At 36.2% G+C, this 136236-nt stretch overlaps 25 protein-coding genes, 1 long non-coding RNA gene and 1 other non-coding gene across 43 annotated transcripts; 10 read left to right on the top strand and 17 right to left on the bottom strand.

Annotated features, from left to right (window-relative positions):
• Positions 1 to 649: 649 nt before the first annotated feature.
• LEA5 (late embryogenesis abundant protein Lea5-like) lies at positions 650 to 2044 on the bottom strand. Its single transcript, NM_001289140.1, is given in 2 exon segments — positions 650 to 1033; positions 1838 to 2044. Coding segments are annotated over 2 exon segments (294 nt in total). The 5' UTR covers positions 1912 to 2044; the 3' UTR covers positions 650 to 813.
• A 1308-nt stretch (positions 2045 to 3352) lies between these two features.
• LOC127902582 (phylloplanin-like) lies at positions 3353 to 4394 on the bottom strand. The gene is made up of 2 exons (XM_052442061.1): positions 4195 to 4394; positions 3353 to 3919 (listed from the first exon to the last, which is right to left on the bottom strand). Exons 1-2 carry the CDS (start codon positions 4328 to 4330, stop codon positions 3600 to 3602), a joined length of 456 nt encoding a protein of 151 aa, XP_052298021.1. The 5' UTR covers positions 4331 to 4394; the 3' UTR covers positions 3353 to 3599.
• A 3134-nt stretch (positions 4395 to 7528) lies between these two features.
• Positions 7529 to 8673, bottom strand: LOC102610337 (60S ribosomal protein L22-2-like). The gene is made up of 3 exons (XM_006488992.4): positions 8519 to 8673; positions 8169 to 8438; positions 7529 to 7870 (listed from the first exon to the last, which is right to left on the bottom strand). The coding sequence occupies exons 2-3, from the start codon at positions 8408 to 8410 to the stop codon at positions 7726 to 7728; spliced, it is 387 nt and encodes a 128-aa protein (XP_006489055.1). The 5' UTR covers positions 8411 to 8438; positions 8519 to 8673; the 3' UTR covers positions 7529 to 7725.
• A 1902-nt stretch (positions 8674 to 10575) lies between these two features.
• LOC102610642 (eukaryotic translation initiation factor 2 subunit gamma-like) lies at positions 10576 to 14718 on the bottom strand. The gene is made up of 9 exons (XM_006488993.4): positions 14551 to 14718; positions 13975 to 14153; positions 13762 to 13823; positions 13283 to 13395; positions 13095 to 13197; positions 12409 to 12636; positions 12062 to 12280; positions 11460 to 11720; positions 10576 to 11186 (listed from the first exon to the last, which is right to left on the bottom strand). The coding sequence occupies exons 2-9, from the start codon at positions 14078 to 14080 to the stop codon at positions 10878 to 10880; spliced, it is 1401 nt and encodes a 466-aa protein (XP_006489056.1). The 5' UTR covers positions 14081 to 14153; positions 14551 to 14718; the 3' UTR covers positions 10576 to 10877.
• A 1012-nt stretch (positions 14719 to 15730) lies between these two features.
• LOC102611132 (UDP-glucuronic acid decarboxylase 2-like) lies at positions 15731 to 18873 on the bottom strand. The gene is made up of 7 exons (XM_052443440.1): positions 17981 to 18873; positions 17705 to 17847; positions 17553 to 17632; positions 17349 to 17432; positions 17161 to 17235; positions 16398 to 16490; positions 15731 to 16293 (listed from the first exon to the last, which is right to left on the bottom strand). Exons 1-7 carry the CDS (start codon positions 18592 to 18594, stop codon positions 16039 to 16041), a joined length of 1344 nt encoding a protein of 447 aa, XP_052299400.1. The 5' UTR covers positions 18595 to 18873; the 3' UTR covers positions 15731 to 16038.
• A 1345-nt stretch (positions 18874 to 20218) lies between these two features.
• LOC102611423 (protein pleiotropic regulatory locus 1) lies at positions 20219 to 26029 on the bottom strand. Its single transcript, XM_006488996.4, has 17 exons — positions 25729 to 26029; positions 25582 to 25606; positions 25306 to 25423; positions 25084 to 25165; positions 24893 to 24955; positions 24633 to 24717; positions 23514 to 23606; positions 23029 to 23092; positions 22842 to 22927; positions 22652 to 22753; positions 22433 to 22516; positions 21921 to 21981; positions 21769 to 21835; positions 21571 to 21648; positions 21019 to 21083; positions 20807 to 20884; positions 20219 to 20690 (listed from the first exon to the last, which is right to left on the bottom strand). Exons 1-17 carry the CDS (start codon positions 25860 to 25862, stop codon positions 20518 to 20520), a joined length of 1458 nt encoding a protein of 485 aa, XP_006489059.1. The 5' UTR covers positions 25863 to 26029; the 3' UTR covers positions 20219 to 20517.
• A 722-nt stretch (positions 26030 to 26751) lies between these two features.
• On the bottom strand, positions 26752 to 33097 carry LOC102611723 (putative E3 ubiquitin-protein ligase LIN-1). Its single transcript, XM_025102516.2, has 17 exons — positions 32151 to 33097; positions 31947 to 32019; positions 31557 to 31841; positions 31393 to 31472; positions 30118 to 31284; positions 29859 to 30000; positions 29463 to 29708; positions 29088 to 29382; positions 28863 to 28984; positions 28593 to 28712; positions 28347 to 28478; positions 28113 to 28235; positions 27913 to 28023; positions 27676 to 27822; positions 27464 to 27589; positions 27079 to 27195; positions 26752 to 26998 (listed from the first exon to the last, which is right to left on the bottom strand). The coding sequence occupies exons 1-17, from the start codon at positions 32894 to 32896 to the stop codon at positions 26981 to 26983; spliced, it is 4050 nt and encodes a 1349-aa protein (XP_024958284.1). The 5' UTR covers positions 32897 to 33097; the 3' UTR covers positions 26752 to 26980.
• Positions 33098 to 33322: 225 nt separating this feature from the next.
• LOC127901533 (uncharacterized) lies at positions 33323 to 33981 on the top strand. Its single transcript, XR_008053768.1, has 2 exons — positions 33323 to 33511; positions 33607 to 33981. It is a non-coding gene; the product is annotated as an uncharacterized LOC127901533 (long non-coding RNA).
• Positions 33982 to 36639: 2658 nt separating this feature from the next.
• On the top strand, positions 36640 to 36987 carry LOC107178389 (protein GRIM REAPER-like). Its single transcript, XM_015533517.1, has one exon. It carries the CDS (start codon positions 36640 to 36642, stop codon positions 36985 to 36987), a length of 348 nt encoding a protein of 115 aa, XP_015389003.1.
• A 4645-nt stretch (positions 36988 to 41632) lies between these two features.
• LOC102612411 (uncharacterized) lies at positions 41633 to 42307 on the top strand. Its single transcript, XM_006489000.4, has one exon. It carries the CDS (start codon positions 41734 to 41736, stop codon positions 42094 to 42096), a length of 363 nt encoding a protein of 120 aa, XP_006489063.1. The 5' UTR covers positions 41633 to 41733; the 3' UTR covers positions 42097 to 42307.
• A 1725-nt stretch (positions 42308 to 44032) lies between these two features.
• LOC102612711 (chaperone protein dnaJ 49) lies at positions 44033 to 46919 on the bottom strand. Of its 2 annotated transcripts, none has more exons than XM_006489002.4 (3): positions 46753 to 46919; positions 45465 to 46547; positions 44033 to 44629 (listed from the first exon to the last, which is right to left on the bottom strand). In XM_006489002.4, exon 2 carries the CDS (start codon positions 46528 to 46530, stop codon positions 45472 to 45474), a length of 1059 nt encoding a protein of 352 aa, XP_006489065.1. In that variant the 5' UTR covers positions 46531 to 46547; positions 46753 to 46919; the 3' UTR covers positions 44033 to 44629; positions 45465 to 45471. The 2 variants fall into 2 exon arrangements, with proteins under 2 accessions (XP_006489065.1, XP_006489064.1); XM_006489001.4 differs by having other exon boundaries at positions 45465 to 46577; positions 46753 to 46916.
• Positions 46920 to 47265: 346 nt separating this feature from the next.
• LOC102613703 (uncharacterized) lies at positions 47266 to 52989 on the bottom strand. The gene is made up of 9 exons (XM_006489005.4): positions 51163 to 52989; positions 49951 to 50661; positions 49233 to 49724; positions 49002 to 49093; positions 48785 to 48872; positions 48566 to 48680; positions 48347 to 48473; positions 48090 to 48264; positions 47266 to 47998 (listed from the first exon to the last, which is right to left on the bottom strand). Exons 1-9 carry the CDS (start codon positions 52603 to 52605, stop codon positions 47420 to 47422), a joined length of 3822 nt encoding a protein of 1273 aa, XP_006489068.1. The 5' UTR covers positions 52606 to 52989; the 3' UTR covers positions 47266 to 47419.
• Positions 52990 to 53117: 128 nt separating this feature from the next.
• LOC102613221 (uncharacterized) lies at positions 53118 to 60805 on the bottom strand. Of its 4 annotated transcripts, none has more exons than XM_006489004.4 (7): positions 60642 to 60805; positions 60392 to 60487; positions 59278 to 59429; positions 54792 to 54841; positions 54647 to 54672; positions 54289 to 54541; positions 53118 to 53768 (listed from the first exon to the last, which is right to left on the bottom strand). In XM_006489004.4, the coding sequence occupies exons 3-7, from the start codon at positions 59392 to 59394 to the stop codon at positions 53498 to 53500; spliced, it is 717 nt and encodes a 238-aa protein (XP_006489067.1). In that variant the 5' UTR covers positions 59395 to 59429; positions 60392 to 60487; positions 60642 to 60805; the 3' UTR covers positions 53118 to 53497. The 4 variants fall into 4 exon arrangements, with proteins under 4 accessions (XP_006489067.1, XP_006489066.1, XP_015389065.1 ...); XM_006489003.4 differs by having other exon boundaries at positions 60392 to 60556; positions 60642 to 60788; XM_015533579.3 differs by having other exon boundaries at positions 60633 to 60763.
• A 2274-nt stretch (positions 60806 to 63079) lies between these two features.
• On the top strand, positions 63080 to 64734 carry LOC102614003 (translationally-controlled tumor protein homolog). Its single transcript, XM_006489006.4, has 5 exons — positions 63080 to 63250; positions 63707 to 63780; positions 63930 to 64058; positions 64160 to 64317; positions 64406 to 64734. The coding sequence occupies exons 1-5, from the start codon at positions 63223 to 63225 to the stop codon at positions 64521 to 64523; spliced, it is 507 nt and encodes a 168-aa protein (XP_006489069.1). The 5' UTR covers positions 63080 to 63222; the 3' UTR covers positions 64524 to 64734.
• A 3054-nt stretch (positions 64735 to 67788) lies between these two features.
• LOC102617529 (F-box/kelch-repeat protein At3g23880-like) lies at positions 67789 to 69384 on the bottom strand. Its single transcript, XM_006489197.4, has one exon. The coding sequence runs from the start codon at positions 69182 to 69184 to the stop codon at positions 67871 to 67873; it is 1314 nt and encodes a 437-aa protein (XP_006489260.3). The 5' UTR covers positions 69185 to 69384; the 3' UTR covers positions 67789 to 67870.
• Positions 69385 to 72727: 3343 nt separating this feature from the next.
• On the bottom strand, positions 72728 to 73909 carry LOC102617810 (F-box/kelch-repeat protein At3g06240-like). Its single transcript, XM_006489198.1, has one exon. The coding sequence runs from the start codon at positions 73907 to 73909 to the stop codon at positions 72728 to 72730; it is 1182 nt and encodes a 393-aa protein (XP_006489261.1).
• Positions 73910 to 79264: 5355 nt separating this feature from the next.
• LOC102614301 (kinesin-like protein KIN-13A) lies at positions 79265 to 85155 on the top strand. Of its 6 annotated transcripts, none has more exons than XM_052434307.1 (15): positions 79267 to 79478; positions 79658 to 79702; positions 79834 to 80089; positions 80408 to 80626; positions 80833 to 81024; positions 81106 to 81207; positions 81375 to 81452; positions 81737 to 81818; positions 82087 to 82249; positions 82587 to 82916; positions 83245 to 83463; positions 83563 to 84163; positions 84272 to 84337; positions 84451 to 84677; positions 84793 to 85155. In XM_052434307.1, the coding sequence occupies exons 3-14, from the start codon at positions 79874 to 79876 to the stop codon at positions 84631 to 84633; spliced, it is 2451 nt and encodes an 816-aa protein (XP_052290267.1). In that variant the 5' UTR covers positions 79267 to 79478; positions 79658 to 79702; positions 79834 to 79873; the 3' UTR covers positions 84634 to 84677; positions 84793 to 85155. The 6 variants fall into 6 exon arrangements, with proteins under 6 accessions (XP_024958267.1, XP_052290267.1, XP_052290232.1 ...); XM_052434272.1 differs by having other exon boundaries at positions 79267 to 79533; XM_052434258.1 differs by having other exon boundaries at positions 79268 to 79478; positions 79816 to 80089.
• A 226-nt stretch (positions 85156 to 85381) lies between these two features.
• Positions 85382 to 90109, bottom strand: LOC102615181 (ubiquitin-like-specific protease ESD4). 5 transcript variants are annotated; one of them, XM_006489012.4, is made up of 10 exons: positions 89874 to 90109; positions 88801 to 89680; positions 88547 to 88623; positions 88376 to 88469; positions 88198 to 88296; positions 87543 to 87635; positions 87324 to 87443; positions 86687 to 86790; positions 86238 to 86310; positions 85382 to 85915 (listed from the first exon to the last, which is right to left on the bottom strand). In XM_006489012.4, exons 2-10 carry the CDS (start codon positions 89644 to 89646, stop codon positions 85853 to 85855), a joined length of 1569 nt encoding a protein of 522 aa, XP_006489075.1. In that variant the 5' UTR covers positions 89647 to 89680; positions 89874 to 90109; the 3' UTR covers positions 85382 to 85852. The 5 variants fall into 5 exon arrangements, 4 of the variants coding, with proteins under 4 accessions (XP_006489075.1, XP_006489074.1, XP_006489076.1 ...); XM_006489011.4 differs by having other exon boundaries at positions 88801 to 90109; XM_006489013.4 differs by having other exon boundaries at positions 88807 to 90109.
• Positions 90110 to 93283: 3174 nt separating this feature from the next.
• Positions 93284 to 97864, bottom strand: LOC102616534 (uncharacterized). Of its 3 annotated transcripts, XM_006489019.4 has the most exons (14): positions 97390 to 97860; positions 97125 to 97308; positions 96971 to 97039; positions 96793 to 96891; positions 96460 to 96539; positions 96285 to 96379; positions 95551 to 96185; positions 94635 to 95311; positions 94470 to 94554; positions 94308 to 94359; positions 94177 to 94226; positions 93984 to 94031; positions 93716 to 93904; positions 93284 to 93627 (listed from the first exon to the last, which is right to left on the bottom strand). In XM_006489019.4, the coding sequence occupies exons 1-13, from the start codon at positions 97650 to 97652 to the stop codon at positions 93728 to 93730; spliced, it is 2514 nt and encodes an 837-aa protein (XP_006489082.1). In that variant the 5' UTR covers positions 97653 to 97860; the 3' UTR covers positions 93284 to 93627; positions 93716 to 93727. The 3 variants fall into 3 exon arrangements, with proteins under 3 accessions (XP_006489082.1, XP_006489081.1, XP_006489080.1); XM_006489018.4 differs by having other exon boundaries at positions 93284 to 93619; positions 95551 to 96379; positions 97390 to 97864; XM_006489017.4 differs by having other exon boundaries at positions 95551 to 96379; positions 97390 to 97863.
• A 127-nt stretch (positions 97865 to 97991) lies between these two features.
• LOC102616245 (pentatricopeptide repeat-containing protein At3g06920) lies at positions 97992 to 102258 on the top strand. 2 transcript variants are annotated; one of them, XR_008052309.1, is made up of 4 exons: positions 97992 to 98140; positions 98287 to 98407; positions 98497 to 101264; positions 101830 to 102258. XR_008052309.1 is itself a non-coding variant. In XM_006489016.3 (3 exons), exons 2-3 carry the CDS (start codon positions 98383 to 98385, stop codon positions 101157 to 101159), a joined length of 2688 nt encoding a protein of 895 aa, XP_006489079.1. In that variant the 5' UTR covers positions 97992 to 98140; positions 98287 to 98382; the 3' UTR covers positions 101160 to 101678. The 2 variants fall into 2 exon arrangements, 1 of the variants encoding a protein (XP_006489079.1); XM_006489016.3 differs by lacking the exon at positions 101830 to 102258 and having other exon boundaries at positions 98497 to 101678.
• A 450-nt stretch (positions 102259 to 102708) lies between these two features.
• On the top strand, positions 102709 to 104275 carry LOC102617528 (uncharacterized). Its single transcript, XM_006489021.4, has 4 exons — positions 102709 to 103114; positions 103238 to 103344; positions 103447 to 103786; positions 103887 to 104275. The coding sequence occupies exons 1-4, from the start codon at positions 102902 to 102904 to the stop codon at positions 104118 to 104120; spliced, it is 894 nt and encodes a 297-aa protein (XP_006489084.1). The 5' UTR covers positions 102709 to 102901; the 3' UTR covers positions 104121 to 104275.
• Positions 104276 to 104324: 49 nt separating this feature from the next.
• On the bottom strand, positions 104325 to 107877 carry LOC102617239 (uncharacterized). Its single transcript, XM_006489020.4, has 4 exons — positions 106207 to 107877; positions 105593 to 105849; positions 104961 to 105170; positions 104325 to 104818 (listed from the first exon to the last, which is right to left on the bottom strand). Exons 1-4 carry the CDS (start codon positions 107297 to 107299, stop codon positions 104660 to 104662), a joined length of 1719 nt encoding a protein of 572 aa, XP_006489083.1. The 5' UTR covers positions 107300 to 107877; the 3' UTR covers positions 104325 to 104659.
• A 454-nt stretch (positions 107878 to 108331) lies between these two features.
• Positions 108332 to 108527, top strand: LOC112495704 (U2 spliceosomal RNA). Its single transcript, XR_003062033.1, has one exon. It is a non-coding gene; the product is annotated as a U2 spliceosomal RNA (small nuclear RNA).
• Positions 108528 to 110508: 1981 nt separating this feature from the next.
• LOC102617809 (translocase of chloroplast 159, chloroplastic) lies at positions 110509 to 114752 on the top strand. The gene has a single exon (XM_025092217.2). The coding sequence runs from the start codon at positions 110770 to 110772 to the stop codon at positions 114592 to 114594; it is 3825 nt and encodes a 1274-aa protein (XP_024947985.1). The 5' UTR covers positions 110509 to 110769; the 3' UTR covers positions 114595 to 114752.
• A 466-nt stretch (positions 114753 to 115218) lies between these two features.
• LOC102618088 (isoleucine--tRNA ligase, chloroplastic/mitochondrial) lies at positions 115219 to 125556 on the top strand. The gene is made up of 22 exons (XM_006489023.4): positions 115219 to 115486; positions 115991 to 116189; positions 116322 to 116476; positions 116552 to 116653; positions 116889 to 116958; positions 117467 to 117579; positions 117769 to 117837; positions 118113 to 118220; positions 118441 to 118591; positions 119146 to 119377; positions 119517 to 119803; positions 119948 to 120084; positions 120731 to 120878; positions 121067 to 121198; positions 122011 to 122139; positions 122611 to 122738; positions 122824 to 122988; positions 123303 to 123428; positions 123600 to 123673; positions 124151 to 124400; positions 124738 to 124917; positions 124987 to 125556. The coding sequence occupies exons 1-22, from the start codon at positions 115394 to 115396 to the stop codon at positions 125227 to 125229; spliced, it is 3291 nt and encodes a 1096-aa protein (XP_006489086.1). The 5' UTR covers positions 115219 to 115393; the 3' UTR covers positions 125230 to 125556.
• Positions 125557 to 125670: 114 nt separating this feature from the next.
• Positions 125671 to 131369, bottom strand: LOC102619550 (probable histone-arginine methyltransferase 1.4). The gene is made up of 15 exons (XM_006489028.4): positions 130945 to 131369; positions 130397 to 130459; positions 129984 to 130086; positions 129039 to 129185; positions 128734 to 128837; positions 128482 to 128580; positions 128319 to 128388; positions 127979 to 128075; positions 127815 to 127869; positions 127629 to 127712; positions 127002 to 127079; positions 126696 to 126799; positions 126399 to 126571; positions 126164 to 126315; positions 125671 to 125995 (listed from the first exon to the last, which is right to left on the bottom strand). Exons 1-15 carry the CDS (start codon positions 131134 to 131136, stop codon positions 125912 to 125914), a joined length of 1605 nt encoding a protein of 534 aa, XP_006489091.1. The 5' UTR covers positions 131137 to 131369; the 3' UTR covers positions 125671 to 125911.
• A 2292-nt stretch (positions 131370 to 133661) lies between these two features.
• LOC102619256 (xyloglucan 6-xylosyltransferase 2-like) lies at positions 133662 to 135606 on the bottom strand. Its single transcript, XM_006489027.4, has one exon. The coding sequence runs from the start codon at positions 135237 to 135239 to the stop codon at positions 133875 to 133877; it is 1365 nt and encodes a 454-aa protein (XP_006489090.1). The 5' UTR covers positions 135240 to 135606; the 3' UTR covers positions 133662 to 133874.
• Between the last annotated feature and the right edge of the window lie 630 nt (positions 135607 to 136236).

Raw genomic sequence — 136236 nt, 5'->3', positions numbered from 1 at the left:
GAAAAAATTGAAATGAGTAGAGCAGCAAGTAGTCTTTGTGTATATACTGTAAAGGTTGTAAATTGAAATGAATCAAGCGAACTTACATGAACAAAACATTTGCGAAAAACTCAACTATCTGAAACAGAAAACCAGATACAATTCAAGCTGATATTCATCAAAGAGTGAGATTTTCACAGAACATGAAGAGTGTAAAAAGCTTGCCTCAGCGGGTACTTTTTTCAAACACTAGCCTATATGAGTATCACTAAGATGTGCAATGCCTATGGCCATTTGGTGCCAAAATTAAAACGCTAAAGCAAATTTGTTTTTGATAACATCTTGAAACTCTTTACATTGATAACTAATCAAAGATACTACGTGTTATGCACTATTAAGACATATACTTTGTTTGATTCTTAATCATGTTTGATTGATTCTACCACCTTTGCAGTGTTATATGTATGTGTGTGTATATATGGGATAATTATCCAAACTAGTATCCGGACTGAGGCCGTTGGATTTATTTATTTATTTATTAATCTGCTACACATGGTCCCAATCCTGGACTTTAATTACAGTCTGGGATCCCAGACCGCATAACCCCTCTATATATATATAAAAGTAATTTTGCAATACAGGAATTCTTTACTTTTATTGACAAGTTAATAGACAAAATCATGGAAATGCACTATTAAAAGTTGTCAATAACAGTTGATATCAATACAACAGCAAAGACTTAAGAGTGAGTCAAAATTGCTACTGTAACAACATCACTTAAAAAGTTAAAGCACCGCTAACAGCAAAGGATCTGCTGCTATGCGCCACCACTCCCTAGTGTGCCCTGACTTTGTGGTTCAACAGCATCTCTCGAAGCTCTGCTGGATCAATCTCGACCGCCCGATTCTCCGGCCTGTAGTACCCAGTGATGGGATCTGGGGCCCAGGCAGAAGAGGCCCCAGAATCCTCTCTCACCGCAGGCCTCAAATCATTTTTCTCCATGATACCAGTCCGAGATATGGTCCCCAAGGGTGCTGCTGCAGCATATCCTCTCCTGTCCATTTAAGAAATTATTAATTATTCTTATTAAAAGAAAAAAAGAAAAGAAAGAAAGAAAGAAAGAAAGAAAGAAATCATTAATCATAAGTGAAAGAAATGAGAATTATATAACAAAGAAAAAGATTACTTTAAAGAGTTTTTATAATTCACATGGTGAAACAGAATCATATGATCTAGCTAGCTTGTGCAAACCGAGGTGTTACTAAAAGCGCTAATAATCAATCTGCAAATGCTTTAGGTTATTGAATTAATGCGTCTCAAGAATGCGTTTAAAACAAAATTAAGCGATTTCGCCTTTCCAAAGTATTTGCGGAGGAACAAATATACAAGGTCCTGTATAATATTAAGGAAAGATAAGGGTGCAAAATAATATTTAGCCCAATTAAGACCGTCCCAATGTTAGTTTACTTTTTGGCCCCTCGTATTCATGATTTTTATGTTCTAACCCTCGATGAATCCGATCATTTTAAAAAATTTTATTTTTCACATACGAAAGTCGATCAAAATCACATGGCGAGTTTACAGAAAGGCTACGTTTGTTTTTTTTTTTTCGAATTCGTTTGTTTGTTAAGTTATGAAGGAAAAAAAAAAAAGAAAAACATTTGGGAGATGACTTGATCTCTTCTGAAATGTCACTAGAAATGTTTAGATTGATCAAGAAACAAATATAAACAGCTAAGGATTCAATGATGATGAGATCAAGCGACACAACGTAGAACAAGAAACAAGATAAAATTATCATTTCAAAGAAGACCCAAAGAGAGAGAGAGAGAGAAAAAAAAGAGTTCTGTAAACAGACCTGCTAATGGAGAGCGAGATGCCATCAGCAACAGGAGCAAGAAGAAGCTTAGCTTTGAAGAGAGAGCGGGCCATTGTTTTATTTACTTATAGAACTTAATAGATATGAAGATAGCTAGCTGGGATGTTTCTGTACAGTGCTACTACAGAAGAAGAAAGATTCTGCTCCTGCAGTAGCTATAGGCAAAAGCTAGCGGCTCGCTCTCTTTGTGCTGTGCTTGTGAGGAAGAAGGCTTTAGGGTTTTCTGTTATTTATAAAGAGAAAGGAGAAACTGTGAGGAGGCGACTTGTTGGATTTGGGTTGGGCCGTTCTTTCAGAAGACAAAAGATCTTGTCTGAGTAATCTGACACGTCTTCTTAGGAGTTGATGATTCATCGAATCCTGACACAATGTTATTATTATTATAGTACTGATATCTGATCCAAGATAATTTTCAGGGCCACTAATGTCGTTATTTAATAATCATCTTGAAACTTATCTCTTTGGTCTGATTATCGGGTTCGGGTCATAGACAAAGAAAAATCAAACTTAACCCGAAAATATCTTTTCCTAATTTCAAAATTCTTTCTCTTGTTATCTTTTATGCAAAATAAATATATAACGTAACTGTTTTGAGAAGTATTCATGCGATTAATTTGATACGTTCGTTTTATTCTAAAATATTTCCTCAAACAGTTTATTTCTTTATTTTTTTAAAATTATTGGAAGGGTTGAGTTGGTGTTGAATATTCCTTTGAAAGGAAGAAAATTTCGATAAATATTAATGATTGTTTCAAAAAAAAAAAGATTAAATGTTGAATAAATTCTGATTTCCCTCTATTTTAAGAATTATTTTAATAGTGAAAAGTGAAGACGCACACACCACATTGAATATAGTATAAGCTATCATATAAAAGGATGCGGTTAATTTAGAGTTATTCTCAATAATTTATGAGTATTTGATAATTAAATTACAATTGAATTATTGAGCACAATTTTTATATAGACATTAATTATATTGTTATGCAAATTAATAAATTCTTTAACCAATGACCACAAAAAATTACTGTAGTTTAAATAGTAACTCTAATTTTATTTTAATAGTATCTTCTTAATATTTAAATATAAGTGCTCTATTTTATCAAATATATGGAGAGACACAGAGAGTCGTAAGAGAATTGTCGCCGCCGGAACTAAAGTTTGTGGCTCGTCGGTAGACCGAAGCGTATGAAATAACAACCGTCCACGTTTGCATGAAGCTTTTGACGAACATATATATATTTTGTATGGGGCGGTCTTGAATCGCGATGACGGGTGTTAATCTCGACGCAATGATGATTCATAATGGCCCGCAAGGGCCATGATCAGTGGGCGGCCTCCCTTGGAACTTCAAAAAAGTTTCTACTTTCTTGCACTAAACGTCTCTCTTAATTATGAGGCTTAACAATTGGCAACCATCGTAAGTCGTAACCTCTACGTGTCTCTTGGTTCATGGATGCCCACATATGAAGTCGGCCATTATCATCATCATCGTCATCATCAACCAAGCAGTACTTCTTTTCCAATTACCATTGCGTTAATGCGATCCGAGTGTGTAAACACTAATTCGGAAGCTTCAATTCAGTCTTATATTCCCGTTGAATTGATGAATATGCCTAGTTGTTCAATACAAATGGGAAACACCAGCTTAAACTAAATATTTGTTATTATTCATCAAATAACAAAAGAGCTCGCAGTGGCATTTTTTTTTTTGTGGGGGGGGGGGGGGGGGGGGGGGTGTTGTTTAATACTTCTTATAATGCTTTATCAGTTTATCTGATACATGATTAGTTAAGGACTGGGGCATGGATTGGAATCCTACAGGTTTCAGCAGGATGCCAAGAAGAGTGTTTCCAACGATGGTTAAAGGGGAGAACAAATCACCGGCCGATGGCGGGTTGCTGTTGCGGGTGGCCAGCGGGGTTTTCAGGACTAAGCAGCAGTCGTTGAGTAGTGAAGAGACCACAATTTGCACAGGATCCAGCACTATTGAAAATGACCCTGACTCACTTGTTACTGCAGTTGAATTAACATTTCCACCGCACTGCAATTGCACCTTTGCATCTGAAAAAGAATGAAATATTTGTAGCATTTTCATAATAAATTGATTTCTTTTGTTGCAATTGCAAACATCATTTTGGTAGTACCAATACTAAGGAGGATAAGTGGCAGAGCAGAACCTATAACTATTTTGCTTAGGCGGGGGAAATAATATCGAAACAACAAAACTAAGAGGGTCGTAATAGAAAAATATAAAATCAAGGGAGCCAAAGTAAAATTTACATGAATGAAAGGGGTAAGTAAATGATGCTTAGGAATTGCTGCTTGCTCTAACGTACTTGGAAAAACAGGGGTTGCTTGTCCCAGGTCACCAATGTTTCCATTGACAGTGCAATACAGAGTGCCTTCAATATGGATTAAGCCAAGAAGGGTGCCTATAACCCCACCTTGTGCATCAGCCGTAAGTGTTGCCATTGCAGCTACCAAGATGACAGCATAGACAAGTGATTTCAAACCCACGGCTTCAACATACGATTGATCGATAGTGATGGGCAAATTTAATATAAAATTGTGAGGAAGATATTAAGAGGTGACAAATGCTTGCGTTGGTGTGCCGTGTGTGCGCCATCTGCGTGACCTATGATCAGTGGCCTACTAAACGCCATTTTAAAATATATTAAGAGGCTTAGCCAGCAAAGGCAAACTCGTGTCATCCGGTTAATGTGGTCCGAGTCATCTGCTTTCATGAAACTGCTTTTGGTGGATGTTTGGGACTTCCCAAACACACTCTTGAGTTGAGCACCGTATAAGGCTGTGATTGGTGTGTATTGAATTGAAAAATGTAATATATAATTAAATTTCAGTTACACACAATTATAAGCTCAAACTCATTGAAACAAGAGACTTCATCAAGACAAAAAGTCAAAACCTTCGACAGCTAGAGAAAGTAATGCAAGTCGCTGCACACTGTTGCCCTATTATGAACGAATGGGTTCGAATTTTCTAAGTGGGTAGATCTCGTAGTTCTTGCTTTCATTTGAGTTACGGTCGTTAGAATCTTGAACTATACATATGCTATAATTCTACTGATTTAGAATTTTGACAAACCCCTTATTTATATGCTATAATTATATGCTATAAGAAAGTTATTACAGCACAATGGCAACAACTAGTTGGGAAATCAAAGTACTATGTACGTAATAATTATAGGTCATATGGTGGACCTTATTTATAATATAAAAGAGCAGTGGCTTTATTCTTCTAAAGCTTCATCGAAGTTCATGGGATGAATTGGAATCCTGCGGGAATGGTGTTAGCATTGAACTGTAAAGATGAAACCAAACCACCCGCAGCCGGCGGCTTAGCATTGCAGCTGGCGAGCGGCGTGTTGACCACTAAGCTGCAGTTGGTCAGCAGTGAAGAGAGCACATAATTGTAGAGGATCAAGCACTATTGAAAATATTTCTGATGCATTAGTTGTTGCACTCGAAACAACATTTCCATTCCACTGCAATTTCACCAAAGCATCTGAAAGTGAAAACGTCATTGTGTTATTAGCAATATAAATACTAAAGGAACCAGGATATGTTTGAATTTTGTTTATCTTTTAGTGAATTTAGCTTTCTTTCTGTATTTTAAAAATTAAACAGCGACCGAAACAAAACATTTATGAATTTTGGGCATCAACTTTCTGGGAAAAGCCGGGGTTGCTGTGCCATTGACGCCCATGTTGCCATTGGCAGTGCAAAAAACAGTCCCTTGAATACGGATTAGACCAAGAATGCCACCTATTAGCCCAAATTGGGCTTCAGCTATGGGAGCCGTCACTGTAGCAAGCATGATGGAAACAAAGAGAAATGATTTCAAGGCCACGGTGAGCTCAAAGACCAGTGTATGTCTAATTTGTGAACAGACTTGCTGCAGAGGTAACCTATTTATAGCAGATGGGGAAGGCAAGTTGCAGCAGATTAATAAGGCTTGTTTGGACAGACTCTACTCATTAGATGGCTTACTAAATTTAGAAAAACAATAATCTTCTCGTCTTGAGAGTTGAGTTATTGATATGAAGGTCTGATTTTGTCATGAAGCTAGATCTGACCAGTGACCTTGCATGCGTGCCAGCTTTGTGGGGGTTAACCTACAAGGCTGAACTAACTGAGAGCCTTATAATTCATCCTTATAATTCAATCTTATAAGAATTATGATTCTCCCGTGATCTGAGCTTTCTTGGATTTTTAAATATCGAGTGATAATATTATCTATTAGTGATAATATATGGTTAAAAGTAAACTACTCTCTTGTATTTTTATCTATAAACCATTAAACAATCAGCCATGTGAATTTTACTCGGGCAAAACTCAGATTATGATGGAACCTTTGATCTATATGAAAAGTTATTTTGCCCTATACTGGCTGTGTGAACTCCCCCATGCGGTGCCATTTTTGTACCTATATGAAATTTGGTTTTATTTCAAAAAGACTTTGATCTTCCGTGTTTGACATAGTCTTATCATTAGTATGGTCCATAGCTAGAGACCATTTGCAAGCCTTTTTATCAACGACTCCTTCCACTTGCTACAGAAACTGGCTTCAGCTTCCGGGCATTTAAGGATGTGATATGCACAAAGCGCCATTATGTATAGCTGCCTAAGAGGTTGATATACAATTGACCACTTTCAGCAGTAGAACGAAAGTATACATTAAAATTAATTAGTCCATATGCTAAAAAACTTCGGATCTTTATGACCCAAAAATGTAGATGCTACATGCTAGTTGATTCGAATCTTTGGATATTGTACAAGAGACTTGGGGTGAATTCGCACACAAAATAGGGAGATCGCATTTCCCGACTCTTCTGTCAAGAGTTTACCCAGCTCGTCTTTTTAGGTTTCAGCAAGTAGTCGTGATAAATCAGGGAAGATGTGGTAATTCACTGACAACAAAAACTAATTCCCCACGCCAAATTTATTCTGGTTTTGTCATGAGCTACATTCTTCTGGACAAGCGAAATTGGCAAGTGCGCGAATCAAATGAACCAAGTCCAACATGAGTAATACTGTCCTTAGTCGTGATAAAGCAATAAATTTGGCATGAAACGGGCAATACATGGCTTCAAACCTATCTGCACGAGCGGTTCTATATTTATCCGCAAAATAATTCAGGATGTTAGGCACTGAAAAGCGATGGTGTATATACAAAAAGAGGTTGGTACACAGTGCGAATTGGTGAGTTGAGATGCTTCCAGTTTGGCTTCACCACAATCAACAGTATGGCAATTGAGAGTAAATCAGCCATGGTATGCTAAAATCATGATCAACTTAGACTGAAAGTTAGAAAGTCGTTATGAAAGGAGGGATAGAATCATGGCTAAGAGAAAATAAGGCTACAGTTGTGATGAGCAAGGATGGTTGAAGTCCCTAAAAAGATGACTACAAAGAAAGTGCAGAACCAAACTAACAATGTTGATCTGCAAGTAGCAACTGCAACAACCAAGTCATATCCTAACAACATACAGTAAACCGCACAACAGAATAAACAGCCTGCTACTAATCCTAAGGTTTTTGGCTTATTCAACTCGAGCTGTTACAGCATTATATAATCAACCCAAACCACAAATGAACAACATATTAAATGACAACATCCTCCTTCCATGGATAAAGACTAACTAATAAATGAAGTTCAATATCCAACTTAACATTGTAATAAGGCAAAAGTAAAACAAAGGCATTCAAGACGCAAAAATTTCATATAGTCAACTTGCAGAAGGTACAAAAAAGGGAGAACCTAATAAAAATAAAGATGATGAAAATCCCACCACATGGTTTCTATTATAACAAATGAGACAAAAACAAGTGCTCAAAACCCAAGTTCTAATCTTCCTCCTCACCCTCATTCTCGGCAATATTGAAGTATCTCAATTCATAAACATTCCGGTCCTTGTTAGATGCAATCACACGAAGCCAATCACGCACATTGTGCTTCTTCAAATACTTCTTTGTCAAGTACTTTAAGTACCTACATAAGTGCTCAACTCAATCAATAACAGAATACAACTAAATACACGAGCAAAGTTCATTTTACCCTAATTCCAAAATTTCAATTTCTAAACAGACTAAGTGTACCTAGTTTCAAGTAAATTCAAATTATTTCAAAATTTGTAAGATATTCTGAAATTTGTCAAATTTATAGGCATAATCATTGTTTATAGGTATTCTTCAAAGAACAGAAAGAAAGTCACATTCTTTCATTTATTATGAAAACCTATTAAGCCAAAGCGCAGGGCAGTTTTAAAAGTCGCTTCAAAAGTAAGTACCTTTTGGAGAAGTTGGAGTCGGAGAGAACGGTGATCTTAGTCTTGTCACGAGTGACGGTAACAGTGTCACCGAGGGCGCCGGCTTTGCCGCCAACTTTGATGCGCTCTTGGAGGAACTTTTCGAGGGAAGCAATGTCCATAATCTTGTCCTCGACAGGCTTCGCACAGTCGATGGTGAAAGTTGCACCCTTCTTCTTTCCCTTGGCTCCACCACCGGCCGCTCCTCCGCTTCCTCTGCTCATTGTTCTTTCTTCACTTGATTGATGGTTCCTACAGAAATCAAAACGACGAAGAATAAAGTAAGAAAATTAAGAACGACATTTTGACGAGGGTAGAGATGAGTTTGTTACCTGCGTGCGTGGATGATTGGGGTTTTGGTGCGCCGCTGTAATGGGAGAGAGATTTCCCAGTTAGGGTTAGGATTTTATATGGAGTGAGCCACTGTATTTTGGAAGCAAACACATGTTAATGGGCTGAGGCCCGTAATATAGGAGGGCTCATCTATACAGTTTGTTAGTGGGCCGAGGCTCGTAATCTTGGTGAGCTGATCAATCTGCTTAAAAATTATTATTCTTATTTTATGATATAAAAAAAAAAAGTACTTCTAAAATTTCGAAAATTATTTGAAAATATTTTCCGGAAACATAACTAATGCTTTTAACTTCCCGTAATTCTTCTGTTTAATAATAATAATAAAATCTCGTAATTACTGAATAGCTTCCTCGTCAACCCCCCCACCCCCCCAAGTAGGAGTGTTCACAGATCGAATTTTACGGATTAGACATCAATCCATATCCAATCCATAATTTTGCGGATTATAATTTTTCAATCCAATCCAATCCACAAATTGATTAAACTCAATCCATATCAAATCCATACGTCTGCGGATCGGATGCGGATTTAACTTAATCCATATCCAATCCACCATTTTGCTCATTAGTTTCCGAATTAAAAATTTTAAGTTCTCCCCAATACATGAACAAATGAAATTAAAAAAAAAAATCTAATATAAAAATAATTTTACTACCAATTAAATTTAAAATTGAATAAAATTTAAACAAATTAATTATTTTAATAAAACTAAAATAATACATTCAAAGTTTCAAAATATAGTTCATCGAGATTAATTGTTCAAATAAAGCTACAATAATACGTTTAAAGTTTCAAAATATAACATATTAAGATTAATTATTCAAATAAAGTTACAATAATACATTAACATAACATCGAAATTAATTGTTCAAATAAAGCCACAATTAATTGAAATGACGAAGTTTCTGAAACCAAACACAGTCTGATCCTTCACCAGTGCTATTGCACTTGTCGAAAAGTGGTAATTACGGAGCCGCCAACGATGGGAACCAAGAGAAGTATGGGTGGCGATCTTGAAGGTTGGATAATACAATTGTTTGGTTGGAACCAGTGATTGTGAAGTGGCTCGATGAACTCAAGGAAGAAGATGGCTTACTCTCGCTGGAATCACGTGGCCAACGTCCTTCAAAACGGTGTCGAGAGTGTATCGAACCAGTATTGGGTGTTGCTAATGCGTGTGACGGTGGGGAAGCTTAGGGTTTTTTGTTTGCAAATTGTTGGTGACTTGGCGTTATGTTACTTTACTTTTGGGTGACTTTACAAATTGTTGTTAACTTGACGTTATGTTACTTTGCTTTTGCCAGTGCGTGTGACTTTGCTTTTATTTTGTTTTACAATTTTTACAAGTTATATTTGTATATTTGATTATTTAATTATTTTTTATTTAATATTATTATTGGGCAATGGCTAAGATTTGTTATAGTGCTTATGTAATTATGTAATGTCACATTTATAATATTCTTTAATTAAATTTATAATAAAATTTTAACTATATATATATATATATATATATATATATATATTTTTTTTACGGATTTACAGAAGTAAATCCATATCCAATCCATCGACTACGGATTTTTAAATTTTCAATCCATATCCAATCCACGAATCCACGGATCGGATTTATACAGATCAAATTTTCACAGATCAGACGGATTGAGCGGATCAAATTGAATTCTGCACACCCCTACTCCTCCCCTCCGGGCGCCGCGGCCCAAAAAAAAAGTCTTACAGCTTACAACTACTCATCATATGAGACGAAGTTTTCTTCCGATTTCAAAATTTATTTACTTCTGTCTATATCTCAATCCGTTAATACATTTAATTATTTTCAAGAAAAACACACCCACCAAATGAGGGTCTTAGGCGAAGTATTACTGCCATCAGCAGCAACAACATTCAGCACACTACATCCAATTATTTAGTGTCAACACCACCCAAAAAATCTCTAAACCAGACATACCATGAGAGTGTATGCAAAGAAAGTAATTAACACTTATGATCCTCGAAACTATTTGTTGTGCGAATTGAAAAGTGATCTTCAAGTTTCCCCTCATATTTTCGGAAAATATTAAACGTCACTCAACCACCAGCATTCAACAGAAGATTATTCGTTGTAATAGTTCATGAATAGATGAGACTGCCAAACAAAAATTTCCAATCAATTCAAGGCATTTCCAAGAAAAAGGAAAAAGAGGCAAAATAGAATCATCCAAACAATGTTTTCTTCTCCATCTAACAAAAATTGTTCCCAACAATTCCCTACCTTCCCACATCTCCCTGCTACTACTCTCCCTGTTTTACTTGTTTCTCCTTGCTGCTTCTGATTTATCCGATTTACTGTAATGGGTGGCTGGCAGGGACGTCGAGGGTAGTTCCGGCTTGAATCTGGCCCCAGCCAATAAGACGCCAGTGCTTCTCAACTCTTCGACTGAGCGCAATCTTCTCCCCCCTACTGGTGCACACTGGAGATGTAAGTTGGAGTTTTGCCAAATCATTCTTTACAGCAAGAACTCTAGCTCCGGTCGACATAGATCCTATGTTCAGCATAAGAATCTCTTGTTTGGCAAGTTTGGAGACCTTTCCCTGCCTTTCTGAGCCCTTTGTCCTCACACCCAAAAGCCGGCGCAATAGAAAGAAGTTCACCTGAAACATCAGGCATCACAATTTTAAGCATCAGTGGCTCTCCTCACATGAGAATCTTGTTTACCAAACCACAATTTCTATTGAGATCTATTTTCTACACAGATAAACAAACAGATAAGTTGAAACATAATATCTCTATATAAGTAAAATAACATATATCCCAGAACAAGAGGTAATTGTACGACATGATTATTCCACTTGTAAAAATCCAGCTGAGCACATAAACATAATACCATATATAATCAATCTAAAATATCATAAAAAGCTTTTTACCTCAAGCTCGACAAAAACTTCAGGGAGTGACCCAACCTCCCCAAGAACCTGACCCACCAGTCTATCCGCCCGTGTCAAAGTAGGATCCATGGTTGTACCAACCCCAATGAGACCTCCTGGAACTGCAAATTGTAACTCATTTTGCTCAGCAAACAATGAAACTATTCTCGAGTATATAGGTGTGCACTTGATGTTCCCGGACTCATCTTTGACAACAATACCGGGACGAACCTCAATAAATTGGTTCACCTTCAGAACACCCTGGCAAAAAAGGGGGGAAAAATCAGCTTGAGGGAAAAAAATGTATCATCCAAGTTTTAAGCCAACTGGAATCATCAATCATTGAAACCAGAGTCGTGGACTGTTTGTGGGAACATAACCTATCCACCATTAGATCTTGCTAAAAAAATTTTATCACCAATACATCTTGTAGATGTATTCATAAGCTATATTAATTAGTTTAATGCCCTAATTTCTTTTTAAGATTAGGATTTTATCATCCATACTACAGTTCACAGTCAAGTATACAACAACCTATAACAACAAGAATACTCGGTAAGAAGAATGGCTGTCATAACTGGTTCGCTGAAAAAGAGACATACCCTCAGGATGCTGCCACCAGCAACACCACCTCTTATATCATCAACCTCAAAACCAGGTTTATTGACATCAAAAGATCGAATTACAATCATATTTGGTGGATCAATAAAGTTCCTCTCTGGAATGGGAATCTTTTTCACAATATATTCGCATACAACATCAATATTGTACTTTAGCTGTGCAGAAATGGGAACCACTGGTGCGCCATCAGCAACAGTTCCCTGGTACAAAAAATTGCAGGTTGAAATTCAGTTGAATAGCATAGGAAAATTGCACCAAATGTATACGCATTATATACAAGCTGAAATTAGGGAGAAATTTTTCCAATGAGAATGGTCTGAGAAGAAACCTGGATAAACTTCATGATAGCTTCATGTTGGTTGATGGCCACATTTTCCTGAATGAGATCAACTTTATTTTGAAGAATTATTATATGTTGGAGACGCATGATTTCAACAGCTGCCAAGTGCTCCGATGTTTGTGGTTGCGGGCAACTTTCATTGGCTGCTATGAGAAGCAATGCTCCATCCATAATTGCTGCTCCATTAAGCATTGTAGCCATAAGAATATCATGACCCTGTCAACAGAAAGATGTAGAAAACTTATCAGCATAAATTGACCCCGGACAATTTGCATGAAAAAGGGGTATGCAATTTCTAAATATACAAACATAAGATATAAGACAATCAACTTGTTCTACTTATATTCCAAGACTATGTTTCCACCTAAAAAGTACCAGTAAGGTCCAAGTCAGATCAAGAACATCACAAAGGGGAAGGCAACCAGATGGCCATTCAAGAAAGATATCATTGTTAATATCCCCTCATTAGTTTCCACTTATTAAAAAGATCCAAAGACAGGTTGATCAAAACACAAAAACAGTAAACATAACTCATCCTTTTTTGAGTATCTGGAAAAATATACAAACATAAACAGACCCTGCCAATCCATGAATACATCATCAAATCAATTTATATACTTTAAAATCCAAGTCTCAATAATATATATCATAATAAAAAATCATCATTCACTTACCGGGCAATCAACAAAAGAGACATGCCTAAGCAATTTCATCCTGCAGTTCTCAAAACCAGGCACATCGCACAGAGGATTATCTTCTTTCCCACTTCCATATGCCCTAAAAAAGAAGGCAAATTACATATTAACATGAAATTCTGGAAAATGACATGACAAAAGAATTGCATCTGTTATAAGCCACCTACTTATAGCACATTGGTCGTGGGCAACGATCATCTTCACATTTGTATATCTTGGCATTTGCATATCCAAGCTTGATAGTAATGTTACGCTCTAATTCATTCTTAAAACGAACAGTCTACAAATAAAAGGCAAGGATTATGCAAAACCCATTAGATTATGCACGCAAACATCTTGTCATAAAAATTAAAGGAATATTTCATAATCTTGACATAGACAAAGGCATATTAACTCAACCAATCATATCTCGTATTGCTTCCATTATGCTACTTGAGCCAACACAAGATTGTCATCTATTGACTCTGAGTGAAACTAAATCAGCCTGAATCAAACAAACAATTCAAGTATTTTCCACCAAGTTTATCAGAGGACCTTTATAGATTACTCAACCGAGACACAAATCCCCATATGAGAGACTAAAATGTATACCGAGCATGCCATTGAAAGGAAAATTACAAGCAGTAGAAACAAAGAAGCCACAAACCTGAACACCAGATATTGCCTTCACAACAGTTGATTTGCCATGGGCCACATGACCGATAGTTCCTGAAAAAAAAAAAAAAAGAAATCCACCAACAATCAATTTCAAATCCAAAACAGAACCCAATCAAGAACAATAACTAAAACTTATTAAATCCAGCTTTTGAAATGAAAGTGTCATATTGCAAAGATTTACTCATGGGAAAGGGAACATTACCAATATTAATAGTAGCCTGGCGAGAAATGACTTCAGGAGAAAGAGGATGCAACTTAGTTACATCCAACTTACTCAAGTCCTGTTCCATCAAACCCTTCCGTGACATCTTGCCTGTTTCTTTGAAAATACCCCTCTCCTTATTGTCTGTATTGCCACTAGTAATGTTCAAGCCCGTAAAACTGAATGGCCAACAATATAGTACATAAAGTTATATTAATCAATTAGGATGAAGCAATAATATAAATTTGTAGCCAAACACCATAATTAAATACACAAAAAACGAATACAAAAGAAAAAAAGAACACCCACAAAAACCCTAATGAACCAAGATGCATAGAAACCCTAAATTCAACAATGAAATGATAACCGGAACAAATTGCTCGCCAAAAATAAAAAAATTGAATATTACAAAAATAATGAAAAATAAACCGTAATGAACAAGATTCATAAAGAAACGCAGAATTCAACGATAACAAATAAAAAAAAGAACCAATAATTCGTGGGGGAATAATCAGGTGTCAGAGCTGAATCTGCGAGTGAGAAAAGAAGAGCAGACGGTAAAAGAAGCGGACGCACCTGATTGAATGCAGAGCAAGTTGCGACCGGAGAACGACTGCGAGACCGAGATTTGACTGAGGTTTACCGCTATATTGATTGTGAGAGGGTGTGTGTGTGAGAGAGAATTTTAGGTTTTGGGGGACTTCTTGCGATCCCCGTGGGGTTACATTTGTAAATTTTTATTGGATTACAGCTGGCCTTATTGGGTTAGGTTGTGCCCGACTGCCCATGGGCCTTGTTACGCATGGTATTGCGCAAAGCATAATCCGAAGAGTGGAGCTATTGGCACCCATACATTATTCTTAAAAAACCTCACTTTAAATAAAATTATAATTAAGGATACATATAGATTTTTTTTTCCAGTAAATTACTTAATTCATAATCAATCCTTTTTAAAAAAATATTTTATATGTTTCTTCCTATCTAACTAAAATAAATTGTACAAATTTAGAATAATATATTGTTCTCTTTTGATTTTTTATTGATTAAATATTTTTATATTTAAAATTGCTTTGAAATTATAATTTGAAATATGTGTTATTTCAGCCAATAATTAACACTAAAAACTTATCACCCATATAACTTTTTAATTTGTGTGTAGAGTAATAATAAAATTGAAAATAATTAAAAAATAACACAATAATACTTTGAGTTTTAACAATAAAACAAATCAAATGAAAATTGAGAACTTAGAAAAATATATCTAAAAAAAAGGATATTTTCAAAAATAAAATGAATATAACTAAAAAAGGAGTTTTATGAGGAGATCAGAGGGGTGTCAATAGTCTAACTCTAATCCGAATTGTATTTGATTATATTTGTACTTTCTTCAACCCCAAGAATTAAATTTGTTATTTGCACTTACTTCGGCCCTAGTAGACCAAATTAACGTTCTGTACTTGAATAAAATTTTGCTTTCTTCCATCCCAAAAAGAAAATTAATTCGCAATTTTATTTCTCACGTGCAGTGGTATTAGACAGGCTCGTTCATTGGCTTTATTTAAAAATTATGATTCTTGCTCGCCAAGCAATCCTAAATCTCCCAAGATCAATTGAAGGAATAATCTACCTAGTTTTTATATTCTTAGCAAACATATTAATTGCTCGAGAAACTTAGTCAAATTGAACACTTTAAGCCCTTTGTTAATTTTGATATCTGTTACTTAGAACTAAAGATGGTAGTGTAAATAATACAGTGTTTATACTTGAAATGGGAAGTCATTACCTTAATGTCATTTGCATGGAATGGCCAATATCCACCAACAATATAGCACAATGCTTGATATAAAACCAAAAACCAATACTAATTAACGAAGAATCTACAACATAAAAATGGATTAAACAAATTCTCTCAGTGGATATAATTTCCGTTTTTTCCCTACAGAAGGGCTTCAGAATCTGCTGCTAATTTATTCCAAAAGCATTCCACTTATCTTTTATGTTTTGGCAGTTCGTTCATTTATACCTATTTATATATCTCCAGTTTTCCCAACAACTCATGGGAATTTAATTAGCAGAGTACATCGAAGAAGAAGTGGCATCACCTCCTCCACCACCAGCAGCAGCTTCCTTCTGGTCACCAAAAATTCGATGCCGGAAGTCGGCAACCATGAGAGGAAGCCCCTTCCGGAGGGTCACTCTTGGCTCCCACCCAAGAAGCTGTTTAGCCTTTGTAATGTCTGGCTTCCTTTTATGTGGATCATCCTCTGTGTTTGGCCTGAACTCTATCCTTGCATTTCGGTCTATTATCTCTTGCACGACCTGTGACATTATTAGTATATATATAAACTCGCAGATTAATGATATCAGTCGTGTGTAGTTGCGAAACGATGGTCCATAAATGCATTAATGAACAGGATATATACCTCAGCTAGTTCAAGCATGGTGAATTCACCAGGATTGCCGAGATTAAAAGGACCGACATGATCGCCCTCCATTAGCCTTATTAGGCCCTCAACCTGTAGAAGGTAGATTGTGAAAATATAACACAAAGAGTTCTATTCTTGTGGTCACCATAAATAACGTGCATGTGTGTACTGACTAGCTACTCAGAGCATGCATATAATCTAGAGGACATGACAGCCAAAAAGCCTCCCCCACATAACGCATTTACTGTGGTTTCAAGTACAAACACACAATTTACTCCAGTAGATACCATTCTGTAGAGGTTTTCACATAGTTTTTACTTGTTGGCATCTCTTTCAACATTTCAAACAAAATGGTCTTTGTACATGGTACATATATACCAGTGGTCGCTGGTGAGAGGGAGATGACACACCACAGTTCACAAAGCGGACACCAGCCAAATAATTGCACGGATTGACAATTACTTTTCACTAACAAATGAAAAGCAACCTTATCACGGATAACCAACAACGTCCACAATCACTTATGATCTTTCCCAACGAATTGTTTATATCAATGAGTGCTGTGTATCTAGGGTCTGTGACAGTGTGACGTATCATTTTCTGCGGATCATATATATAGAGGCAGAAATATCAAGTGAGGAAGCCAACAACACATGTGGCGCATACGATCCCGTACTCTGTGATAGTGTCGTCCGCCACATGAGCTTATTCTAAATGAAGCTAGATATGAGTCCATTACTAACGCTTTTTTGTCACTTACCAGGTCTGAAACGAATTGGAAACTTCTAGTCTGTTTTCCATCGCCATAAACAGTCAATGGCTCCTTCCTCAACGCCTGCACAAATTTTCAAGTTTATATTTAAACATGCATGGATAGTGCCTAGTGGGCAACTGCATGCATAAATATATTATTTATATCACATAAATTATAGGGGGAAAATTGCTCACTTGGGCGACAAAGTTGCTCACAACACGACCATCATCAATGCACATTCGTGGTCCATAAGTGTTAAAAATCCTAGCAATCCTCGCCTGCAAAGCAAAACAAATCAAATACAAATACAAATACAGAAACAAAAGAAAATCAATTATCTTATTGAACATTACAAGATGCGTTACATATATCTTTAATAATAAGGAACAGTACGTAACCTCAATTCCAAGTCCTCGATGATAGTCCATGGTCAAGGTCTCTGCTGTGCGCTTGCCCTCATCATAACAGCTTCTTACACCTGCCAAAAAGTCAAATCAAATGGAGGAAATCCAATGGGGATGATGAAATCAAACGGTGGAGAGTTACTCACCGATGGGGTTGACATTGCCCCAGTAGGTCTCGGCCTGCGGATGCTGTAAAGGGTCACCGTACACTTCACTAGTGCTTGTTAACAAGAACCGTGCCCCAACTCTTTTAGCTAGCCCTAACATGTTGAGTGTCCCCACCACGTTCGTCTTGTTCACCCCCACCACACGCAAAATAACAGTCAAAGGAATTCAAACTTCAAACAAATTAACAACAGGTTTCAACAAAAATAATAAACACATTAATTTTAATTTAATTTTTCTACATGTTAATGAAAAAGGATATGATGGTCTTGACAGGATTGAACTTGTAATGAACAGGCGAGGCGGGGCAAGCAAGATGGTAGATCTGATCAACTTCTAGAAGAATTGGCTCCACGACGTCGTGTCGAATGAGCTCGAACCGCGGGTTACCAAAATGGTGAATCAAGTTATCCTTTTTACCGGTAAAATAATTATCAACGACGATGACGCTATCACCTCTATCCATCAGACGGTCCACGAGGTGGCTCCCCACAAACCCGGCCCCACCCGTTACCAAAATCCTCAAGCTCTTTCTTTGTAATCCCAACGGCACTTTGCCACCCGCGTTTACGTGTTGTACCTCCGCAGCCTCGTAGAGGACACGGCGCCGACTCAGTTGGGTTGTCTCGGACGTCGTCAGAAGAGCCGGGTTGGCGATTTGGTGTTGACGTAAGGGAAGTTTGCTGAAGATGAGAGAGGAAATGGCGATGCCAATGAAGAGAAAGATGAGTCGTTGAGAACGAAGCATGTACTGAACTGGGTTTCGGAAACTTTTAACTGATTTCGAAGGCCTTGGTGATGAATCAAGGCCAATAATTTGGTCTTGTGTTTGGCTTGTTTGGCTTCTATGGATCAACTCATGAGAACCCATCTTTTGTTTTCCGAGCAGAATGCTTATAGTTCTAGATTTTCTCGAGAAAAACTTGAAAGCCAAAGAGTTGTTAACGTCTGTAATAACTCTGATGGATGTAGAGAGAGAGAGAGAATTTTGCTTGATTGGCACAGCAGCAGTAGTTGTGTTTCTGCATGAAATTAGGCCGCTTAATTCCTCTTATAGGGCCGTGCTTGTTGCTGTTCTTACGGTTTTGCATTTATGGTGCCAACTTTTATGCATTTTTGGAATTCACTTTGCTTACTATAAGGAGTTCATGTGTGAGCATGCATTTACTTGGAATTTTTTTTTTTAAATGTCCAAAATTTGGTTACATATATATATACACGCACCTGTTTTTATTGTTTTTGTAGCCAATAATCATTTTTGCATAATAATGCCCATACTTTCGGCAGTGGCAATAAACATTGTTAACTTTGCTTGTCGACTGCGGTAGTTAACTTGTCGTAACACTTTAAAACGAAAAATTAATTGGACATTCTTCTAATAGGACGTTCTTGTAAATTAACCTTGATTTCAGGTTATTTTAGTAAACTTTTCAAATATTTTAGTTATTTGAACCCACCAAATTTGCATCTACACTCATTTTAAAAAATAAATTCATTATTAAAAATTTAAAATCTTAAAATTATCCTTCACTAATCTTTCTCTCTGTACCTCACTATTGCATAATCACTCTCTACTTTTACATTCTGCAAACTAAACTTTCAATTTCATTTTCTTTTGGATTTTTTTTTTCATTTCTTAGTAAACATAATCTCTATTTCATATTTTTTATATATAAGATATTTTTTTAATATTCATTAACTTTCATAACTGAAAATTTTGATAATTTTTATTTCTGAATGATGGATTTTGATCCTCATAGTTTATGACAACTTATAACGAAACTAATTATTTGTTGTTTTGTAGTTTGCAATTAAAAGAAAATATATAAGGCATTAATGAGAGTTGAAGAATTGAGAATGAAAAGAGAAAGAAATGATTAATTAAGTAATTTCATCAAAAAGTATTTTAATAATAAAATTGTTAACTTGAAAAAAAAAGGTGTAGAGAGGAAATTAGTGGGTTCAAATAGTCTCACGCCTTACCCTAATATAATATATGAGCATTTTTTTGACAAAAGTTTGTTAAAGTATGATTAATGGTACGAGATAGAGATATTGAATCCGTATGGAAGTGTTCATGTATTAGCATTACTTCATATTTATCTATATAAATTGATTCTCACCTTCATCTCAAGATCTTAAAGCTCCCAATTGACTGACTGTAAGAAGGTAGCAAAGGTAATACCTTCAACGTACATAGACTTTAATTGTTGCGAAGACCGCACTGTCTACACTAAAGACCGAAATCGGCGAAAATGGAGGGAAGAGAAAGTAGGTAAAAGATCACAATATTTCAACCGTCAAGGGTGGCAATGATACTGCGACTAGAGCCAATGAGTGCACTAATACTAGGGCGTCGGTTGCAAACCCACCTGCTGTATTGTCTCGGAAGCAAAGGTTTGATTGCCAGTGGATTTATGGACAATGAGAATTTTTGCTTGCTTTCGAAACATTAGTAGTTTAAGCACTATGAACCTGCAGAGACTAAAAGATGCTTAAGATAAAAGTTTCTGCTTTCAAGCGATTACGGGGGCAGCAGCAAATATTTTAATAATTTTCACATGATCTCTAATAAGCCAAAACAACTCAAAGAGCAGCCCATTTTCACGAGGCAGGCAAGATTTTTCATCTTTTTATCTTTGAACTCTCATCCTAACCGGGGCAAGAACGTAATCATTTGTTATTGAAGTGGCCCAACCGCATCATATAGCTAAATTAATTTTACATGTTATTGAACACTATGAGACAATATGATACATGACAAAATCAAAGCAAGACTATGGGTAGGATGAGACTAGAATCGCCGGATATCTTTTGGAGGCTTAAAGTTGAGGGGATGAGTTTCCGGGGTGGCAGTTTCATCTTCTCTCCACATTTTGATTGTCTTGTCAGCTTCACATGTAACAAGTCTTGAACCAGTTACATCATAGGAGAGAGCATATATACCCGCTTCACTGTCCAATGAACCTGAAACAGATAATCATTCGACATTAGAAATTTTCCCCATTTTCAACAGCAGCCTTACAGCAATAAAAAGAATAATTGTAAATGAATGAATAAATAAAATTGGGTTCTGTATATACCAGGCTGTACAATTGTTTGGGCTTGCTGGAAATTGTGACCACTTTTCCAATCCCAGAACCACAGACTCCCATTGTCACCTTCAATTACATACAAGCAACCAATTAGAACATACACATACATGCCACAACGTCAGGCCTGATATCATCACAATTGAATTCTGACTTTTATAGAATCAAATGAGAAGCATATCAAAAGTGTAGCAAGTACAAACCTCCTGTAGCTAAGACACCCTCCTCATTGACAGCCATGGAGTTAATGATAGTTTTCTGCTGTGAGCTGCTCAAACGAACGTAGAGTTAGGAACTGATAAAGAAACTAAGACAATTCTATGATATACAATAAACATACATTAGGAGGTCTCTGGATAATGCATCATCATGATATTCCAAGTGCATTAATTAAAAACAATAAACTCAAAGCACAGTCTCAAAGCAATACTAAGACAGATGAGTAATCTGAGTGTAAGTTTTAAGGATTACATTTCCCAAGGAATATAAAAACAAACACTGTTCTAGACATTTATCAGAGTATATAGCCAAGAAGATTACTAACTAGAAATTATTAACTCAAACGTTTACTTCTCTGAATTTTTAGACTACAGTTATCAGTCAGAATCTCACTATAGAAGTACCAAACAGAAGAGAAAGTAAAGGAGGGAAAGTTAAAAAAAGAACAAACCAAGAGTATATATGCAGCGAAGGAAAGCAAATCTCATCTACAGTACATATTGAAAATATAGGTTGTTTGAGAACTTAGAACTTACAGCATGTTGTGTAGAAACTCTCCCTTTGGAAGGTTGAATTTCTTAATATTTTCAGCTGATGCAGAAGCAAAGCAATCCCTGGAATAACAGAACATATTAAAGAAAATTTAAAGACATCATACGTAGTTTAAGTACGATACAATCAATCACGGCTCTCTAGCTTCATAAAGGTAACTGATAACATGTCCGAGAACATACTCTGTAGGATGCAAAGCCATTGCTCGCACAGATTTCTTATGGTGTGTGAGAGTTAACATCGTTTTCCCTACAAGAAAAAAGGATTTGAAATGTTAATTTTCTTATGCAAAAAAGAGGAAAACTAATAACAAAATGAATAAATAAGTAGCTACCATATCTAAGATCCCAAAACTTAATGGTTGAGTCGTGGGAGCCAGTAACAACTTGTGGATCCTGGAAATGAAAGAAACACACTATAGTTTAACTAAAAAAATATTATTAATGGTCATAAATAGATTAGATTACGTAATAAGAGCACCCTATGTTCTCCCTTTGAATATGAAAGGCACAATACAATCATGTCATCCACAAAGAGTCATTTCACTTTAAAGACCAATTAACATTCCTATGTTTTGCTACAACCATGGCATAATTGAGAATCTTTCCATCACATTTGTTATATAAAGCAGAATGTTTCAGTTATACTTAATCTGCAACTTCACAATCTCTAGCATGTGCATGCATACTCCTGAAAACGTCAAGTCTCAGGGTCTAAGCAAACAAACAAATAGGAAACCCCAACTAGGAAACGAAACAAAACAAGCAGCAATGAGAATACATAAATAAACACCAGAATCATCTAAGACAATTTTTTCCAACACCTGAACACAAAAAATGTTCATACCGTAGGTCGAGTGAAAACTGAGCAAACTGTATTATCATGCCCAGCCAATGCAAAGATTTGCATTTTTGTACGAATATCCCAGACCTGAAAAAGTGTTATAACATCAAAAGATTACAACCATTTTTCTATACCACATTCAGCAAAACTACATACTCCATTCAGCGAGCAACGAACTGCACTCACAATAAAAATGTCATAAAACAATGATAAAATTTATACCCGGCAAACAGAATCACGACCCCCTGTAAGCAATATGTCAATGGTGGGATGAAGACCCAAGCAGTAAACACCACTTAGGTGGCCATGATAAGACCGGATAACCTGTAAAGCAGATTAAAAATTTCAACACTAAAATCACTTGTAAAATGGCTCAAAAAATTAATTTAACAGGAGTATTTGAAGTTCTGACCTTATTTTGTTCAAGATCCCAGCATTTAACTTGTTTATCATCACCGGCAGAGAACATATAAGTATGTTTGCTGCTAACAGCAAGACCTGCAAATGAAAGAAAAAAAATGACCTCAGAATTTTGTTCATAATTCAGAAAGTATTAGCTAAAAGCAATTTATGACTGGTAAAAATTTCCAGAAACTAACCTCGTACTTGTTCAATATGACCTGTTAGTGTCAACTTTAGTGTTCCTTTTGCTACATCCCATATCTGATCAAGAAAACAAATATATAAATGGAAACAGTCAAGCTGGATGTCCTAAGATGAAGCAATTATTACAATGTCAAGTTCAAACCATTCACAGTTTTTCTGATTTTCAAAAAGAATGGCTGCAATAATTTATCCATTCTCATATGCAACGAAAATCAAGCCTGCTTAACAGGTGAATTTCATCCGCATTTTTATCCACTAACAGAGGATTAGAAAAAGATTTATGATAATTATCAGAGTTTATGGTGTGAAAAGAACAGAAAAGTGAAAAGAAATCAAATAGCAATCGCAACATTGAGATAAGTTAAATATAGCACAAACAAGCCAAATATCTAAACAACACATAACCAAAGAAACACATAGAAGCTAACAGGAAAATAGTTCAGAAATCAGACATGAAAATGAAGATTAAAGCTCAAACCTTAATTGTACGATCTGCAGAGCCAGTGCAAAACCATGTATTGCTATGATCAAATGCAACAGATCTTACCCATCCCAAATGGCCACTAATGACCTACAAAGCAAAATCAATTTAAGCAAATATCAAATAAAGTCTGTTGGCAAATGATTGATAAATTAGAAACACACAGGAACATGTATGCATGCACACCCAGACACAAATAAACCAGACAAAGGCTAGTGTCAAATTTAAAACCATTAGGGAAAGATGAAAAATCCGCCTATGCAGACCTGTCAGGTGATAAGCCAAATTCATTAGCAGGGATAAGAAAATGAACATACTAAACAAAAACAAATGAAATCCCATGTTTTCTCCCTTAAATCTTAGCCACAAATGAATAGACATGATATTCATTTTTTCTCTTCATCAAATTTATTCAATGACCGTTAACACCATTACAATAGTGCCCTTCTAGATTTCCAATAATGGAATGGGATTAAAGAAACAGAAAATTGAATGTGTCAAAAAAAAATATATCATGCAACTATAAGGCTCAAATTTCCCAGTTTCAGATTGGTAATAGAATAAGTAGAGCAGACAAAAAAATAACTGAATGAACTTTTAAGCGTGTAGGGAAACCATCTAACTAAAATTTATATGAATGGAAAGCTCAGAGTCAAAACTTAAAGGTAGCCAAAGTCCGATCAAAACTTTTTTCTTCCCCTCCCCACATTAAACACACACGCACACTACATGAGACTCCAACCCGAGACCTAAGTCTTGGTAAGGCTGCCCACTACCCACTGGAGCTAGGCCTTGGTCTGAAGTTCGATAAGAACTATGATTTGGCTCCGTTAAACATCATACACTACCTTTCAATTTAAAGCAGATGAAGGTTCCATGAGCACGCCTAGATAAATGCATATTTTACTAAAAATTTTACAACAAAGATTATCATCAGAAAAGAAACAGTTAAATATGATTTGGCTCCATTAACCATCATACACTACCTTTCAATTTTAGTGCAGATGAAGGTGTCATTCTAAAGTTTTACAACAACGATTATCATCAGAAAAGAAACCAATTAAACCAAAAAACTTGCATGTGCACAAAGTAACAAAAGAATAAACCGTGTCTTACTCTGTAGCACTTCCATGGAGCATGCCATTCAGGACGTGGCCACTTGCTCGGGATTCGTTCCATTATTGCAGAAGTTGAAAGATTCCTATGGAAAAGAAGAAAGAAAAGAAAGTATGTTTAAAGTTGAGAATGGCCCGATTATCCAAGGTAGCACCAATACTCAAAATAGTAAGAGATATGTCAAGCAGTGCATGGTTTCAGTTACTCATATATCATTATAGCAGAATGAAAGAAAGCACAACAAAGGAGAAAATGAAAACCTTTCAGATGATGCAGAAGTAGATACAATGGCACTGCTTTTGCCTGAAGGACCAACATTATTTCTGCCAGAAACATGATATTGATTAAACCAAAGGCACAAATATACTCAGCAGTGACAGGATAAGATAAACACACATAAGAGACTGCTTTGTTAAGAAGTAAAAGCATTGAAACAGAAGAGAATACTCACAGTCCCTTAGGCTGCGCAGATGGACCAACAACCAAAGCATTTTGAGCACCTGCTTTCTGTGCATCCCTAGAGCCTTCTGGCCCTAAAACATAGTAAGTGCAATATTCTAAGCAAGGATTCAAGGCACATTGAAATCATAATAGATAACATTTCTTTATCACACTAAAAAACGCAGAATTAACAACTCTAAATTCTGAAGCATCAATTTCATATTAACAAAACCTGGAAGAGCAAGGACATCTGAAGATCCAGATGGTTGATTCCGATGAGCTATTGTAGTCGAATTAACTTGACGCCTAGGTTCATTGGTACTTTTAATACCTCCATACTCAAGATTTAGCTATAAATTCAGTCAAAATCCAATACATAAGCCACAATACAATCACATTGCCAAAAAAATTACCGGAACAAGCAAAAAAGGAAAACGAACTAAATATTTGAAAACTATACTCAAATTTCTCATTATATAAGCACAACCAATATATAAATTAGACTAACCTTATGGCTTATGCGAATTTTTTTACTGCATGAACAAAAAAGAAAAACGGTAAGTTTGAACTGCGTTTTAGGAAAACGAAAACGGGAAATGTAAAAGAATGACAGCAAAGAAGAAAAATTTAGGGTATAGAACAGAACGGTGGTGACCTTTCAGGATCGGGAGGAGGTAAGCGGCCGTGAGTAGGGCTAAAGAGATCGAGAGCTCGCTTTTGGGATTTGAGACTTAGCTTCTTTAGTGATTGTGGCTCTACCGGCTCTAAATCCATTGCTGGTCCGGGCATATTCGCTTCTTCTTCTTCTTCTTCGACTTCTAGCAACCGCTAGCTAGGGCTTTAGACGAAAACTGGAACAGATACAGCGAGAAAGACGGACAGACAGAGAGAGCGCGAACCGCCTCCGGGTCAAATTGTTTCGCTAATTTGTTTTGCGAGAATTTGTGGTTTTAATAATACGACTTCGTTTCTTTGCATAGGCTTTAGCTAGTAAAGTGAGTGTGGGATGGTCTGGATCCGGTACCGCTTTACAAACAGTGAGACAAAATTACCGAATTGTTTAAAAAAAAAAAATACTTTGTAATTTTAAAAAAAAAATAGAGGTGGGTAAAATCTAAATTATCTTTTTATCTCTTGTCATCACAAAATTTATAACTTGAGTAATTAAATAAAATTATTTAAAAATCACTCTATCAAAATATTGAAGACTAACACTTTATATTCATATTAGCTGTTTATAAGTTATTTATATTGATACTTCAAATATTAAAAGTTTACAACTTGCACCAATATCTTGGTGCCAAAGGGTGAAGCTAAGTCACCATTAATTTACAAATACAAATTAAATTATTATTATTATTGAAGGCTTAAAATTTGTTTTACCACCGGACCAATGACCCAAGTGGCAATGAATCTCAAATTCTAAAACACGCCGTAAATAATTATAGATTAATAAATATAAGCAAGGTTTATAATAAATTGGAAGTATAGTATATGTTAAAAGGCTCAATTTGCTTGCGATGTTAGTTCATATTGCGTTACGAATAACATAACTGAATATCCCAATTTTGAAGTAATAATTCTATTCTTCAATTTCCATCACGACTCCCACAATCATATAATGGATTCATTGCTCTTTTATGCCTCATGAAGCAGAGATAAGGAATATAATACCGAGTTGAAATGCTAATAAGACCAAATATGATTCAAAACTATGATGGTATTATACACTATCATACACAGTAACAGTCTTTCATCAGTTGCATTGCTATTTGAATTCCACAATATATATAATACATATAAGACACTTGGTGCCTTGATGTTTTGCATAACCGTCCCAATGCTTCTTTTATCCTGGCAATAGCTGCCTAAACAGAACTCCATTGACAATATATGCCACTTTCTTGCTAAAGTGGGATCCAGCCCTGTTGTTGATCAGGATCATGGAATTAGAGCAAAATTAAATAAATTAAATTATAGTGGGAGAAGAATTAAATGAACAAACCTTGATTAGTCCTGTCTCTGTACCGCACAAGACAATGTCATTGGCAGTGAGGAGACTTGTTATCTTGCTTCCTGCCGATATTCTTCCTACTTTCTGTTGTGTTCCTCTCAACCAAATCTAATTAAACAGTATACATCCGGAGTTAAAAAAAGTGCCATCACTTGTCAATTCAAATTCTACACCTTAAACTCTTAAAATGATAGTTTTGGGGTGAAAAATTTTGATTAAGTGGATGTCTGGAAGACTGGAACTGATATGTTAATAGTATAAGTGTATGGGTAATTGTTAATATTAGCTGCCAAGTATAAGTGTTTACTGGGCACTTTAGTTGTCGTGCTTCCAAAATTAAGCAGAAGCATTGCTGTTACAAATTTGTCCTAAATACCTGAAGGGAGCTTGCAGAAGAGTTGTAATTCAAGTATATGAAGTCTTCCACTACCGCCATTGCTTGTATAGTCGTTCCTTTTTCAGGAGCTATTGATATTTGAGGCTTTCTGTGTCTTCTCCATTCCTGTGATGTTTCTTTTTATCAGTGGGAGGTTCTTATGCAGTATATACATTTAGAGTTCGTATATAGTTCATAAAAAGTTCACATACCTTAATATTTGATCCTTCTACACTCGAACTTGCACTATACAGCCAATCTTTGTACACAACAAGTGAATTGATAGGTTTAGATTGCAGCCTCCAACTTTTAAATGGTGCTTTAATCTCTCGCTCCACATTATTTGACACTGCTAACTCCTGCAATGGTTTATGCTTCAGTATATGTAATGTACATAGTCTTAATTGTTGATGTTAGATTTTCTGCAAAGCAAGTGTTTAAGACCAAACCTGTATACTTGAGTCCATGCAACCAATATAAATCTTTCCTTGAACAACACTCATGGACTTAATGCCTTTGCTTCTGTAGATATCTTTCAAGGTTCTGGATGAATCAATAACCTGGAGATGGAAACAACTCAAGTTATATTACTTCACCAAAATTCTCAAAGAACCAGGCCAGTGTTATCATCATTGCTTCTTAACATTACTTTCATTCTGTGGCCTTGTGTGCTTGCAAATATCGTTTTGCCATATGTGTCCAACTTTCGGATGGGCTCTTTAGTTGCTATAACTTCAATGAGCTCTAATTTCCTTTGGACCATTTGCCAAACCTGCAAAAGGAAGATCAATTTCAAAGCAGATGGTTAAGATTCTTCTGCTGCCAACATATGTGAACCAAAGAAATTAGTTTCTACAAACAAAAAATCTAACATTCTACATACCCCGATGGTTTTATCAGCAGACCCACTTAAGAGACTCTCTCCTGGTTCAAACAAAGAGAAACTTGTCACTGCCTTTCTGTGCTCCTTAACGCCCCATACAAGCACGGCTGATTGCTTCTTGATGTCCCACATCTGTGTAGTGACAAACACATCATAATTTTGTTTTTCCAATAATACAACAATGTTGGATGAAATTTTGTTTAATAATGCTTAAGTTGTGGCGTGACTAAATGAATATTTGTATACCTTTATTGAACCATCAGAGAACCCACTGCAAAGCAGTCCTTTATAGTAGATCAGAGCAGTCACAGCTCCACTGCATTTGTGACTTGCCTCCAGAATTTGAGTGTGGACGCAAGAAATACGCTGCTCTTACCATTGTAAGGATATGGTTTAGAAAGTGAACGAACTTTGTCACAGTAATAATTTCACATCAAGACGTTTAAGGCTCTTAAATACACACAGTATGCTCTCACATGAACTTAAACACCATTATCAATTTTCTATTGTACTAACCGATATGTTGGGCAGGTAATAGTCAGCTGCTTTATGTAATTCCTCCGCCATCCAGGTTACATTCGAAAGGCGTCGCAGTGATTCTCGCACTCCTTCTGATGAACGAATAAGCTTTTGCATTCCTACACCAAGAAAATGCATCAGAATATGGCTTAATCAGATAGCACGCTTAGCTATTATGTTACTTGTGATTGTGTAACAATTCTTTCACAGTAATGGCATTACCTTTGCCAGAAGCATAGTTGTAGATGCACAGACAAGCTAAGAGTCTTTCTTCAAGCTCCAATCCAGGATGCAAAAATTGTTCAACTCCATCGAGTAAGATTTGGCATGCAGAATGTCTTACACTATTTGGACTTTTTGAAACTTCAAAACTAAGCCATGCAATTGTGGTGAGAGAGTCCCGACACACACTCTTTGTCTTACTCTTCAGTCCCTTCTCGAGAGCATAATAGATGGGCTTCCCAATTTCAATAATGCTCTTTGCAATCTTGCTGCTCCATGAGTCTACTCCTCTATCCTACAAAATGAATGTCTTCATTCTACAATCACATGTAAACGATAAATCAATGCTAACATTAGTTTCTTTTAGCATCTTACCTGCAGGCTTTGATCCAACCAGTCAAAGTTTCTTATCATGTTCTGTAGCCACGATGAGTTTAAACCGGCCTTCTTCACAAGCCAAGCTACTGTGTATGGCTCTCCTGTCCAAGAAAATGTTCCACCAATGTTTGATAGAATGAATGAAGATAATAGCTGCATCGTCGAGCTTTCTTCAGATGCTACTGCTTTGAGGATTACCTGCATTGCCTCTTCTGTGAACACACTTTTACCAGTTGTATTTTCCTGCATATAGTCATTGCCTATTTTATGTCAGTTGAAGCATTCTCTAGTATTTGGTATGTAGTTTTATTCAGTTTATATACACATTTCAAATTAAGCTTTTAATGAAGTAACCTGTGGGATATTATAGGCTACCATAATCAAGAAACTTACCAGTGTGTCTAACTGAAGCAACAAATTTGCTGCCAAAAGTTGGTAATCGGATTGCAGTTGTTGAAGAGAAAGCTTTAATATGTGCAAAATATTAATGTTTCCTTCTTTGTGTATCCGTTGCAATAGGTCTATGGCTGATGATCTGGAGAAAATGATGATTAAACCTAAGAAGGCCCTCATAATGTTCAAGTCCAGTGTCCTTACAACTAGATTGAATGCATGTTAGATCTACCTTAAATTGTAGTTACTATTCTCATACCTTGGTATGCGAAGGATCTCATGAAAGAATTCAAGTGCTATCATAATGGCGCGCTTCTCACCACTCTGTAGAAGGCAGGCCAGTGGAGCAACAGCAGTGAATTCAGACAAATATTTTCTGCATTGTCCATCGAACTGTATGCATTTTACAAGAATTGTGGCCAAAGAGATTAGTTCTTCCAGATTTTGATGTCTTGCAACATCTAGGAGGCCACAGAGGACTCGCGGAGAATTTATTGCAGCCAAATGCATGTTATTTGTAGCATAATCAAATGCAGTTACGAGTACTTCGATAATCATCAGTGATGCAGCAGGTGGTGTCAGCCGAACTGATTCAAGCTTCCCTTTGTACAATTTTGAAGTGCATATAACCTCCACCAATGTCGGTAAGAGCTCTAAGGTCTTAATTTCTGTAGGAGATGGCTTTATCAAGTAAATAAGAATAGCTGCCTCGGGCACATTTCTTTTTAAAGCAGTTGCCAAATCACTTAGCCTTAAACCCTTCTTCTTAATGTCTTCTATGACTGATTCATTTGCCAAAATGATAGTTGTTAATATAGAAACCGACGCTCTTATCACTGTTTCCTCTTTGGAAGCTGAAATGGCTGTTAGCAGTTGTTCCAAAATCACATCCTGCAACATATCATATTTCACTCCTGTTTTACTATTCAGCATCTTATAAAGGGTTGTGACTTCTACAACATAATCTTTGTTGCATTTCCTTAAATCTCCTGAGAAACACAAGCTTGAAATTGCTTTCTCAATTATTTCTAACAATTCACTCTTCGCATCCTTTTCCCCGTTTAAACATTCTTCATTGAATTTCTTCCTGCCAGATGAGTTGTTCTTTTTTCCTTCAGAGCTTCCTCGGAAGTCCATTTCGGTAAACCTACAACTCTGCAGAGATGAAGATAGCACGCAATCAGAGGGCTGGACTTTATGCTGTTTTGATATCTTGCCCTCTACATGGCAAGAACCATTTGATATCTTGTCCCTGAGTTCCAGAATGGATAAGTTGAAATGCCCGCTAGAACTTAAAAATCTTCTAGAAAAATTCCTATTGCTGTTTGTTCCATTTGATTCTTTATACATTGGACGTTTGGGAGCTCGCAGGAAAGAAATTTTTGCGGATTCCGACCCTGATGACGAGCAATAAGCCTGCAGCTTTCTGCGTAGGTCGTTACCATTGAAGGAATCAGTAAAATTTAAATATTAGTATGGACATTGTAGAGTTAGATATTCATACAAATGGTATACGACTGATTATGAACTTAACTGATCAAAATTTTCTGGCCGTCGATCAACTGCACTTGTTCCTTCGTTTGCTATTAAACTTTTAACAATCCCCATGTTTGCCTGAAAGTACAAGAAAAAGGCATGAACATTGTAATCATATTCTAAATTACCAAATCCTTAGCAAATGGTCTTTTGGACAATTACCTCAGAGTCACTTTCTTCCTCAATTTCAGTAGAGCATGAACCAACTGTAGTTGACCTGTCCGACTCAGACTCTTGCAGCATATCGTAGAGGCATTTGGTGCTTGATTTTTTTCTCAGCCCTGCAGTACGACGTTGCAACCTCGGTACTTCATCCAAATTTTTTATATCTTTACCATATTCTTGAATTTCTGGAATTTTTCGGCATGCCTTTGTTCCGACTGTTGTGTCATTAGTTACATCTTCTTGAGGATCAAGTGGATGCACCTTTGCATACAGCATTAATTTCTATGGCATCATACGAGAAAATCAATTTCTAGAGGCAAGGATTGTTTAATCTAATGTGTTAATATAAGATTCTTTGCCACAAAATCAAGTCAAAGGCATACATACATTACTAGAAGTTTGCAATTTTGGTACATGTTCAATTGAACTGGAAGATTCAGACCTGCCGCGTATCTCATGCCTGTTCATACACATACACACTAATTCTTATTACAGCTTGCAGGATCACTCACAGCCTCAAAAAAAAAAAATAATTAAGCAGGTATCCGTAAACAATCAATGGATTAGTATGAGCACCAAGAGGAAACTTACGTATGAAATTGAGCTTCCACACCAGAAGACGAAACCTCTCTGTATCCACAGTGCCTCTGAGGAGTCTCTTCGTGCAGAAGGACTTGGTAATACATTAGCCAATGTTTGTATCTCCTTGCGATCAGCCTCATCGCGTCACTACCATTCGTCTCATCGGATTCCAATATCTTCCTTCCACTCATTGCTTGAAGTTTAGGCAACCCCAGTGAAGGAAAAAGACACTTACAAAGTTCTGGTGCAAATTCTGTTCCAATAAGCCTCGGATAAACCGATAATGCTTGAAGAAAATGCAGCGCCACTTGCAACTCATCCTCTTGTAGCTTCTTAATCACAGACAGATAAAAGTAAGCGCAGGAAACCAAATAACAATTCGGGATTCCAGATGTGACTTCTTGCTCATCAAGCAACGCCGGTGCCTGAAGCAGTCTCTCAGAGTTACATAACCTACGAGCTTTCTCTTCAGGCCATTCCGCTTGAATTGCAGCTTCGATGCTATCTATACCCCAGTAAAGATTTGATAAAATCGAGTGCTCAGAGAATTCAAAGAACTCCTTCCTTTTCATGTTCAGCTTGGAGGCACATCTCAATTTTAAAGCGTGCCACCTTTCAACGTGTGTAATGAATTCAAGAATGAACTCATTGATTGAAACTACAAGTGCCCGAATGATCTCGAGGCCCGGTGGTTTCTCATGGTCATGATGGAAGCTTGATGAAGAAGAAATGGAAGCCATTGAATTGATAGACATATTGGTGGTACATAAGCAAGAAGAAAAGTATTAAATGCTATATAGCAGATAAGAGAGAGAGAGAGAGAGAATGATAATATGTAAGTACTTGTACCAAAACCAAGTTCCCGTGACTGTTCCAGCCAAATTCCAAAGATGATTGTCCCTCTATTTCTTCCATTGAAGCTACAGACAAAATGTTGACCGTTGCTTCTGTTTGGGGAAGGAAAGAGAGGTAAATAATAAAACAAGCAATGCTGCATTCATCTTCACGTGGTCTCTCTATCATATCCCTTCTAAGCCTTTGTTTGTTTGTGAATTGTGAGTCATTTACTCTTTGCTATTTTTTGCTCTCTATTATTTGCGAAACAAGTAGCTATATAGCTCTTGACAAAATTTTCAAAATCATGGAACCTCTTAAATCAACTCCACTAATACACATGAAGAACTTAAAAGTGTGTATTTTAAAAAAAATAAAAAGGTTAATCATAAGAACCTTTTTATTTAACATTGAATATAGTTATAAAATTGGGCAGCCAGAGTTATAATTCCCTCTTCAGATGGAGAAGAAAATGTGGTGACGGCATGTTATAGAAGTTACTGCCATTTCCAGAATAATGCTTTGGAAGTTTGTAAGTAAGTAGTTTTAACATCTTGCATACATTTGAGTTCTATTCATATCTTTCGTTGCCTCGAGCTCTGTACTTACAAGGTGCAAATTGACTTGTCAGAAATGGCTTCATGAGAAGAGCAGAACCCATGAGTCCATGACCATCCCATAAACAATCAGTCAGATTTGGCTTCAGCTTCACCCTACGTTAGTTTCCGAGGTGGAGTCTTTATATTTTTAGAAGCGGCATGTGGGTCTGGCTCCGGCTGAGCCCCTTAGATGGAGAGGTGGTACTAGTGATGCTTTAAATTAATTACCCGTGTCTTTTGTTTGATACGATGGAGGCCAATTTATTATAGCATTTGTCGCCTGTCATGATAATTACTTCACTTTCGTGAAGACGAATAAGAATTAAGAATGCTCTCTTTTATTTACGCAATAATACATGCATCGCTTTCATAAATAGTGTTAAAAATTATAGGTAAGTTGGAGCTAACGTTTCGAATTTTTTTTTTTTTTTTTGGGTTGATGTCCTTCAAATTTTATTTTTATAATATTATATAATTTGAGGTGTCAACAACAAAAATTTAGAAATTTCCCTAAAAAAAAAGACCAAAGGTCAATGAGCAATGTATTTTTATTTTTATAATACATTTTACAAGCAACAATGTATTGTAGATAATCCAAATATATAAAGTCTTTTTAATTCTTCTAAGATATGGTCTGTATAACTCAAAGGTCAATGAGCCTAAGATTGAAACCTATTTTATAAATGACAAATGTATTATGCTGTAGATCATATACATGTATTATAAAGATCTTTTTAACAAATAATGGATTCTGATTTGCATAATTGAATGATCAAACGTTTGATGATGCATTGGGTGGGTGGGCCCTTGATCCAGATGGAATGGACTCCTGTCTGTCACGGGTTCCGATTGTCATTGCATAATTGGATTCTGATTGCATAATTGAACGATCAAACGCTTGTCATCGCTGGATCAACATCACACGCACGCAACTAACAAAACAAATATTCAGAAAAAAAGAAATAAAGATCTTAATACGTGTAAATGATCAAATTACATCTATTAATCTTGTGATTGGAAAATGACAATCACGAATGATCACCTGTATAACATGGGCCCAGGTCTACGCCCTTCTTTAGAAGAAATGTTCAAATAATCAGGACCCACACCTATGTCCTCTTTTAGAAGGAACGTTCATCATATGGCGTATTAAGCATGGCATCAATTGTTTGATTGCAGCCTTATTTGGCATGTTCACTTTTGGACGCTGACAAGAATTTTTGCGAAAATTATGCAATTGTAGTTGTACTGATTAAGCACACCCGCTAGTTAGGACCAATGGTATTGGGCCAAGCCCATAGATGGGTGAGCTTTAACGTACATTGGTCCTTCTGCGAGTTCAGACTTCAATAGGCCTTTTGACACCCCTCAAAATTTCTCATAAAAACCCTTTTATTGAAATTGCCTAAATAACTAAAATTTAAATTAATTTATTTTTATTTTGAATGGAAATTCAATTAAAGATATAATAAATCATTCTTTTAATTTTTTTTTTACGCCGACCCATTTCATAATTTAGATTATTAGTATAGATTTTAATTAAACATATGTTTCTTGGAGAAAAATATTAGACTTTAGAATTATGGATATAAACTATATAATAAAGAGAAAATCATTTCAGATTTTAGAATTTTTATGTATATTTTGTAAATAAAAAAAAATTAAAAGAAATACTCATTTGAAGGTGAAATTTTATGTGACGATTTTCTATACGGGTTTCTATTTTTTTTTTTAAATTAAAGCAAAAATATGTAAAGAAATAATATTCGATAGGGGTGCTATAAGCATTTTCGACGGGTGTAGAAAGCTCCACTCTTAACACTGCGTCTGGGTTTAAGAGGTTTTATTTACTTTTGAGCCCAATTCCGACTTGATTCTATTTGCTTCCTCGACTCAATTTTTAGAGTATGCGAGGAATTCGATCTGCTGAAACCCGACCTAGCATAAGGGATAGCTCCTTTTCATTCACGCGAAAAGACGTTCGATTTTGAGTGTACATTAGTGAGATAAGGTCTTTTTTTTTTTTTTTTTTAATGTAGATTCATTCTATAGTAAGTCCAAAAAATCGAAGTTGCACTATAAAAGAATTATTTTGTCCCTACCAAATATGAGGCGACCCCAAAAAGAAAAAATAACAATAATTAATTTGTTCTCATAAATTTTTTTTATTGTAAATATTAGTTTATTAACGTAATATTACACTTACCAAATATCATAATTTGTTTCTTATTCCAAGTGGAATGACATTAATTCAATGAAAGAGATATATTAACTGAAAATTTAAAGTTAGGAAGGAATATATTTCAACGAATGAATTACAGTTCATTTCTTGAGATTGATAAATTGAAATGCTGCTTAAAAGGTGTAATCATTTTGAAAAACTCCTGTTGCCACCGAAAGCACTTTAATTTATTTTTTCACCTGTGCTTTAGTGTTATTTGGGAAAAATAGGTGGAAAACATTAAAGCATTTGAGAGAAGCACTTGTGACAAAAATAGTATTTCCAAAATTATAATTTAAAAAAAAAAAAAACCTTAAAAGCACTTTAATTTGTTTTCTTCCATTGTTTGCTTGCATAAAACCATTATTATGCTTTCTCATCACAATCCTTTGCTGCCTCATGTTTCTTTAATAATAATATATATCTTAATGGTTAGTAATCATTCATAATAGATAAAAATGATTAGTTACAAGATTCTCATTGACTAATGAAAAATAAAATTGAAAATATATGTATATGTTTAAATCCAACTCAAATTCATTCATGTCTACTTCACTCCTCTACTCACTAATACTTTGTACCATATTAGGTTTTATCTCTACGTAATGTAAAGTGTCTTCATGTCACAAGTTTGACAAAAATGCTTACCGCCCCAAATTTTTATTCTCATTAACATCAAATGCTGCCGCTAAAGTTTCATCAATTCTTTTCCTCCTACACTCAACCACACAATTCAAGCACCATCCATGTCGATTTTGCCATGCATTCTAAATACTTTTGGCCTTTCTTTCTCTTTCTATTAATCGAAACTTCCTATGGAGTCAGCATTGCGTCTGCTAGGCAAATGGGTTTGCAGAATTCTGAGGATGCCCCGACGCACTTAAACTTTTTTCGAGCTGCATTAAGAGGAAGGCAAAGGGTTTTATCATGTGCTCATGATCCTAATGTCTGTTCGGATCGTGAAAAGAACCCTTGGGGTGGCGACACGTGTTGCTTTCGACGGTTCTGTAAAGATACGTTGAAAGATTCAGATAACTGCGGGGGTTGTGGCAAGGCTTGTGGTTACGGGCTTGTTTGTTGTGACGGAAAGTGTGTTGATGTTCAGAATGATCCTCGGCATTGTGGCTCTTGTTTTGAAGAGTGTCCTGGGAAGAACACATGTGCTTATGCAATGTGTGATTATGGTGGCTGATTGATGATGATGACGATTGATTCATCAATAATAAACTCCTGTAAAATTTAAGTTCACTCGTGATGGCTCCGCCAAGAATTTGGTGTCAGGTTTGTGTCAGTATGTATCATGCAAATAAGAAGTGTTGTGCTTCGAAATTGTGTCGATATCTATCATCTACTTTGCCCTTATTTTCTTTGGATGCATGCATTTCATTCAAATAATTCGTGTCAATGGATCTTTGTAAAAGACAAATATTTGTCTGATTATTGATTAGAAAAGTTTGAAATTAATGTGGGTGATTCATCTGAAAGGTTAAAAATCCATCACTGTATCGATATGACTGTGCTACTGATTATTGAAAAGTTGGACTGCAGTGGAACAACTCTGTGAACCAAAGAGCTGTTTCCAATTTTTTATTGCATGTACTTTTTTTTTCGTTACAAATATCAAATTTTCAGTATATTATATTAGAATATTTCTAAAAAACTCTTTAAATAAGATTTTATTACTCATTTAAAAAGTCGTATAAGCATTTAATATTCCAAAAAACACCCCAATTAACATTATTCAAATAAGAAATGATCATCTCTCTTCAATTTTGTAAAGTTACTTTCTCACTCTTCAATTTATTTTCATTACTTTGTATTGGAGAGAAAGAGAGAAGTGTTTTAATTACCATTTATTTTTCTTTGAAAAAATATTTATTTGATTCAAATAATATTAACCTATTTATATTTGAAGTGCCTTTTAGAAAATAATATATTTTTTCACACTCTTTTTTACCACATAGGTAAACAAATAAATATTTAAAGAATAAAATTAATAGAGCATTTTGAAGATGCTAGTGCCCCACTGCCCCTCTTTGTTTTACCTTTTTTATTTGTTGTCGGTATATATTAATAATTTTTTAAATTTTTAATATACACACACGCACCAATCAGGAATTTTAAAATGTGAAAAAATTAAAAAAAAACATATAAACCATTATTATATTTATACACCTTAAATTTTAAAACCTGTTAAACACGATGGTTTAATAGTTTTTTTCAACTTTAAAATCTAGAAAACTACTAATACAAACACACACGCACGCACGTAACATCCTTGTGTTGAGGACTTTTTCTTGGCTACTTCGACGTGGGCTTTTCAAATATGAGACTTTTACTTGATAGCGACGATGCAACAACGTTAACGTCATATAATTAATTGTATATTTAATAAAAATTTTTAGGTCAATTAAAACATAATGATAGTCAATAATGCATACACTATGGGCATTGAACATTGCTATTCCCAGTTTATTTTATGATAAATTTCAAATTTGTCAGTTTTTTTTTCTTTTTATATATATATCTTCACTTCATTAAGATCTCATCCTATCGTTTAAAAATTATTTAATTTAAAATTTGAATGATACAATTATCAGTAGCATTGTGATACTAAATTGAATCAAGCCATACAACTGTTGGTATAACCATGTCATTATGTCACTAAGCAAATATAAAAATGTGAATTCCAAGTTTTAGATCCAAACTTGTCAGCGATGGTGCATGTATTGTGATTATTAAATGCATTGAAGTAATCATGAATCGACAGATTACTGAAATTATAAAACTCCCCCTTTCTAAAGTAAAAGATTACATCACAATAATTCATAAAATGGAATAATGACCATTTTTTTTTTGACCAATATGGCTATATCTTTTTATGTGCGATCAAATCATTCCATCACCATCGGTTCAGTCTGGCCCCAAGCCCTAGCACTGCAATTTGCATCTCCAGCGCTTTTCTTTAGGATAGCAAAATGTAAAATCTGTTCTTTACTTACGTTTCTCATCGGGTTAATTATATTTTTAAGTGGGATAAAATTGTGGTGAAACTGTGGTAACGTGCTACAGTTGCACCCAATCGTTGAATTTTCACTTATTAAAATAGACCCCATTCATTTGAGTGGATCCAACGGTTGGTGCAACTGTGACACGGTACCACAGTTGCACTGTAGCTGACCCTTTTAAGTGACATATGTTTTGATAAATTTTAAAAAAGTGACATAAATTTTAAAAGTATTCGATTAAGTGATATTTTGTTAACTTTTGCCATTAACTTTAACAGAATAGTCAATTAGTTACAAAAATAATGTCTCTATCCCTAAAAATTAGTTATAAAATAATATTTGTAAAACCCTACAATTAGTTACAAAATGACATTTATGCCCTTACTCACTTATTTTTAATTTTTAGATAAAAAATAAAAAATAAAATCTAAATCTTTTTTTTTGGTTAAATCAAACATTTATAAAAAATCTTATTGAATCAAGTTAATTTGTAAACATAAAGAAGCAGATCTCTTATAAATTATAAAGCATTATATAAATCTAATATTTTTTTTTTATCTATGTAGCTTTATGAAAAAAATAAGTTTAGTTTTTTTTTTCAATTTTACCCTTACTCTGTTAAAATTAACGGTAAAAGTAAATGTTGCATGATTGAGTATTTTTAAAACATATGTTTTTTTTTTAAATTTATGAAAATATGAGTGACTAAAAATAATTGACCCTTTCTCAACAATGTGGAGGCAGTACGCTCCCACATGCCTCCATGATATCTACAAGTCAAAAGTATCCTTGATGACTTTTGTTGACAAAAGCTGCCCGTCTTTTGTCACGCAACAGGGTCTATAATAGTATATCCAACGATAAATGTATGCCATGGCTAACTAGTCTTATAAAGTATTTGACTGTAAATATTAGTAATTATCTCGTATAATGTAAATTATTTTAGTTGATATTAGTATATCCAATGATAAATGCATGTCATGACTAATTAGTCTTATAAATTGTTTGATTGTAAGTATTAATAATTATCTCGTATAATATGAATTGTTTTAATTTAATTGTAATATCAATCTGAAAAAAAAAAAAAGAAGAAGGAAGCCCTCTATTGCCATCATAAAAAATGTGGAATTTCATAATAGCACGATTTGATTATATTAAATTGATGGATCGTGTCACAAACTGTCATCTGTATATAAATTATTAGAAATTTTGAAATAATACGGCATCATTTCTGAAATCATACGTGAATCAAAACTGAATTACAAGTATAAGTTTTGGGGGGGGGGCCTCGGGGGGTGTTTCGAGTAGAGATGGCAAAACCCCGGGCCGGGTCCGGGTATTGCCATGATCGGACCCTGCCCGGATGCAACCGGTCCGGGTCCGGGTCCGGGTCCGGGCCGGATTTTAATCCGGGTACCTGGATTTTATATTTTTTAATATTTTATGTATATATATTTTTTATTTTTTGGTAATTTTATAAGTTTTAAATTTATTTCAATAAAATTTGACATGAAAATATAAACTTTAAGTGTTTAAAACTTTATATATGTATAATAAATAAGTTAAATAAATATAAAATATTTAAAATAATATATATTTTATAATTTTTTTAAATAAAATCTGGGTTCCGAATTTATCAAGTGATGCCCAAGACCGACCCAGCTTCATACCCGAGCCGAATATTACCCGGCCCGCAACACCCGAGTACGATCCGGGTCCGGACCGGACAAATATTTTTGCCACCTCTAGTTTCGAGAGCAAATACAATCTACCAAGGAATAACTGGGAAGCACCGTACTAGAAATGACCTGGAAGATTTCTATACGCGCCTGATGCCTCCACCATCGAAAGAAATAAATAACTATCCTTTAATTACTTTTTTTTTTCTAATTTTCATATTCCTTTAGTTACTTTTTAGTTCTAATTTTCGTATTCAATTTCGTATTATATACGATGAACCAAAGTACTTTGATTTTTTTTTCTTTTTTTAATGAACTGCAATCTATAGACATTTACAATTTAAAATTTACTGAGAAGTTAAATTTATACACTATATAGTTCAAACCAGAAATCTACCACGGTTAAAATTTACTGAAAAGTTGATTTAAAATTCAAAATTCGACAGGACACCTACTACACCAAGAGCCCCGTACATATAATATTAGGAAAGATCGACAGATTTTTTATATTAAAATTAATATATGTCACTTATTCCACATTGTTTTAGTAATATCTAAAAATCTATTGACATAAAAAAAAGGGAAAAGTGGGGCAAATTAATCATTTTCTAAATAATTTCTCTTAAAAATATAAAATATATTTATTAAAATAAAAATATGACAAAAATATCTTATTATTATTATTTTTTATTCACAACAAAATATATATTTTTATTTTTTATAATAAATATGAATAAAAATATATATTTACAAATAAAAGTAATATTATAAAATTACGTTATCGGAGTTATTTGACTATAATGAGAACAAAAAATTTGATAATCTCTCTAACATTATTAGTAGTCCAACGTCTCAAACCTTGCAGCAATAACAAAAATAAATAATGTTCAAATTTAAAAAATGTAATCCGTAATAAATTATGAAGAAAATGTGCACACTGTATGAACCAAAACCACACGAAACTTCATTTGAAAGACTCCCAAGTCCCAAAGCCAAGCCTTTCTAGTTTCTTCTTCTATGCATAAAATACGGACACCGAGTCACTTTTTATCCCAACAGCGGGTTAAAAGAAAAAGAGTAGCTAAAAAAAAGAAAAAAGAAAAGAAAATATAGTTTTATTTTCTTCTACAGCCGCGTCCCCCCTTCCCCTTCTTTTATTAACAAGCCAAGCTCACATTTTCACTCTCACTTTCTCCCAACAAAAACACACACACACGGCAAAAACACAAAACCTTTCACAAAGCAAAAGCAATGATAGAAGACAGACCACACGGCGGCCCGCCCCACGGGGTGTTACTGGCAGTGGTCGTCGGCATCGTGGTGCTGGTTCCGTTCATCATCGGCGACTCCGGCGAGGCCATAACTGAGTTCATAGCCGAGCTTTTGAGTCCGGTAGGGCTTCTCTTGCTCCCCATCATCTTGCTCCTCACGATCCAATTCCTCTCCTCCGATCGCGGCTCCTTCGTCAACAGCATTTTCTTCACCGGCGAGCCCGACACCATTCACAGGGTCAGCGGGTCCCCCGTCGGCGTCGCGCTGTTTCTCGTTTTGATCTTGTTCTTGCTCTACAACCGCGTTTCGATCTTCGGCGGCGATGACGACTCCGGTGATTAGTTTTGTTTTGTTCACTTGGATCTGTGGGTTTAAAATGTGGTTTTTATGTTTCTGTGTTCATTTTATGATGTATTTAGTTTTTGATACTACGTAGAAAGTTCATGGGGGGTTTTAAGGGAAGGGTTCCCTGTAATTTCACGTAAATACCCAGGTGTTGAATGTTATTTGTAGTATTGGGATATATTCACGTAATGGAGACTGAGTTTTCTGATATTGAATGACATAACTGCCCCTGATGAATCCCGACTTCTCAGTTGCTAAATGTTTGTCGTGCTAGTGCTAGGGGTATAATCGTCTTTTAGATGTGCAGCGGAGCCACCGTCGCTGACCGGCGTTTAAGTTTAACAATGGTGCGGCTCTCTTTTCCGGCTTCTTTTCTTTTTGTCGTTTATAGAGATTCTTTTTGTGCCATTTGTATTATAATTATTGTCTATTGTACCTCGATTTCTTTGCACTGGCACGTGGGCACGTGGAGCTCTGTTTCTTTTCATGTTTTAAACCATTATTTTGATGACGTGGTGGCAAATTTGCATGGTCAAAAGAAGACTAGAAGAGGGTTAGGGCAGCATCCAAGTCAAGTATTGAAAGTTCAAAATCAAAGTACTGGCATAGAGTCTAAAGTAACTGGCGTGTGTGGGTGAAAAAGCAGTAGCGCGGTTGAACCTGAACCGTAAAGTGGTATTATAGTCCTTCCGTGAAAAACTAGGGGCCCGTGACAAATTGGCCACAATCTGAAATGAATTTTTAAATTGTTGTCCCCATAGTATTTATGTAATCTCATAAATAATTTTTCAATCAAGATATCACCATATTAAAATTATAAATAAGTTAAAATTTTAAAAATAAAATTTTTTATATATATACCGCAATACAACATTTCATTGTAATGTATATTTTATTTTATAATATATTCAACTTTTTTATTTTTAAACTTATCCTAACTTAAATATAGTTAGGAATCATTGATTGAAAACTCATTTCTCATCATGTAATCGGCCATTGCATAGACAAACATCATAGGTTTTATAAAAATTAGAACTGACAAAATGAGTCATTAGGTTGTGTTCGTATTACATCAAATTTTATCTAACGCAAACACGATCCATTTAATAATTGTGTCCAAATACTGAATGCCAAACCCGACACAAAAAAATAATCCGATGATCCAACACACCTATTTAATAATAAGATAAACGTGTCATCTAACATGATACAACAAGTAGCTCGCTTAATACCTATTTAACACGATTTAGGTCAAACATTGCACACCCATTTTACACAAATTGCACTCATTTATATCTAAATAGTATTATGTATTGACATTATAAAATATACGTGTCTACCAAAATATAATACATTTATACTATGAAAGTTTAAATATATTTTGAATTTTACAAAATGAAACACTATATAAATATTCATCCTTTACCTATAAAAAAAAATCATGTCAAATATTTGAATTTTGATGACAAGATTCTACAAATTAATTTAGAATTAAAAACATAAGTATATTTAAATACAAATATCAATTAGCTTTAGTTAACTATTTAAAAATAATTTCATCAACCAAGCAAATAGGTCAAGAAATTAAATCTAACCGAAAGGAAAAAAAATCGTGTTGACCCAAGCCAAACTTATTTAATAAACGTGTTGACTTTGACCACCCAAATCTATTTATTCATGTCAAGTAAATAGATTGTGTCAAATTTTGCCAAGTTGAATGAAAATGAAAGACATCCTGAACTAAGAGAAAGGATTTTGTTTAGTTATAAGCAGTTTATACATAACCATCAGATAATTGTATCAAAAGTTAGTTTAAGTAAACTGCAAGCAAATTTAAGCTTACTTTAAGTAAACTGCATGCCTCATTACCTAATCAAGGTGCTACCGGCCACCCTGATTACGGTGAAAGATCTTAAAGAACAAGAATGTGCTATTGAGCGATCACAAAATTTCAATATTCATTGGAGGATAGTATCCTTCACCGGTTAACATCTTTGGATTATATAGTTTGCCAAGATACATAAAAGGAGCTTAATGAATCTAATGTACTAATAAGATCACAATACTGAGATATGACACAGAATCTCAATGAGAAGGAAACAAAGGCCCACAATAAAATCTAAAAGACTTCCATCAATCTAAATAAAATGTTGCAGTCTCATTATTTTTGCTAAACATTCTCAGCCTCGTCCTAGGCATAAAACAGAGAAGCTGTGAACAAAACTGCAGCACACTACCCTAATCATCATATTATCCAAATAGACATGTAATGGCATGAAATGGGTGTTTGAAAACCCTCATTACCACTTTGGCATATGTTGAAAACCAGTCAGCCATCAAGGGACCCCTTTGGCAGAGGAGTGTGTGGCTTTTGAGCCTTTTCGGGAATGAAAAGCAACTGATAGGCCTGGGTCACCTCTTTGGAACTCAACCCCACAACTTGTCTTATCTACCAACCATTTACCCTTGGATCCAGGCTCATCGTTCATATTTGGTCAATTAACATTTCCCAGATTCTAGTCTTATTACTCTGTTCAATCAAGAAACAGTAAGTGTTAATCCAAACAATAAGAGTAAATTTAAAAAATAAGTTTGTATTATCATGCCAACAAGAAAAGGACATACATAGACCCACGCAGTCCAAAGCCTGCTGAAAATAAGGCAGTACACCAAGGATTGACACAACACACAGCAGTAACCAAAATTTCACCATGTACCCAATAGTAACTATCTCTTTGAGAGCTATGACCTACCTACATTCTTCATCATATATCTGAGTTCAACTTTTCAAGAGATTGTTCATATAAGGCAAGGAGAAAATCAGCCATTCTACGCTAATTGATTTGTTAGTTCTCATTTGGGATCAAAAGCAACCTCATTGTAAGTTATAGATTTGCTATGACCGACATACATTCTTCATCATATAATTGAGTTCAAGTGACCATTCATAGCAAAGCCAAGAGAAAATCCCCATTCTACATTAACTGCTAGTTTATTTCTCATTTGGAATCTAAAGAACAACCTTATTACAAAAATAGCCTGGTTTTTCTGCCAAGAGAACAAATGCCAAAGTAAGGCAATTCAAAAGCTTGTTTTCCCTCTTGCCAATTGCCTTACAATATGGTGAGGGTGGCATCAGTCTCCAAATTTAGAGAACAGATAAACTAGTATCAACTAATAAAATTGGTTAGTTGCACCAAAAAAACTTTAAAACACGTATTTTGTATGAAACTAGAAGGAAAATCAGGTACTGCTTCGCATCTCCTTCCTACACCAACCGAACACCTACTATTTGGATTTATGGAGATATTCAGCATCATTGCACTGAGTTCACACAATAGAATTATATATGCAAAGGATCTTACCTTCATGCTAGTCCAGATTTTCTAGTTTATTACAATGAGGTGTTGGCAGATTCTTATTCCAACGACGCTTCTGGAGCTCTACATGGCAATACCGCCAAAGCAAATTTCTGTAATCCTTGATCACATTGTCCTCAATAACAGCACGAGCAGAACTACCATGAGGAAAGTTCTCATCAAATGATGATGGTGATTTGACATAAAATTCTATTCCATGCTTTTCAGTTGTCCTAGGAATCTGATAATTAAAATTCCGATGCAAAGAGTAGTCTGGCTCAGAATAGGGAAGGTAAGCAAGCAAGAATATCAACAAAAATGGCAATATCTGAAGAAGGAACACAAAATTAAGTCCAGCTCCATGAAACTCCTCCCTCTCTTGGCTTCTCATCCCTCTAGTTCTATAAACACGAGTTGTTCGAAACATATCTTGTTGACCAAAGAATGACCTGAATATCTCATCAGGATCTAATTCATCATCAAAAAAGTCATGCTGAGCTCTTCTCCTCCTTGGCCTAACGTTATGCCGCTGGTTATGCTCAAATTCATCAACCAAACCTACATGATCATAATGCCTTCTTGAATCACCATCACTCAAGCACTTAAATGCCTTGCACACTTTCTTAAACGCTTCCTCCGAACCTGGAGCCTTATTCTTATCTGGGTGAACTTTCAAAGAGAGTTTCCTATATGCCTTCCTAATCTCCTCAACCGAACAACTTCTCTCCACACCAAGAATCGCATAATAGTCCTTGTTCCTCTTAATCTGCCTAATCAACTCAACATGTTCTTCCGTATAACTCCTCTCCCCACTCAAACCCTCACCAAGTTTCTCCAAACCAGGCTTACTCCTTTGATCATCTAACCGCTTCTCGTCAGCAGAAGACACATTTGGCTCGGAGTCACCCACACCAAGCTTCTCACAAGCAGCCAAAACCTCATGAACAGACAAATTATCGTTCAGCCGTTGCGCAATTTTGATAAATTTCAACGCCCGTTGTCTTTTACCGGACGCAATCGCTTCTTCAGCGATACGAATGCATCTCAAAGCCTCATCTTTGTTACCATCCATAATTCACCCAGTGCTTGCTTCAAGACATTCCAATCAATTACTCAGTTCTATCAGAATTAAAGGTAAAGCAAAATTAATACTTCATATTTTTAAAATATTATGCGAATATATTAATAGAACGATAATACAATAAATCCAAGCATGTAATTTCGAGAATTTAGGTTAATGATAAATAGAATTAGCATGAGATTAAGACAATTCAATAACAGAAATGAGATTTACCTGATACAGATATCGAATCGAAGTGTCGTAACAGAGAGAGGATTCAGGAGAAGCGGAGCGCAAGGAGATGCGACGCGAATTATGTATTTGGTTGGTATGCCACGTCATCAGTGATTTTGGTCACGCTTCAAATAGGAGCATGCCACGTCAGAGTGCGAACCGGTTAAATCGTCTCTTCAGTATTGTTCTTGGATTTGACTAAATTATGCAAACATCATTTTCCAATAACTGGACTAATCCGAAAAAGGAAAAGTATACTAAAAAATATTTATTTTTCTACAATTGTTAGTTTCAGTAATTTACAGAAATCGTCAGCATAAGAGTTCATTGAAAGAAATAATTTTTTTTTCTTACTTTAATAGCTTAGGAGGATCATTTTGAATAATAATTCGAGGAAAAATGGTAGGCCAAGTTGATGCAAATCAATCACAGTTCAACGTATATATGATCCAAAATTGTTTATTAAAATTATTAATGAATCAGAGATGTGTCCTACTGTCTAATTAACAACAATTAGAGTTTTAAAACATTACATTTTTTGGTTTTTAAAATCCAGTAACTTAATACATTATACATGTGTCAGTGTTAGTATGTACACAACACGAGAGCATCTAGTTAGGCTTATGCCCAGATATGAAAATAAAAATAAAAAAAATTTACAAAGACATCAGTTGTCATCATCTGAATCAAAAGCCTTTCTACTTCTCAAAGATTCCAAGATATCTAAAGGCCGATCATTTCGAGCATGGCTTTCTCGAGCATGGCTTCCTCCTTGGGTAGTCTTGAGTTTAGGCACACTCATGGAACTGAGTGGTGGTGTGTTTGTGTGAGCTTCCTTGAGCACAGAGCGAGCAGTGGCTGCTGCAGCAGCTTGAGCTGCATGATCTGTCTTGGCTGATTCGTACTTCTGCATATCATAAATGAGTTCTTTTTGAAGCAGTTTATCAGCAACCAATATGTCATCAATCTCATTTTTGTAGTCTTTGAGGATAATTCTCAGGCATTCCATTAGTGAGCCTGTGAGGGGACTGTTCTTGCTCTCTAGTAGTCTTTTAAGTTCTATGAAGATGGGGATGGTGTTTTGGATTAGCCCTTTTCTTACTGCTTGTGTAATAGCTCTTCCTTTAGCAGCAGCTGCTGATGCTCCAGCTTCTCCAGCTTCTTCCTCTATTTCTGCAGTCGCAGATGCTGACCCTCGGGCGGGAGTAATCCGAATCTCTTTGCAGGCAAGAATTTGGAAAGCATCCTGCTTGGAAACAGGACATAAAACACTTACTTTCATTTTGTTACATAACATTTGCTTACTTGCAGTTTATGACTGTACAAGGGATTAGTACCTGTAGAACGGATTGCCCAGTAACATCTTCAATATTGAGCATGCCATCCGAGACTGAAGCAAGAATCTCTGCACATAACTTTGCAAATGTGGCTAAAAGGTGCTCTGGAGCCATTTGCTTCAGCAAAGAGACATAGATGTGCATTCTTTTAGACCTGGACCGTTCATCATTTCCCCTGAAAACAATGATACATGTATGGTAACGACTGAGCATCTCAGCAGCAGAGCTACCTAGTTGCTAAATATAATGACATCTACCTGATGGAAAACAATTGACGTTCAGTTCGTGAACCCTTGGAATCATTGTGACCGGCATGGGCATGGCAATCATTCAGGACAAAAATGGCTTCCACAAAACTGTTGTAAGCTAGAAGTGGAGCCTTGGCTGCAATCACGTTGTACACAATGATCAGAGCCCAGATAACATACATCAACAATCTCTATGACAGAGCGAATCTGATATGTCGAGAATATAACCTTTTAGGATGTTCCCAAATAGAAAATCAGCAAGTTGTCTTATCTTTTCTGATTCATCAACCAACGACAAAAGAAAACGAAGGAATAGCACCCCCCTCCATTTCACATAGTCCCTCTGAACATGAAAATTTTACAATAATTAGAAAAGTTTTCTGTATTCTTATTGATCTTCAAATGGAAATGTGAGAATAATAACCAAACGAAATAACAGAAATTTACCTGTAACAATCTTGAAAGCAGAATAAATGTCTGCCTTCTTACTAGTTCGCATGGATCACGGAGACACAGAGAGATCTTCGCCATGTAGCTGTCAACTTCAAGAATTACTAATCAGAATAGCACAGAGATTATTATACTCTTTCTAAAAAATTTAACCAATCCTCAATAGTTTAAATATCAGCACAGTTCTTTTCTATTAACTTTCGACAGGCCTCACCAATCAACCAGAGCAGTATAGCGAACACAAAAATCTGCCATCATTACTACAAGATTATTGCGAAGGGCTGCACAATCACTCTTTTCAAGCTCCTACAAGAACACGTGAATAGTAAGCATTTTAAATATAGTGTCGAATTTGTGGTTTAAGAAATTGAGTATCGTTTTTATGAGTTGTTTATGAGAGTCATCTAAGACTTGGATAAATGCAATGATAAGATGATGAAAAAACCTTCACAAACAGCGGAATATATCTCTTTGCGAGTTTGTCATCTGCCAGGCATAACTTCCCCATTGTCAACCATGCTTGAATATAAAATGAAGGAGCAATCTGTTTCAGAGAGACTGTAGGCCCTGGTAATTTATTCAATTTTGGATCAGAACTTCCCGAAGCTATGATTGTGTGTAATAGTGGAGTAATGGAGCTCAAATCAACAGTGGGACAAACAATAATCAAAGAGCCAATAGTATAAACTGCAGTGACTGCTTCTGACAATGATCTCGATAACGCCACTGCTTTCTTGCCCCTTCTGTTGCTTCTAGGTGGTGTAAAGAAACTATTACCATTATTGGCTTCTGAAATGTTTGAAATGTACTTTTCTAAAATTAGTGAAGCTTTCGAGAGAATCTGTTTTACCCATTTCAAAACAAGCATATCAGCTTCCTCAGGATTTGAAGCCTTTCGTTTGCATAATGTTCTAAGAGCTTTTACATGAGCGTTAACCTGCCATAAAAGATTCTTATGTGTAAATTGGTCAAATACACAAACTAAGCACAGGAGAAAACAATATATCCCATTACTTGGCTGGCCCTATGAAAGTAGCACTATGACCATCAAGCCATGCTAGTGGCAATATAGTATATAACTCAATACTAGAGCTAATAGATAATAAAACTAGAGAAGCAAAGCTGCTTCTATCACCCGGTCAAAGTACCAAAATGGTTTATACCTCTGTTGGATGCATGTTGAATCCTTCAATCTGCTTAAGCAAGTTATGAGCTAAATCAGCAGCAGGTTCAGGGGGCAGCTCCACAGAAACATTGGAGATTGTTTGAAGGAGATAAACACGATCGCCAGCCCATGAAACAGAATTGGATACTATCCCCTCTGTATCTTCATGGTCATATCTTGGGGCAAGTGGGCTTTTAAAGTCACCTTGTGATCCATACTTGTCAAGTAGCTGCCAATGGTGATGAAGGAATTCCCAGTCCACTGCTTTTGGAAGATATGCTGACACCTCTGATAGAAGGAGCCAAGCACCAGGTGGTGCTGTCCACCTATTGATTGACACGTGATGGCTCAACCAGATAGCTTCAGATGATCTTATAATATTCTGAAGTGCAAGTGCAATATTGGGCTTCAGTCTTTTCTTCTTCCCCAGGCTGGTGCAGATTTTCTTCACCCAAGGCGACACCTCTCCATTACAGATCTCTTTTAAAAGAGGCAAAACCCCTTCAGGGACTTCTAAACTTTTCCCTTTCACATTCAAGTTGTATTGAATGGATCCAGCAGCTGCAGATCTTGATATCCGGTCCAATACCAGCTCAAGGAACAGGTTCTCACATTCTTCTTGAATGCTAGACTCATTGTCAGTTATTAAACGGGGAATGGAATGAAGCCACTCAACCGTAAGACTTTCATCAGAAAATGTTCTGAATGCCTACAAAGTCAATAAGGATCTAGAATGAGATTTAGAGATATATATTAGAAGACATGAGAAAGAAAAGAGAAACCTTTTAGCTGGATAAGAAAACCATGGAAACTCATCGAGAAGAGCTGTTTCAGCGGATCTTAAATAATACTAATCATGCCGTTTTCAAAAATAAAATATTACTATTAACCAACAAACAAAACCACTTGTTTCAGAAAAAAAAAATATTAGTAATCTACCTGTTTAAAGAAAGGGTTAAATGATTGAAAAACAAGACGTGGAAAAGATGAGGGAAACTCCCAAAATAATAATAATAATAACAATAATAACAACTTGAAAAAGCCAGAGCTAAGAATTGCAAGTAGTTGTAGATAATCATGATCTACTCAGCTTTTACAAGGCATCAGAAGCCAATACCATCTCATATATACACCTTTCTATTGGACAACTAAGCAAAATTACTTAAATGAGGAAACTTTAAATTTACATAAAGCTAAACAAAAGACTAACCTCTGAAAGAGCAGAAATTGCTGCTTTCCTAATGCTAACAAGTGGATCAGAACAAGACATGCCAATTGTCTTGAGCAAAATCCCATCAACAGAGCCATCAAAAAGACCTATCAACTTGCTAACTAGAAGAAGTGCTGCCTTTTTAACAATTGCCTTCTCATCCATACATCTTTTCTTTAAAAGGTCATTCATTTGACCGTCTCCAAACTTCAGTAGTTTCTTCAAAATCACCCTATTCCTATCATCACTTGACAAAAACCCCACCAACTGCGCCAAATTTGACAAAGCTCGAGCTCGAATTACAGCACTAGAATCTGAGCAACGCTCAATTAAAGCCTCCAAACAACTCAAACCCCAGGAGTGACTATCTTCACAGTCCAGCTCCACTCCCAATGGATCTCTCATCGACGTCATTAGCATTAATATCAGATCAACTGCAACTAGCCTAAGATTAGCCTTACCTTTAGCCAGCTTAACAGTATATTCAACAAACCCCATTTGATCCTCAAGCTCCATTGCTTTAACAATCTCCATAATTGCCTCCACAGCTAATCCCCTCAGCTCAGCCTTCTCCGGGGCCTTGTTCACCAAGTACTTCGGCAAATTCACAACTGCCTTCCTGACCCCGTCGCTCTCTTTAGACACACCCATCACTCCATTCATAAAAAATCCTAATGCAAAACTCCTCGCTTGACATTTGCCCATCAAAATCAATGGCACTAACGACTTCAAAACCTCTGCAGCTGTACTCATCACATCACCATGCTCCCCCCTCAACAACTTAATCAAAATCCCTGAACACAAAACATTTAATTTCTCATAACCTCCCAATTCAAGCAATGAAACCGGAATCTCAACAACAGTCTGTATCAAAGACTTCAAACAATCCGGAAACCTATTCAAATAAACCAACTCCACAACAAATTCCAACTTCTCAACAACCAAACACAAACTCCTAGCATCAAATCCACCCTCGCTCTCATCCTCGTTAAATTCATTCGCCCGCTGAACCCGCCTGCCACCACCTTTTCTTTTGTGGTTAACACTAGGGTGGGACCCGCTATCAGACACGTGCTTAAAACTCTTGAGGGAGCTGCGAATGGAGCGGAGAAGGGAGAGGAACGCCATGGGAGTGAACAGAGTGAAGACAGGGGAGTTCGGGGAGAGAAGCAATGAAAGGTAAATTTTGGAGGCCAAGAGGGAGAGATTGTTGGGGCCCACATCCATGGCGCAGGAAATTGAAGGAATGAGAGAGGATAAAGAGAGTTTTTTGGAGGAGAGTTGATCGGTGAATCGGTAAAGGGTGTCTGGGTCATTTGATTGTAAGAGGGATTCGAGTTCGAGGAGAGTGGAATGAGAAATGGGTGTCGTCTGATTTTGACTTAGGGTTTCTTCGAAATCAGTGATGATTCTTGCTATGATTGCTTCTTCTTCTTCTGCCATTGTTGTGGGTGTTGTTTGGATTTGGCAAACTGGTTGGGAGACTGGGGATTCTGCTATTAACAAAATGTTTCGAATTTTGGGTTTTCCCGCCTAAACGGTGGATTTTGACTATCTGAAGACCAAAAACGCCGCCGTACTTAAAAAGTGACTTGGGGTCAAGGGACAGGCGTATTCCCCGACCCCAAGTATCGAAAATTTGACAAATTGAACCCAATATTTCAGGACTATCCAACTAGACCCCTCCACTACTATCCTTTTACATTCGGTCCACCCTGAAAGTTGACACCATCGGAACTTTTAGATCTCCTCGAGGAGATTGGTAGTCTAGCAAGTAGCTACCGAGCAAGCAACAGGGGATTACTAACAGAAATTACTGATGGAGGTTCTCTTGGGTATTTTAGAAAACCACACTGGCAGCTGCTGCCACAGTGTCTATTCACGACCTGTAAAATAAAGAAAATGATCAAAGAACTGAATCTCCCCAAGTAGTATGAGATCCACACACAAATCTATGTGTCAAATTCAACTATTTCATCCGAGAATCCAGCTATTGCTAGCCAGGCAGCAGATTTTCCAGAAAAATAAAAATTAAACACACCCTCAAGCAAAGATCAAATTTATCTAATAAGTTTAGAGAGCTTGTGCATAAACCAAATTAATCACAAAGTCATAAATGCAACTGATAAATGGTCCCAGTTTGCCAGAGCCAAAAACAAACTCCAGGCCCTCATTATATCAAGCAAAATAGCAATGTTTTTGCAGCTGCTGTTCAATTATTCAAGCACCTCAGCCTGCGGGTTCAATTATTGAAGGATATAGTTTGGTTTCATGGAATATTAAAAACATGCTTATACTGCATGATTTTCAGCCAGCTGCATGATATGCCAGGCACCTAATTATGAGGAGCCCAAAGAGGACCCACGTCATCTGGGAAAATTTGGAAAGGTGCAATTTCTTCCTCATAATGGCAATGGACCAGATTTGCTGCCTCTGGCTCCTGGTTGTTCTGAATGGAAAAACTCAAGAAAGAATCACCATGAACTGCTGCTGCATGGTAATTATGAATGGTTGAAGTCGAGGCAGGCACATGGTGAACAACCTGAAGTGGTGGTGATGGTACGTGCTCTGCTGGAAGCCAGCCCAACAAGCCATTAGATCTCCTCCTGCCAGATGAAAAGTTACCACGACTCTAGGTGATTGAATTACTTGGGCAATAAATTGCATGCATCAATAAATCATTATAATTGATTATTTATGCTATTACTGGAAAACCAAGTGAAGAATCAGCAGAACTACAACACCAAGATTAAATAGATAAGGTGTATGCAAGGATGCAATAAGACATGAAAAGAAACATTGAAGGAAAGGCATACTGCAGATTTTTACAAATGGAGGAATTTTTCATTTTTATATGGACCTCCATAGAGATTATCAGAAGATTGAATACCTTATAGTCTAATACTAGTTAAGGATAAGGGCATTAAAAACCAATGTCAAGCATGATCAAAGCAGTTAAACTTCCATTATTTTACATTTTCGGTTAACATAAAAATCAGGGAATAACAGTCTGAATGTCTGATATAAAAATGGAATTAAATATCACCATCAGGAACTTGGTGGATCAGTTTAATGGCAATTTCCAAATTTTACTTGCAAGGTTGTACAGAATCTAGTGAAACTTACCTGGGTTGAAGAATAGCCCTATGACCAACGGACACAAAATTTCGCAGACCACCAGCACCATACTGGGCAGCTCTCTGAGCAGCTGATGCAACAAAAGGCTGGTTGGCACCAATAAAATTGCCACACATTGGAGTGAAAACAGCTCGATGGATTGGTTCGTGACCATGAAAGATAACTCGAGAAGTAGAAATCTCACTGATCATGGGTGGACCATACAGGTGATGATTGGCAGTAAAAATGGGACAATCACGATCTGCATCGACAGAAAGTAAATGTTTATTACAGTGTCATAACAAGTGAACCATCCAATTTCATGATCACCAGCATAGCGGAAAAGAAAAAGATCCCAACAACTTACGGCCCAGTAATGGAAACTCTGTTACCCTGCAAGATTCCCAAAAAAGAAAAAAAAAACACAATTGAGACAGAGGAGCCATAACAAACATGGTATGAGGGTCCAGGATCGGGGCATCAGTGATTCATAGATGACATAATATGCTTACCGTTGAAAATCAGGACCCCAGTTATTATTTCCAACACATTGCTGAGGTATCTGTAAACAAAATCACACCATGAGAAACAAAAAGCAAACACCAATTATCAGTCAAAGGCACAAACAATGACACATATACCTCTTCATTCACGCACACAAAGAATTAGATATATATCAAGAAAGAGAAAGGGGGAAAGAGATATCTTATATGTTATTAAAAACAGCAGTATATCTTGGGAGAAAGTCTTGCAAATAAATATAGTAGATCTGTGAAAGTGACATACAGTAGTATAGTAGCACTTTGATACCTATAGCAGAATGAGGAAATATATAAAGCCACAATAATCACATAATAAATGTTTTATTTTTATTTTTTTGGGTAAATTTTGACATCAAGAGAATAACCTCATGATCAAGAGGGATAAAGTCTGATCACCAGAGACAACCCTAAATAATTACGTAGCAAGATGGAGATAGGAGGCCCTAAATGATCACTCAGTAATAAAATGAGGTAAGGGTATGGATATGATCAAGAGGTTTGGCTAGAATCAGTTATCTCTTAATGAAGGTATAGTGTTCAGATCAGGTGCAACTGAGCTGAAGGGGGGACGGTCTGAAAGTGATCTACTAAAGACAAGTCACTTTCTAATCAATGCTCAGAGTTTCTTGCTCAAATAAAACCTCACAAAATCTCGATGAGTAATGTTTCATGGTGATCTCCTACAGTAGCTTTTATGAAGAAAATAATAATGATAACGCTCAATTATAGTTAGAGAATCAGGAAGAGTATTTATTAGTACAAAGAAATTGGACTAATATGCATCAAAAAGATAATCTATCAAGCCTTACAAAACATGATCAAATGATACTTCTTCTTTTTCTAGCTAAACCAAAAAGGTAAATATACAAAGTTAATCATAATGATACAAATAATCCTAACATACTTAATCAATATCATTGATCGATAACAATGATTAATCCAACAATGTATCTAAGATAAATCTTTCACCAATGTTAAGAAAAATGCACGACCAAGAAAAAGTGAAAAAGTAAAAAAGAATGTTTTTGTTAAATTCAAGTATGATTGTGTTTAGTTGCGAATAAGAATTCACTAAGATGAGTTGAACCTAGAGACATTTAAGGAATGTCGAAGGAACCCCATACATGCATTTTATGACTAGATTAAAGTAATTTTTTCCCATATGCATGGACATTCATTTTGACGTCGAAGGCTCTAGTAGTCAAGCTTTCTCTAAGAAGCTTTTCCAAGAAATCATATTGCTTAAAACTTGGTTTTATGTCATAATTATAATCGTAACAACCAAGATTGCTCTTGTGAGCATCATCGGCCACTATATGGCACATACTTGAGTATCTGACAAGACCATCTAGCACCTCGTGAATGAAGTTTAAGCATTGGATTGACAATGCAGTGCCATGGTATGGTTTCGTTCACCATAATGCAGGAAATATCACTCACTATATTTGTGTTATTTTATCAATACAAATAAATACAAGCTAAAGACAAAAAGTAGAGTATGTGAAGCCCAGGATTTAACGTTATAAGAAATCTTTCCACATTACTAATGGAAGCTCTTATCATTTATGAGATTTCTTTCATAAACACATATGAAATGAAAGAGAAGTCAAAGTGAGCAGAAGTTACGAGGCATAGGTGTAAAAAGATACAGTAAGCCTGCTCCATTTCGACAAAAGACCTTTAACTAAGTTCCAAAACTTTGGGCCTACTATCAAACTAAGGCTCTTTGGAGTCGAGGCACAATGATTGAAGAAATCTCTTCAACATTATGATGAAAGCTCATATTAAGTAAAAGATTTATTCTTGTTCAACAATAATGATCTTTGGGCTTCACATTAACTGAAGCTAGTTACTTGGTGATCTACGTTTCTGCCAAAATGAGTAGAAGCGGCCGTATTTATGGTATTCATTGAAGAGCATGCCAAATGAATCAACAACTATGTTCCATAGCTTTGAGTATGCTAATAAACTAGGGTATCCGAAAGTCCAAGCTTAATGGTGGAAGAAATCTCTTCAACACTACCCATAGAAGAGTACAAGATTCAATACAAAAAAATAAAATAAAATAAAATTTGTTGACACTTCACAATTCAATAGACCAAAAGTGCTATCTATGTTTCCTCAAAATAGGTAAGAACGGTCGTGCTTGAAGTAATTTCTTAAATTATGATGCCTATTTAAAAGCTTGCCAAATGAATCAGATCTCACGTTCCGTGGTTCTCTGTCTGCTTTGTCTACTGATAATCTAGGGTAAGTGAAATCAATGCTTAATCATGGCAAAATCTCTTGAATAATCTTAATAATGGAAGCTCATGTTAAGAACGAGATTCTCGTTCATCATATTAAGTATGTGGTTCTCCCTTCGATAATACTAACTAAATTTCCATCCTTCACAATTCAATAAAACAAAGGTGATTGCATCACTTGTTGATTTGTGTTTCCTCAATATGGGTAAGAACATTTGAAGTAATTTCTTAAATTATTGTATCTATTTAACAGATTGCGAAATGAATCCGAGTCCAAGTTCCATAGCTTTGAATTTGCTAATAAAAGTAGGGCCACATGAAAGTTAAGACTTAATGATAGAAGAATTCTCTTGAATATTAATGTGGAATAAATAAAATAGAAATATTAAATATAGGAAAAGTCGAGTGATTTCATGAATAAGTGCTTGGCCTTTCCTTTACTTCAAGTTGAGATATGGTATAAGGGTTGGGTTGACTCAATGATAGTCACTTGAAAGAAAAAGAAAGATGAAACGCAGAGCGAGGACAACCTTTGATTCTCTAATTCAACCAGCTCTATGCCTTTTGGCCTACGGATGAAAAGGTATTTCTGACACACTATCACACTTCTGCTTGGTTAGGAAAGGTTTTTTGCAGTGGGCTACCCTACTATTGATAAGAAGTGGCTGACTCAAAACCTCATTTCCTTTCTCTCTTTCAACTTGATTAATCTCTTTCAAACCTATCTTGAGAAAGCCAATCCAAGGCTTAAAGGGGGGGAATTGACAACAACAAGCAACTACCTATTCTCTGTCTATTCAATCCACTTGAACGTGTGGCCCACACCATGGGAATCATTTCGTTAATTGGACTTGCCAAATAAATCAACACCTTAACATCGCTTCAGGATATAATCAGCTTGACTTGTCATCAATTTTGCATAGTTTAAAATAATCATCAAATCCAATTAATACTATCCAAACTCTAGCATTGACAACTAAGCTCTTCAACTATAGAAGAGTAATGTCCTTATAATGAACTTTAGTCAATAAGGCAAGGAGCAAGTAAAAAACACCTACCATATTATCATTGTGCAAACACATGTTATTTGATTCTCCCAATATCATGATATAACCTTGCGAACAACTTACAGTCTATGAAATTGATTTACAACTTAAAAGATCCAATTGTTAATTCATCATGCTTCCACTGATAATCTTACCTCTATAACTTGATTTTACTAATAATCCTACATAATATCTAAAGCTATTCTTTATAGTTGCCATGTTCCCAAACATGCATCCTCCATAATATCAAAAGCTATTCTTTATAGCTGCCATGTTCCCAAACAGGCATCACATAATGCATGAGATGGATTGAGTAACAGAATCACCAAGCCAAGCAAAGGGCATACCAGCACATGTTAGTTAGGCGAAGAGTAAGCTTGGGTTTATGAACCTTGAAGAACTCAACTAGATTTATGGTCACATCGCATAATCTTTTCCAACACAATGTAGTACCCAACATGTAAAACATACATGTATAAGATATATTATGCCATGAAGTGTAACACCGGGTATACTGACAGTTTGTGTATCAAGTAAAAAATAGTATCTTTAGACTGGAATGACATTGACAAGGAAAACTTCAAACATTTTCCCTTCACATGTTTTATCTGTTGAATAAAGCGCACCGCTCCTAGGTTTGGTCATTTTTTAGTTCAGCCATCAATTTGTTTCTACATAAAAACATCAATATACTTGTAAATCAATGAGATTTGCTCATCCCAACCCCTGATCTAACCATTCAAGCAGAAAATAGGGACTATATAAATTCTAAAATCATCGAAAACTATTATTAAATAGATAATCCATAGTGTCTCACCCTATCAGTGACCACAATAAAACATAACTTTCTTTCGTTAAAGAAAGATGAAAAATTCAAGATGTACCAACTGGCATATCCTCAATCAGTTAAAGAAATTAAATTGATATTGTAAATTATTACATCCACGAAGGAAATGTCAAGCAGAAATCCAAAATAATATTTATGGATCAAAACAAGTTTTGCATGCAAATACTGCTCAACATGTTCTAACTGAATTATTGCTTCCATTAGATGAAGGCCAACACAGGAAAATACTATATTGCAGATGCAATTTAAAATTTACAGGAAACAAAAATATACTGATAAAAAATTATATATGGAAATCCATAAAACTCTTGGTTTACCATATCTGGCAAGTTATCATCAGGCCACTCATCCTCATCAGTGATCTCATCATTGTCATTGATCTCAAAACGCATCCACACACCATTTTCAACTTCTCGACAATTAGGGCATTGCATGATTCCCGTTACATTAAATGCAGAACCAATGCAATCTGAAAATCAAAAAACATAACCTTAGAAGGAACAAAAAATTCTACATGCTAGCTAGAGTAATTGATACAGGTGGAAGCAGCACAATTACCTTCAAACTGTATCATGCTTTTAAAAAAATTTAAAGCATACAACTGGGTTAGAGCCAAAACATAAAGGTAAGCAAAGCACACTCAAGAACCAATTGGCAGCAAAGAGATATAGTTTCATCATAATTTAGTTCCAGTTTTAAAAGCAGTCAATTCATATATGCCTTAAATACACAAAACAGCAAACTTAAACAGCCCAAAATAGTCAAAATTTCAACGTGTTCATAGATCAAGAACCCCTTTGAAGTTTGAACAAACAAGTTTTGCACTCAAATATCACCACAATCACAATTCACAAATAGATTTAGAAAGACAAAAATAAAAATAAAAGAACGACACCAACAATGGCACAGCTTCTGTATCCAAACAAATTAAAACAAAAACTTTTTAATAAAAACAAATAATCATAATCTAATTCATAGATTATTGCTAAATGATGGACTGCTATGAATTGACCAAGGTTTAATTCATAGCTATTCAAAAGTCAAAATAACAGACAATCACCAAATACCAATATTGTTAAAAATTAAAATTTCTTACACTGTTTCACACCTAAAAACATGTAAACAAACATCAAACACCCAAACAACATCTACATGTAAGAAACTTTCTCATCACATTTTGACATATCACAACGCTGCAGGTGTACATCATAGTTCAAAAATTCACATTTTTAGTTTACAGCTATATGAAAAGTACGCATGAAATTGTCTATTCTACATGCCTGCAAACACCGTCATGGACTCGAAACATCCAACTAAAAATTTGAAACACGTAGAGAAAAACTTTAACACGAAATTTAAAATTTGGAAATTAATATCACAATATGCAGCATAATAATAATAAATTAATTCTCTCGTCAACTTTTTGCTTACCCAGATGAAACAAGTGAGAGCACTGGAGCCTGACGATGGAGCGGCCACAGGTCTCAGATGCCTCCTCCCAGCAAATGGAGCAAAGGGTAGCTGCAGCTGCTTCGTCAACCATAACAATAAATCAAAAACAAACACTCTTGCTTTTCTTTCACTCTTGAACTGAAACTGGACGGTTATGAAGTGAAAAAAGACGGTTATGAAGTGAAAAAAGAACAAAAAATGGAAAAAAGAATAAGATTACATGGTGGACCTGAATCTTAATTTTCGCAGAAAAGAACAAAATATTGCGCATGTCACTCTGCGTTGGCACCTGTTCTTCCATAACTGGAGTTTTCCTAAATTTGATAGTCGGAAACTCCGCTCATGCTTATTTCAATTTTTTTCGACTTTCTATGCTCGAGTTCATGTTATTGAGAATTATGGCCCAATATAAAATAAACACGTGGACCTCTTTTTTGTATTGATTGGGACATTCTTGAACGAGTTCTGTGTGAAGGGTTGTGTGAGAATGCAATTTCACTTCGATTAACCGGATAATAGCTTGAAAGTCCCTGTTTTGACAAAAATTGTCGAGAGTGCACATACCGTTTTATTATATGTCAAATAGGTCTAAAAACCCGATAAATCCTTTTGAGTGACCGAATTACCCTTTATATTATTAATAATACTAAACTTCATGAGTGGAATCACCACATTAAAATATACCTTTTGCTTGAATTGAATCAAGTCAGGAGAAATTGAAGAGTGATGTTAGTTTGACTCAATTTTCTAAACTTATTGATTTTGATTTAAATCTTCAAAATTTATGTGTGTGTAAACTAAAAAATTAAACCAAACCAAAGGTTATTTGCTTACCCAATCCCATGCAATCATTCGTCTCAAATGAGATAATATTCATTATTATATATATTTATGAACTAATTTGTAACTTTATTAATTATGAAGTTGAATATTTAGTATGAAGGTCATTTTAGAACTTGAGTTGAAAATAATAAAATATTATTTAGATAGTGCAATATTATTCATATATATATATATATATATAAACTACACCCACAAGGTTTAACTACACCCGAAGGTTTAGGGAAATAGTCAAAAAGACTTCCAAATTTTTATTAAGGGACACCAAAACTCTTTTTTTTCCATAATATCCTTAAGCTCACTCTATAAATCTCGAAAAAAATAACACTAAAATTTTATAATAAATGAAAATATGGCATTAAAATAAATGTAATAATATATCCATTTAAAAAATTTAATATTTAAAAATATTTTTATATTTTTCAATCTATTAGAATTATTTTATTATATTAAAGTAATTTTTTATAATAGATAGAAACGATAATATTAAAATAAATAAATTAAAATTATTTTGAATATAATGTAAAAGATAATTTTAATATTATTAATAGGGATTTTTTAATTATAAAATCTATTTAACCCAAAGATTTATTTAAAATCTTTATAATATCATAAATATATTATTAAAATAAATATAATAATTTTAAATTTTAATATAATTTTAAATGTGAAAAATAATTTAACATTATTAGTCTACTAGATAGATTTTATTATTTATATTAAATTTGTGTTAATTAGAATTCTATAGCCAAAGGGTATTGTGGACAAAAATGAATCTTGATATCTTTAAAAAAAAAACTTAGGATATTTGTAATTATTTTCCCAAACTTTGAGGTGCAAATATCCTTCTACCTTCATATAATTCATTTTTGTAGGGTTAGGGACCTATTCAATACATATGTGAAAACTATTATGTTACTTGAGAGATAGTAAAAGTTGGGAGCCCAAGTTATTGTTACCCAATCGGGATTGGTAAGCTTGTTGGGTAATGTGAGGTCAATGTATTGCAACACAACTCACCTCAACAATTTTTTTTTAATAATACAATTTCACTGGCAGCCTATATAATGCAATGTATCAGCTCCATTACCAAATCTTCTCTGTATTTAAATCACCTTCCTTTTATGGTTCACAAGGTCATAAATCATTGTAATCCAAATAATAGAAGAGAAACAAGCGTTTGTAGATTTAAATACACTTAGATAATCATTTATTATTTGTAAGTTAATATTATACTTATAAATTTAAGTTCAAAATTTACCTGCCATTAATCAATAATTGTCATTTATGAGATATATTTTATTTAATTTATTTCTAAATATTAGAGATGGATGAAGTCTAAGTCAATCTTTTAGTCCCTGCCTCTCTTATGATTTGAGCATTGGTGGCAGCCAAAAAAGAGCTACTAAAACTATAATCTCAACCAATTGATAACTAATTACTTCAATGAATAAAATTTGTGGATTGAAAATCATATAACCGTATAATAGTTGAACTTTTATTTATCTATGTAGTACAGTATACGGAGGGAATGCTCAATATCTTAGTGGTAAACTAAGTATTAAAAAAAGCATACGTGCGCGACATTTATTAGAAAATTGATGGGGTGAACTTAGCATAGCCCATTAAAGAACCCAAACATACCAAGTAAATAAAAAACTTAGTCCATTGTGATACCGGACACCGCCATTGATGATTCAGCCCCTTTTTACAGCCGAACAGAAATAGGACTTATTAGTAATTAAAGTCAAACTGAAGCTCTAATTCCGTAACTTAAGTATTTACGTCACGTGAGGTGAGATTTCCTGAAACTTGCAGCAAAACCCTCGCCGATATAAGTTCACAGTGCGCTCTTACATAATTCCCTCTCGCTCTCGCTCTCTCACCGCTGCGTCTCTCTCTCTCTCTCTCTCTCCAGTTTTCTCCGTTGATTATTTTTCTTTTTTGTGTTCGCGAGAGAGACTGCAATCATGTTGGTCTATCAAGATCTCCTCACCGGTAACTCTTCTTCTCATAACCTTCTCTGTTACTTTTTAATTCGCCTGCTCTTACTGTTTTGACTCGATTTTGACTTGAATTAGCATCGTTCTTCTGCTGTATAGGCTCGTAATTTGATCAGATCTGTGATGGTATTGATTATTTTTGTTATTATGTTGTAAATTAGCGCTTGCTTTGAGATCCGAATTAGATCTATAATTGATTAAACTACTCGTGTTTGTTATTTAATTTGTTTATAATATTTATGCTTTTGTAATTAGACGAGAGATCTAGATAGTTAAGTAACCGATTCGTTGAATTGTTGGTTGATTAATTTTGCATATCAGCTACCGATCTCATAGCCTTGTCATTACTTTAACTTGATATGATTGATATATGAGATATATCTATTGAATGGAATTCTGTACATGTTTGAATAAAGAGCACGTTGTTAACTTATGTCGATGGGTTGTTTAGGTGATGAGCTTCTCTCCGATTCTTTTCCCTACAAGGAAATTGAGAATGGGATTCTGTGGGAAGTTGAGGGAAAGGTTAGTTTCTTGAGTTCATAATAATTCCAATTTCCTATCCTACATGCGTCTCTCTGTCTGTTGTTTTTGCTATTTATGAATAGGGTTTTTTTTGATGATTTTTATAAATATTGAGAGGATTCATTTTTTTTTTTAAATTGCCCCTTCAGTGGGTTGTACAAGGAGCCGTTGATGTTGACATTGGTGCAAATCCTTCTGCCGAAGGAGCTGATGAGGATGAGGGTGTTGATGACCAAGCCGTGAAGGTGGTTGACATTGTCGACACATTCAGGCTACAGGTTTGTCGCGGCATCTACAGTTATTTATGGTTTGTGTTTTTGAGCTGTTATAGTTTTTCTAAGATGAAAGACAATGACAAATATATTATTTATTTGTACAGGAGCAACCCGCTTTTGACAAGAAGCCGTTTGTAACATACATGAAGAGATTCATCAAGTTGCTGACGCCCAAGCTGAGTGAGGAGAGGCAGGAGATATTTAAGAAGAATATTGAGGGAGCGACCAAGTTCTTGCTCTCGAAGCTCAGTGACCTTCAATTGTAAGTGCCTCTTTATATTCTGTTGTGTCTTGATGAATTCATAAAATATGAAGTATTTTATTGATGTTTGCTTGTGTGTTCATGACAGCTTTGTTGGGGAGAGCATGCATGATGATGGCTGTCTTGTCTTTGCTTACTACAAGGAAGGTGCGACCGACCCAACATTTTTGTATATGGCTGATGCATTGAAGGAGGTGAAGTGCTAAGCTGGGCTTCGAAGAGGAAGTGCCTGCTGTAGTTCTAATTTTAATTATTGCCCGCGGTTATTTTTATGTATCTTTTGTGCTGGTTTACTCGGGACTTGTGCTTGCTGTTTTTTAGTTTTTATTTTGACATAAACAATATGTTTTTCTGCTCTTAATTATTGGGTTTTATGGTTTGAGATTGAATTACCAAATAACTTAATAGTTTTTGTTATCTTCTTCCCTCTTCTGAGGCATCAATTCTCTTGTCCTTTTTTTTTTTCGGGGACCAAGTGCTATCAACAAATGGAAATGGTGAGAGAATAACAGAGCTTCTTTTCAAAGGAGCATAACAGAATATGCCTTTAATGATTCTCTCTTAGTGCAAGAGTCTTTACCACAAAGAAAAAGTTATTTTTGCACAAGGGAATATCTCTTGTTTTAGTATACTGGGGGGATTGTTTTGTATTTTATTCTCGCCGAAGTCGTTGCATCATAGGAACAAAAACGAGCACAACTAAAACTAAGAGGATTATTACAAAAGTGCCAATGGACTTTATTTATGCTTTGCTGCTACTAAGTTTGGCTTAGTGCTTTGACTTGGGCATCTTGACGATCATTACGGTGCACGAACAATGGTGAGCGCTGTAATCACTTACGCTGCCCAATACCGCTCTGTAATTGCAGAATTAGGATTTTCTTATGTTCCGAACTCAATTAACAGCTTAGATTAGGTGACAAATTTGAAAGTAGCGTAAATTTTGTACCTTTTGACAGATCCATAACCACGACTTCCCAGGACCAAAATCGTTGGATGGAATCTTTCAACAGCTTCGGTCATGACATTCCTAGGATCACCTTGCATCACATGCACTGGCACATTATTTACCTGCATTAAAATAACATTTTCGGCAGCCAATTCATATAATTGTGTTAATATGTATCACAAGCAGATCAAGTTTTTCAAGTGGTGAAAAATGTCCCTATGCGAGACAGATCTTTTCTTTCCTTTCCCCCCCCCCCCCCCAGTTACCTCTCTCTTGGCACATATTGAAGTGGCCCTATCAGCGACCTTTTGTGCTCTCTTCTTCGTATCAAGCTCCACAAGATTAATAACATGAGCGGATCCTGCGATCAATATATAACAAAAATAGAACAATGTTACAAAACGAATAACTTATGATAAGATCGTACATAGACTATGATTTTGGAGCCCCGCATACATCCTTGTTTTTATTTTATTTTACTTTATTTTTTTGTAACGCACAATCTTAGATCATTGGGTTAGTTATACGCTGACCGGCGCTGCCTTGTCCGGCGCCGGATAGTCCGAGGAGAGAAGGAGGATTTGGTCGTGCATGAATGAGCACGAGCTGAAAGGTATGATTCGGAGCAGCAAAAGGAGGAAAGAAATAATCAAGTGCCCATTCTAATGCGTAGTAGCTATGGTTACTATCGTCAATTGCTACCATCATTATCGGTTTTGTTTGATCACCCATTATTTGATTGATCAATCATACAATCAAATAATTTCCTGTTCCTTCAGTTTCTCTCAGTTTAATTTGTAGTGAGTAAAATGAAAACAAAAACAAAGTGATATGCGGGTGGGTGCATTGCTTTTCAATTTTCGTGTGTTGTGAAGAACGTGTGAATTTGGGTTCACTTGTCGAATTTTGCGCAATTGCCGTTAACTGTTTTTCGGGCCCTTAGACTCGATTTATGAATTCAAGCCAAAACAATTTATTTACTTATTAATTTAGCATTTGAAGATAATTCCAGTTTAAATACAGTAATAAATTCTTTATGATAAAAAAAAAAAAATACAGCAACCATATCTGCAAGGGCCATTCATTGACTTATATAACAAATCCAATAATTTAAAATTTTAAATGTTGCATCCACTGTTAACAGAAAAAAAAAAAAGGAGAAAATCTCTTCATGGCATGGACCAATTTTTGCATGATTCTCTTATGTTTTCCAATAACCACTACTTTTCAAAATGCATTTGAATTTGATGAAGAGTGAGAACGCCACAATAATTTATTTGTGACATGTAATAATTAGGAGTTACCATTTACAGTTTTGTGAATGTAATACTACCAACAGATTCTTAACTATAAATTATTTATACGACTTGGTTTTTGTTAAATACTACGTTCTCTAATTGGGAATAGAACATTTGAAAATTGGAGAAAACGGAAAAGACCATCCCATCCCATCACTCCGAACTCTGTTCCGGGTTTCAGAAAGCAATTTTGGCAGCACATCATCGAGTTCATTAACTCCAGCCGTACATTACCAAAAGATCCAAGAATTTTCGATGAAAGAATTTGGATTATTGAATGTGAAGATGATTCAATTCGAGATGATGGGTAAGTGAAATGTAAAGAACTTCGAGAACTCTGAATAAGAAACAATTTAAAAATAGGGAAAGATTTTAGTAGACCAAGGATAAGAGGGTTTGCTTTTTGTGTTGGAAGCTGAGATCATTTCCAAGCTTGTAGTTGTATGAAACATTAAGATGTGATTAATTCAATATCCTCTTTTAAAATTTTCAAATTAGTGAAACTATTGAACTGATTATTTTACTTTGCTATAGAGACGATGGGTACACTATGAGAGAAAGTGGCTTGTAATTTTGAATCTTAGGTGGGTTTGATGACACTGCATTATTTCTGTACCATAAATCTGCAAATGTTCATTTCAGCATAAAAAAATAATTATTATTATTATAGCTAAATGAGCGGAACCTTAAAACTACTAGATATCAATTTATATTTGATATAACAAAAACTCATTAGAAAAAAAAAAAAAAGTGGCAAATCAAACTCATGAACGTTCCTGGTCACATGGTCATGGGAGCTAATTTTCAGAAACATGGCCAGGAGAGGTCAGACATTCTACGTATGCAATGGCATCCATTTGTACAAACGGCCAATCAAATTCTTCACAAAAAGAAGAGATCTCGGATTGTTCTAGTTTGGTTTCTTTATTAGGATAATAACTTGTCGAATTCTTCCCCGTACTTGTCAGTACTAAAACTTCATCTTCACCGAATTTCTTTCGACATTATGGCACTATAAATCTACTAAGAAGAAAATATGATTCTACATTTTTTTTTTCAAAAACTTTTTTTTTAAAGATTAATTTATAGTCAGTTTATGACCATTAGTAAAGCTAATCACTTCACCCATAATTTATTTCCATTTGTTAATTGATTTTCAACAATGCCGTGTCCGATGTGTTTGCTTGTGATCTAGCGCTTATGACGCTTAATGAGCGGTCGAGAGAAGTGAACTTGTACTCTGTAAATTTGAAACATGATCAGAACATCAATTTCATTGGACATATAATAAATAAGCTCACACATATTATACTACTTTATTGCTATATGAACGAAAAAGCATCATGAAAATAGTAAAAACTCGCAAAACAAACTCATATATGGTCTTCTTATATACTGATAGAATAGAAGAAGCTTGCTGGGACGAGATCAGAGTTTTAGAGCCAGGGGGCGAGATCAGGCTCTCTAAGTAATCAATTTCTTCTATTTCCGCAAAATGGGTATAAATTTCTTCACTAGTGGCAATCATCAACTGTTCAAGTTTCATTTCTTGATTGGGATTATACCTTATCATGAATTTATTCTCCCCAACTTTGAGTGTCATTGTTATGCTATCATCCTCACCGCAGCCTACACAACACTGCGACAGTATCAATGCAGCCCAATTACCATAATCATCCGCACTTATAGAAATTCCAAGACAATAATGTTTTTGCCAAGAACACTTCACTCCGTATTCTTTCATCACCCATAACTCAACGTTCGCGCCCAGTGCGAGTAAGCAGAGGCGACCGCCAACGACTCCCAATCCCATCGCTTGATGAGCATAATCAAAATCAGGTTTCGGCACCCGAGAGAACTTGTCCGTGGCTAAATCAAAAGCAGTAATCCCAAACATCCCAAATTCACATTGATTGTTTGTCAACCAGTGGAGACTTTCATTCACTAGGGTCCCCATCGGTCGTCCCTGCAAGTTTCTAGCTTCACAACAGCAATGAATACTGCCGAAACTGTGTTCGACCTTTTTCCAAGAATTGGTTTTTGCCGTAAAAACGATACCTTGTATGTCAATACACCTGCTATTATCATCTTGCAAGTTATCCTCCCTTTTATGATCTATTTCCTGAAAATAGAACATAACCTTATAACCATTAGTGGATGAATCGTATCCGAAACCGTACTTGACTATATCGTAATCATACGTCGCGTCAGGATCAGCTGGTAACTTTGTATAAGCACCGGTGGAGGGATTCCAAATAAAAATCTCTCGATAGTTGTCGAGAGCTAAGCAAATCAAGCCGTGGCACGAGCCGATAAATCGAACCATACTATCCGGTCTGATGAAGGGAAAATGCAGTCTTGTCAACGCACGTTGATCATGTAAAGACGTCGTTGAACAGTCGAAAGACCGAAGAGGAGAATCCTTAGAATAAAGAGAACGCTTTGATAGGAGGATTTTGGGAGGACTGTTTCTGGCGGTACGTTTGTACTGCAGTAAGGCGAATCCGGGATCGGAAATCAGAGAGAGCCATTGCTTGCACGCACACTTGAAACGCAGCAGAGACTTGACGGGCAATCTTGAAAGCACCTCAATCAAGACGTCGTCAGGGAGATTTGACATTGTTTTGCTAGAGTGCTTTGTATGGCAGATTGGACCTTGGCGGCTCTCTATAACTCTTGTCTAAATATGGGGCGGTGACTCTGTTAGGGCAAGTCATCATTACTGATGAAAGATAAATGTGACTTTAACCAATAAATTAATTAGTTTTAATTTGTAGGCATCCTAAATAATTAATTTGTACGTGAAAAAGACAATCAGAAGAACCAAGCAAATAACTAACAAATTAATTAATTTCAATTAACTACATTGAGGTGAGGGAAACCTAAACGATCGGTAAACAACTTGCCTTGAATACTATGGGGAGGGAACAAGTGAAGTGAGAAGAAGACAATCCCACAATTTTTAATCCCAAATTTGTTAAGAAGTCAGCGACTCAGTACATATACACAAGAGATTATATATGGACAATGGAGCCAAAGATTGTCAATTGGCCATGGCGGTTGGAGATGATAGCAAAGCAAGCAAATGATAGCTGCCAATGAGACACTCCCCAACCGAATAAACCTCCGGTCACGATTGAAAGCCTGATAAACAACAAGGGTAATGGCCGTAATCTCAACAAAAGGAAGAAGTTCGAAGAAGACTAGCGACCAAGATGAACTGCAAACGCCAATCACCACGGCAGTCTCTAAAAACACCTCCTCAAGCTGCCAAAGCCGGATTTTAAACCTTAAACATATTGTTTTTAGAACTGTTAGTATTATTGCACGAAATTGTCTCTCAAAAAAATCATTAAACAACTTGTGCACAAACTTGACTCAAAATTTTCTTCACTTTCATGCTTTTTTGTGGAGTTATCAACATTTCCTATACTCTTTAATTCATACTTTCACTATTTCATATACACCAAACAAACCAGGCAAATCGTGGATTAAAAAACATGACAACTTAAGAAGGGGGTGGGGGAGAGAAAAAAAAAAAGGGTCTTCTTGAGCATAAAGATTCCAGAACACCCAAAACTAGTACACCACGGGAGCCTGATAGAAAATATCTAAATTTATATCATTGAAAACTCATATATGGTCGTGGGGCGAGATAAGACTTCCCATGTTTGCAACTGCTTCAGCATCAGAACCAATCATCAAATGTTCAAGTTCCGTTTCTTTATTAGGATCCTCGTTAATTTATCCCACCAAATATTGCATGTCAGTACTATAACTTCATCTTTGAGACCGCATTCTATACAACATTGTGGCACCTTGAATCCAGCTTACCGAATCTCTTTAGTGTATCCAAGTTGATCAGAGTTTTTGCCAAAAAGACTTCACTCCATATTCTTTCATCATCAATAATAGCTCAACAGCACCACTTTGTGGAGCCCGTCAAACAACTCCTAATCCCATAACATAATCTTCATAAAAAAAAAAAAGGCATCAGCACTTCAATTTCTCCTCAGCTAAGTCAAAAGTAGTAGTCACACTGAACCTATTATGGTCATTAGATCCCAGTTATCCGGTGGAGACTTTCATTCACTAGGTTTTATTTCTTCATTAGCATCCGATCCTGACACTGTTGCAGCGGTGCAATATTGTTGATGGGATGACCATAGTAACAAGAAGCTAGCTAGACTCTAAGCTGTACTTTGATGCACAATAAACAAAAATAAACGTCATGAAAATTGTAAAAAGTCACAAAACAAAAACGTTTATGGTCTTATATATACTAGATAGGGATATAAACATGGGGCGAGGTCAGACTTTCTATACAACGTTTATCGTATATCAGTACTATAACTTCATCTTCGAGACCGCATTCTATACAACGTTGTGGCACTGTGAATCCAGCATACTGAAACTATTTAGCGTGTCCAAGGTGATAGAGGTTTGGCCAAGAAGACTTCACTTCGTGTTCTTTCATCATCAACAACTCAACAGCCCCACTTTGTAATCCTATTGTGACCAAACAGAGGCGCCCGTCAAACAACAACTCCTAATCCTATAACATAATCATCATCAACAAGATCAGGCTTTGGCACCTCACTGAATTTCTCCTCAGCTAAATCAAAAGCACTAGTCACGCTGAACCTCTTATGGTCGTTAAGATCCCAGTTTGTTACGCAGCGGAGACTTTCAATCACTAGGCTTTATTTAGTTATTACTCGTGTATATGGTTGCAATTTATTTCTAAGGTTTGGAGGATCCAATGACTTGTGGTGTTCGAAGCTATTTCTTAATTACTTTTCTGTGTTAGTTGCTAATCAATCTAAACTCATGTTTTGACTACTAAATCTTAGCTTTATCTATCATTAATCGATACTTTACTTTTTTAACAAGAATATATTTGTCAAAATTTTTCCTGTAATTCACTTGTCATACTTCATAATTTCTTTGTTCAAGCAATGATCTTTTTATTTTTCACCATATATATTTTAGCATTCGTCAATATTGATAGTTTAGAGAGTAAGTGGCTTATTCCCAAGAAGAGAAAAAGATTTGGTAACACTAGTTTTGATCAGTACATGCCTCGATCGAGTTATCACTTGGAACGTGAAAATGTCGCCTTTTCCCTTCAAGAGTATGCTTTTTCTACAACTATTTAACACCAAAACTGAAATGAGGTATCAAAAATGTATTAATGACCCTAGTTGTTTTAAAAAAAGAAAAAGAAAAAAAAAGAAAATCATTCAACATTTTTTAAACTTGAAAAAAGGGACTCAATTCCATATTTAGGTATTTAGGTATCCATAAGACTAATCTACGATATCCATATTTAGGTATGTAAAATTAATTATTCACATATTTCATCTTATGAATTTTTAAAGCCGATAATATATTCCTTAAGATCAGAGACGCACTGTATGGCAGAGTTAAAGGGGAAATTTTGAAGAAATTGCGGATGTCAATAGATGCCTACTTATTCTAAAACAAGCAGTATTGACACCCACAACGTAATTCCTGATAAATACTTTTGGGAGGCTCCAATTAATAGTTCCTAATCCAATTACATTTGTTGTGATTGATTGAGGTGCGTTTGGAATTGAGGTTGGGCAACTGTAGGTATAGCACTAAAGTGTTTGGTAAACACTAACTGCTGTAGCTTGGAAGCTATATTAATATGATTTTTCATTTATATAATAGAAAATTTATTATATCTTTAATAATTTTGTCAAAATTATTATTTAAATTTTATATTTACTACATATTATTAATTTTTATTTCATAGTCACAATTTTTTTTTACAGCAACTGTAGCTACAGTACTTCAATCCCAAACGCACCATGAGGCAACGTTCCTTTTGGCTATATATATATATATATATAGATATGTTGATGCTTATTCTCTTATGTAACCAGAGGCGCATCTTGAGAAGACAGTGATATATATTGGGCAGGGCTGCCGTTTAATTTTGGATAGCGAAGCCACCTGCAAGTAGCATCCTGACACTGTTGCAGTGGTGCAATATTGTCGATGGGATGACCAAAGTAACGAGATGCTAGCTAGACTCTAAGCTGTACTTTAGTGCACAATAAACAAAAATAAACGTCATAAAAATTGTAAAAAGTCGCAAAACAAAAACGTTTATGGTCTTATATATATATAGATATTACATAGGGATACAAACATGGGGCGAGATCAGACTTTCTACATATGCAACTGCCTCAACTGTACCAACAAAATCCCCCAAATTTTCAATTACTTTCGTTTCTTTTTTAGGATAATACCTTACGAAATTATCCCCATAAACTTGTGTCAGTATTATAACTTCATCTTCATCGCATCCAGCACGACACTGTGGCACTATGTCTCCACATAACTCATTAGAATTACCAATATGATACAGTTTTTCCCAAGAAGACTTCACTCCACATTCCTTCATCATCCATAACCCAACACTAAGATCACCACCCTGCCCTTGTGTCCCATTGAGATCGCTGATCCATCTGACTAAACAGAGGTGCCCATCGACAACTCCCAATCCTGAAACAACACACATCTCCCCTCTAACATCATCAACCAAATCAGGCGTTGGCACCTCTCTGAATTTCTCCTCAGCCAAATCGAAAGCAGTAATCACACTACCGAAATCTTCAGCACTGCCCCATTTTGTTAACCAGTGGAGAGTTTCATTCAGCAGGGACCCTATTGATCGATACTTGCAAATGTGATCTTCACTGTACTGCCTGAACTTGTGTTTAACTCTTCTCCAGGAATTGTTTTTTGATGAGAAAACATAGGCTTGCTCGTCAATGGAGCTGCTGCTATAACTATCTGTATCGGGAACGTAGAAAATAACCTTGTAATCATTAGTGGACGAATCATAACCAAAACCACGATAGGAATTGTCGCGATCATATTCCAATTTAAAATATAATGGAAAGTTATGATCTGGTAGCTTTCTGTAAGCCCCAGTGGATGGATTCCAAATAAAAATATCGGCACAGCGCTTGCCGAGAGCTAAGCAAATCAAGCCGTTGCATGATCCTATGATCTTTGACGTATCTTGTGTCGCGAACGGAAAATTTAGCGCTCTCAACGCGCGTGGATCATCTAGAGATTTTGTTGAACAGTCAAGCGACCAAAGAGTGGAATACGGAGAAATATAATAATTTGATGTAAGGATTTTGAGAGGGCTGTTTTTGGCGCTATGTTTATATTGCAGTACAGCAAATTTGGGATCGGAAATCAGAGAGAACCATTGCTTGCATACGGACTTGAAACGCAGCAGAGACTTGACAGGCAACCTTGAGAGTACCTCAACTGCAATGTCGTAAGGAATATCTGACATTGTTTTGCTGATGGGCATGCTGTGTCTAATCTTGCATATAGCAGCTTGGTGGCGGCTCTATAACTCTTATTTCTTATACAGCTGCTAACCTGGCAAAGCAAATTCTAGTACCATCAGGATTCTAATTCCTGAAACGTTTTCCTAACCCCTTAAGGTTAAATTGTATTTTTGTTTACAGAATATTATTATAATTCTTATTAATTTTTAGATACTGAAAAAAATTCATTCATTTATTAAATACATATATTTCTCGACTCCTATCCTATTTTATTATAGATTCAAACTTCAATAATTTAACCACCACTCATTTAGCTTTATTTACCCCGTCTGTCTCTTTTTACACAAAATAGATGGAGAACGGCAATTCACGAGTGAGGCAGGTCTATGCTTAGATTTTCCCAAATTGACAAACATTTAGTTAGTGATTGTTTCCTGAAAGTCTTTTGTCATTACTCATTTCTTGTTCTTTGTTGAGTAGAAGAGGTGTTTGCGAAAATGAACTACGTGCTCGATGAAATGCCCCAACGAACTCTGCACTGCGGCCTTGGTACTTTGGGAGCATGAAAGATAACGGACGCCTTGCAGTTGTTGTGTAAGTAAATAACACATCAACCGTATTTACAAGGGCCTTTCATTGACTTATGGTACAAATTATGACTTTACGTATTACTAGCTGCCTCAACATCAGTACCAAATGCCAATCATCAAATGTTGAAGTTTTGTTTCTTACCTTGTCAATTTATCCCCCTCAATTTTGAGTTGATTGCAAGTTGCCTCCTTTTAACGGGCATTGATCGTGTAAAGATGTTGAGCAATCAAAGGACCGAAGAAGAGAGGACTTAGAAGGAGAACTCTTTGATACAAGGAATTCGTAAGGGCCGCTTTTTGGCGATAATTGAGAAGAAACAACTACTAGTTGAAAAAGGTAGGGAGGAAAACAGAATGGGAGGAAGCTAGCTGACTAGCCGCTGGAGGAAAAAACCATGATTTTAACAGCAGGTTGCCTTTTTAAATGAAAGCAATTTGTCAAACTCTCAAATTTCTCTTCCCTTATTAGACGGCTGAATTAGTAAAAATGGAATCAGCCGTGTGACGGTCGTATGAGTGCAGTTTAATTTGCATTTATGCATCCTTAGGCGTTTGTCATGTATGGTCCACCTATCTTTTTTTTGGTTGAGCAATGAGAGAAATAATACGTTTTACGACAAATCGAACTCATATATGGCCTCAGCTTGTAGCTATCAATAAGGTAAGGTAGAAAACCGGGTGAGATCATAAGTTGGTATCTTTATCAGTATTAATGATCAATTGTTAAAGTTTCGTTTCTTTACTAAGACCAAACCTTGTCGTCAAATCCCCCGCCCCGTTGTTTGTCAATACTTTTACTTCATCTTCACCGCATAATGTATTGGCAAGGTCACAATCCTAGAATGTTAACCACTGGAGGCTTTCATACACTAGGGTAACTATTACTTCATACCGCCGTCGATTTCACGGCATTTTCTATTGCTGTTTGTTTCAACTCTAAACTCTTTTTCAAGAATTGGGTTTTGCTGCGAAAATGGAAATGTTAGTTTCTTTGTAAACCCGAGGAGATATAAGGACCTTGTAATCATCAGTAGATGAATCGATCATAACCAAAATTTTATTCTCATCAAGTGACATTTTAAAGTCTGATGGGATGATTTCTGTAAGCTCCGGTTGATGGATTCCATTTAAGAATCTCTTAAAAGTCGCCTACGATATGGACCACACAAACCGGTCTCTTTAATGAAAAATTTAGTCTTCTCATCACCCATTGATCATCTAAAGAAGATGCCGTTAAACAGTCGAAAGATTGAAGAGTGAGAGATGTCGATGAATATTTGAAAGTATAAGAGAATACAACGGTCGGATGGAGGACAGCCTACATTGATTTCGTGACAATTTGATGTAAGTATTTTTTGAGGCCATTTTGGGCGGTGTAATTTTATTCCATTGCAGCAAATTTGGGATCAGAAATCCGAGAGAGCCATGTCCTGCGTACACCCTGAAACACAGAAGAGACTTGATGGGCATCGAGATTGTTGTTTGCTATATGAACTAGAAACAACATTTAAAAAAAAATCTACATGAAAATTGTTTCAATGAACAACAAACTAGACTATATATATAGAGAGAGAGAGAGAGAGAGAGAGAGTAAAATTGCGACAAAACAAACTCAAATGTATATATAGATGATGCTAAATATGAATAGAAACATGGAGTGACATCAGACTTTCTACATATGCAATTGCTTCCATTCTCTCAAAACTTTGCATGGCTTCTGCGTTAGAGGTAATCATCAAATGTTCAAGTTTGGTTTCTTTATCAGAATTATACCTTAGCAATTTGTTCCCATTTTTTGTCATTATAATTCCGCCGATCCTTGTACAACATAGCGGCTTCATCCCCACGGTATCACAGCAAAGGTCATTACAATTTCCGATATCATATAATTTTCCCCAAGAAGACTTCACTCTATATTCCTTCATCATCCATAACTCAACGGTACCGCCACGTCCCTCTATGACTAAACAGAGGTGCCCATCAATTACTTCCAACGTCAAAAAAATAAAAACGTTACCGTTAAGTTCATCAAAACCGTGAGGCATTGGCACCTCGCTGAATTTTTCTTCTACTAAATCAAATGCAGTAATCACAGTAAATTCACCACGGCCACAAATGCCATTTTGTTACCCAGTGGAGACGTCCGTTCACCAGAGATCCTGTTAAACTCTGCTGCCAGTACAAAGTTTCACAAAATACCATTACTACTTTGCATTGAGTTGAATCCTTTTCCAGGATTCGGCTTTTGTTGCAAAAACTTTAAATTGGGTCTCATTGAAGCTATGATCAATCCTTCGTTTAGCGAACAAAACTTTGTAATCATTAGTCGATGAATCGTAACCAAAACCATATTGGTATCTAGTATCACCAGATGAAATGTCAAGATTTGGTAACTTTCTGTAATCTCCTGTCGATGGATTATGTATAACATTATCCTCACAGTTATCAAAGGCTATGCAAACCAAGCCGTGACACGAGCCTATAACATGTGCATTAGTACTATATGGTTTCCTGAAGGGAAAATCCAATGGTGTCGATGCATTTTGATCATCAAAGGTTGCTGCCGACGAGTCTGAGGATTGAAGATGAGAAGGATTTATTATAAGGAATATTTTTTCGGGCGGTTTTCGCATGCATTATATTGCAATGTGGCAAAGTCGGGACTGGAAATCAAAGACAGCCATGGCTTGGATGCTAACTGGAAACGCAAAAGAGACTTGACGGGCAATCTTGAAATTATGTCAATTACGACGTCGTCGGGAAGAATATCGGACATTGTTTTGCAAATAAGCTCGTACGTTGTATCTACCCTTTTTAACATGGCTGCTTGGGTTTGTAAATTACAAGTCCTTTTTTTAAAAAAATAAGGTGGCAAAGGGAAATTATAGTAATATTTAGGGATCTTAATTAGAGTTAATAATTTTCTTTTAAGGTGGCTTTAATGATTTTATTTGATTAATGACATGCTGCCTTAACTAATAATATCATTAGAAAAGTCCCAATAGTGGTCCTATTTGTAAATGATTAAGCTAATTCATTTTTGAAACGTAAGTATGAAAAATGTGGTGGTTTAATTTACAACTAGAATAATGATGCAAGAGCTAATTTTGATCAATCTACTTTAATTAAAAAAAAAAGAAATTCGGAATAGGTTGTTATTAGCCGTTGGATCTCACCCTCTCATGCTTCAGGTTAAAGCAAGGCCAAAAGCTCTATCTCGAAAAGAAGTGTACTCCAAGACATGATACGTTAGCTTAGGCCAGTAGCCGCATTGAGAATTTAGAGGACCCACTTTGAGATCTACCAATAGGATTCTTGTTCACATGGCCCACTATGATCACTACAACACACCCTTTAAAATAATATTTTCTTGTAATAATATTTATTGAATTTTTTTTCCTTGCAATTGTCTACTTCTTTTAAAATATTAGACCATGGTATCTTTTTATAATTTATTAATGTATCATAACTAAAAAGATTTATACTACATATTCTAAATTTTTTATTTAAAAAATTATTTCAAATGATACGACATTTATTAATTACTTGATGAGTTTATAAAAAAATTATTAAAATTTATTAAATAACACATTATTTGAGATAAAATTTAAAATATCTGTCATAATTTTAACTAAATAATAATATCGATCCTCACGTTTAATATTTTAAAAATAAGTGAAATTTCACTTAATGTTTTATTAAACAAATATATTTAATTTAATGGTATAAATTTAAAAATAAAAAATAATATTTAAATCATTATCCATCAATCATTAGATTGCACGATCTTAAGTTAGAAAATCAAAGTCAGGAAACCATCCTTTAAAAATAAAGTTGAACGTTTTCCTTTATGTAATATTTATCTTTCTTTTGCCGCTGCCGAATGCCCGAGGCTCTAAGGAAAAGTTTGGAGCCAAGGAAAATGATAAATGCACGAGTTAAAAGGGGAGTCATGTCAAGGAATTTTTTATTCGAAAATACAATAAAAAAAGGTTTATTATAAAATTCACATCCTCAATATTATTTTTTTATGAGAGTCAATTTACCATTACGCCATGAGTAATAAATATATGCCAAATATTGTTTAAAAAATGCAGGCCAAGTACTAAATATTGTCAGTTTCTCCAAGCATTTAACAAGACTATGACCATTATTAAAAAAAAAAAAAGCATTTTCTTTTTTATTTCTTGCTTCATACGCATTTCATTGTTGAAATTCGGTAACCAATTGAGTGTTGGTTTAAACAACATATAATTGAAGAAACATTCGCTGCCTAAAAAACCTTTTTGTATGTATTATTGGAGAGCCATTTTTTTTCTTTTTTAATTGAAATACTTAAATGTAGATCAAAGCATATTTTGAATTTAGTCATTCAAGCTTCATTTGAGCTGCCGCAGTGAAGTTATTTTAAGAGGTTTCAACAAAGAATAAAAATTCATTTAATATTTGAATTATGCTTGAATTAAATCAACTTCAACAAAATAATAATAATAATAATAAATAAATAAATAAATGCCAACAAGGTGAACATTTGTTGTGAAATGATTTTCACAAAGTCGTACGTAAAAATGCCCGTGTCGTTGAACGTTGACGTGTCCTTCCTTATTTACTACAAAGAAAAAGAAATCTCCAATGAAGAAGTTTCTTAGCAGCCAAACACAACCTCAAGCGAGGGCACCCACGTAACTACGACGTCCAAAAATTAAACAATCAACGCAAAGTCGAGGGTGCAGCGGTCATTTCACAATTAAAAAATAGCCGTTCAATAATTTTGAAATATTAGCTAAATTGAAAAAAATGAGCTATATGATCCTTATATCTCAGTTACATTATAATTACAGAGCTTCTCTTTCGCGTGGAGCCAACCTCTGCCATCATCATCATCATCCATTTGTTCACTCAATTCCTGAACCCAAAAAGAAAAAAAAAATTGAAAATTAGGGTTTTGCTTTCGCTTTTAATCTGCATTTCAGATCTGATTGTAACTCTCATTTCCTCTCATTTCAATCTCAGATCCGAATTAACAATTCAATTCGGCACCTCTTATTTCCATTGCAATATAAAATATTTTATTTTTATTTTTGCTTGAAATGTGGAAATAAGATTCTTGACAAATTTGGTTTTTTTTTTTATTCCCCTTTGGTGTATGTAAAATTTTAGGCAATCCTTTCATGTTCTTCTTTGAATTTGGATTTTCTCCACCTTGTAAGTGATCGTAATTTAGTTATTAATTGTTTTAGTATTGAATTGCTTGTTCTTGATTTTATTTATTTATTTTTGTTTTATAATTTTGATTTTTTTGGTGTGTGTGGATGAAGCTGTATCATTTTAAACAGATCTTAAAAGTTGGCTCCGCAAAGACGGTCGCAGCGCCACATGGGTGGCCAGATGCAGCAGAGCAATGCTGCTGCGGCGGCGGCTGCGCTGTATGATCACCCCGGTGGGTCCATGCATAACAATGCGGGTCCCACAACTGACGCCGGTGATGCTGTCATGGCGCGGTGGCTCCAGTCTGCTGGACTGCAGCATCTGGCCTCTCCCTTGGCTTCTAACGGCATTGATCATCGCCTCCTCCCCAATCTTCTCATGCAGGTACCGTATTTCTTTATATATCATATACAATTCGATATAAATGGAAGGTTACATTTTGATGGGAATTGAATTTTGTTTTTATTCTATGAATTTTAGATGAAGCTCAAATTATTTGTTTTTTAAGTTTTGGATAGCTATGAGTTTCCCAAAAAAAAAACAAAAAAAAATCCACCTAGGGATTATAATTTTTTTGAACCCAAAATGAATTTGGGGTAGTAAAATGCTATGAATGTTCATAGTTTTTGGCATTTGGTTTCTGTATGTGCATTTGGGTTTCTATCTTATGAAATAACAAGGTCCTCTCTGGTATTGTTAAAGGGTTATGGGGCACAATCTGCAGAAGAGAAGCAGAGGCTTTTCAAATTAATGAGAAACCTCAACTTCAATGGTGAATCTGGGGCTGAGCCACACACACCAACTGCCCAAACATCAGGGGTGGTTGCATCAGATGGGCTTTATTCTCCAGAGTTTAGAGGGGATTTTGGAGCTGGCCTTTTGGATCTTCATGCTATGGATGATACTGAGCTTTTATCTGAGGTATGGTTCCTTATGGGTAACTGCATCTATGCTGTAGGAGACAATCTTTGGTGCAAAAAGTGCTGAAGTATTGAGTTTTCTGTTGTCTTACTTCCAAGGGTTTAAGGATTAACCGGGATTACACTTGTTTGGCTCAGTCATATTTGCTTATCTTTTTTCCTTCTTTTTCATTTGATGTGATCAATTGATTCTTTTCCCTATCGCAGCACATGATTTCAGAACCATTTGAGCCATCGCCTTACATTCCTAGTATTTCCAAAGGGTTTGAAAATGATTTCAACTTGACAGCAGGCTGGCAGCAAAAAGAGCAAACTGATGCAGATGCCTCAGCTCCAGTTCCCACAAATGAAAAAGAGAGCAATGCCAGAGAAAATAATGTGGCTAAAATTAGAGTTGTGGTATGTGGCTCTGGTGGTAGTATGCACATGCTTATACATGTGTATATACATATGTTGTATGCTCATTCTTTCATGTCTTAGGTACGTAAAAGACCCTTAAACAAGAAGGAGCTCTCTAGGAAGGAGGAGGATATTGTAACTGTGAGTGACAATGCTTTGACTGTCCATGAACCCAAGCTAAAGGTGTGTTCTGTGGCTATGGAAATTTTTTTGATTTACTTAAAAATGCTTCCAGATGAATCGATGGGAAATTTATCGATGCTTGTCTGGTGTTGGCTTTTCTATTTTTTTTTCATTTTTTCCCCTTTCTCTGTGCAGTGGAAGGACTAACTTTTCTTTTAATATGATAGGTGGACTTGACTGCATATGTGGAGAAGCATGAGTTCTGCTTTGATGCTGTTTTGGATGAACGTGTCACCAATGATGAGGTAAAAAGTTTTGTTCTTCTTTCTTCTTCCTTGCCTCCCCACTACCCCTTTTTAAAAATTAGAGTTGAAATTTGTGGGACTGCTGCTTTGGCATAATTAGAACTCTGAGAACCTGTAAATTATGTTCTAATCTTCCTTTGCCGCTGACGTATTGTTTGTAAATTCTGTTCTCAGCTGCTTACTGTCTTGTGAAATGTGCAAGTATAGACATATTGAAGCTCTTGTCTTTTACTTCTAACTTGTTCGATTCAAGTCATGATTACTTCACATTCTTTCTTAACTAGGTATATCGTGTCACTGTGGAGCCAATTATTCCCACCATTTTTCAGCGAACAAAAGCAACGTGTTTTGCATATGGGCAAACAGGTAAGAGAGTCTGATATTCTCTTACCAAATGGCATAGTAATGTTAGCACTTATCTTGGGAGGTGTCTTTTGCCAAAGTCAATCAGTTTCAAATTGATTCACCATGTGGAAGACATGGTGCTGTCATCATATTTTTTTATTTCCTATGCTGTTTCTCCTTTTTTTCTCTTGCTTATATGCGATGCTGCTGGCTGTTCCTGATGCTTGGCACGTATTTAACTGCAATTGAATAGCTGAAATAATGAAATACTAATAAATTATAATTTCAGGGAGTGGTAAGACATTCACAATGCAACCATTACCTCTTAGAGCAGCAGAAGATCTTGTTAGATTGTTGCACCAGCCTGTATATCGTAATCAGCGATTCAAATTGTGGCTTAGCTATTTTGAGATATACGGTGGAAAACTTTTTGATCTTCTCGGTGAAAGAAAGTAAGGATCTCTTTACTTTCTTCCTCTCCCTCCATCTCCTTAATTCTTTATATGCGCCTGGAGAATTTGGATGCTTTGCATGTTATAGACACTGATGATAATAATAACTCTTTATATGTATTTCAGTTGAATATGAAATGTCTGTTGGATCTGACTAGCTGCATAACTCATAATTATGATATTGAGGATCTTGCTACTGTTCATGAAACTTGGGTATCTTAGTGTTGTTTATTTGTATGTATAGCTTAGAATACATATCAATATGCTATGTTTGGATGTTGATGGGTGCACAATTGGGCACATTTAAAAAGTGGCTTGCTTTATTCTTCTCAAATAGGAAACTTTGCATGAGAGAAGATGGGCGACAACAAGTTTGCATTGTTGGGCTGCAAGAATTTGAAGTTTCAGATGTGCAAATTGTAAAGGAATATATTGAAAAGGGAAATGCTGCAAGAAGTACAGGATCTACCGGTGCCAATGAGGAATCTTCTAGGTCACATGCTATTTTGCAACTTGCTATTAAGAAGCACATTGAAGTAAAAGAATCCTTCAGGCGGAACAATGATGGCAATGAGTCTAGAGGGAAGGTTATTGGAAAGATTTCTTTCATTGATCTGGCTGGGAGTGAAAGAGGTGCCGACACCACTGATAACGACCGTCAAACCAGGTGCGTTTTCATTCATCAACTGTTTTTTGTTCCTCGGCTATGGAATTCTAGCTCAAAAGTGGAAAGATGGTTTATTTCTTATGCTTGATGCCATCCGCACTAATGCTGACAACGTCAACTTCATGTGTTCATAGTTGGCACTCCCTTTGTTTACCCTGCACCATATTATTTTTAATTTAAAGTTGCTACTGACTGGTTTTACTTAATAATTTTTTTTTTCTTTCTCTTCTCTCTCTCTCTCTCTCCCGCTCTCCCCCCAATTGGGAGGAGGCATGTTTGGGGACTATTTGATGCATATCATGATACTAGCTGTTTGGTTCATTGCTAGGATTGAAGGTGCAGAAATCAACAAGAGCCTCTTGGCTCTTAAGGAGTGTATCCGTGCTCTGGACAATGACCAGATCCATATCCCATTTCGTGGGAGCAAACTCACAGAAGTGCTCCGCGACTCTTTTGTTGGGAATTCAAAGACTGTTATGATTTCCTGCATATCACCTAATGTAGGATCATGTGAGCATACACTCAATACTTTGAGATATGCTGACAGGTAATGCTCATACTTTGAGCTTCTGCAAATACAGTATCTAGTAGCAATGGTGATTTTTCTTTGGAGATATGATTAACAAATTATCATATCACTGTGCAGGGTTAAAAGTCTCTCAAAAAGTGGGAACACAAAAAAGGATCAAGGTCAAAATTCATTGATACCAATTAATAAAGACACTTCATCTGCTTCTTCTATCCCTGTTTCTGCTGATGTGGAGGATGTTTATGAACCACAACAAGATGTGAAAGTGGTGGATACGGGTAGAAGAGCCACTGAAAAGGAAACTTTATCTTACATTCCTACTGTTGATTATGACAAACAGCAATCAAGCTTTTCATCTGGCTTCAGTGGAAGAGAGGAAAGTGGGGTGGCCTCTGGTTCAATGGATAGGGAGAGGTTTGAAATTAATAATGCTTATGGTGGTTCTACCAGTCAAAAGATGCGCCCTTCATATTCTCAAAATTCTCTTGATACAGAAGAGAAAGTGCAAAAGGTATCACCACCTCGTAGAAAAGGGTCTAGGGATACTGAAAAATCAGAAAAGTTGGGAAGCTGGCTGAAAAAAGACAGCAATGGATCAGAGCCACCCACCACAAACTCCAGGCAACAGAGTACAAGCAATTACAACATAAATAATGTTGGATCTAAACAACCTCAACCTCAACCTCCATCAGATGGGAATATCAATGCTCTTCTTGAGGTTGGTGGCCATCTACATAACTATGCTCATGGCTTGTAATTGTTCTGCTCTATTGAGTGTTCTTTTTCTAGTGGATTGACAACTTTCTATGCTTTTTGACTGTTGTAGGAAGAAGAGGCCTTAATTGCTGCTCATAGGAAAGAAATTGAGGATACAATGGAAATTGTTCGTGAAGTAAGTGGAATTTCCATCTTTCCACAGATTAGTAGTTGTGGTTGGCATTTGATGAAATCAGCATTAATGTTGTACTTGTCTTGTTCTTGTATTCTTCGATATATGGATTCCAGGAAATGAAACTATTGGCAGAAGTGGAGCAACCAGGCAGCCTCATTGACAACTATGTGACCCAATTAAGTTTTGTGCTTTCACGCAAAGCAGCAAGTTTGGTCAGTCTTCAAGCTCGCCTTGCCAGGTTCCAGCACCGCCTGAAAGAACAAGAGATACTTAGTCGCAAGAGAGTTCCTCGTTAGACAGCACTGTTTTTTTCGCAGCTTCACTGACTGCATCCTGTCTTGTAATTCTTCTTTCTTTTATATGCGGTTTTTGCTTTATTTTCTGTTGCAAACTATAGTTTACTTAATCCTAAACATTAGTTACTTATATATATCAGTTTGTGTTGGCCCTGGCAGTCAAATCACGGATCGCACTGTCTTGTGAGAGGAATGGCCGAATGAAATTTAGTTTCAGGGCACTAATGTTGCCTCTCATGACCAGGCCGACTGATACGACAGAAACTCTTGTTCATTGCCTGGTGTTGGGCGGTTGAGCTGTCAAGTCTATTTTCAAATGTGTTATTGGTGAGGTTTTATGGTTTCGTGGGAAATGGTTTTGGAAGGTGAAGGACGTAAGGAAAGGTGAAAATGAAATAGCTGTATGATTACATTAAGTTGCAGTACTGTAAAATCACCTTTTTGGTTTCTCAACTACAATGCACAGTGAGCGTGCGTGTACTAAAAATCCTCACAATGTGAATGAAATTATGTTTTTAGCTATTGATAAATTCAAAAAACTCTGCCATCAGCAAAAGTTTTAAATGATTTAAGCTATTGTTAATCATTTAAGTAAAATGATTAAGATGATTAACTGAGACGTTGAGTGATTGGTATTTAAACTAGGTCTTGCCTTGAATCACTAACTTTCCAGCAGCTTATCAAAAAGCTTGCTTCCTGATCATCAAAAGGGCAGACACGTACAAGATTTTGAGTTCGAAACCATACAAAACACGCAACCACGAATACTCATTTCATTCTCCCAAAAGTGAAACGTACATATTGAATTCCAAAGAAAAGGGGACCATTAAACTAAGATGATAGCTATAAACACAAAAATCAAAATTTTTTAAAACAATAACTTCCAAAATCCATCTAACAACCCATGCTTGGATATAGAATTATAGACAATATATATCATCGGTCACTGCTACTGGCATGTGTACCATATTCATCTTACCAGGATAATCTTGACCAATGGAAAACTAAAACTTGCTCTTGACCACCACTGCAAACCCTGACAAAAGCGCATCTACCCTCCCAAAATCAGCTATTTGCTACATATGAATACTAATACGGTGCCACAAAATGTTACTAATCAGCAGATTATTTCCTCTTAAGAAATCTGCTATCTTCTAAATGGTAAGTGCTAATATGGTGTTAGAAACATGCTATTGAATTGGCAGATTCACATTTTCAATCAATCAGCTCTCATTCTCAGGATCTCCTTTGCAGTCCTCACTCGAAAATAGGGCATATGGCTCTACAAGAAAAAATGAAGCAAAAGTTCAATAGATGAAACATTGAATATAGACAATGCACGCATGAGTAGGACAAATATTCAACCCCATGACATTTTACGCGGTGCAATAAGAAATGAAAAATCATCTCCAAAGTGTTCATTGAAGGAAGTGTTTCTATTTCAGAAAAGCTCCAACATTTAATGCTTTCAGTAACATAGGTCAAAGCCTACAACATTGGAGACTTTAAAATGTAATTTGTAATGTTTCAACGTAAAAACTAATGAGAAAAATATTTAAAAATATACATTGTGGAAGAAGACCAAGTTTCTAGTAACTTGTTACCTGGTCAAAACAAAGGCCTAGACCTCTGCTATAGAAGTCAACATATTTGAGCATAAACATGCCACAATCAAACCTGTTACAATTAAGAAAAATAAGACCAAAATAATTTCAATTTAAAAGTATCCATAATTAGACAGAAACAACATAAAACCAGAGTTATACAGAAAATGAAACCAAATAGGGTAACTTTTTTGAAACAGCTAATGTATACAACAAAAGAAGCTTCGCCTTGAATAAAATGGAAGTATGAAACATAATAGATATCCATTGTCCGAAACAAGTCATACCATTAAAACTTTACTTTTTACATTCTCAAAAATTGTTCATAAAATTGAATAAAACAGAATCATTGCGGTGAATATATTTTTCCTGCTTGACCCCTTGACCCATCTGCAAGCAGTTGACTAGTAATTAACATTCAGATAACCATGAAAAATGATAATACACACCCATTTGCCTGTTCGGGAAGGTCTAAAACAAATTCTTGTTCCCAATCACTTACGTCGATGTCTTTCCCACACTTGTCCCTTACTTCTTCAACGAAATATCTAGCCTGGAAAAACCAGATCAATAACATTAGCCAATCTTTCATTAATTATCTCTATAACGAGCAACATGAATTGCAAATCTTAAATTAATGAAAAATGTTTGTCTTCACCATCAAGTAATAACTGTTGAAGTGAAAGCCGCATTTGTAAAAAGATGATAACTAAGAGGTGCCCACCTTCCTTAAAGTGAAGTTCTTTTGAAATGTTCTATTGTTTAAAGCACACTGTGTCATACTCCTATCAAGGATTATTATTTATTCTACTATACTTCCACACACTTCAATACTCGAATACCTTTTACCAGGATTACTTTACATCTAGGTTTCCTAAGCCTCCAAAGTTATTAACAATTAATAGGTTATGTACATTTTCACTGATTAACAAGGCCTGAGGCACAGCTTTAAGAAGTTCATAGCAAGTTAAGTTTGTAGACAAAGAAGAGAGGAGAACAACTTTCCTACAACAGCTTTACATTCCTTTGAATAATAACTGCACGAGTAACTAAATGAGTACAGGAAAATAATTATTAAAAAAATACCAGGTCACCCAGCACTTTCTTATCCCTTCCTTTGAGTGAATCAAGATACTGAAACTTCTTATCTTTCCTATCAATCACTGCCAAGCACCAATGTATCTGCTTGTGGATAGGGACAAATATCTGAGCCAAAAAAGATGAAACAACTCATAGATCAGTATATTAATCAATCTGGCAAATAATATGGTAATAAAAGAAAAGGATGGTTAAGAAAAACTTTACCTTGTCACACTCAATGAGACCATACCCTAATTTTTTGGCAGAAGTCCATCTTTTCACAGCTCTGAAATCATAGCCCTTGTTTCCGCAAGCTAACTGGACATCAAGATCAAATTAACAAAAGGTAAAATACACTAACACCAGAAAATGTGAGAATGATTAATGAAGGGAAAGAAAAACTGAAAGCAAGAGGCAGAGCAGATAAGTATAGTTAATTAAAGTTGAGGAAAAAATAAGCAAATTTGTGAGAGAACAATAAAACCTAAAAGCAGATGTGGAAAATGATAAGTGAGCAGGCCAATCAAATTTGACAAATTAATATGTAGAATGAGTTATAAAACAGAAAATTTGAGGGAAATATAGAAATTCACAGGCATTAAGATTAGCAACAATCATAGTTTGCTCATTGGGAAACCATTTTTTTTCCCCCAAAAAAAAAAGAAAAGGGAAGAGCAGCAAATGATGTCTTAGACTGTTAATACAATTAATAATGTTCAAGTATGCACAATCTTTCAATGCTAAATCCTTTTTTTTTCTTTTCACGAGAATAAGCAACTCTCACAAAAGTAGATAATAATAATGATATATATCAGCAATAGGATTAAGTTTAGCAAAATTAAAACAAAACAAAAAAATTGTGAGAGAACAAGTAACCAACCTTATTGTAGAAAAATGTGTTAAAAAAGTGACATTTCAAAAACTTCTGGGGCTCTCTCTTTTCCCTTTCTTTGAGCAACCCAAGGTAGACATTTATGACCTACAAAACAGAAGACATATACAAATGAGAAATCATTTTTCACACAAAGATTAAACGGATATGGCCCTAAAAGGTATACCTCATCATTCAACCATGCCCCAGGTCTAAGGCACTGGAGAATTTTTCCTGTAATGTCAATACCAGTCTCGGTATGAGAGACCAGAACCGCCCTCCTGGAAGAGTAAGCGTCAAATGTTAAAATAACAACAATCACCATTTAACTAACAAGTGATATATCCATCAATCATACCAATTTGCAGAAAATGCACGCTCAACCGCAGCCTCTTCCTCTTTTGTAAGAGGGATAAAAGGTTCGCGAGGTAATTCCTGAAAATCAATTAATGACAGTTTCAATAACAGAAAACAAGGGAGCACATAGCATTTCAGAAGAGACAGCTTCAACATTATTCCAAAGGGGTTAAAGTTCTTTGAATAGAAAAAGCAAAAACCAACAAATCAACTGGCATATCAGATTTTAAACTACGTCAAGCCAAAAGAGCTCACCTCTACCTGTTCTTCCTCTGGTTTCTTTAAAGGCCATAACTGCTTAAGTGAAGCCCAACGCTTCTCATTTAACTCAATCTCAAACTCTATTTCTTTCAACTTAGAACCTCTCTTCTGCACACTCTGCAACAGCTTCTTATACACATCAACAGTCATCTCACCATTCAATGACAACAAATCAATCATCTTCGAAACATCACCATTATTTGTATCCGTAAGCACAGAAGACGATGAAGGCTGCAAATTGGTATGATAATTTCTCTCCTCTGCAGATTTCCCATCAATTTCTCCAATATCAACCACGGGTTTCTCATTCTCATCACTCCCTCGGGGTCTTGGATCAAACACAAGAGACCTCCCTTCTCTCCCATCTTCAATAGCATCAATTTCTTCAACACTCGAATCATCAGATATTACCTCTACCTTTTCTTGTTCATTATCAGCATCAATCACTTCCTTATCTTTACTAAAATACCTAAAAGCACCAAAAGCGCTTTTCTTTGCCTTCTCTAAGTGATATCTCAATACATTCCCCATACGAATACCTAAGTTTTGATTTTCACCATACCCATTTGCCTTTTTCGAGCCAAAAGCTTGATTAGACTTATCAGCAAACCCAAATTTGAGTGTTCTACACGGGGCATGAACTTCTCTTTTCAGTGGAGGCTTGGCTTCTGGATACCTGGACATTCGCGAAACGGTGCTATTTGATGAAATTAGGGTTTGGTTTTGGTTTTGCTGCGTGTAATTGAACCTTGGCCGTTTCGATATATGCAAATTTTGATACGGGATTTGGTAATTCAAGTACTCGTCTCCCCGCTTACGATTGCTTGTTAAAGCACCCATCGAAATTGATGCTCAGATTGGAAGACCCTAGAAACTTCAAATCCATTTACACGAACACATGATGCAAAATTAGGGTTTTCTGATGAAACAAACGTAATTTGAAAAAAAAAAAAAAGCGACTGGCTAAACGGTAAATGCAACGATTAAAAATTTAAATTTTTGAGCTAATGGCAAATTTAAAATCGAACAAGAGCAAGGAATTCAGAGAATTAAACAGAAGCCCTAACTTGTGATAAAATTGTCCGAAGCAAAAATACGTAATGCAGACAGAACGAAATGCATAAACAGAGAGATTTGTTGTCAGGGTTTTGAGCAATCTCGACGGATTTTTGGATCTGAAGAAATTGGTAGCTTATTTGTAATTTTCTGTTTTCTATTTTTTGATATAATTTTTCGCGGCACGTAGAAGAAAAAAAATCAAGTAAAAATGGAATTACGGAAACTAAAAAGTTCGAGAGTAGATGCGTACCGTTTGTGTTTGTGTTATTATTATTATTATTTTAATTGTGGTAGACGTCGGATGGCAAGTTCACATGCGTGATGCGTCACAGATTCATTGGTCGTCCAGGTAGCATTAACGTACAGCGTGCTAGTATTTTTCAGTCCATTTTCCTTTCTGTAAATAATCCACTCCAAATTATCCAATTCACGCAATTTGTCACTAAATTGCCTAGAAGCTAGAACGGCTAATCTGATGATAAATTACTTTAAAATTCATGATAATCACATAATTAATCAAATATTACGGGAAATTGTTTATATTCATACTTGGTCTAATACAATAATCTTCCCAGGTAATATATTTTTATTTTACACCAGTATATCCTAATCTAAATCCTTGAAATCATGAGGTAGCATAACAATTTGCCCTTTAATGGTTGTGCCTCATGCTATTATTGATTCACATCACTTGAAAGATCAATAATTATATTTCTTATGGGGCATTCATGCTCCCGGCCTCCAGCTGATACGACTGTTATAAACCAAGTTGCTGATTTTGACTACAAGAAAATCATATATAAAGAGTTGAAAGTTACCTGGACATTCTGCAACTCAATGTTACCATTGCTAGGCCAGTTTGGTGGGGAAAGAGCATTTATCATATTCCATGGAGCTGCAGACGAAATGTTTGTAGCCTACTTGATCCTATCAACAGAAACCATTCGGTTCTCTAAGAAGCAACCCATGTATATGGTCCAAAAACAGAACACCATTGAGAGGCAGGCCGTAGGAAAGCAATTTATAGCATCATAGAAATGACCACTGGACTGCAACGGCAGAAGGATTTCAACTTTTTAGGGACTGAATAAGTGAACTTGAACACGAGAGGCATGTCAGCCAAGATGGCAATGACATTGTTTATCAAGAAAAGATAACTCGAAGCTAGCTTGCTTTTTATAGACTAGCCTTCTTCAACTAGCCAGGAGATAAGTAAAACAACTAGATAAATATTAATGAAGTGTAAACAACATGTATGTAGCAGGCATAATGGAATTAGAGATTAAAAAAGAACATAGTGCTCAAGCGACTCCCAAGAATTGGAGATTTAACTGATCGGCTGCCTAAACCAATAACCTGGATGAAATCTCTCAATGGTTAAAGCCTCTTTGGGTGGTACAGGAAATGCAAGGGTTTGCATCTCATTTCTAATGGTAGGGGAGGAGTTTAATTTATAATTTAAATGAAAAATACCCATATGAAAGATGTTGAGAAATTTAGGTGTGGTCATGGGTTGGTTTCAATGGGACATGAGAGTATATGAAAATCCAACTCAACCCATTATTGAATAAATTGAAATAAAATTAAGTCAACCCAACTAAATAAATATATTCAACCTAATCTAATCGAATCCTTCAATCATCATGTTCGGTTGAATGTCAAATTGAAATTAAAAATTAAATAAAAAAAGATATAAAATTGAAATGAAATTTATTGAAATTAAATAAAAATGTATTATAACATTGAATTTTCATTTACTGTCTAGTATTCGATAAAGAAAGATAAAAAGTAAACTATCTTAAGATTAAGAAAATTTCAAAAATAAGCTTCTAGACATGCATGTTTTGTGAAAATAAATAAGCCAATTCATTCTTGTTAGTTAAAGTACAATTAAAAAAAATTAAGAATGAATAATTGAAAAAAATATATATTGCTTTGATTACGAATTGAGATTTGAGAGAGTAACTTTAGTATTAGAACTAAAATCTAGAGCAGTGGATACGAGAAAGAAATAATTTCTTTCATAAAAAAATAAAAAAGATTAAAAATTAGGTTAGTTGTTTAGGTGTTTAGGGCTTCGTAGTACCTGCTTGGTATAACTTATTTAATGGCTGTAAGTGCTTATTTAAGCTCATAAGCTTTTATCATAATTTTTGTTATTGTTTGGTTGTTTTTCTAATAGAGATTTTGAAACTTAAATAAGCTATTTTACCTCCACTAGTAAAAGCCCAAATTTTGAGCTTTTGGGAATAGAAGTTAAAAAGTTTTTTTTTTAATGTTAAAATATCCTATACTTATTTTTAATTTAATTTTATTCTTTTCATAACATAACTTTTAAAAATTTATCTATTAAAGTAATTTCATAAATTTTTAATAAAAGCTCTTATTGACAACCAAACAATTAAATTTTTTTTTAGTAAAAGCTCTACTTAAATAATCTCTACTTGAAAAGTTGTACCAAAAAGAGCCGTAATCGAATATTAACATATTATTATTATTATTATTATTATATATGTGGGTCAAATTGGATAAAATGGGTTCATAATAATTAATCTAACTAAACTTAATTATTAATTAGATTCGAAAAAATTAACCCAATTAACTCACTTAACCCCTCAAAATCATATTGGACTGGATCAGGTCTATCAAATTTGAATTGAGTTTGCCCACCTCTATAATGAGAATATAGAAGAAAACTTAAGAAATATTTCTATGCTCTCTCATTGAAACTCACAACACATTAAAACTTAGGACTTGTTTGATATTAAGAAAAACTATAATATTAAAATATTTTGTAAGCATTTCCTACTATAATTTAAAAGTAAAGTTAATTTAATACTATACTTGTATTATAAACTGATTTAATACTATACTTGTATGATTAACAAACCCTATAATCTCTTTTATTATTTTTATAAAAATAATTATTTAAAAATCATATTCACTATATATTATTAATTTTTATTTAATAATTATAATTTTCTTCCTCATAACAACTATAGTTTAATTATAGCTTGAAAAATTACATTATCACAATACCAAATAAGACATTAATGAACTTGTACCTTTTCTGACTTTTGGGCAAATGATAATCATATGAAAAGTAAATGCTTGCCGACCAAAACATTATGTAAAATTATTTTATTTTCTTTAAAATCACACTTGAATGCGTTCTTAAATTGGTAGACGAAGAAAAACTCCACGCAAAGAATCTGAAGAATATGATTAGATCACGGCACATGGCGGCTACGACTAATGATATGGCACAAGAAACTTTCTCAAGATTTTTTGTCAGATACTTTTAATTGAGTCTGCCTTGTGGACTTGACTAGCTTACAGAATCTGTAAGCTACAGACTGCAGCATCAGCCGTTGGATGTGGAGTGAGAAACTAAACAATAGACAATCGGACGGTGGGATGACGGGAAATTTGGTTACAGACTCTGTACCATAGACAGGTCCCTGCCTTGTATTCAGGAGCCCTTATGGCTTATGTTAATGCACATAATAGACATTAAAGTACTGGTAATGTACGGTATACAAATACAAAGTAAATGAAACTAGGAAATTGTATTACAATGAATATTTCTATTTGTTGACTATGATTCACAGAAGTGAAGGCTATGAACAAAACTGAAGAGAGAAGTTGAATGTACAGGCACAATATCTGTTCTCACTAAATATTTGCGTGAAAGAAGGGCTGCTTGGCCTTGATTGGGGGAATTTAAAAAAAAAAATGTATCTGCAGCCTACATCTGAAACACTTATTTAAAAAAAAAAAAACCTGAATTAGCACGGAGTGACATTGATTGATTAATTTATCACAGTTCAGGTCAAGGAAGGGAAATTACCTTGTATAAAAATCACACGAGCTGCACGACAGCAGCCACTCTCAAGGTCCCATTTTGGAGAATATCAGCAAGCTCATCAAACAAAAGAGCTGTGCGCCAGCCCCATCCCTTTGGAGCCTTTGGTAAAAGAGTACCCCTCTGTTTGAAGCTCCCAAACACCATGACTTCTCTCTTTGATGGGCATATCAACTAATAACAGGCATAAAAAAAGCAAAATCACAACAGGTACCCTTAGGGTTTGTGTATATATATAAGAATTTTGATTTACCTGATAACGAGCAGTAACCTTTTCACGAGAATCCACATACATATGAACCTGAAAAGATGAGTCAGTAATATCAGCAGGAAAGGAGGTAATAATTAGAAACTTTTCGGTCAAAAATATGAAAATAAAAAGGTGCGGACACACAGAAACAAATAAACACGTAATCCAGCTTCATTTTATCAAGACTAAGGCTGACCTTTCGATAAGAATCAGTAATCTCTGCCTTCCGACGGTGAAGAAACAATCCTGAAATTAAGTATTTATCTCTAGTGATGCTGGTCCTGATAGGACAAATTATTTTAAAGAAAATATTTCCATGACCATTACCAAGAGTTCGGCGCCCTTGAGGATCTTCATCGTTGAAAGCCTGAACACTTACCTGAAATTCAAATAGAGCATATAAATCCAAACTCTACTAGAAAAGGTCAAAGATAAACCCCAATAAAGTTTTGAATCTATGAACAGAAAGACATGTTGATATTTGGATACCTTCCACAGAGAACCTGCATAAAAATATTCTGGAGAGTGCTTAACTTGGCCATCACTGAGCCTGTGCACATCCTCAAATTCAATCCTGCAGAACCAGCCGACTTTTCACAACATAATACCACATGTAACACATGCTGTTGACCATGCAAGGGAAGAAAATGTTACCCAAAACGAAAGGGAGGGAAGTGACTCAGAGGTGTTTTCATATCCAATGATATAGAAGAGCCATTTGCATTCTCCCACTCAATTCCAACAGCATGCTCCGGTGACTCGAGCATCTGCATGGAAATACCACTAGTACTTGGACCTGAGATAGAAGTAGAAGACAATCTGCTTTGCAGCTCTGCCTCATCTCCATGAACATTAGCCGTATCATTCCCCCCTTGGCTTAACCCAACAATAGCTGTCAACCCATCTCCCGATAGGTCTCCACTGTGGTCAGTTCTAGCTTCTGCATCGTCATTAGCCGGAGATTGCTGACAATTTCTATTGCCCATGCCAAAGGGCACACGGGAAAAGACAAATCGCGTAGGAGGCCAAGCAGCAGCCGGCACAAATGTAGTTCCCCGTCCAATACCTGCAAGCCCATCAATTTGACCCCTAACATGAACTCTTACAGGCCTGAAGAGGCCATTTGCTTCACCTTGAGAGGAATCAGCAACATATATATTTCCAATGCTGCCGGGTGAATTACTCTGATCATGGTCTTGCATATAATATCCACCGGCTGTAACTCCATGGGAAAATCCAAAAGGTTGCCTGCAAGTGCAAGCCATACTAATACGGCAGCAATTTTTGCACGTGTCAGCAACAATTTGTTGCACCCTCTGGCTTAAAAGCATCTACATGATAACCAAAAAATTGAAAAGATTAACATCCTCATATATGAATAACTTAAAAAAATAAAATAAGAGCTTTTCGAAGGGATTGGTGACTTTGAATGCTAAAGGGAAAAAAAACTGGTGATGAACACCCTGTTTGTATGCAAATATGCAGCATACTCATCCCTTTTGTACAAGTATCCTCTCTACATAACAATAAACAAATAATGATAGAAGGAAAGAGCAATTCAGTTTCAAACCTGCAGCCAAAGACCATCATTTACAGCTTTGCAAGGAAATCCCAATTCTTCAAGCTGCTTTCTCACATTTAAAAGTGCCTCAAAAGACATGTTGCAGTATAAAAGAGAGCCGCCTTCAAATATATTGACAAAAGCATCATATTCCTCGCCACTCACCCCAGGATTCCCTTTAGCATTACCATTTACCTGTCTTCTATCCACAACCCTGCCACCCCATGAAAGAGCGGGCATGCCACATCTTCCCCAATCATTCACCATACAGGAAGAATCCATTGAAGAGCAATGTTTTGATTGGTCACTTGCAAGCCAACTGCTGTTATTTATACAGTAGCACGGGCTTTCTTCAGATGGTCCCTCCATAGACAGAGTATTGGTCCCCAGTCCCCCGGTTCCAACTCCTATTGCCATTTCACCACAAGAACATGAAGCTCTATTTCTATCTGTATTCGAGTATGAACTACACAAAGATGAAGATTGATTCATGTTGCAGGTATATACAGGCTCCAATTTTGGGCGATTGTATACAGCTTGTTGCATCTGTTGCTTGGAATCAGAAACCCCTGTTTGTAAGTCAACCACACAGTCTGCAAGCTCAACCAGAAGAGTGCGAGCCGCATTCTGGCCCTCCAGGTCATCTGTTAAATTTAAGTATCCTTGTTGAGAATTCAACCTCTTATTCAAGCAGCTATTGGTCAAATTTTTGCCCTTTGCTTTATAAGAATCAGGAGAGATACCTGCTCCCGCCTTAGAACTGGAACTTCCTTGCTCAAAACATTCTGCCTTACAAAAAGCACCTTTTGCGAGGAATGCATACAAAGCCAGTTCAAACCTTTTAATGAAAAACATGAAAAAAATTATTATCCTAGTTCATGAAATTTCAAGCTTTGAACCTCAAATCACAACTCTTACCGTTGTTCTTCACTTGGTACCCACAGTTCATCTGAGGTCAGCAATGCATGCAAAGTTTGAGGAGACAGTTTTGGAAGCACCTACATGATCAGAATGATCAACAATATAAGGCCCAATTGTCCAAAATCAAACTACAAATTTTACAAGCGAAAATCTTCTACAAGTTAGAATTGAACCATAAAGTCACAATTGAAATCACATTAAAAGCCTTTGGTATAGGAAGCCACATTATTCCTAAGGTGGACAAATCAAAATTATTTGAATAAATTGTTACGGACAAAGCCATGCGGCAAAAGGACAACATATACAACAATGCAGTCAAAAATATTTTACCTCTTTCAATTCTACAGCACCGCTTTGACAAAGGTAGCCCCAACAAGCATTCCTTACGCGTTCTCCATGTATGCCATAATCTTGATTCTCCGCAAATACCTGAAATTACAATTATGACTTAGTTTGAGAAAAACAAAAATGCTTTAAAGCAATTAAGGTAACAAAAAGCATGTTTAACCTGGTAAGCTAATAAATTTGAAGTCCACAACTCGGATATAATAAAATCAGTGCATATTGCACATAAATCCTGCATCAAAAACACCACTATTAACACAAAATGGACATTAACACCATAAAAGATATAAAAATCAGTGAAAAGAATATCATTTAACCTGAAGGTCAAGAAATGAAGCAGCAGCCAAAACTCGAAAAGCATTAGCATCATTAAGCTTAGGACGATGGCCGTACAGATACGCCAAAGCCATTGCAATTGCCTCCCCATTCACATTCTTATCATCCACGTGTAACGTCACCACTGGAGCACTCGCTTCCTTCCAATGATCGTGTAACATGTTCCTAAAAAAGAATCATTGTTTCATGTAAATTTACTATTTCGTCCACGTTCTTCAGTGGAATTTAGTTAGTTATGGCGGATACCTAAAGTAAGAGCTGCGAGAGAGGATTAAGCGATGGAGGTGGTAGGTGGACCCCATGACGTGAACGATGATATCAGAGAAGGAGCCGGAATTGAAGCCTTCCATTTGGATGTGATCGCAGAGAGACGTCAGATTACAATCGAGCGCACGTAATTCGCCGCTGCTCCGGTCGTTGTCAGTGTGCTGCGAGGGTGGTATCGTCATTTTGACTGGCTGGTGTTGTTGTGGCCCATACAATCGAGGTCTGATGTAGTGCGGTTCCATTGTACGTCACCGTTTCGAGGTTTGGTTTGAGTTAGTTATTTGTATTAGAGAGTCGTCGAGATCGGAGAAGGCATTGTTTGAGGAAAAGCTCGCTGAGTCTGTGTGGATTGGAAATGAATCCTAACACTGGTGTCTGGTGTGTGCGCTATTGCCTGTTAGTATGAGAGACGAGGTAAAACGCTGCGTTTTAGAAACCGAATAACAGATAAAAAGACGATCCGTTGTGCTGTGACGGTGCTGTTTTAAACGACCAAACTGCCAGGGTCCAGGGCTAGTCGATTCCACGAACCAGAGAGTCTTTACTCATTGGTCAAAAGTTGGTATGATTAAGGGTATTTCAGACTTTTCATAAAAATTTGGGCTAGATTTCAAAAGAACTGCAGCGAGGTTCTATTCGTCATGAAAGGTTCTCCGGATGGCTTATCAAACGAAATTTTCCTAGAATCTCACATAAACCCTGCTGGTTCTATGCGCGCAATCTTTTCAAGGTAAATGAATTATCTCGATTAAGAAAATTTTGTTTTTTTTTTTTTTACTTTTTTGATATACAGTGAAGAAGCAATAATTTTTGTCTCTTTTCTTGTTTTGAATATCGAACTATATACTGTGTTAATGTTTATGTCTATGTATGCAGGGTATTGTTGGATACACGCGTGCTCTGTTTTGGCTTATTTTGTTCAACTTATCGATATAGAACAGAAAGGGCGTAGCAGAATTTTGTCATGTCTATATGAAGATGCTCTTAAGAAACCCAGGTAAAATGAGTGAAATGGTTCTCTCTTTTTATATCTTCAAATGGTTTTGGATCATAACTTGTAGTTGCTGGATTTTGCTACGAATTCAGGAAGAAGACTACGTTATCAAATTTTTTATATTTCTAAAAGGTTATCGTCATGGTCGGATGGGTCCTCCTTTGGGTCTGATGGGAAAGTTGTTTTGTTTGGGGATGGGAGTTATCAAGGAAATTCGAGAATGAATGATCGGGCAAGAACAGTTGTTGATGACGTGTACAATATTTTGCATGCCGGTCCTTGGGGACCTGCTGTTGAGAATGCTTTATCCTCACTTGATGGGATGCCTCAACCAGGACTAGTTATTGGAGTCTTGAGGAGGCTGAAGGATGTCAATCTAGCAATAAATTATTTTCGGTGGGTTGAGAGGAAAACTGATCAAGCTCATTCTCTAGAAGCTTACAATTCACTTCTTATGGTGATGGCTGTGAGCAAAAATTTTGAGCCTCTAGAAGAGATTTTGGGCGAAATGAGTCTTGCAGGAATTGGTCCTACAAATAACACATGTATTGAGTTAGTTGTAAGCTGTGTCAAGTCAAAGATGCTGAGAGAAGCTTTTGATATTATCCAAACCATGAGGAAGTTCAAATTCCGCCCTGCTTTTACAGCTTATACAACTTTGATAGGTGCTCTTGCTACGGTTCGGGAATCAAATCTCATGCTCAATCTCTTTCATCAAATGCAGGAGCTAGGTTATGAAGTAAGTGTCCATTTGTTTACAACTCTCATTCGTGTGTTTGCCAGGGAAGGACGAGTTGATGATGCTCTCTTCCTTTTGGATGAGATGAAGAACAATGCTTTTAGTGCTGACATTGTTCTTTATAACGTCTGTATTGACTGCTTTGGTAAGGTGGGAAAGGTTGATATGGCCTGGAAATTCTTTCATGAGATGAAAGCACAAGTTGTAGCTCCTGATGATGTAACTTATACTAGTATGATAGGGGTTCTCTGCAAATCTAAGAGACTGGAGGAAGCTGTGGCGATGTTTGAGCAAATGGATCGTAACAGAGAAGTCCCATGTGCATATGCTTATAACACCATGATTATGGGTTACGGCTCAGTTGGAAAGTTTGATGAGGCATTCAGTTTATTTGAAAGGCTAAAACAAAAGGGATGCATACCAAGTGTAATAGCATATAATTCCCTTCTTACTTGCCTAGGGAAGAAAGGAAGAGTAACAGAAGCAATGAAGATCTTTGAGGCCATGAAGAAAGATGCAAGGCCCAATAATACAACCTACAACGTTCTTATTGACATGCTTTGCAAGGCTGGAAACTTTGAGGGTGCTCTGAAGTATCGGGATGCCATGAAAGAAGCTGGCTTGTTTCCTAATGTAATGACTGTAAACATAATGGTTGACAGACTGTGTAAAGCTCAAAAACTGGATGAAGCTTTTTCTATATTTGAAGGAATGGATCACAAAACTTGCACCCCAGATGCTGTTACTTTTTGCTCGCTTATAGATGGCTTAGGCAAGAATGGCAGAGTGGATGATGCATACAAGTTTTATGAAAAGATGTTGGACACTGATCAGATTCCAAATGCCATTTTATATACTTCCCTGATTAGGAACTTCTTCAAGCATGGCAGGAAGGAGGATGGTCACAAAATATACAAGGAAATGGTGCAAAGGGGCTGTTCTCCTGATTTAATGCTCCTTAACACCTACATGGATTGTGTTTTCAAAGCTGGAGAAACGGAGAAAGGCAGAGCTTTGTTTGAGGAAATAAAAGCTCAGGGGTTTGTTCCAGATGTGCAGAGTTATTCCATCCTTATTCATGGCCTTGTGAAAGCAGGTTTTGCCCATGAAACCGATCAGTTGTTCTATGCAATGAAGAAGCAAGGCTGTGTTTTAGACACCCGTGCTTACAACACAGTTGTTGATGGATTCTGCAAGTCTGGGAAGGTCAACAAAGCATACCAGCTACTTGAGGAAATGAAGACAAAAGGTCACTATCCTACTGTTGTTACATACGGTTCTGTCATTGATGGGCTTGCTAAAATTGACAGGCTTGATGAAGCATACATGCTTTTCGAAGAAGCAAAATCAAAAGGAATAGAGTTAAATACTGTTATTTATTCCAGTCTTATTGATGGTTTTGGGAAAGTTGGTAGAATTGATGAAGCATATCTTATAATGGAAGAGTTGATGCAGAAAGGTTTGACACCTAATGCATACACTTGGAATTGCTTGCTTGATGCCTTGGTGAAAGCGGAGGAAATTAGTGAAGCCTTTGTCTGTTTTCAGTCCATGAAAGACTTGAAATGCACTCCCAACCATGTAACTTACAGCATTATCATAAATGGTCTTTGTAGGGTTAGAAAATTTAACAAGGCCTTTGTATTTTGGCAAGAGATGCAAAAGCAAGGGTTCAAGCCCAATACCATCACCTATACTACCATGATCTCAGGACTTGCAAAGGCTGGTAATATCACGGAGGCTAATGGGCTGTTTGAGAGGTTTAAGGAAAATGGAGGTGTACCTGATTCTGCTTGTTATAACGCTATGATGGAAGGGTTAAGCAATGCAAAAAGAGCAATGGATGCATATACACTTTTTGAGGAAACTCGGCGGAAAGGTTTTAACATTCATACCAAAACTTGTGTTATTCTTCTAGATGCACTGCATAAAGCTGAATGTCTCGAGCAGGCAGCTATTGTGGGTGCAGTCTTGAGAGAAACTGCAAAGTCTCAACATGCAGCGAGATCTTGGTAACATGATTTCTTAATTAGTTTTCAGGGGACTAACTGTTTTGGTAGAAAGGGGAAAAGCCTGATACCATAAGTAATTTTGGTATCATTGGACAACAGAGTTATGCTGGTAACAATTCTTCATCTTATCACTTTCTTAATGTGAATTAAGTTGCCCTGATAAGAGGGATTTCCTTATTTGTAATTTAGGTAATCCAATTTGGAACGAATTGATGTTTTGCAAATGAAAAATGAACTTGGATTCAGTGCTGAACTGAAATTTTTTTAAGATTGTGATTGATAGTTATTGGATAAGAAGTAATATGTAATCGAATTCTAACTGTCTATGAATGTATGTATGGTTGAAGATTATGAAAAGCTCAGCATAGCTCGGCATTGGATTCAAATTCATTTAAAAAAATTCGAAAGTTTCAATGATTCTGGACAGTGAACTTTACAGATTGGGTAATATAAATTGGCAACCACGTGCAGAGACTTGGTGTGCCCCTAATATGATATTTAACGGCATGAAGTTTATTTTTAATTTTGCATCCATGGCTCTGCAAATGTCGCAATCTTCTTATTGCATTCTCCAAATCCGAACATGATTGAAATTTAGTATTTTATATTTGCTTAAAAATCAATGGAACAACTGCTAATTTGTGATCATTATTCATATCTTCTCAAATTCCTAGGACAATTGTATTCACTTGATTCTTATGAGGTCACTTCCTTAGAAGTTTGTTGCTGCATCTCAGAGCTCTGTTAAATTCTGCTCCAACACTACTTAGCTAACTCATGGATTGCAGAGAACATTGTCTATTTGTCTGAGAGTCTTCTCCTTCATAGTTAGCCTCCTTTTGGGGTACAATATCGATGCCATAATCAAATTCTTTCGTATCCCCTTGACCGGCACGAGGTACTTATCTGTCAAAATGCACATCTTGGACAAGCATTATTGATGCGGAGTTGCGAACCATCTTGTTCTGTGTAATCTACTTGTCATACATTATTTATATCGTATTTTGAGAGGTAAATCCCACATGAAATAGTTGGTTATCTTAATATTTTGAAAGGTGATATTTTAACCATTTGTACCATGACTCTATTTTTTTTAATGTTTCAAATTCAAATAGAAGGGCTTGCGTTTAGAAATGTAGTTAGCTTTTGGAACAGCATTTGCAGACAATATTGGCTCTTCATTTACCTTCTTGTGAGTGGTGATACTAAAGATGCAGTTTGTTGATTAGATTCTTTTGCTTGCAACTTCTGTTGATTAAATGCTCGAATACCATGCTTAAAAACATCGATAAAAGAAAAAAAAATTGATGCAAGAGTATCATCTGCCTGTTTCTGGGGAAGTACATAAAGTTGGAAATGTATAAAGCAGGCTGTTAAATATGAATAAATAAATTAATTACTCACTAGAAATTGATCAAAGGTGTCACGGCCCAAAGAAATTTATTATGATTTGAAAGACGATACCTTGGGGGATATGACCGTACATCATGCCACGCGTCCTCATGATCTCAACTTCGGCCGCTATAAATCTTCCAAAATCGTTAGTATTGGAGAAATATGACCGTTACTAGAAAGGTCCAACGTCTCTTTGCAACTTTAAAATTTGAAAGAGCTAACAAATAGGGAACTCTACTACTTTCTGTATTTGCATCAAAAGTTCTTTCAAGTTTAAATCAATCTCTTCAAAATTCCAATATCTCTTGGAAAAAAATTAAAAAAATTCATCTTCCTCACTCAGGAGTAACTATGGCATTGAGACCCATTGATAATGCTCTCCCCATAACCACACCGGAGAGGCCCAAAAAGCAAGTAAAATTTGCAGCTCAAGTCCAAAAACAGCCTGATCTCAGTGTTAATGATGAAAACAAGGCTTCATTTCCGCCATCTGCAGATGCCTCCATTGATTATATCCCCTCTGAGAACCTCAAAGCCATTCCTGACCCTGAGTCCATGATCCCAGTAAGTTTTATTTCTATATATATCAAATAGGTTTGTGTGTTCTATCTTTTCTAACGTTTTAAGAACAAACCCAGTAGCAGTTTCGATTAATGTTTTTGATTTGGGTGCCTGGTGGATTTTTAGTGCTTAATTGAAGGGCTAGATTCAAAGGATTGGACGAAGGTTTGTGAATCACTTAACAATGCCAGGCGATTTGCACTGCACCACTCCTCTCTCTTGGAACCTAACTTGTAAATGCATCAACTTTGTGTCATTCTATATGTGTGTGCGTGTGTGTGTGTTTCTGTTTGTTATGTTGTGGAGTAACATCCATGAGTGATTGTGTAATTTAGGGAAAAGGTGATGGCGGTGGTGGTGAAGGCTATGAAGAACCCAAGAAGTGCTTTGTGCAAAACCTCTATTATGGCGGCATCTGATATTTTCAGTGCTTTTGGTGACAAATTGCTTGACTCCACTTCTGATGCACTCGATAACTTGGTACTCCAGCTACTGATGAAAGCTTCTCAAGACAAGAAATTTGTGTGTGAAGAAGCAGATAGGGCACTCAACACAATGGTGGAGTCCATTACTCCTCTGCCTCTGCTCCAAAAGCTTAAGACATATGTTAAACACACCAACCCTAGAATCAGGGCCAAAGCTGCCATTTCCATATCCATATGTGTCACCAAGATGGTAACATTAGTCAATACATGCAGCCTGTATCTCTTATTTTATTGTGTTGCTAATACTTTCCCGTTTTAGTGTCTAACAAAATGATATCAATAACTTTCAGGGCCTTGAAGGAATGAAAGAGCTAGGGTTGGTTTCGTTGGTTCAAGTAGCTGCAGGATTGTTAAATGATAGACTGCCTGAGGCTAGAGAAGCGGCAAGAAGTATGGTGAATTCAATGTACAATGCATTTACGGAAAATGAAGAACATAAGCAAGAGGCATGGCAGAGCTTCTGCCAATCAAATTTACAACCCATTGATGCTCAGTCCATGGTCAAAATTATCACTTCACAGTAGAGTGGAGGATGTTGCTGTCTAGCAGGAGGAGTTCCAAGTTCTTCTAGTCTTGTGAAGAAAAGTTTTCTATTTCATTAATGATGTGAATGAATCTGTCTTTTCTATGGTTATATTTGAGACGACGATGTTGAAATAATGTGGTCAATTTTCTAGTATTTTTTTTCTTCCTCCTTGTTGAGAAAATGGCGAAATATAACGGATGCATATCTAAATGATCAGTTCTTTTCTATTTCTGCAGTAAGAAATTTTTTTGGGAAACTTCACAGAACAAACCTCGCACATGAACAAATACCCCTAATAATTAGTGATCTGAACAATGACGGATGTTATAGAAAAACCAACTATAAAATTCAAATATGTAAAGCAAAATTGGTCAACAATACTGCAAAATTGCTCCACAGCCTCATTGCAGGTGCTTCTTGCATAAAAAATGTTTTGAAGAGCCCCGGGATCTATCTGTAAGGTCATGTGTCCATATCTGAAGTTTAACTTTGCGCACTCTAGAAGAACAAACAGGTTCATAAAAATTAGCAAATGAATTATGTTAAATTTCTTGTGGAGGCACCATAATTATGTTCAACTAAAGAGAGCAAAGCCTTCTCAACATCCGCAAATGGCTGCCCAGCATAAAGCTTAAGCTGGCCCTTCTTCAGAACAATCACCTTCTTAGTATTTGATTTCACAGCTGCAAGAAGTTCCTACAAAAAATTTAAATTATTTCCATGCACTGAGTGTTTGATTTCACACCTGATCTCTCTCCTCACCAAACAAGTACTTCCAAGGTTCATTAAAGTGATCAGATAACTTTGATCTATTCAGAAATAAAGTTAGAATGCTTACTTTTACCGGCAGAGGAATGATGTCAGTACTAAAATCCCCTAGATCTTCAAAAAATGATTCAAGTAGGTGACAGAAGTGATTGGCATCAACATGGTTCTCAAAAACAACAGTATAGGAAGCATTATCTCGGTCCTGCACCTCTGAAGCAGTTCTTAATGCAAAAAGACCCTCTGCTCCTTCTTGTTCAAAACCTCTTCGCATAACAATAGCCTGGAATTGAATAAATATCAGCCCAGTGCTCAGAGGTGCATAGATTTTACAAAGGACATGCAAAACAGAATCAGCCAGTTGAAAGCCAATACTAAGTCAATGCTTTCAACTGGCTTTATAGAGAGCAAGATGAGATGATATATATGAAAACCATTTTGGATTTAGAAAGGAAAACGAGGATGTTATATCAATGGCAAAAAGATGCCCTTAAGTTTGACATTAAAATCACCATAAGTAAGATAATAATGAAGGAGACAATAAAAACTACTCCTCAACTGTAACGCTATCAATAAGTACCTAATACGAGTACCTAATTATTCACACAATTAGAGAAAGATGCATCTAAAGCCAAGGCTTGATTATATAAATATACTTTTTAATTCTCCAACAATTTAAAAAGTTTAAAAGTTTCGATAACCTACAAGAACATAAGGAAGATTTGACCACCAGAAATCAGACTTGGCAGCTGATTTATTATCTCTTGTTATGTCGGCTGTTGGCTTGTCCTGCAATGCTCCTTGTTGTAAACCACCATTTCTTTCCAACATGCCATCTTTTTTGGATTCTGCGGTAGATTCCTGGCTTTCTTTCGTGAAGTTCTGTGAATTTTGCATCTTCAATTTTGATTTTCTAGGTCTCACACCTTGAACTGACCCTTGACTAGTCTCCTGAACAGTGCCTAAAAATTTGATAATGAACCAGGCAAGTACATGATATCAGCAAAAGAATATTCAGAATCAACTGATGTTAGAAAAAACACATTAAAACATTTGCATAACAATTTTCAAATTATCATCATGTAATTCATCTTCCCCTATTTATGTTTTCATCATAATTGTTCCCATCAAAAGTCCAAATAAAACAAATTTCAATATTCAGTCCATTAACAACTGATAGATCAAGAATCCAGATATTGTAGCATACTTACAAACATTTCACAAAACAAAACAATGTAATTAAGATGATGAAGTAAAATAACAAAACTATCAATAACAATTTATGAATCTTGCATGGATAAGACTCTTAGAACCATTACCAAACCTCGTGTCACTATTGTCTCCAACTCCCATCTTCTTTGGCATTTTCTCCAAGCTTTTCCCATCATTTTGCAAGAAATTTGAATTTTCACCAGAACTGCTTGCCCACAAATCACTATTTGAGCCTGCTCTATCATTCTTCCTATTCACATTTGCCTCACGGCTGCCCAAACTAGAGAACCCCTTAGCATCACTTGTCAAACTCATCGAAGGGCCTCGAAACCTAAGCTTCTTCTTAAACATTAAGGTCTTATTTGAATCTTTTTCCTCCTCCTCATCATCCTCAAACTCATCCAAAACATCTATAGACAACCCTGGTGACTTCCCATTTCTAGAATTATACTTCTTCTCCACCTGATCCAATCGAGCGCCAATCTCATTCTCAATACCAATTCTACCCTGAGAGCTCACACTTTCATCATCACTACCACCCTCCTCATCACCATTTGTCAATCTCCTTTCTTCAATCTCTCGCGCTTCCCTCGCCATTGCCCTAATTTCGTTTATTTTATCTTCTACAGTTTTATCCATAAAAGACATATTTTTTTCCATCGAAATACTCCCTTTACTTCCCCCATTAACACTAACACCCTTAGAAAAACCATTCGCATTCTTATTCTTACTCTCCTCCTCAGAATCTTCCTCTCCTAGAATCCAAACAGTACAAATTGCTTGTAACAAAAAAAGCACAACAAAACCCAACCCAAATTGTAAGACGGACTTTGCCGAAAATTTACCAAAAATGCCGCTGTTTTCTCGAGCGAGACCCTGGGTTTCCAAAACCTGAATTTCTTTTACGTCATCGACTAGCGGGGCAATTTCCTCGATTTCATTAACGGAAGGCTCCTCGGAATATCCGGCGTCGTTTTCAGGTTGGGGTGCTATGGTGATTACGGGTTCTATTCGCCGCGGTTTAGTTGGGGTTTTGAGGATTTTAGGGCGAAGGTAGTTTTTTCGCTTAGTGAGTCTCCTCGGTGAGAGTGCGGTGAAAATTGAAGATGAATGGGGTGACTTTAGTGATTCTAGTGGCGTGGTGGTGGCGTTTGTGAGGGAGGCTGGGAGGTTCACGGAGGCGAAGTGGGCCCCAGCCATCGGAGTTGGCACTGCAGTGTACAAGAGGCGGCGAAAATGTTACACGACGTTGTCGCGAATTTTACTCATGCTCGGCTGAAAGTTGTTGGGGAAGGATGGCTGGATCCATGGGCCACGAGTGAAAATGAGTAGGCTAGGCTCAGAGGTCAGTATGCAGCCCAAAGGCCGGCCGGATTTTGGACTGAGAGTTGGGCAGTTGGCCTCCCAAAATTTCACACTACATGCCACGAAAATGATGGATCGACGATGGTTTTTATATTTTTTTTCTAAGAAAAAAGAAAATATCAAATAGGCGAATTTTAGTATTTAAATTCAATAAGGTTGTCCAGATTCGTGCTCGGTTAAACTAAACTAACATGATGTGGAATTCAAAAAAAATAAAAATAAAACTAACATGATGTGTTAGTCACTTGATCCCAGCTCAAATATGAAGTTAAAACAAATATTTCAAGTGAAGAGGAGGATGCTATTGCTATGAAGTTTCCTTAATGATGAAGAACAAGAAGAATGCTCTATAAAGGTTGAGAAAAAATTGATGTAGGATTGGTCGTGAATTTCATCATCAGATGGTTGTGTGAGATTAAGGATGAATGTATAAATTTAATAATGTATTATGCATCATGTGTATGTCCTCGATTTAACATTGAAGAACATTTTATGATCACCGTGAACGAAGTCACGAACCTTTAGTCAACCGACGACAAAATTCGGCTGAAGTTGAACACCAATTTTTTGATGGTGCAATTTTTTTCGATCACCCACGTAAACAGAAACTGTGTTTCAGGGGGGAAAAATGCTATTCTACATCAAAAATAAGGACTATCTTCAACCTTGATCGCACGGCTGAAGTTGCACCATCAAAATCAATCACAGAACTTTGACAAACGCGTGGTTCAAGAGGCCAAAATTTGGCTTTCTACTTCTACGAAAGTCTAATGAAGTCCCGTGTTTGCAGACTCCCACATCGGGTAAATAAAAGAAGGAGAACAGGCGAGTAGAGAATAAAAGCGAAGCTGAGACGAGTAGCAAAGCATACCTTTCTCGGCCTTTTGGCTAAGATCAAGTGTAGTATCTGTTCTTATCAGTTTAATATCTGATATGTGGGCCATCGGCCCACACGATATTAAATTAATTTTTGTAGGGGGAGAGTCCGCAACGGTAGCTTGCTATCGGGGCCCTCGAGCGTCGCTCTTGCGTTGCACTACTGCAAGAGCCTGGCGCACCCCACCAACCCTAGTATAAATTTTGCGTGCTTGAATATGTTTTTAAGATAGGAATTCAAATCAGAATTTTGACTAATATCATGAATTTACTTTTTTAAATCTAGAATTTGAATGACTTGTGATAAATTATTAAAATATTTTTGGTTATTATAACAGCAATAATAATTAACTGTAGCGGCTTGTCACCGGATCAACTGTTGTTGCTGTTAGTTTTGATCATTTAGGCGGTTGACTGGTGCTGGGCGGGAATATAATTTTGATTGGGATCCCCGTCAAAGTTATTATGTATTTGTTATTATTTATCAATGTATTTTTTATTATTTATTAATTTGTGTGTGGTTGTGATTCACGATTATTTTTAGAACAATTCTAAAATAGCCACAGCCTTTTATTGTTGGTGCATGAGATGGATTGCTACTAGTAGTGGATTGATTAGGGTACTAGAGTTTTTTATTGCCAATTTTTAAATTTTAAAATTTTTGAATTGAGGATAATTTGGGTATTTTTAAAATTCGGTGGGGGTAAAATATTCAATCTAAGGAATGAGATTCTGATGCATCAATTATGGAGTTTATTTCTATTAAATAAATGATGAGATTATTTGAATCCATTAATTTACTCAACCCATGATTTAATAGAATTTTTAATTACCAAATTATCCACAAATAAAATTACATATAAGACAATATAATTTAATCAAATTAAACAAATAAAAACTATAGTTCAATTACACATTTTTTGATAAATCATATCTACACTCTCTCCTGCACATAGATTCATTACTTAATCTCTTATTTTTCACGTTCCTACAATTTAAACATTTGATCAAAATTTAAATGCTACAAAAGTTTCAAAAATAAAAAGGAAAAACATGTCAAATAGTATTTGCAAACAAATTCCCAATATAAAAACCTATAATTCTTTCTTCAGTTTTTGCTGGAGAAAGAACTTAATGTTGCTGTCTTTGCTTCTCTTCTTCTTTACATAAACTTTCCAATAATCAAGGAAAAAAAAAAAGCAAACAATTACATCGGTTGGATATCGTATATCTCATGTTAACCTACACTATGAAGACGTTATTTTATATTAAAATTCTTTCGTTAAAAAAAAAAAATTTGTATTATATGTGAAGCAAAACCACAAGGGCCACAGAGGAAAAAAAAAAAATTCAATTTGCCCTTGGTTTTAAGATGGTGGCCCCTATTTAGGCTTTAATCTCTTATCCAACCACTTGGGCTTAGCCCAAGTGGCTAGAGCCACTCCCTCACAAATGTGAGGGAAGTAGTTCGAGCCTCCGCAGACGCATTGCAGGGGTTTAATTTAAATTTCTTTTCTCGGAGTCCCAGAGCTTGAGTGAATACAGTCTTTCTTTCAAGATGGGAGTTGACGTCCCTCGAATATTTGAGATGATTAAAAATCTGAGCGGTGTCATATCAGAATTGATGTAAACGAATCTCAGTACTTATATGATTGTAAATATCATGAGCAATAGTTATTATTAAAAAAAATTCTTATCAATTAATTAAATATAAATTGAATTTTGTATAATTTTAGAAAAGATATCAGCTGTTTTGGAGAGACTAAGAGATTGACGTCGTTAGAATAAAGATAAAAAAATTAAAACGGATGTAAAAAAAATTTTAAAAAAATATTATTTTAATTGAGGTTATTTTTAAATTTTATGCCCTTAGATCAATACTACATAATATTTGAGACTCAACTGTTTGGATTACAATAATTGTTGATTTGAAAAAGCATAAGATTACTATTAACTAGATCAAATTTTAATTATTCCCTTGGTTAGATGGGGCTGAGATGAAAACAAAATAATAAAGACCTTCGGAAAATCTCTTTTTGGCATTGTGGAAATATTTATATTCTAATGGCTTAAGAAGCATACACGTGTCCTATGCTAGCCAAAAAAGCCAAACACAAGACACACCAAGTACCAATAGCTTTTGTCTCAGAGCCCACCCTTTATCTCCCGGCTTTTTGTATGTACCTGGTGTTTCGTGGCTCCCTCACTTGCCACAGCAACCTTTTGTTGCAACCAACATATCCTGTAACCCCGCTCTTAAGTCTAAACCGCAAAACCTAAAAACGTAAGGATTGACAAAAAAATAAAATACAAAATGACAAAACCCTAAAACTTATCGTCACCAAAACCCAACCGTTTCATCTTTTTGGTTTGGTATCTCGTATCTGCATTCTGTCTTTGGGAAACACAAAACACAAGACCTCAACTACATGGACTCATCTACAGGTGCTGTCTTTATCCGTGCTCCTCTTACTATTGATGATGACGATGATGATGATAACAGTTCGGAGTCAAATGGTCATAGAGTAGTTGTTAGTGACAGTGGCTATGGTAGTTACAGTAGCATAAGTAGTATTAGTGGTGAGGAGTTTGAGACTGCCTCTGAGAGGCCAGACCCAGATGAGGAAATTGTAGAAGGAAGTGGTGCTGTTGATAAATATAGGGTTGCTAGGCCATTTGTGGCTGACCCGGATGAGGAGTTTTCTCAAAAGTCCATAGGAAGTGATGAATATGACGGCCCTGTTGTTGATCAGAATGTTAAACCTATTGCGCAGTTGTCAATGGATGATGATGGTTTTGAATTTGATGAATACTCTGGTGCTGAAGAGGGTTTGGTGAGTGAAGGGGAAGATGGTGGTGGTGTTTCGCCTGTAGTTAAGGTTCCTGACATTGGGAGAGTTGATAGTGCGCTAAGAGTTAAGGTGATGGAAAGTGAAGGAGAGGAAGATGAACCATTTTCTGAGTCAATGTCTCCTGAGAAGTTTGTTGATAGTTCAGTTTCAAGTAAATTTATTGGAGTTGGGGATGTGAGTGTTAGTTCTTCAGCGGAGTCAATTGCTGTGAATGATTTTGCTGAGGACTCAGTGTCAGCTGAACTGGTTGAAGATAAGGGTGATGGTGTTACAGCAGAGTCTCACAATGAGTCTTTTGTGGATAGGAAGGGAGATGTATTCAAGTTTGTTGAGAATTCTATTGAACAAGGGCCAGAACTCCGGAATTCTGTGCCGGAAATGATTGAATCAGAAGATCAGGATAGAACACAGGAACATAGTGCAGAACTGAGCCATTTTGAAGAATTGATGGTTGAAGTGGAAGGGGTGAATGCAGAAGTGCCATCTGATAGTCAAAATAATCCACGCAGCAGTTTTGATGATAGTGGGGGTGTTTCTCTTGATCAGGACAGTGGGAATGATAACTTGGAGAGTAAAACTGAGCCAGAAATTGATTCGGGAGTTCATTTATATGATCCGTTGGTTTTTATCTCAGCCGAGTCTGCAGATGGTACTATGAAGGGGAAGAAAATTCAGGCTGTGGATTCTCATTCTTTGGAACCAAATTCATCGCTTCAAAATGGTGATTTGCTTGGAACTGTTGAGGGTGATGGATTAGAAGATGCAAAATCAAGTGCTTCCAGATCCCTTAAATCAGAAACGGAAACTGATGATGTTATAGAGAGAGCAGAGGAGAGACAAAAAGGTTTGCTTTCCAATGAAGACATTGAAGAGTTAATTTTTGGAAGCTCCAGAACAACCAGGCAGATCACGCATGGCTTGGAGGAAAGATTAGCTTCCTCTTCTATAACAGAGTCAGAGGATTTTGAAGGTCATTCACAAAGAATTGATGGAGAGATTGTGACGGAATCAGATGATGAACCGGATGTGAAGATGAGCGGTGAAGGGAATGAGTTATTTGATTCTGCTACATTGATTGCTCTTTTGAAATCAGCAACTGGTGCTGCATCAGATGGTGGTGGCCTCCCGAGCAACCATGCTGATGGTTCTAATGTATTCACTTATCAGCACCACGCCGGTTCAGGTTCCTTATTCCCTTCTTTAAGTCCAGGTCCATCAATAAACCTGGAAGGGGATGTAACAAAAGACAAGCTAAGTGATGAAGAAAAGAGGAAGATTGAGAAGATACAAATCTTAAGAGTGAAATTCTTGAGACTGGTTCAGAGACTAGGTCATTCCTTTGATGATTCCGTAGTTGCACAAGTATTGTATAGGTTGGCTCTTGCTCTTGGGGGGCATTCCAGTCAAGCAGTCAGCATTGAAGCAGCCAAAAGGGTGGCTGAACAGCATGAAATAGAAGATAAAGATGATATGGACTTCTCTCTGAACATTTTGGTACTCGGGAAAACTGGAGTGGGAAAAAGTGCAACGATTAATTCTATATTCGGTGAGGAGAAGTCCACTATTAATGCTTTTGAACCTGCCACTTCCTCTGTCAAAGTGATTGCTGGATTAGTACACGGAGTTAAGATTAGAATCTTTGATACACCGGGTCTCAGATCTCCTGCAATTGGACGAACTGTCAACAAAAAGACATTAGCATCTATAAGGAAGTCCATCAAGAAGTTCCCTCCGGATGTTGTCCTTTATGTTGATCGATTAGACACCCATACTAGAGATCATAATGATTTGCCTCTGTTAAAGTCTCTTACTAGTTCTCTTGGGTCATCAGTATGGCAAAATGCCATTTTGTGTTTGACGCATGCCGCTTCTGATCCCCCTGATGGGCCATCTGGATTACCTTTAAGCTATGAGGTGTTTGTTGGTCAACAATCCCATGCTATTCAGCAAAGAATCAGCCAAGCAATTGGTGATCCACATCTGATGAACCTAAATATGATGCATCCTGTGTCTCTTGTTGAAAACCATCAATCCTGTCAGAAGAACAGAATTGGAGAAATTGTGCTTCCTAATGGACAGAGTTGGAGGCCCCAATTATTACTATTGTGCTTCTCCTTGAAAATCTTATCTGAGGCAAATTCTGTGTCAAAATCTCAAGGTCCTGCCCCTAAGAAGTTTTTTGGCTTCCGTCGTCCAGCACCTCTATCCTATTTCTTGTCATCACTGTTGCAGTCTCACACTCATCCAAAACTCTCAGTTGATCAAGGTGGTGATGGTGTTGAATCGGATGTTGAGTTGGTTGATTTTTCAGGTTCTGATCTAGAAGATGAGGATGAATATGACCAGCTCCCACCTTTCAAGCCCCTAAGGAAATCTCAGGTTGCTAAGCTCAGCAAAGAGCAAAGAAAAGCCTACTTTGAGGAATATGATTACCGAGTCCAGCTTCTTCAAAAGAAACAGTGGAAAGAGGAGGTGAAAAGGTTGAGGGAGATGAAGAAAAAGGGCTATAGGAGTAACAATGATGATGAGAGGGAAGATGGTAACCTAGAAGATGATCCTCCAGCAACTGTACCAGCTATGTTACCTGACTTTGCTCTACCACCCTCTTTTGATGGAGACAGTCCTGCATATAGATACCGACTTTTGGAGGCAACATCTCAGCTTCTAGCGAGGCCTGTTTTGGACTCACCCAGCTGGGACCATGATTGCGGGTTTGATGGTGTCAGCCTGGAAAGAAATTTTGTTATTGCCAATCAGTTCCCAGGTGCATTCGCCTTTCAAATAACAAAGGATAAAAAGGAGTTCAATATTCATTTAGATTCCTCAATTTCAGCCAAGTTTGCGGAGAGCGGTTCAACCATGGCAGGACTTGACATTCAGACTGTTGGAAGGCAGCTGGCTTACATCTTCAGAAGCGAAACCAAATTCAGAAGCTTCAAAATGAACAAAACATCTGGTGGAGTATCAATCACTTTATTAGGCGAAAATGTGGCAACTGGACTTAAAATTGAGGATGAGATTGCTGTTGGGAAGCGCTTGGTTTTATCAGGAAATGCTGGAGCTGTGCAATGTCGCGGTGACACGGCATACGGAGCCAACCTGGAACTGCGACTCAAGGATAAAGATTTTCCTATCGGCAACAACAATTCCAGTCTGGGTCTGTCATTGATGAACTGGAGAGGTGACCTGAATCTGATGGCCAACGTACAGTCTCAGTTCTCTGTAGGACGGAGCTCTAAGATGGCAGTCTGCATTGGATTGAACAAGCAGCGAAGTGGGCAAGTTACTGTCAAATTAAGCAGCTCCGAGCAATTGCAGATGGCTCTCATTGGTATTGTTCCTATTGCACTGTCCAGTTTTAGAAGTATTTGTCCCGGTTCTGCTGGCCAAAGCACATCATAGTAGGTGCAGCATCTCTTCGTTATCAATGGCTATGGCTGTCCCGATTGGATTTGTTTTCATAATACTAATCGCTTTTCCCTGTAAAAAAACAATAATGTTCAATTTTCAGCTGTAACATCAATGAGATAGAACCTAAATTGTGTTCATCTTTACAAGTATTTTCTCATGTTGATTTAAGAACATTGTTTTGGCTTGAGTCCGCGGCTTGCCTCTACCAACTTTCATGGTTGGTTTGGTTTAGACTTTTTCAAAGATATCGGTTTGGCACAACTGTGGAATTCAGTAGCCATTTCTCTGATAAGTGTTTCATCAAAATGTGGAGGCAGGGTTTGCTTAAAAACGACGTCGGACTGTTTAACGATAGTTGAATATTTTGTCCGTTCTTTTATTTCAAATTTTCCTTTTTAATAAAAGGGAACAAAAATAGTGCAATACATCCAATTGTAAAATAAAAAATAAAAAACCTAATTACAATTACTAACTTTTATTAAAATATTTAATAAGATTATACCCAAAATTTCAAGTTCATGGGGGAGGCTCTGCAGTAAATAATAATAAAAAAAAGCAACGAGGTCTTGTTTTTTAAATAAAAATATTAAAAAATATATGTGAAGAATAATTAAAGGCTGAAGGTTGTGGCGGTATATATCCACATGATATTTCACTCAGCCTGAGCATACGCTACAGTGGCTGAAAATGCAGAATCTCTGTAGCAAGTGAATGAAATTTATGAATCAGAGGAAGACTAAAAGATAAATATGAATAATAACTTAAATAAATAAAATAGAAATTAGAAAATATGTCGTTCATTTTGAAGTCATTTGCTTCAAATTCATCTGTATCGACTCCAAGAGAAGCTACAATTGCTATGATGCAGTCCTCTTCGTATAGAGTACGTAGAAATATACATTCATTTTCAGCTGTATTTTGCACTAATTCTCGCTCTCTCTCTCCTTTTCGTAATTTTGTTTTGAAATACATTTCTTTTGGTTATTAAGAAATTTCTTGTGGAAATGAAGGAACCTGAAAGCTTGCTTATGATTCCTTTATTTCCTTTTTCTTGCAGTTCCTCGCTAACGAAACAGAGCTTTAGCTCTTATTTTTATTTTATAATTAGTCTCATTGAAGCTTGTGCCAATAGATATTTTATTAAGCTTAGTGTTTGAATTTTGATGCTAATGCTAGTTTTTGAGCTTTGAAATTGAAATACTTGATTAGGTTGGTTATGGTGCATTAACTGCTTGCTAAAATGTCTTAGAAGAGCGAGAAGCTCAGCCACATGTTTGGTTATGTATCCAGAAATGCAATTTTACTGTGATAAAATGTACAATATTTGCATTAACAAATGCTGGTGGAGTTTAAATTGGTGCTGATTAATTATGTTGTTAATTTACAGGTTTTATCACGAAGAACTTGTTCATCATTTAGGAAAAAGGCTTCTGTCAACTTATTTGATTCCAGAGGAAGCTCTTCGCTTAAATTTTTATCTTTCTTAAATGTGACTTGCTATTCAATTTGTTCTGGTGATGAATTTTGTTCTTCGTCCAAACGAAGGTCTCGAGGACCTGTTATGGCTGCTAAGAAAGCAGCTGAAGGTTCGTGTGTTTTGTTGTTCTTTTAACTAATGAAGAAGATGATTATCCCGTTGTATTAAAATGCGCCAACAACTTTTTAAGGATTTTGGTTCATAAAAAGTTACTTTTTATTGCATGATTGTGACTGTTCAGGGGAAAAGAAAGAAGAAGGAAGGTACAAGCACACTGTTGATTTGCCGAAAACAACTTTTGGGATGAGAGCAAATGCTTTAGTTAGGGAGCCTGAAATTCATAAGTTATGGGATGACCATCAGGTGTTCTTGCGAGTTGCAGATAAAAATGATGGGGTGAGTATCATAGCTATCGTTTTGCTCTTGTTCTACGTTTATGAACTTATTAGCTGACCCAAGTTACTGGTTCAGGAAAATTTTGTTCTTCATGATGGTCCTCCCTATGCTAATGGCAACCTACATATGGGACATGCTCTGAATAAGATATTGAAGGATATAATTAACCGCTATAAGGTAACTTTCCTTCCATACCTCTGACATCATTTGTACTTATGCATTTAAGTTAATGCAATTAATTTTCGAATCAGAAAAAAAGAAAAGAATAATATTTGCTATATCTCAAATGAAATGATTAGGCCTGGTTCTAAGGCAACATATTTATTTAAGCAAAACGCATCAAATGATTCATGATTTGGAACTGATGTTGTAATCCGATCAATTGCTATTCACTGTTTTCTTTTTTTGACAGCTTCTACAAAATTATAAAGTTCGTTATGTGCCTGGTTGGGATTGTCATGGCCTGCCAATTGAGTTGAAAGGCAAGCATCTTTCTGTTTGCTGGCATTGTTGTTGGCAGGCTTTCTAATGTACTCAGTTATGTTCAACATGCAACTATATTGATCCTTTATTTCATGCTGATTGTGTAAGAGGATACAATCAGAAAGCTGCCCTTGAGATTGTCTATGGATGTAAAATTTGTAAAAAATATGTAAAAGAAAAAATCTTTATAAAATTGGAATATATCGCTGATGATAAGGCTGTAGACAATAATGGATTTCATAATTTAATTGTCTCGGAATTGCTATATCTACCATCATGAATTTGTTTTAGTCACTTATGTGATGGGGCAAATTTCACCCTTTAGATTGTTTGATTCTAAGACATTTCTACTGGGCGAATTGCAAATTTCAATGGAATATTGATTACTAACCATTATGTAATTCTTTTGACCATTTGCATGGTGCAAGCACTGTTGGAGTTATCCAAAAATGAAAAGTTCTGAGCACAAATCTTAAAGGATTTGATTGTCATTTTGAATGATATCAGTTCTGCAGTCACTGGATGAGGATGCCAAAAAGGATCTCACACCATCAAAGCTAAGAGCAAAGGCAGCCAAATTTGCCAAGGCAACGGTCAAAGCTCAGATGGCATCATTTAAGGTGACATCCCAGTTTCTGTGCTCTGAGTGGTTCTTTTTATTGTCTATTCATTGATCTTTTAAATATTGCTTTGTGGTCATTTGTTATTATATGGTATTTCCTTTTTCTAGTATTTGAAAGATAATATGAACATTTGATTGACAGATATTGATCTAGCAAATTCTTGGACTTTGATTTTAATATTTGCAGCGCTATGGAGTATGGGCAGACTGGAATAATCCTTATTTGACTCTGGATCCTGAATATGAAGCTGCGCAGGTATCAAATATTGCTTTTTCCTGTAGTACTTGGTTAGGTGCTTGAACCAAAATATCATTCATAACCCTGAAGTTTTTCTATTTTTATCTGAATTCTGGTTATCATGCTTGGTTACTTCCTCCGTATAGATCTTATAACTGAGTGAAAATGATAGGCCTTAATTTTATTTTATGACATGCCTTGATTATATATCCTTAGATTGCTGGTCATTTTGTACAAGAAAATCAATTAATAGTTTAATTAAGCATGGTTGAATTTCCAATACCATCTGCTAGATTGAAGTGTTCGGCCAGATGTCCCTTCAAGGGTATATCTATAGGGGCAAGAAACCAGTTCACTGGAGTCCTTCATCTCGTACTGCTCTTGCAGAGGCTGAATTGGAGGTAAATCAAGTGTTCTTATTGTGAATTAAAACTTCTTAATAAACTGTGTTCAAGTATGTTTATTTGAGTTTTACTTTCCTATTCAAGTTTAGACAGTCATCCCCAACCTTGAAATGGTTGATTTATGAGTAAAAGTTATAATTCGTAACTTAAAATTTGCTTCTTTTTCTTTTGAAGAACGTCATTGTCAAACTCATTTTCAGTGTCTTTTTCGATGCAGTATCCAGAGGGGCATGTTTCAAGAAGCATATATGCTGTCTTCAGGATGGTGAGTGCACCTCCGAGTACAAGTGGTTTATTAAACGAATTCCTTCCGGACTTGGGCTTGGCTGTATGGACAACAACCCCCTGGACTGTACCAGCCAATGCTGGTAAGTCATTATTTAGTTTCACCTTTCATGTTGTTGTCTTAGTATTAGTAAAGAAAGTGATTGGCTTTGTTTATTGTTTATCAGATTTCAACAGTTTTTTCAATGGTCAAAAGTCAAAACTTTGACTTTTTACTGTTTTGTACAACTCCTGTTGCAGTTATCTCAATATGGCTATGGTTTTGAGTTTACTTCTGTACTGGTGATAAAGTACACTTGTTAAGTTGTTGTGCTCAACCATCTTTTGGGTCATAATATTTTGCTTTAGTTCTTTCATCAGCTGAACTGAAGGGTGAGAACCATATAGTATGGAAAGATTATCTCATAGTACGAATTTGTTGGTCCTAACAACTTAGCAATTCTATTTTGTTGGTCCTAACCACTGAGGTGCTTAATTAATCTATTGTATTTATGCTACCTTGACAAAAGAAAGAATGAATTGTTTGCACTCATAAGAAATGTACACTTCTTCTCGCCTTTTTGTCTTGAAGTACTATTTTTTGATAGGAATAGTATCTTCCTATAATCTATCATTTCCTTTTTCCTCTTTTTCTCAGCTGTTGCAGTTAATGCCAAGCTACAATATGCTGTCGTGGAGATACAATCCTTGTTGGAAGGTGATTCTGCGGCCCCTGCAAATAAGAAGAGTAGGCCCGGAAATGTTCTTAAGGATCAAAAGAAGGTTTTCATTATTGTGGCATCTGACCTTGTGCCAACCCTGGAAGCAAAATGGGGCACGAAGCTTGTTATCAAGAAAACATTGGCAGGTTCAGATCTTGAAAACTGCAGGTTTGAATTTAAGTAGAAACACGTAGCATTACTCATTTCCTTTGGTTACATACTTCATCCTTTTGAATTCAAATTAAAAAAAAAACTATAATCAATTCATTATGTATTTTCTAAAATCTGGTCTTCATTGTGGCTTCAGGTATGTGCACCCAGTAGATAACAGGCAATGCCCGGTTGTGATCGGAGGAGATTATATTACAACAGAATCGGGGACAGGGCTGGTGCATACAGCTCCTGGTCATGGTCAGGAGGATTATGTGACTAGCCTTAAATATGGACTGCCAATACTTTCTCCAGTAGATGATGAGGGAAAGTTTACTGAGGAAGCAGGAAAGTTTAGTGGGCTTGATGTACTTGGAGATGGTAATGTTGCTGTTGTGAAATACTTGGATGAGCAAATGTCCCTTATCATGGAAGAACCATATGGTAAGTTAATACTCTTTTCCTTTAAAATACAAAAAGTTATTATTGAAAGCCTAACTCGCTGGGAAGTACTCCGGTTACTTATTAATTAAATAAGTTACCATGTCAGTCAGCTTATGAAGCTCTTGTGACTTCTCTGTTATGCAGAACATAAGTACCCATATGATTGGCGAACTAAGAAGCCTACAATATTTAGGGCAACTGAGCAATGGTTTGCATCAGTGGAAGGGTTCCGCCAGGCTGCCATGGATGCAATTGGTCAAGTGAAATGGGTTCCGCCTCAGGTATTGATGTTTACATTGGAGCTTTCCCGCCTTGAATGTTTGGTCCTTTCTGTGCTTTGATCCTTGTGGTAGTATTCTTATCTCACAAATATCATTTACACCAATTTCAAGATTGATTCATGCTTTATTTATATTCTGTGAAATCTACTAATTCAGTTCTTTCTGCTTGCCCTTCCTATACTTGTCAATTTTCTCATTTGCCTTTCAATGATCATATTTGCTTTATTGTAAAAATTCAAGCTTCTTAAGTTTGATTATTTAAGGATCGTGAAGGTAGTCTGAAGCATTTTCTTCTTGTCTTCATAAACTTGATTAAGCAGAAACCATCAAGTCAGTGTAATATCATTATGTTGTTTATTTCTTCTTGTCTTCATAAGGATTGATTAGGTGGAAATGATCAAGTTAGTGTGATATCATAATGTTGTTTAGCTCCTTATTACCTAGATTTTCCAGCCAATGAGTATAAAGTCTGACTCAGCTTCAATGAGTATTTGGTAGCTGTTATAAATGAGTTTAGCGAGTTAGAGCTTTTATATTGTTTTGTTGTGTGTTTGAATTTACCTGTCATTTACACTTTAAATTTAATGAATGGTCTCAGATATCTATTGGTGTTTTCATTTAATCTGTTTGCACGATTATTGTTCAGGCAATAAACAGAATTTCTGCAATGACTTCTGGCCGCTCGGACTGGTGCATATCAAGGCAAAGAACATGGGGGGTTCCTATTCCAGTCTTTTATCATGTGGAGTCAAAGGAACCACTTATGAATGAAGAGACTATTGATCATATCAAATGTAAGAATGCTTTCTTATTTTTGTTTTCTATGGAGTTCTATTTAATTTCCTAATGGCAAAGTTATTATCTGCATTCTACATTTCTTTCCCCTGTAGTTCTCTATATACATGGCTTATCCCACTTATATATTTTGAAGTTCTGGTCTGTTATTAGACTTTTGATCGTGTATCTGATTTTATCTTTGAAGCTATAATATCTCGAAAGGGCAGCGATGCATGGTGGTACATGGCAGTGAAGGATCTTCTTCCTGCCAAATATCATGATAAAGCATCCGAATACGAAAAGGGGACTGATACGATGGATGTCTGGTTTGACTCAGGTACTGCAGTGTGAAACCTTGTTGGCGTTTGAACATACTCATGAAGAATAGTGCTAGATTTCAACATTCTTTGTTGCATGACGGATTCTCAAATGTATCTTCTTGTTTCATATCTCAAGTTCCATTATCCTTTTTGTTTCTGTGTGGAAACAGTTGTTTCTCCCTGTTGTGTTTCTTGTGTTCCAACATTATTTTCTCTGTGGTCATCTTCTCTACCAATCTGAGGTTGTAATGAATAATGGAAGCTCTCACCAATCCACCTTGGACTTTGCTTTCACTTATTTTTTTTAGAAAAAGGATGTAGTGGATTTGTGCATTTATTTTGGGAAAAAAAAATCTCTTTGCTGATCAGTATAATTGCATGATATTTTGTTCTGAGATTAATCGCTGCTAATGCCACTAATTAGACTTTGTAACTTAATTAATTAATAATAATTTATTGTTGGGAATTTGATCTACAATCTCAGCAGCCGTCATAGTTGTGAACGGATATATTATTGGAATGGGTCAAGATAATTACTGCCTATGAAAGAAATTTATTACTTTTGATGATTATTCTACAGCTGCCACTTGTACATTATATTACTGACTGCATTATTGCATTGCTGCTTTACTTTTTGTCTGAATAAATAATCTTCCTAATTTCAGACCAGCCACATCTATTCCATGAGTAAATATCTTCTTATTCTGCATGTGTGGTGTGGCCTTTTGTCGTGAAACTCTACTGTTGCTACTCGAAAATGCTTCTCAAGCTCATCTCACATGTTGCTTTTCTAGGAGTCTGGTTTCTTAGTTGCTTATCCCCATTTCAGGCTCTTCCTGGGCTGCTGTTTTGGGAAAAAGAAATGGCCTTAGTTTACCTGCAGACTTGTACCTTGAAGGTACAGATCAGCATCGTGGATGGTTCCAGAGTTCTTTGTTAACAAGTATTGCAACTGAAGGTAGTCAACATCTTCTGATTCATATTAGATGTGGTTTTTTATATGAAATATTTCTACCATATGCATTTTATATTTTCCTTTTGTCACTATTTTTGAGAAAATTGCTGATCTTTGCCAAAATTGTTTATCATAAAGTTTTACAGCAGTTTTTCAAATCATCTATAGTTTTCATGTGCATTTTTTGGGAAATGATACAGATATGAATTTCGTATTGAGTAGAATTTAAATAACTAATTTGGATATAAGTAAGAAGTCTTCTTAAGTTATTTATTAAAAAATGAAGAAGAAGTTGCTGTGTTCTACCGATATCCCTTCTTGTTGTGATGGCAAGAAAGTAATGGAGTGCATTCAAAATTTATTGATTTTGAATCGCTAGTCATCTTGATTGCAGCCAGGCATATGTTTGTTTTGCATTGTAAACGCCTGGGGGCCAACTTTCATGAAGATAATTTCTGTTTTTCTTGGATGCAGGAAAGGCCCCATATAAAAGTGTTATAACTCATGGATTTGTATTAGATGAGAAGGGGTCTAAGATGAGCAAATCTTTGGGTAATGTTGTAGATCCACAAATGGTGATTGAGGGAGGGAAAAACCAAAAGGTTGGTTATTGTTAGGCCTTAATTCAATTTTCTTGTTTTTATCTGTTTGGTCTGTCCTTTATCAATGTTTGTCTCCTGTTGGCAGGAAGCACCTGGCTATGGAGCTGATGTTTTGCGACTCTGGGTTTCCAGTGTAGATTACACTGGTGATGTAATGATTGGTCCTCAGGTCCTCCGTCAAATGTCTGACATATATAGGAAGCTGCGAGGAACACTGAGATACCTTTTGGGCAATCTGCACGATTGGAGAGTATGTTCAAGTTTTTTGATGATAGGAGTTTCAAGATATTTCTAGAATTGAGCAGATATCTTTACACCTACAGTCGTAGCTGCAATGTTTTTCCATTATATGTTCATATCACCATGCTTACAACCTTGCTACACTCTTTCTCCTTCCCTCCATAAGCTAAGAAGCTTATACTGCATTCTACATTTTTGTTCTTTTGTCTTAACTTTTCACTGGAAATTGTTTCTTGCTTCACATTCTGCAGTTTGTATGCTGATGGCAACTACTTGAAATTTCATTTATCTTGTTTCTTACATGTGTAATTGTGCTCTTGGCAGGTTGGTAATTCTATTTCCTATGATGATCTTCCCATGATTGATCAGTACGCTCTATTTCAACTTGAAAATATTGTGAAAAACATAAGAGAGAGCTACGAAAGCTATCAGTTTTTCAAAATCTTCCAGGTATGTTTCCTTAAGCCATGGATTGTGGACATTATAATCCTATTGACTGTTCATATGACTTACATATTGGCAGGAGACTTCTAAAAGCGCATTAAGCAAAATATAAAGTTAGTTGCCTCAAACCCTTTTTTATTCCATGAAATTTAGCGTGTGAATATTTTCATCTTTCAGATTATACAAAGGTTTATCATTGTTGATCTGTCAAATTTCTATTTTGACGTTGCCAAAGATCGCCTTTATACCGGGTAAGTCCTCCTTTTTCATTTATGCGTATCACAATTTGTTTTTCCTTATGATAGAGAAATTGTTGCACGTGTTTAAATTCCGGCATTCCCATGATTACGAGTATTATATGATGTTTCTGAGATTGTAAAATGCTCTCTTATTGCCTTGAAAGTCCTAGTTTGCAAGAAAGTACAAAAGAGTCTTAGAAATATTTGCACCCAATAGAACTCTGAGCTGTCTTAATATGCATATGATTTTAGTAAAGAAAAACTAAAATTTCAGGGGGTGCTACATTGATAAATCAATTTTATGCTTTAGACATAGAATTTGTAGATTATGTCATCTCAGCCACACGGGGGACAGCTTGTCACTTTGGAAATTTTCTTCATGATTATATTTTCTTTTCCTGCTCCTTATCACCCCTGGTAAATAAAATTAAAAAAAAATGATGATGTTTAAGGTATTGTTCTCTCTTTTGCTAAGATCATCAATTTCAGGGGCACAACAAGTTTTACAAGGAGAAGCTGTCAAACAGTTCTGTCTGCACATCTTCTTTCCATTGTGAGAGTAATCGCTCCAATACTGCCTCATTTGGCTGAAGACGTGTGGCAAAACCTTCCCTTTGCTTACACCCTTGAAGATGGTTCGGCTGCTGAATTTGTTTTTGAATCAAAATGGCCTGTCTTGGATGAAAAATGGCGTACATTTCCTGTTGGAGAAATTTATTTCTGGGGGAAAATTCTTGAGGTAATTGTGGTCGTCACATACTTAAATGAAACTGAAGGTTTTTCTAGTTTTTGATTGAATCTCTTAACAATTTCAAGGATTGTTTGTCCAATGAGTTTGAATGTGCCAGTGTTGTATTGGATTTTTGAGTGAATAATCATGCTGATCGAATTTTCATTAAATTTTCTCATGACACGTCTAACAGATTACCATACACATGTGAAACGGTGAAAAATTCCTTGTTTGAAAGTACTGTTGAAACTGTTGCGATAGAATATTAAAAAGTTGCTAGAATAATTAATATTATTGTTTATGCTTTTTCTGACCATACTTGGCTGGCTGAACCAACTTTGGCCAGTTGAGAACAGAGGTGAACAAGGTTCTGGAAGTTGCTCGCACGGGGAAATTGATCGGTTCCAGTTTGGAGGCGAAGGTTTATCTATTTACAGATGATGCAAGTCTGGCTTCCAGATTGCGTGAAATGTGTACAGCCAAGCACGACGCAGACACATTGCAGCGCATATTCATTATATCTCAGGTAAGCAGAATTTTTTTCTTCAATGAGCTACTCTCTTCACATTTACTTAATCCAAATGACGATGTGCAGGTGGAGGTACTTCCATCTACACCCAATGGACTGATTAGGAATATTCCTTACTCTGGCGAGTATCTAGTCGAGGGAAAAGACAAAGTTTGGATTGGGGTATCACGCGCCGAGGGCTCAAAGTGCGAAAGGTGCTGGAATTACTCAACACAAGTTGGATCCTTTGTGGAGCACCCCACGCTTTGCAGTCGCTGTTATGAGGTTCTTGCTGTTCAGCCAATCCCTTCCATGGCAGCTGTCAGCTAATTATTCGAAAAACAGAAGAAGTGACACTGTCTCTTGAGCCCGTCACATCGCGGATTCGTTGGTTATAGTTTGCGTTGATGGGCATATACGCCCAAAGCACCGACATTATCGGATTGGGCTTCCAAGTTAATTTTCCTTGCGGAATTCATCTGCCGGGTTATCTCAACCAATCAGTAATTATGAACGAAGCCCGTAGAAATGTACCAAGTTGAAATGAAATTCTTTGGTTACAATTTCTTTTTCCCCGACAAAGCATTCGAGGAATACCCATTATAGTAAAACAGAACCTGTATTCTTTTCCTAGGTAACGGACGGCTATTTTCTATAGGTTGTAGTTGTTAGAATATACATGCCTAATAAACACTGATCGATTCTTATTCAAAAAATGGGAAAAAAAAAAAGGAAAAAAATTACTGAACGATCCAAGATGATAAAAGGAGGTTAACTAAAGCCACCAAACTGAATCTGATTATTTGAACTGGCCAAGTCACAAGGTAATCATACAAAATGCGTATTCCAGCAACAATAAGGCTAAAAATCATGGCGCTCTAATATACAGGAATCATGACAAATGATCAAAAGTGACCAAGAGGACTGCTGTAGAAAACTTGAAGTTACAAACACGGACTTGTATATTTGATTTTTATCCAACCCTAGATTTCGAAACATACATGATGATTACTTATTGAAGCTGAGCACCTGAACATTGAGATTGTAGTTGTATTAACTCCGGTTCCTCTAAATCCTCTGCTTGAATTGGTATATCCTGTTACATTGGTTAAAAAAATTTACTGCAATTGCCATGATAATGGAGTAATCTTACAATATGATCACATGATGCTTAACTACAAATAATCCTGGGTGACATTCTGGTACAAGGTTAGACAATTCAGTATTGCACAGGCAAAAATCTAATGAAAGAATTAGTCAATACCTGTGAATGCATTAGCTGATGTGGTTGCTGATCTTGTGTCAGTACATAGGGTTGCGGTTGGGACATTCTGTAATAGGGTTCTTTAAGATCAAGCTTGCAAGATGATGTCTGAAGTATTCCTCCTTGGTCAGCACCAGGTCCCCACATTTTAACTAAATTTAGTTATAATTGGCGCTTGTTAGAAAACCAAGACGACAAGCCACCAACACCAACAAAATAGAAGACAAGAACCAACCTGACAATGTTAGATATATGGTGTAACTCTGAGCACTGTGTGCAATCATGCGGAGTTGACCTGTTATTTCTTGTCCTGCCATAACATACAGCGGCTGAGAGAGAACACAGCGTAATTGGTACCAGTGGGTAGTAGGGGCACCAGGAGCAGTAGTTAGCCACCTTTGTACGGTACTGTTTGATTAAAGCAGTTCAATTAGATAGAACCCCATGATCTCAAGATACAATACAATGTACAAAGAAATTAACTCCATGGCTGATGTATATTTGACTGGTTGATTGATTGCTGATTTATTACCTCCCATCAAACAGTACATCAAACCAGCAAGCTAAACCATGTACTCTGGTGCCGACAGAAGATATGAATTTCAATGGAATATCAATTTCATATAAATTCTCTTCCTGCACATGGGAGTAAGAAAAGGTTAAATAATGATTTGCGATAAAGTATCAAAAGCAGTATAGTTCGATTTAAAGAAAAACAATGAAACCAAGAAAGAATTTTAAGATAACAGTAATAAACGAGAGGTGCTTGGCACATGTTCAGAAAATGACAGCATAAGAAAAGAATCACAACATTTGAAAGCTACCAAACATTTAATACCTTTGTTTTCTTAAAATCTATCACGTGAGAAACCGCAGGGGCCACCAATAATCTCGGATCAAATGCATCTACCACAGGCTACATTAAATATTGAGATGGAGACTATCAGTTAAGATGGGTTAAGCAGATATGGTCACAGAAGTAACCATAACAACTTAATGAAATATCAAGCAACCCAACAGGCAATGTAATGCAAAGAAAACACCGAGACACACTTTAACCCTTTAATGACAGCTTGTCAAGGCTTCTGAGAATTAGGAAAGCACTAGCAGCAGATAAGTCTCAATGCTTTTATTATTTGGGTGTATATTTTACCTATTTTTCGATTTGGGTACAGATGCAAGATGAGAAAAACTTTCAAGTTTTTGGTGCTGCTTGGACTCAAACAAAAAGCATCAAATAACTGGATGGATGTAACATTCTATCCTCATTCGAGAGCATCCATTGTTTACAAGACTTCAATAAGGAACGGAAAAAACTGCCAATTTGACCAGATGGAAAGATAAAAAGGATGTGAGGAGGATTATCTCAAGGTTGACTTAGCTTCTAAAGCTTATTAGACTTTCCACAAAGGAAAAACTATCATGGAGGTTGACCACAACATAGAGTCGTGAAAATATAATAGACCTGAGAAAAGTATCCATGGAATGCAGATCCATATAAGGGTGTCAGATCAACCCCATAATAATTTTGTTGCTGCCAGAAGAGAGCCTGCAAAAAGGTTTAAAAGAGAAAATAAATAACAAAAAGTTAATTACTGTGTAGTCAAAACATGAGGCACAACACAAAATATAATTTGAGCCGACTGCACACCTTATTCGCAATTTCAACAAACAAATATTCATCGCTAAAAGGAGCCATATGAATCCTACAACAGCAATTATCTTTGAATCAAAATGATTGGAGGTTAAGAGCAGGGAGATTCAAGATTCAAAAAATAATGCGGGACAATAAGGGATATCATGGGTGATATTTACCTTCCAACTGAGGGAAACATTTTTCCCATTGGGACAAGAAATCGATCTCTAGCAATCACATAGGTCTCCAACATTCTTTCATTCACTAATAAGGTGCCTACAAGCCACATCCAAAAGCAATTAAAGAAAAGTCGAATGCAGACTTGCCTAAAAACACATTTGCAATGCTATGCTGACTCCATTACAACTCTAAAGCACTCTACTTTCTGGCCGACCAAAATTCACCCTAACCAAATTGAACTTTGACCATAGCTGAGGCTCAAACCCTATGAAAGTTAAACAACATACACATTTCATTGTCCATTAGTGAAACAAAAGCAATCATGATATATATACGTACCCATTGGCTCAGAGATTAGAATATCTGCTTTCTCTGGCAGTTCAACTTCTTCAACTTTACCCTTGATCACCTACAATTTCATGACATAGTGCAGGAATAAAACAAGATAACAGACTGACAAGGTCAAAGACAGAAAATTTGACATTACGGAAAAAAAACTCACAGTTATTCGTTCTCCCAACGATGGATTTCCCGCAATAAGTTTGCGAGCATATTCAGCCATTTCAGATGCTTCCACAGCATAAACATGTTTTGCACCAGCCTAATTGGGCAAAGTGAAGGAATACAATATCAAACTGCAACTTTGCCCCAAAAAATAAAATAAAAGAAGGACATCCCCAAGCAAGATGCAAAATAAATGTAATTATAGGTTTATAATCATAAGAAATTTCACTACTAAAAAGACAAAGCAAACCTGAGCGGCAAATAATGACAATATACCACTACCAGCACCAACGTCAACAACTACACGACCGGTAAAATCTGCACGATTCTCTATAACTGCAGCATAATAGGTTCCTGAAACAAAAATAGCTTATATATCATCAGCAAATCTAAGTAACTCTGTTTGGTTGCTCTATAGCATACAATTTACTTGTATTAATATAATACATTCAGTGGTAAAATGGTATGTGAAGTTTAATCAGGTCTAAAACAAATCCAAATTTAATTGTGAAAAGCATGACAAAGGGAAAATTTTGTACAGGTCCATGACATAACCTGTCCTGACGTAATCCTGTAACATATTTTGCTGATGTAGCAGTTGCCCATAATAATGGAAGTACATCTTAGCAGAAGATGGCTCTACTTTATCATCAAACTTGCTCTTTAAAGAACCTGACACATCTCCATTTGGTAAATGCATTCCTGGAAAGCAAACCAAAAGAAGAGGATTTGAGAACAGGTATACAGCAAAGCGTACCACTGCATCTAGAAGTAAAGAAAAAGAAATTTTACAATCACACATCGGCAGTTCTTTTCTAAAGGTAATATAGTACCCAGCCCTGTTCCTCCCCCTTTTTCTGAGGCAAAACTCAGGGGTGCATATCTGCATTTGATTTCAAGCTTTAATCAGACTATAATCGTCTTAAAGAGAAGATTAGATTGGATAAACAATCCATTGACCCCTACCTAGCTGGAAAGAAATTTCTCCTACTAACTACCTAGGGTCCAATTCCTTGACCACAATAGTAATAGATATAGAATATTAAGGAGACTTGGCTTGTCAAAAGGAGAGTTTCCTTGACATTTTGTATTGGTCAAAATGTTCTTTATGAAACAGATAATTACGTATAGATAAAATACAAGATGTGGAGTGGTATTTCTCCAATTTAGTTCTTGATTTCATGCAACTTCACCTTTACATATGTTACACTAAAACCCGACTTAAACTTCATTCACAAAGGAATTTAAAAGAGGCTGGGAAAGGAAATGTTAAAGCACTAAATTGTTAAGTGAGTGCCAAGCACATACACAAAAAGTATGTAGAGAGATCATAACAATGATACGTGAACAAATGAACTATGAGTGGCTAGCACAAATAAATAAGAGAAAAAAAAAAAGGAAAAAAGAAACATGCCAAATGGAGTGTCCAGTGATCTAAGTTGATATCATATATCAATGACATTTTATAACAAAATCATAAGCAGATGTCCAAGGGAGTACCTTGGTCCTTAACTTCAGTCTTCCATTGCTCAAATGCACAATGGAAGGCCCTGCTCTCTTCCTCATCTGTAAACTGGATAGTGATTCCCCGTGAATATGATTTCTGGTTCAATAGTGATACTGTTAAAAATGATGCAACATCTGGAACTACTCATAGGATCATACTATGCATAACAAAACCAAACATGATGCTAATCATAAAACGTAATATATATATATATATGTATGTATGTATGTATGTATGCCACCTACGATTTTCAGAGGGCAAAAACATAATATGAACCATTGTACCAGGGGTCCTGGTGGAATTCAAATAAAAGTAAGATCATAAAATATGGAAAAGAAACATGCTGCCCACACTGTTTTCAAGAAAAAGGAACACAGAGGCGGGAAAAAAAAGTGTGTTTGGTTACCTCTTCATTGGTATCAGAATCTTTAGAAATGCAAACGGATTGTACAGGTCCTAACTTGAGTAACTGGGCAACAAAGGAGCACAAAATAATAGTACCGTAATGTTAGATTCACCGGTTTTCACAAATTCCACACATAAACACTACATTTTGGTTAACAATAAACCTAAGAAGCAAAAGAATTCAACAATTTGTACATTGAAACAGAAAGACAGAAAGGAAAAAAAGAAAAAGAAAAAAAGAGCTAACATTCCAATTCCATTTCAGCTATGTGGAATCATTAACCAACCTAGAGCTAAAATATGAACTTCTCTACTTTAACACTCTGCTTTCTCAGTCCAAACAAAAAATTATATTACAAAGAAGCAAATGTCATCAACTTAAATCGAATGTAAATTGGAAAAATAAACATGACAACAATGAAAGAAATGCAGTGCCGCCACCAGTGTTTGGTTGCCAAGAAAATGTAAAAGAACGTTACGAAAAAGCTAAAGATTCTCTACTTTCTCAGTAACCAAACACACAAAGAATCCGTCAAAAATCACACTTACCTGAGCAGTACAAGGATCGACGTTATAACCACCAATGGCCTCAGATTCTTCGGAAAATCGAAGCTCCACGAGTCCGTTTCTGGCGCTAAAACGCGCAAAAACCGGCGAAGATTGCGTCAATGCAGAAGCCGAAGACGAAGAAAGCTCCGTCACCGAAGCCAAAGCGAACTCTTGTTTGTGCTTTTGCTCCATCACTCTCAAAACCTCAGTTTTGAAAACTTTTTACTCGCGAATATTTTCAAAAATATTTTTCAGATGTGTATATTAAAATGATTTAATTAACAAGTATTCATTTGCGCTTGCTTATTGTGAGCATTGGAGAGTGAGAATTAGGGTTTTAAGGGGAGAGAGCTAAAAGCGTCAGAGTTGGTACGAATAAATTTTGCCTTATGGGAGCCGCCAAATGGGAGCATAAAGACAATTGCTTTGTTGCTTTTATAGCTTTGATCAAATAGTTTGTCTTTCACATACTACTGTGCCAATAGGTGGCGGTTTCAGTGTGTGGCACCGAGAGGCCACTCTCGGTTTGAAAACAAATCTGGACCGCTGAACGACTCGATCGATAGTTTCATACGCGTAGGTTTTTCATTGATCGAACCGCAAACTAAATGACACCTGGATCTTATTATTTTAGGCCTTAATCAATAGGTTTCTTTAATTTTGATTTGATGGGTTGTATGGTCTTGGATGGCAGGTATATACAGATGAAGTTTTATAGTTAGGGAAAATACTTTTGATGATGAGATTTTGAAAATTTATTTTATATCATTTCATGATGACACAATGAGATTGTCACAAATAAATTTATTTCTATAATAATAATAAAATGCAAGACGTAGGTGGGAATATCCAATCACTTTTTGTCAAACATATATATATATATATATATTTTCCTCCTTTCATTGATTTAATTATTTATTATTCAAATTTTAGGTGAGAGTAGATTGACACCGTGATGTGTTTATGAGAATCCATTATAGAGTACTGAAGGAGTAAAATAAAGTGATGAGATGAGAAAAGATTTAAGATAGGAATAGGTTCTTCATCATTTTAAATTAACGAACTTTATAATTAACTCATGCATGAATTGATACAAAGTGCTTTTTCTTTTCTCTTCCATAGTTTCATTTACTTTTACACTTTTTATCAACTAGTTATAGTAACCCACAAGCACAACTACTATTAGTTGTTACCGACAGAGATGGTTTTTGTTTGAACTCGCGAGTTGTGACAAGTTTTAGAATATATGAAGTGTTAGAGCATATGCAATCTTCCTCTTTTCCCTTTGGAACCTGCAAATGAAAAGATGCAAAATAGGAAATAAAAATAACAGCCATGCGTGGCGGAGCTCGAGCAATAGGAAAAGCATCAGAGCGAAAATGTTGACAGTTTTTGGCGTTGCGTGTTCTTTTATCTAAAGTTTCAGCATCATTTAGAACACGGTGTTAAGAGTTGTGTGCGGAGACTACAGACAAGAGCATTAAGCATATGCAGAGTAGAGACAGCTGGAATTGATTACTAGAAATGATCGGCAATTTTGACAGCTGGTGGCAGTGGTCTAAATGATCAATCATCATCTTGGCACTAACCAGGTTCGTTGTTTTTGAACACCTTGCATTGTTGGCCAGAGGAATAGCATTTTTGGCCCACATTGTTGTTGGCGCAGATTTGTGAAAAAAAGTAAAGCATTTTCCTTCTCTTCAAACTTTAACTACATCAAGGCAATACTTTCCAGTACTCTTTGAACCTAATAAAGACAACAAAGCTTTCCAACTGTCATCTTACCCTATCCTAAGTTGAAACGTGTAGATTCCATTGCAGCTGGAATCAAGTTTTTGGTCCATTTTTGGTTGGAAACGGACATGTACTAGGTATACTGTACAGTCACCGACAGAAAGCTAAGACTCTGCAAAGGAGGTTAGCTACTGGCTGGCACAATATAATTGTTCAGGTGTTCAGATGGAAGTTAAAACGTGAAATGTTGCTTGAAAAACTTGATAGAAAGAGAGCTTACAAATGTGCAGAGTTGATCACATCATGCCTCAACATAGAGGATATACGATGATGTGCACGAGCAATTAATCATCAAAGATACCGCATGCTTAGTGGCCTTGTGGAGGATAAAAAATCCCAGTGAACTTGAATGATCTCATGTTGCCAAAATGTTAACTCATTATTACAAACAGAACCAATTTCTACTCAAGATTGAACATGCTAAACTTTACAACAAGGCAACAGGCTATGCACTGTTAGCAGCCACCAAACCTCCAAATTTCCAATCCCTAAAGTTATTCTCCTTGCTAAACCAGCATGTTTGAATAGATAAGTTTCTATAGTTCCTCAGACCATACAAAAAAACTTCTTGGTTTGTAATTATAACAGCATTATGACAAGATTAGTTATATTCATCTTCATTTTTCCTTTTGTTTCGCCAAAGCAAAATGCAGATACATTAATAGTATAATCACACTTGATAAGCTTGACCAATCCGTGGTTCAAGGCATCAGATTATCAATCATTCTATGAATCATAGACATTGCTACATTTCAACTAGCAAACAGGGAAATGGATGTCTCAAATTTATAGCCAGCATCCCACTGATAAAAAATAAAAACTTATGCCTTAGATTTGATAACCCATCCTGTAACCTTACACCTCAAAACATCCACGTAGAAACTAATAAACATCAAGACTCAGATCAAACAAACAAGTGTATCTGTAAGAAAACACAAGTGAGGCTATAATTTCATTCAAAAATCAATATAATCTTGAAAAGAGGTTACAATATCCAGTGCTAAGCTTCAGCAATGACATGAGAATTGACATGTATCATATCATAACTTGAGAAAAGAAGGAAAGGGGGGAAAAAAAGTTTCAAGCGCATGATACATTACTATAATCAAGTTGAAGCTAATCGAATTCACAACCAACTATGAGGATGCGGCTACCTTAACAACTTTAAACGCCGGGTGACGAATTCCGAGCTCATCCTTAACTTCAAGAGGAGTACTAGTCTCGTTTCTAATTCTCTTAACTTTCTTACTTGCAAGCGTCCTATGTTCAAATCCATACATATTCAAAACCTGATTATCCCCAAAATTAAAAGCACGATCCATCTGTTTCAAGCATCTCTCCACCGGATAATCCCCAAACTTGCCACAAGGCTTACACCCGACAAAGTGAGTAACCAATGGCCACCTATGATCGCCAAGACCCGGATGGTAATTCTCAATCATCTCCTCATACCGATCAACCAAAATCCCCCAATACCCGTGCAAATAATAAGCACTCTCCAAATACACCTTCTCACCCCACTTGTCCCTTTGAGTAATCAACAAATACACCATAGCAGATTGATCATCAGCTTCGAAAACTGGCCTCCCCTTAAGCTCTCTAGTTAAAATCTTCCCAGCATCGTCCCTAATCTTCCCTTTAGGGCCCATTGGCGCCCAAGCGTCTAGAAGATCCAACGCCCATTGACAATTTCTCAACAAAAAGCTCCCAGTATTCAATCCAATCCAATTCTTTTCATCATAAACCATCTCTTTCCACCCGTGCATTACCAAATTGTGATCCTTGTACCTCTCCCAAGGCACCTCAAATGCCATATCCGTAAACATGGCATCCGAATCCATCCACCACAAGAACTCAACCTCAGGATGTGACAGAAGCAATTTCCTTATCAATGGCAGCTTCGCCCAAAAGCCAGCCATTTCAGCGTCTAAGAGCGCCATGTTGTAAAATATCTCAATGCCGTGAATCCTACAGTAATCGATCTTGTTCTTTATGGACTTTAACAAGTAATGATCACCGACCGGGTTCTCGCACGGTTTAGGTGACGAACCGGTCACGAGGAGAACGCGTGGCTTGTTTGGGCGGAGAAAGTTTGGTAATGTCGGGTTCTTTTTGAGCCACTCGGATCGCTGCTCGTCCCAGTCCGATATTTTGGGACCAAGCGAATACTGCTTGTTTGGATCACGCTTCTCGTCTTCGCCTTCGTCAACAAACAGCTTATTCATATCGAACTTTTCGTAATTGTTAGGGTCTTCGGTTTTGGCGGCGTCGGTGGTTTGGACTTCTTCGAGGACGCGGTGGGGCTCCACGCGCTTGCGGTGCGCGTAGAAGTGTTGGCGGATGTCGTCGATGTCTTGTTCGGGAGTACCGAATTTACCGGCGCCGATTGTGCCACGCAGGACGATGACGGTCATGAAGAGGCAGAGGAGTGTGATTTTGCCGTGGCGAATGGCTCTTTGGATCTGCCGGGCTCGTAGAGTCCCCACGCACCGTTCCAGCATCTTGACTCGGCAGCGAGTCGACTCGTTCAGTAAAAATTCCAAAACAAAGCTCTGAAGCTTCAGAATCTTAAAAGAATGATTGAGATTGAGAGAGCGCTCTAAGGATCTGAGAATAAAAAAGTAATAATTATTGAAAAGGTGAATGGAGGGGTATCAATGTAAATAGTGACAGCAATTAGGGGCAATGAAATTCAGGAAAGTCGGTGGAGGGAAGCGATGGATGAAGAAACGAAGATTCAGAGAGATGAAACTGGAGAAAAAAATGAAAAAGGAAACGAAATAATTTTGTATTTGTTCCGACAAATGATGTATTTTTGGAATTTTCAAAGAAAAAAAAAATTATTTGCGGGGCCCTTGCACGTAGTCAGTTCACGTTGATGGATTTTGTTGAGTACGTACGTCACCATTGAGGATTTGCCTTAATTTAAAAGATCATGCGGCGATGGTCGTTTTAGACTTGGTTAGATCCAGTCCGGCGATTTTAGGCTTCTGGCTAATTTTCACCATATTTTTTGTAATTGCTTCTAAGTTTTTGTTTAAAAATTAACAAATTTGTTAATTATACAATAAGAAAGTATGATTATTAATTTAAAAAAAATTCGTTTTTTGTTTTACGCTTAAAGGTTTGTATTTTTTGGTCACCATTCACCAAAAGCATTACGATTGTTGCAACATTTTTTCCAATAATGGTATACTACCGTTAATAGTAACGAATGATAATATGCTATGCATAAATTTGGCATTCAACCGATCATTAATCTTATGGGATCTCTCTTTTGATGTGAAAAATGTGATGGAAATCAGAATAAACGGAAAGCAAATAATGCAACAAAATTTCTTCTCGAAAAAACAATAGTAATTCAAGATATCATGTAGCGTTTTGGACGTTAAATAACAATCAAAACTCAAAATAAGGATTTTGATATATTAAAGTGCATTCATTCCGGCATTTTAACTATGAAAAACATACAATTATTAGGCTTGGTCCTCGAGAACT

Source organism: Citrus sinensis, chromosome 1 (assembly GCF_022201045.2).
Source record: "Citrus sinensis cultivar Valencia sweet orange chromosome 1, DVS_A1.0, whole genome shotgun sequence".
NCBI lineage: Eukaryota > Viridiplantae > Streptophyta > Magnoliopsida > Sapindales > Rutaceae > Citrus > Citrus sinensis.
Note: the sequence above shows the minus strand (reverse complement) of the source record. Positions and strands in the feature narration are given on the sequence as shown.

Coding starts and splice junctions, on each gene's coding strand:
- LOC127902582 (XM_052442061.1), bottom strand. CDS start 4,330: ATGGCAACACTTACGGCTGATGCACAAGGTGGGGTTATAGGCACCCTT. Junction 3,920..4,194: donor AGCAACCCCTGTTTTTCCAA/GTACGTTAGAGC, acceptor ATTCTTTTTCAG/ATGCAAAGGTGCAATTGCAG.
- LOC102610337 (XM_006488992.4), bottom strand. CDS start 8,410: ATGAGCAGAGGAAGCGGAGGAGCGGCCGGTGGTGGAGCCAAGGGAAAG. Junction 7,871..8,168: donor GACTCCAACTTCTCCAAAAG/GTACTTACTTTT, acceptor GCACTTATGTAG/GTACTTAAAGTACTTGACAA.
- LOC102610642 (XM_006488993.4), bottom strand. CDS start 14,080: ATGTCACGGAAGGGTTTGATGGAACAGGACTTGAGTAAGTTGGATGTA. Junction 13,824..13,974: donor CCAGGCTACTATTAATATTG/GTAATGTTCCCT, acceptor TTTTTTTTTCAG/GAACTATCGGTCATGTGGCC. Junction 11,187..11,459: donor AAGTTTTTGTCGAGCTTGAG/GTAAAAAGCTTT, acceptor CTGATGTTTCAG/GTGAACTTCTTTCTATTGCG.
- LOC102611132 (XM_052443440.1), bottom strand. CDS start 18,594: ATGGGTTCTCATGAGTTGATCCATAGAAGCCAAACAAGCCAAACACAA. Junction 17,236..17,348: donor TGAGCAACTTTGTCGCCCAA/GTGAGCAATTTT, acceptor AAATTTGTGCAG/GCGTTGAGGAAGGAGCCATT. Junction 16,294..16,397: donor CCATGCTTGAACTAGCTGAG/GTATATATCCTG, acceptor ATAATGTCACAG/GTCGTGCAAGAGATAATAGA.
- LOC102611423 (XM_006488996.4), bottom strand. CDS start 25,862: ATGCCCGGACCAGCAATGGATTTAGAGCCGGTAGAGCCACAATCACTA. Junction 25,607..25,728: donor CCTCCTCCCGATCCTGAAAG/GTCACCACCGTT, acceptor TTGTTCATGCAG/TAAAAAAATTCGCATAAGCC. Junction 21,836..21,920: donor GTTTTGGGATCTTAGATATG/GTAGCTACTTAT, acceptor TTTTTCTTGTAG/GGAAAACGATGTTAACTCTC.
- LOC102611723 (XM_025102516.2), bottom strand. CDS start 32,896: ATGTCTATCAATTCAATGGCTTCCATTTCTTCTTCATCAAGCTTCCAT. Junction 29,709..29,858: donor TGCTTCAGTTAGACACACTG/GTAAGTTTCTTG, acceptor GACTATATGCAG/GAAAATACAACTGGTAAAAG. Junction 28,985..29,087: donor CAACTATGCTTCTGGCAAAG/GTAATGCCATTA, acceptor TTCTTGGTGTAG/GAATGCAAAAGCTTATTCGT.
- LOC107178389 (XM_015533517.1), top strand. CDS start 36,640: ATGGGTTTGCAGAATTCTGAGGATGCCCCGACGCACTTAAACTTTTTT.
- LOC102612411 (XM_006489000.4), top strand. CDS start 41,734: ATGATAGAAGACAGACCACACGGCGGCCCGCCCCACGGGGTGTTACTG.
- LOC102612711 (XM_006489002.4), bottom strand. CDS start 46,530: ATGGATGGTAACAAAGATGAGGCTTTGAGATGCATTCGTATCGCTGAA.
- LOC102613703 (XM_006489005.4), bottom strand. CDS start 52,605: ATGGCAGAAGAAGAAGAAGCAATCATAGCAAGAATCATCACTGATTTC. Junction 49,094..49,232: donor ATATTCCGCTGTTTGTGAAG/GTTTTTTCATCA, acceptor GTGTTCTTGTAG/GAGCTTGAAAAGAGTGATTG. Junction 48,265..48,346: donor CGTCAATTGTTTTCCATCAG/GTAGATGTCATT, acceptor CATTGTTTTCAG/GGGAAATGATGAACGGTCCA.
- LOC102613221 (XM_006489003.4), bottom strand. CDS start 60,503: ATGGTTGACGAAGCAGCTGCAGCTACCCTTTGCTCCATTTGCTGGGAG. Junction 54,542..54,646: donor AGAGTTTCCATTACTGGGCC/GTAAGTTGTTGG, acceptor CTGTCGATGCAG/ATCGTGATTGTCCCATTTTT. Junction 53,769..54,288: donor AGGGCTATTCTTCAACCCAG/GTAAGTTTCACT, acceptor TTCATCTGGCAG/GAGGAGATCTAATGGCTTGT.
- LOC102614003 (XM_006489006.4), top strand. CDS start 63,223: ATGTTGGTCTATCAAGATCTCCTCACCG. Junction 63,781..63,929: donor TGTGGGAAGTTGAGGGAAAG/GTTAGTTTCTTG, acceptor TTGCCCCTTCAG/TGGGTTGTACAAGGAGCCGT. Junction 64,059..64,159: donor TCGACACATTCAGGCTACAG/GTTTGTCGCGGC, acceptor TTATTTGTACAG/GAGCAACCCGCTTTTGACAA.
- LOC102617529 (XM_006489197.4), bottom strand. CDS start 69,184: ATGTCAAATCTCCCTGACGACGTCTTGATTGAGGTGCTTTCAAGATTG.
- LOC102617810 (XM_006489198.1), bottom strand. CDS start 73,909: ATGTCAGATATTCCTTACGACATTGCAGTTGAGGTACTCTCAAGGTTG.
- LOC102614301 (XM_025102499.2), top strand. CDS start 79,874: ATGGGTGGCCAGATGCAGCAGAGCAATGCTGCTGCGGCGGCGGCTGCG. Junction 80,090..80,407: donor TCCCCAATCTTCTCATGCAG/GTACCGTATTTC, acceptor GTATTGTTAAAG/GGTTATGGGGCACAATCTGC. Junction 82,250..82,586: donor GATCTTCTCGGTGAAAGAAA/GTAAGGATCTCT, acceptor CTTCTCAAATAG/GAAACTTTGCATGAGAGAAG.
- LOC102615181 (XM_006489011.4), bottom strand. CDS start 89,646: ATGGGTGCTTTAACAAGCAATCGTAAGCGGGGAGACGAGTACTTGAAT. Junction 88,470..88,546: donor CGTGCATTTTCTGCAAATTG/GTATGATTGATG, acceptor TTACTCTTCCAG/GAGGGCGGTTCTGGTCTCTC. Junction 86,311..86,686: donor CTTCCCGAACAGGCAAATGG/GTGTGTATTATC, acceptor TAATTGTAACAG/GTTTGATTGTGGCATGTTTA.
- LOC102616534 (XM_006489018.4), bottom strand. CDS start 97,652: ATGGAACCGCACTACATCAGACCTCGATTGTATGGGCCACAACAACAC. Junction 97,309..97,389: donor TCTCGCAGCTCTTACTTTAG/GTATCCGCCATA, acceptor ATTCTTTTTTAG/GAACATGTTACACGATCATT. Junction 94,360..94,469: donor ATGCAGGTTCTCTGTGGAAG/GTATCCAAATAT, acceptor TTTGAATTTCAG/GTAAGTGTTCAGGCTTTCAA.
- LOC102616245 (XM_006489016.3), top strand. CDS start 98,383: ATGAAGATGCTCTTAAGAAACCCAG. Junction 98,408..98,496: donor GATGCTCTTAAGAAACCCAG/GTAAAATGAGTG, acceptor CTACGAATTCAG/GAAGAAGACTACGTTATCAA.
- LOC102617528 (XM_006489021.4), top strand. CDS start 102,902: ATGGCATTGAGACCCATTGATAATGCTCTCCCCATAACCACACCGGAG. Junction 103,345..103,446: donor TCTCTCTTGGAACCTAACTT/GTAAATGCATCA, acceptor TGTGTAATTTAG/GGAAAAGGTGATGGCGGTGG. Junction 103,787..103,886: donor CCATATGTGTCACCAAGATG/GTAACATTAGTC, acceptor AATAACTTTCAG/GGCCTTGAAGGAATGAAAGA.
- LOC102617239 (XM_006489020.4), bottom strand. CDS start 107,299: ATGGCTGGGGCCCACTTCGCCTCCGTGAACCTCCCAGCCTCCCTCACA. Junction 105,850..106,206: donor CAATAGTGACACGAGGTTTG/GTAATGGTTCTA, acceptor TCAAATTTTTAG/GCACTGTTCAGGAGACTAGT. Junction 105,171..105,592: donor CAAATCTTCCTTATGTTCTT/GTAGGTTATCGA, acceptor ATTCAATTCCAG/GCTATTGTTATGCGAAGAGG.
- LOC102617809 (XM_025092217.2), top strand. CDS start 110,770: ATGGACTCATCTACAGGTGCTGTCTTTATCCGTGCTCCTCTTACTATT.
- LOC102618088 (XM_006489023.4), top strand. CDS start 115,394: ATGTCGTTCATTTTGAAGTCATTTGCTTCAAATTCATCTGTATCGACT. Junction 119,804..119,947: donor TATCATGGAAGAACCATATG/GTAAGTTAATAC, acceptor TCTGTTATGCAG/AACATAAGTACCCATATGAT. Junction 124,918..124,986: donor GCATATTCATTATATCTCAG/GTAAGCAGAATT, acceptor GACGATGTGCAG/GTGGAGGTACTTCCATCTAC.
- LOC102619550 (XM_006489028.4), bottom strand. CDS start 131,136: ATGGAGCAAAAGCACAAACAAGAGTTCGCTTTGGCTTCGGTGACGGAG. Junction 126,316..126,398: donor CATATATCTAACATTGTCAG/GTTGGTTCTTGT, acceptor AACTAAATTTAG/TTAAAATGTGGGGACCTGGT. Junction 125,996..126,163: donor ATCAGCTAATGCATTCACAG/GTATTGACTAAT, acceptor CCAATGTAACAG/GATATACCAATTCAAGCAGA.
- LOC102619256 (XM_006489027.4), bottom strand. CDS start 135,239: ATGCTGGAACGGTGCGTGGGGACTCTACGAGCCCGGCAGATCCAAAGA.